Source organism: Sapajus apella, unplaced genomic scaffold (assembly GCF_009761245.1).
Source record: "Sapajus apella isolate SASKATOON/1434 unplaced genomic scaffold, GSC_monkey_1.0 scaffold15, whole genome shotgun sequence".
NCBI lineage: Eukaryota > Metazoa > Chordata > Mammalia > Primates > Cebidae > Sapajus > Sapajus apella.
In genome coordinates, this window is record NW_022436955.1 from 10,920,730 (window position 1) to 11,050,573 (window position 129,844).

The 129,844-nt window shown below is 51.6% G+C and overlaps 6 protein-coding genes and 1 non-coding gene across 23 annotated transcripts in view; 2 read left to right on the plus strand and 5 right to left on the minus strand.

Annotated features, from left to right (window-relative positions):
- The window catches only part of LRRC36 (leucine rich repeat containing 36), a 57,302-nt gene extending 40,225 nt beyond the window's left edge, over nucleotides 1-17,077 (plus strand). For 3 of the 5 annotated variants that reach the window (XM_032284235.1, XM_032284239.1, XM_032284240.1), the window contains 6 exons: nucleotides 3,215-3,513; nucleotides 7,533-7,698; nucleotides 9,655-9,800; nucleotides 11,203-11,326; nucleotides 14,498-14,612; nucleotides 16,742-17,077. In XM_032284235.1, the coding sequence (XP_032140126.1) occupies nucleotides 3,215-3,513; nucleotides 7,533-7,698; nucleotides 9,655-9,800; nucleotides 11,203-11,326; nucleotides 14,498-14,612; nucleotides 16,742-16,967 (1,076 nt within the window). In that variant the 3' untranslated portion in view covers nucleotides 16,968-17,077. The other 2 variants (XM_032284238.1, XM_032284237.1) reach the window with 2 other exon arrangements.
- A 4,408-nt stretch (nucleotides 17,078-21,485) lies between these two features.
- Nucleotides 21,486-25,366, minus strand: TPPP3 (tubulin polymerization promoting protein family member 3). 2 transcript variants are annotated; one of them, XM_032284251.1, is made up of 4 exons: nucleotides 25,184-25,366; nucleotides 22,599-22,792; nucleotides 22,158-22,311; nucleotides 21,486-22,041 (listed from the first exon to the last, which is right to left on the minus strand). In XM_032284251.1, the coding sequence occupies exons 2-4, from the start codon at nucleotides 22,784-22,786 to the stop codon at nucleotides 21,853-21,855; spliced, it is 531 nt and encodes a 176-aa protein (XP_032140142.1). In that variant the 5' UTR covers nucleotides 22,787-22,792; nucleotides 25,184-25,366; the 3' UTR covers nucleotides 21,486-21,852. The 2 variants fall into 2 exon arrangements, with proteins under 2 accessions (XP_032140142.1, XP_032140143.1); XM_032284252.1 differs by lacking the exon at nucleotides 25,184-25,366 and adding an exon at nucleotides 22,887-23,000.
- LOC116555864 lies at nucleotides 22,358-22,524 on the minus strand. The gene has a single exon (XR_004270711.1). It is a non-coding gene; the product is annotated as a U1 spliceosomal RNA (small nuclear RNA).
- An 854-nt stretch (nucleotides 25,367-26,220) lies between the features above and the next one.
- ZDHHC1 (zinc finger DHHC-type containing 1) lies at nucleotides 26,221-48,417 on the minus strand. 9 transcript variants are annotated; one of them, XM_032284241.1, is made up of 12 exons: nucleotides 48,112-48,417; nucleotides 39,777-39,823; nucleotides 38,190-38,432; nucleotides 32,716-32,891; nucleotides 31,128-31,229; nucleotides 30,568-30,692; nucleotides 30,323-30,481; nucleotides 29,971-30,083; nucleotides 27,262-27,344; nucleotides 26,983-27,076; nucleotides 26,797-26,857; nucleotides 26,221-26,694 (listed from the first exon to the last, which is right to left on the minus strand). In XM_032284241.1, the coding sequence occupies exons 3-12, from the start codon at nucleotides 38,430-38,432 to the stop codon at nucleotides 26,411-26,413; spliced, it is 1,440 nt and encodes a 479-aa protein (XP_032140132.1). In that variant the 5' UTR covers nucleotides 39,777-39,823; nucleotides 48,112-48,417; the 3' UTR covers nucleotides 26,221-26,410. The 9 variants fall into 9 exon arrangements, with proteins under 9 accessions (XP_032140132.1, XP_032140134.1, XP_032140133.1 ...); XM_032284243.1 differs by having other exon boundaries at nucleotides 32,716-32,824; nucleotides 38,165-38,432; XM_032284242.1 differs by having other exon boundaries at nucleotides 32,716-32,827; nucleotides 38,165-38,432.
- Nucleotides 48,418-62,650: 14,233 nt separating this feature from the next.
- Nucleotides 62,651-70,669, plus strand: HSD11B2 (hydroxysteroid 11-beta dehydrogenase 2). 2 transcript variants are annotated; one of them, XM_032284254.1, is made up of 5 exons: nucleotides 62,651-63,897; nucleotides 68,753-68,965; nucleotides 69,089-69,274; nucleotides 69,380-69,517; nucleotides 69,708-70,669. In XM_032284254.1, the coding sequence occupies exons 1-5, from the start codon at nucleotides 63,849-63,851 to the stop codon at nucleotides 70,121-70,123; spliced, it is 1,002 nt and encodes a 333-aa protein (XP_032140145.1). In that variant the 5' UTR covers nucleotides 62,651-63,848; the 3' UTR covers nucleotides 70,124-70,669. The 2 variants fall into 2 exon arrangements, with proteins under 2 accessions (XP_032140145.1, XP_032140144.1); XM_032284253.1 differs by lacking the exon at nucleotides 62,651-63,897 and adding an exon at nucleotides 64,239-64,630.
- A 474-nt stretch (nucleotides 70,670-71,143) lies between these two features.
- Nucleotides 71,144-113,684, minus strand: ATP6V0D1 (ATPase H+ transporting V0 subunit d1). 2 transcript variants are annotated; one of them, XM_032284255.1, is made up of 8 exons: nucleotides 113,408-113,684; nucleotides 87,006-87,177; nucleotides 77,601-77,779; nucleotides 76,156-76,235; nucleotides 72,373-72,450; nucleotides 72,069-72,245; nucleotides 71,891-71,968; nucleotides 71,144-71,787 (listed from the first exon to the last, which is right to left on the minus strand). In XM_032284255.1, the coding sequence occupies exons 1-8, from the start codon at nucleotides 113,535-113,537 to the stop codon at nucleotides 71,626-71,628; spliced, it is 1,056 nt and encodes a 351-aa protein (XP_032140146.1). In that variant the 5' UTR covers nucleotides 113,538-113,684; the 3' UTR covers nucleotides 71,144-71,625. The 2 variants fall into 2 exon arrangements, with proteins under 2 accessions (XP_032140146.1, XP_032140148.1); XM_032284257.1 differs by lacking the exon at nucleotides 113,408-113,684 and adding an exon at nucleotides 113,038-113,071 and having other exon boundaries at nucleotides 71,145-71,787.
- Nucleotides 113,685-115,591: 1,907 nt separating this feature from the next.
- Nucleotides 115,592-119,934, minus strand: AGRP (agouti related neuropeptide). Of its 2 annotated transcripts, none has more exons than XM_032284259.1 (4): nucleotides 119,924-119,934; nucleotides 116,296-116,428; nucleotides 116,052-116,137; nucleotides 115,592-115,836 (listed from the first exon to the last, which is right to left on the minus strand). In XM_032284259.1, exons 2-4 carry the CDS (start codon nucleotides 116,423-116,425, stop codon nucleotides 115,654-115,656), a joined length of 399 nt encoding a protein of 132 aa, XP_032140150.1. In that variant the 5' UTR covers nucleotides 116,426-116,428; nucleotides 119,924-119,934; the 3' UTR covers nucleotides 115,592-115,653. The 2 variants fall into 2 exon arrangements, with proteins under 2 accessions (XP_032140150.1, XP_032140149.1); XM_032284258.1 differs by lacking the exon at nucleotides 119,924-119,934 and adding an exon at nucleotides 116,544-117,086.
- Nucleotides 119,935-129,844: the final 9,910 nt, after the last annotated feature.

The following is a 129,844-nucleotide window of genomic DNA, read 5'->3' on the forward strand; positions in this document are numbered from 1 at the left end:
TCTAAAAAAAAAAAAAAAAAAAAGAATTACTGTGGGCCTGGTGCAGTGGCTCACGCCTGTAATCCCAGCATTTTGGGAGGCCGAGGCAGGTGGATTATGTGGTCAGGAGTTCGAGACCAGCCTGGCCAACATGGTGAAACCCTGTCTCTACTAAAAATACAAAAATTAGCTGGATGTGGTGGCGCATGCCTGTAATCCCAGCTACTCAGGAGGCTGAGGCAGGAGAATCCCTAGAATCCGGGAGGCAGAGGTTGCAGTGAGCCAAGTTCTGTGATCTTCAGCCTGGGTGACAAAGCAAGACACTGTCTTGAAAAAAAAAAAAAAAAGAATTACTGTGTATGTTGGGTTGAGAATAGACTATGGGGAGCAAGGACAGAAAATTTTTTTTAATGCTTTAAGAGATTGGAACTGACATAACAGATGATGATGGCTTGGGTTAGACAGATAGCAGTGGAGGTGGTCAGAAGTAGTCAGATTCTGAATGTATTCTGAAGAGGACACCCAATAGTTTGCTGATGGATCCAGCATGAAGTGTGGGAGAAAGAGGGTCAATGATGATTCCATGGTTTTTACTCTGAATAATGGAAAAATGGAGCTTTCATTTACTAAGATGGAAAAGAATGGGAGGTACAGATTTTGAGATAAATATCAAGAGTTGGGTTTTAGATATCTTAAGTTTCAGGTGCCTTATTAAAACTTTCCAGAGATGCCAATTTCGTAATTGGACATACTAGTCCAGAGTTTAGGGAAGAAGGTATAGGTATGGCTGGAAATATAAATTTAGAGATTATAAGTGTATGAAGTGGCAGTACAACTGTGAGACTGGATGAAATCTCACTGAAGGGGTGAATATAGATAGAAAAGAGATCTGAGGACTGGTCCTGAGCCCTCCAACAATTAGAAATATATAAAGAGAAACCATCATGGGGAGTGAGAAAACAGCATCTAGTAAGATACAGAGGAAAAAGCCAAGAGGAAGTGATATCCTGGAAGCCAAGTGAAGAATGTGTTTCAAGAAAGAGGGAGTGATCAGTGCTAGGTCAAATGCTGCTTCTGATAGGGAGGGAGGGAGCCTGGGACTGAGAAGTGATTATGGTATTTGCCAATGAAGGAGACATTAGTGAACAGTTTCAGGAGATGCATGAGAATGAAAGCCTCACTGAGGTGAAGTTAAGAAAAAATTGGGCCAGGTGTGGTGGCTCATGCCTATAATCCCAACACTTTGGGAGGCTGAGGCGGGTGGATCATGAGGTCAGGAGTTCGAGACCAGCCTGACCAACATAGTGAAACCCTGTCTCTACTAAAAATACAAAAATGTGCCGGGCATGGTGGCACAAGCCTGTGGTCCCAGCTACTTGGGAGGCTGAGGCAGGAGAATCGCTTGAACCCATGAGGCGGAGGTTGCAATGAGCTAAGATCATGCCACTGTACTCCAGCTTAGGCAACAGAGCTAGACTTCATCTCCAAAAAAAAAAGAAAAGAAAAGAAAATATTGGAATCAAGGCAGTAGAGTTACTGAATACAGACAACCCTTAGTCTGTTCTCACACTGCTAATAAAGACATATCCAAGATGGGGTAATTTATAAAGGAAAGAGGTTTAATTGACTCACAGTTCCACATGGCTAGGGAGGCCTCACAACCATTGCAGAAGGTGAATGAGGAGCAAAGTCACATCTTACATGACAGCAGGCAAGAGAGCTTATATAGGGGAATTCTCCTTTATGAACCATCAGATCTTGTGAGACTTACCGTCACAAGAACAGCATGGGAAAGACCCACCCCCATGATTCAGTTACCTCACACGAGGTCCTTCCCATGTCATGTGGGAATTACAGGAGCTATAATTCATGATGAGATTTGGATGGGGACATGGCCAACCCATATCAACCCCTTCAAGGAGTTTTATAGTAAATAGAAGCAGAGAAATGGAACTATAGCTGGAGATGGGACGGAGTCAAGGAGATCCTGGTAGAAATGATCTAGTAGAGGAAAAACTAATGATGCCAGGGAGAAAAGGGACCATTATAAGAAAATGGAATCCAGTCCACCAGTGGAGAGTCTGGCTTTAGATAAAAGTACAGATAGTTCATCTATTGTAAGAAGACAGGCAGATAATTTATTAATACAAATACAGGTGAGTTGGTAGATTTGACGGTGTAATCACTTAGATGTTTTCTTTGATTGCCTCTCCGTGAAATAAAGGAGGTTGGGATCTGGGAGTAAGGAGGGAAGAGAAAGTGTTGGAAGTTTGAAGAGAGATGTGAAATATTTGTCTCAGAGAATAGAAGAGTAAATTGGCCAGAGTCTATTGGGAGAGACTGGGCATGGTGGCTCATGCCTGTAATCCTAGCACTTTGGGAGACCAAGGCCGGTGGGTCACTTGAGGCCAGGAGTTCAAGACCAGCCTGGCTGACATGGTGAAAACCCATCTCTACTAAAAATACAAAAATTAGCTGGGTGTGGTGGTGCATGCCTATAGACCCAGCTACTTGGGAGGCTGGGGCAGGAGAATATCTTGAACCCAGGAGGCAGAGGTTGCAGTGAGCTGAAATTGTACCACTGCACTCCAGCCTGGACAACAGAGTGAGACTCTCTCAAAAAAAAAAAAAAAAAAAATTAGAAGAACTAGGCACCATTAAGAGTGCAGTTACAATAGTGGTCATGAGTTTGAAGTGAGAAAGGTCAGAACAGATGCATTTTGTTCTCCGGCTATGTTCCCCTGCTCTGATGTAGGCTTGGAACATGTGGACGATTGGATTTAACCAGAGTTGGAGGTTTGGGTTTTGTTGGGGTTTTTTTTTTTGAGACAAAGTCTTGCTCTGTTACCCAGGCTGGAGTGCAGTGGTGCTGTCTCTGCTCACTGCAACCCCACCTCTCAAGTTCAAGCGATTCTCTGCCTCAGCCTCTGGAGTAGCTGAGATTATAGGTGCCCGCCACCATGACCAGCTAATTTTTGTATTTTTAGTAGAGGCAGGGTTTCACCATCTTGGCCAGGCTGGCCTTGTGATCCACCCACCTCAGCCTCCCAAAGTGCTGGGATTACAGACATTAGCCACCACGCCCAGCCATCAGAGTTGGAGTTTTGTCAGAGAGTTGATGGTATATGCTAGGGAGTGGTTATTATGACCCTTGGAGTACAGGCCAGGTATGGGTAGAAGTGAGACATGAGGGAGTCAGAGGGCTGGTTCATCTCTCAGCCTGTTTCCTCCACAGATCTGTATGCCACAACCCATTTTAATAGTGACCCTGCTTTACTCGTCAATGTAGAGCAACAATTATCCACCAGCTTCGGCGATTTAACACCAGCACACGGTTCTGTCTCAAACAACGCTGTCCTGGGAAACAGGGCAACTCCTCTGCAGACACTGCTCTTGTCTCCTGGGACTTCAGAAGACAGAGAGATTTTTACCAAGAGGTCATTAAGCCCATCGAAGAGAGGATTCAAATGGAAGGACAATATTCTTGCCAACCTGAATCCCAAGCATGGTTTCCGAGATGCTACAGGCAGCGAGGCAAGTGTTGGCTTGTTTGTGTTTGTGCAAGAAACATGTCAGGTTCAAGACCAGAATAAGGGTTCTGTTAGGAGTGGAGGTGGTTCTGACCAACAGGGCTAAAAGTTCAAAGAGATTTTCAGAGGCTGGTGGCTAATACTGCCAGGTTAATGCTTTTGAGTCTTCTGCCATTGGGAAAGTCATTCCTCCACTCCTGCCATTTTCTCTCTTCTATCACAGGGAGAACTGTCCCTGATCTACTTCCAGCTCAAGACTGATCTTTGTAGTATATATGTTTACAGCCTCATCATATTTACACATTTGCTTCTGCCACACATGACTAACTTGAAATAGTTCGTATAAAAGCATTGCTTTAGGCTGGGTGCAGTAGTGTGCGCCTGTAATCCCAGCACTTTGGGAGGCCAAGTGGGCAGATCACCTGAGGTTAAGAGTTCAAGAACAGCCAGGTCAACATGGCGAAACCCTGTCTCTACTAAAAAAATACAAAAATTAGCTGGGTGTGGTGGCGTGCGCCTATAGTCCCAGCTACTCTGCTCAGGAGGCTGAGGCAGGAGGCTCACTTGAATCTGGGAGGCAGAGGTTGTAGTGAGCCGAGATTGTGCCACTGCACTCCAGCCTGGGTGCCAGAGTGACTCAGTTTCATAAAAAATAATAATAATAAAAGCATTGCTTTGCTTTTCTGTCTAGAAGTTAAAATGATTTAAATTTTTTTCCCAATGTAACAGCAAGCAGAAGATGAATTAGATTATCCAAAGAATTTTTAGCTGAAAGTAGTTCAGAGAATGAAAAATCAAGAATCTGTCCCACATAAACAGTATACATATAATTCATTTTACAAAATCTCATAGTATGATAGTGTCATACAATAAAACTTTATCATTATCAGTTCTTAAGTTTTGCTCCAGCCTTTGCATACATCCCTCAAGGAGAATGCCTTCCACTCTCCTTTCTTGTCTGTTTGAATGTTCATTTTTCTCCAGGCTCTACTTCCATCATGAGGAAGATCCATCCATGTGGTCAGAGGAACCCCAGCTCTTAGGGTCCTCTCTTCCCTTGGACCCAAGAACCTTTGCCATAGAAACCATCTGTCAATTAATCATTTACTGCCCTGTAAGGAAGCAGTAGATCTTGGTCAAAAACAGCCATTTCTAGTTACTTATTTTTCAGTTGTTGGAAATCTTACATATTGGGGTGGGTTTACAGGGTTTTTGTTTTTTTACTCTTTAAAGACTTTCTATTCAGTTTTCAGAACTTTGGAAGTAGCTATAATTTTTGTGCACCAAAGGGGGCAGTCTTGTAATGTTTTGTTTAGTTTTTTGGCCTCTTTTTAGTCTCAGTCCCACACGCCTATTTTACCAGACAAGAACACTAACTGTGTGTTAATGTATTTAGAGTAAAGATCCAGAAACAGCATATTTGGGATGTTATATTAGTAAGACATGCTCTAGGAAATTTTTTTAACCTCTATTTCATGTTCTATTGTTAAAATCTGGCTAGATACTGTGGCTAACACCTGTAAACCCAATGCTTTGGGAGGCCGAGGTGGAGGATCACTTGAAGCCAGGAGTTTAAGACCAGCCTGGGCAACATAGGAGACCCTCTCTCTACAAAAAAAAAAGAATAAATAAGTAAATGTTAAAATTTCAATGTGCTGTTCTAGACCTTAAAAACTCCTATTTCTTTTTTTCTGTTAGACATTATTTTTCTCTTTATGGAAAGCTTTAAGAGAGCTGCTGAGTATAAAAGAAATATACTCTAATTTCTGAAAGGTGTAAGTCAGAAAATTTCCAAAAATTTTTAAGCATTTTTTAAGTTTGTTTTGTTTTGTTTTTTGAGACGGAGTTTCGCTCTTGTTACCCAGGCTGGAGTGCAATGGCACGATCTCGGCTCACCGCAACCTCTGCCTCCTGAGTTCAAGCAATTCTCCTGCCTCAGCCTCCCGAGTAGCTGGGACTACAGGCGTGCGCCACCATGCCCAGCTAATTTTTGTATTTTTAGTAGAGACGGGGTTTCACCATGTTGACCAGGATGGTCTCGATCTCTTGACCTCGTGATCCACCTGCCTCGGCCTCCCAAAGTGCTGGGATTACAAGCGTGAGCCACCGCGCCCAGCCTTGTTTCGTTCTTTAAGGCAGGCCTGGGCCCGGCACAGTGGTTCATGCCTGTAATCCCAGCACTTTGGAAGGCCAAGGCAGGCAGATCACCTGAGGTCAGGAGTTTGAGATCAGCCTGGCCAACATGGTAAAACCACGTCTCTACTAAAAATACAAAAACTTAGCCAGATGCGGTGGCATGTACCTGCAGTCCCAGCTACTCAGGAGGCCGAGGCAGGAGAATCACTTTAACCCGGGAGGCAGAGATTGCAGTGAGCCAACATCAGGCCACTGCACTCCAGCCTGAGTGACAGAGCAAGACTCTATCTCAAACACACACACACATACACACCACCACCACCACCACCAACAACAACAACAAAATAACCAGGCATGGTGGCTTATGCCTGTAATCCCAGCACTTTGGAAGGCCTAGGCAGGCAGATCACTCCAGGCAGGCCAGGAGTTTTTGAGCAGACTGGCCAACATGGCAAAACCCTATCTCCACTAAAAATACAAAAATTAGCTGGGCATGGTGGTGCACACCTGTAATCCCAGCTACTTTGGTGACTGAGTCACGAGAATTGCTTGAACCTGGGAGGCAGAGGTTGCAGTGAACAGAGATCATGCCACTGCAGTCTAGCCTGGGCAATAGAGTGAGACTCTATCTCAATAAATAAACAAATAAAATATAGAATTTGTCAGGCATGGTGATGCACACCTGTAGTCCCAGCTATTCGGGAAGCTAAGGTAGGAGGATCGCTTGAACCGGGAGTTCAAGGCTGCAGTGTGTCAAGATCACACCACTGCACTCTAGCCTGGGTACAGAGTAAGACCCTGTCGTAAATATTATAGAATATTTATGTTTATTATATATTAATATATTGAATATAAGCTTACTTTGAGTTATAATTTATTATATTACTCCTCCATTTATTTTATAAAAAACTATTTTTTAAATGTTCTGCAATTTAATCTTTCTGTTATATAACATTGAACCATAGATGTAGGTGTCAAATAACAAATTTTTAATTTTCTTCTGAAAATTTCTATTATTATTGTGTATGTGTGTGTGTGTGTTTATGACATAGCCTTGCTCTGTCACCCAGGCTTAAGAGCAGTGGCACAATCGTGGCTCACTGCAACCTCCCCCTCCCGGGTTCAAGCAATTCTCCTGCCTCAGCCTCCTGAGAAGCTGGAATTACAGGCGCCCACTACCATGCCTGGCTAATATTTGTATTTTTAGTCGAGACGGGGATTCACCATGTTGGCCAGGCTGGTGTCAAACTCCTGAGCTCAAGTGATCTGCCCACCTCGGCCTCCCAAAGTGCTAGGATTACAGGTGTGAGCCACTGTGCCTAGCCTGAAAATTTCTGTTAAAAATTGTGATAGAAGATACTGTTACCTTGAAATTATCCTTGAATATCTTATGTTTTTGTCTTGGGCATAAATGCCATTCAAATCCAAACTGAAAGATGAAATCATCTTTTTACTTTTAAAAAAATCTAAATGTCTAAATTCTTACTTCCCTTATTGTGTAAGAATGACAAATGGGGGGACCGGGCGCGGTGGCTCACGCCTGTAATGCCAGCACTTTGGGAGGCCGAGGCAGGTGGATCACGAGGTCAAGAGATCGAGACCATCCTCGTCAAAATGGTGAAACCCTGTCTCTACTAAAAATACAAAAAATTAGCTGGGCATGGTGGCGCGTGCCTGTAATCCCAGCTACTCAGGAGGCTGAGTCAGGAGAATTGCCTGAACCCAGGAGGCGGAGGTTGTGGTGAGCCGAAATTGCGCCATTGCGCTCCAGCCTGGGTAACAAGAGCGAAACTCCATCTCAAAAAAAAAAAAAAAAAAAAAAGAATGACAAATGGTTGGGGTTTTATTTTTCTTATTGTTTTTTTGTTTTTTTTTTTTTCTCTTGAGCCTCTCTCTAGTGACCTGGATAGTTTGCATGGTTTGCCTGGAAACCACAGTCCCCCAATCTCTGCCAGAACCCCCCATGTGGCCACTGTCCTCAGACAGCTCCTGGAGCTTGTGGATAAGCACTGGAATGGCTCCGGCTCCCTCCTCCTCAACAAGAAATTTCTCGGTAAGTGAATGCATTCTCTGTCCCTGGAGAGGAGCTGGACTTCGCTTCTGCTCTGTGTTCTGCTAAAAGCCACTTAGCCCGCTTCACTTGCAAGAAAAGTTGTTCTCATGATCGCATCCTGAAACATCTTAGAGACACCATAGTTAACAAGTCTGCATTTTTCTTATATTCTTTTTCATTATTTTAAAGAAGCATCACCTTTTCCAGTTGTTTTATAATGATCGTTTTGTTCCTTCTGTGAATTTTTGGTAGTTTTTGGTAATATAGAGAGTAACCAGATGTGTAAATTAGTGACTATATTAATTTTTTCTAAGATTTTATGATCCTTGGGAAAGTGCCAATAATGAATACAACAGAAATTGGGTTTGATCATCAGAGTTTTGAGATGACTGTTAGAATGTTATGATTTGAAAAACTCAAATGAGTAAATTACCTGGACTCTCTTTAGTGGTTCTTTTTTAGAAACATGGTGGAAAACAGTTTTGTAAATGTTGGCTTCATGCATTTATTTGTTGTTGTTTTCTTTTTGATCCTTAACATGTTTACTGGCTATTTAATAGAAGAATAAGGAACTTTTGGGGGTGGTAAAAGTTTAAGTAAAAACTAGAAACTTGGCCAGGTGCAGTGGCTCATGACTGTAATCTCAGCACTTTGGGAGGCTGAGGTGGGTGGATCACAAGGTCAGGAGCTCGAGACCAGCCTGGCCAAGATGGTGAAACCCCATCTCTACTAAAAATACAAAAATTAGCTGGGCATGGTGGTGTGCACCTGTAATCCCAGCTACTCAGGAGGCTGAGGCAGGAGAATTGCTTGAACCCAGGAGGCAGAGGTTGCAGTGAGCCAAGATCATGCCATAGCACTCCAGCCTGGGCAACAAAGCAAGACTCTGTCTCGGGGGTGGGGGTGGAACCTAGAGGCTTGAAAGTTTCTTGGGCTTGAAAAACAACTTTTAAAAAATATTGGGGAAAAAAAATTGAGGAGAGTTAGCATTTTTTGGTTGGGGGGAAAAAACACATAAAAAATGTCTAGGCCAGGCGCAGTGGCTCACACCTGTAATCCCAACACTTTGGGAGGCCGAGGTGAGCAGATCACGAGGTCAGGAGATCAAGACCATCCTGGCCAACATAGTGAAACCCTGTCTCTGCTAAAAATACAAAAATTAGCTGGGTGTGATGGTGCACACTTGTAATTTCAGCTACTTGGAGGCTGAGGCAGGAGAATGGCTTGAACCCAGGAGGTGGAGATTGCAGTGAGCTGAGATTGCAGCCTGGTGACAGGGCGAGACTCTACCTTAGGGGAAAAAAAAAACAAGTCTAAAGGGACATACAGAAGAGGAAATCCTAACACAGTTATTTTCCTTCCCATGTTGACCTATTGCTTCCATTTTTAGGAAATTATCCCCAGGGCCACGAAACAATGATTAAGAAATCATGCACTCACAAGGGGCTGCTGATATTTCTCCATAGGATATAATTTCTATCTTTCTTTCTTTCTTTTTGAGACAGTTTCATTCTTGTTGCCCAGGCTGGAGTGCAGTGGTATGATCTCGGCTCACTGCAACCTCCACCTCCCAAATTCAAGTAATTCTCCTGCCTCAGCCTCTAGAGTAGCTGGGATTACAGGCACCCACCACCAAGCATGGCTATTTTTTTTTTTTTTTCTTTTGGTAGAGACGGGTTTCTCCATATTGGTCAGGCTGGTCTCAAACTCCTGACTTCAGGTGATTCCCCCTCACCTTGACCTCCCAAAGTGCTGGGATTATAGGCATGAGCCACTGTGCCTGGCCTATAATTTCTTGTCCTCTTAAAAACACCTCTCTCAGTCACTTACTAAATTCTGGTAAAAAGGAGATATTAGATTACCCTACTTGATCCAGAGAGCTGGTAGTTACTCACTGGGAATGCTATGCTTTAGCTTTTAAGATTGGCCCATGTGCCCATCCTGAATTTTTGGCAGGTCCTGCCCGAGATTTGCTTCTGTCTTTGGTAGTCCCGGCTCCTTCTCAGCCGAGGTATCGCTCACATCCTGAAGACACGACGAAAGCCTTCTGCAGGAGGGAGGTTGAACTGAAGGAGGCTGGGCAGCTGGTCCCTAATGACATGGTATGCCCCTCTCATATTCCTTTAGAAAAAAACAGAGCAGCAGGACAAGAACATATCTGTGCCCTAATGATCAGCATCACCACAAACATCTAACCAAAACATGGCAAAAGTGTGGGCATAGCAGGAATACAAAACTTGAGAGAACAGGGACAACTTGGAAATTCTGCAGGGATGACTCCCTCATTCTAACCCTAATCCAAAAATTCTAAAGAAAGACTCAAAATGAGAAGAAACAAATGAACAAAAATTCCAAAACACCCTAGAGTGGAAATGTTCAGGATCATATTCTTGAAGGTTCTGGTTTGATCCCAGCAAATGTATCTGGGATTATTTTTCCTCCCTTCTAATGAAGGTGAGAGACATGAACCAGGGGCCAGGGTCCATTCTAGAGCATCAGCCTACTGGCTCCAGGAGAGGAAGAAGGACATATCCCCATGCTTTGTTCTCTTTTCTTTCCTTTTTTTTTTTTTTTTTTGATGGGGTGGTGAAGCAGAGTCTCACTCTGGTCACCCAGGCTGGAGTGCAGTGGTGCCATCTTGGCTCACTGTAACCTCCGCCTCCTGGGTTCAAACCATTCTCCCTGCCTCAGCCTCCCGAGTAGCTGGGATTACAGGTGTCTGCCACCACACCTGGCTAACTTTTGTATTTTTAGTGGGGACGGGGTTTCACCATTTTGGGCAGGGTGGTCTCGAACTCCTGCCTTAGGTGATCCACCCACCTTGGCCTCCCAAACTGCTGAGATTACAGGCATGAGCCACTGTACCTGGCTGCTTTTCTTAACATTAAAGGATTTTCAGACACCAAGTTCAGTTCTAGAAACTTTAGATAGTTGACTAAGAATGCTGGCTACTTGTCAAAATGACCATTTGTTCTGCAATAGTAGATAACTCATAAGAAAGATTGCTAGTCCATGTGATAAATTTGTTTACTGCATTTGAGTTGTATTTACCAATAAATTAAAACTTTAGTGAGAAAGAGACGCTGACTTCCATTAAGTTTATCACTAAATAGAGGTAAAGAGCTTTCAGTTCTATAAACATGCCTTAGAATGTCAGATTTTTTTTTTTTTTTGGAAGGGAACTCATTCTGTCACCCAGGCTGGAGTACAGTGGCACTATTTTGGCTCACTGCAACCTTCGCCTCCCGGGTTCAAGCTATTCTCCTGTCTCAGCCTCCTAAATTGCTGGGATTACAGGCACACACTGCCGCACCTGGCTAATTTTTTCATATTTTAGTAGAGACTGGGTTTCACCCTGTTGCCCAGGCTGATCTTGAACTCCTGAGCTCAGGTAATCCACCAGCCTTGGCCTCCCAAAGTGCTAGGATGACAGGGGTGAGACACTGCACCCGGCCTAGAATGTCAGATTCTTAATGTACTTGTATTTTGTTTTCTGATCTAAAGGAAAGTTTGAAGCAAAAACTGGTCAGAGTGCTGGAGGAAAACCTCATTTTGTCAGAAAAAATTCAACAGTTGGAGGAAGGTGCTGCCATCTCAATTGTGAGCGGGCAACAGTCACATACTTATGGTAAGTTGAGGAAAGCCATGATAGATGGGACCTCTCAAGACAACTGTTTGTTTATAGATGACCCATTTAGTAACCTTCATCATGCTAGCTCATGTGGCTGCCTTTGGCCTACTTGGTCATCAGTTTTCCTGGCAGTTAACGGAAACAATCATCTTGCCTCAGAGAATTGTAATGCAGATGGCTTGAGTTACCAGATGAAGCTCTTGTCAGTGGATATCATGTACAAATGTTGTTACTATTGCCATTAATTTTGAGAATGACACATGTTTTTGTGATTATAGCAGTAAGAACATGTTCTTTGTAGAAAGTTTGGAAAACACAAGGAAAATATAACCCCATAATCCAGCAATAACTTCCATTAGTGTTTTCGGTATATTTTCTTCTACCTTACCTCTCTGTATATTTTTAACTCCAAATTTAAAATTGTGGCTGGGCAGGTGCAGTGACTCACACCTGCAATCCCAGCACTTTGGGAGGACAAGGTGGGAGGATTGCTTGAGGCCAGGAGCTCAAGACCAGTCTGGGAAACATAGTGAGATCCCATCCCTATAAAAAATAAGAAATTAGCCAGGCACTGGTGTGTACCTATAGAGCCAAAGAGGCTGAGGCAGAAGGATCATTTGAGCCCAGCAGTTCAAGGTTAGAGTAAGTCTTGATCACACCACTGCAGTCTGGCCTGGGCAAGAGAGACCCTGTCTCAAGAAAACACAGATAAAAATAGGCCAGGTGCGGTGGCTCACGCCTGTAGTCTCAGCACTTTGGGAGGCCAAGGCAGGCGGATCACTTGAACTCAGGCCAAGACCAGCCTGGCCAACATGGTGAAACCCTGTCTCTACTAAAAATACAAAACTTAGCCGGGCATAGTGACAGGTGCCTGTAATCCCAGCTACTCATGAGGCTGAGGTAGGAAAATTGCTTTGACCCGGGAGGCAGAGGTTGCAGTGAGCCAAGCACTCCAGCCTGGACAACAGAACAAGGCTCCCTCTCAAAAAATAATAATAAATAATAAAACTGTGTCCTGGTTTTAAAAAACCTTTTACATACAATTAGATGCACACATTTTAAGTCTGATCTCAATCAAAATACAGAACATTGCTAGAAAATTTCTTCATACCTTTGTGTAGTCAGTTTTGCCTGCTATTGACCCAAGTAATCACAGACCTGATTTCTACATCCTAATGTTATTAATTTCATAGTATAGGCATTTCTACAATATCACAGCAATATACCATATCTATTTAGTCTCTATAGAGTTGTTTTTAATGTTTGCTGTTATAAAGCTACCATTAATTATAATGGTTATGTAATAGTTAGAATATAAATAATTTTAAATAATTTCTATTCCTTCACTAGAGAATGAAAGAACAAATTAAAATAATAATTTCTAAACATTCAAAAGAAGGACCTGAAGTGACGGAAAAGACCCTAGAATCAAAATGCTTTTCTGAGATTAACGTTCTTCCCTTTTGATGGAGCTGAGAGTCCTAATATCTAATATTTATACTATTATAAATAATGCTGCTATTAATGTCTATATACAGAAATCTTTGGTACATTTCAGACTATTTTCCTAGGAGACAGTCCTAGAAGTAGAATTAATGGGTCAAAGAATGGGATATTTTTGAGGCTTTTGTTACATAAATAACTCCCAAGAAAGTTGTTTCAATTTACACTCACCTCAGCAGTGTACTTGAATACCCCTTCAATCCACCCTGCCAACAACACTGGGCATTTTTTCAAAATTTGCCATTGTGATAAGTGAAAAATAATATCCTATTTAAATCTTGATTGTACTACTTTATTATCAGTATAGTTTAGGCCAGTATTTTAGATAAAGTTTGCCCTTGACAGACTAGCTCAGCACCCTTAAGCAAATTACAGGTATATGGATTTATATGAAGAACTTGATTTTGAAGTTCTGATATGGAAGCACTGAATTTCCATTGCTAAATCTCAGCACTAAATAAATAAATAAATATTAGCAGTATCTGTTACTCACAAGCTTGAATAATCAAGGTATCAGTCTCCACTTACCTACTTTGAAATTAAAAGTAGGTATTTATCCACTAGATTCTTACTTTCATTCAGCCAGGAGGCCCAGTATAGTATTTTGGCTTACTGGTGATAAACAAGCTTTTGCAGCCTTGTTTTCCATCTTCTGGAACCCTCCTACTCAAGATGTGATCCACATTAGTATCACCTGGGAACGCGCTAAACAAATGGGGCCTCACCTCAGACCTACTGAATTAAAACCTATTTTTGGCAAGATCCCCAGGTGACTTGTAAGCAAAATAAAGTTTAAGGCCGGGCACAGTGGTTCACGTCTGTAATCTCAGTACTTTGGGAGGCCAAGGTGGACGGATCCCCTGAGGTCTCGAGACCAGCCTGGCCAACATGATGAAACCCTGTCTCTACTAAAAATACAAAATTAGGTGGGCATGGTGGCACACGCCTATAATCCCAGCTTCTTGGGAGGCTGAGGCAGGAGAATCACTTGAACCTGGGAGGCAGAGGTTACAGTGAGCCGAGAACAAGCTATTGCACTCCAGCCTGGGAGTACATCTCTTTTCCATCACAAAAGAAAAAAAAAAGTTTAAGAAGCACGATTATAGAAGATTGACATCATTACAACCAGAGTCCCTGTTCTCTTACCTACCTTATTATTGCAGGTAGTGGTAGCATATTGGGGAAGTTAGGTATGAGTGTCTTAGACACAATTTAAGTTTCTACAAGTATTAATTGAGTTATTACTATGTGTCTGACACTATTCTAGATGTTTTCATATACTATATAGGAAGTGAAGGATGTACAAGACAAACTAAAATGGAGAATACAGAGTGAGACCTAGGATCTATTGACTGCCTATGCTAAGTGAGGGCATTTAATCCTCATAACAGTGCTAAGTGGCAAAGTTATTAGCTCTAATGAAAGTCAGAAAAATGAACTAATATGTGCAATATTAAGGAGCTGAATTTTAATTCAGATCTGTTGCCAAACCCCGTATTCTTGCTACTGGATCTCCTGTCTCCAAGTAAGAGAATGGTGAATGGAGTGTGAAGTGTGGTGCCATGGGGCCCCCAATTCTCAGGATGTCCATCTGAATACTTATATTCTGCTCAAAGACTAGCAGCTTGGAATCATGTTCACCCCTGGCTACTGTGCCCTTTGTAGATGATCTTCTGCACAAAAACCAACAGCTGACCATGCAGGTCACTTGCCTGAACCAGGAGCTTGCCCAGCTGAAAAAGCTGGAGGAGACAGTTGCCGTTCTCCATGAAAGTCAGAGGTAGGAGAGGGTCTATCTAGCTTGCTTCTAGAAGCAGATATTCACTCCTTTTGTCTCCTTTGTTTTACCTGGAAAGTTAATATCTATACACTTTGCAAATTAACTCCATTCTATGTATAAACCTCCTGTATCTGGCCTGTTAGCTCAGGGATTATAAAAATTACTGCTTCCCAGGACACACCAGGGACTGTCTTTGCTAGTGTTGGTGGGTTGCAACACCTCGATAATTAGCTTCTCACTGGATCTGATGGGACCTTTGTTTGGGTCAGCTAACTTTTTTGGGAGGTCAGTATATACCCCTAAAATCAGCCATCTGGCTCCTCTGGAAAATGCCTGCTATCAGTCACGTAAGACTTCAAGAGCACTCGGCAGGGAGTGATAGGGAAAGAACCCAAAGTATGAGTTTCCTTCAGAGGAGCTCAACAGCATCAGCCCTTAAAGAACAGCACCCCCAGGATACAAGTCAGGCAGAAAAATCAGAAGACACCTCAAGACTATGGCTACATTTAGAGAAGCCCTTGAGATTTTGGCTTGCCTATAATTTATGAGGACTTTCACTGCACTCCATCCCCAAACCTTCAACCTCCAACTTCACTTCCTGATTTTCATTTGGTTAGCTTTGTATTCAGAGGATTAGACCCAGAACCATTCTGGATTGTTCTGAAAAGCTTCTCATTATTTCAAACATTACAAAAGTAAACAGAATAGCATAATATGGTGCTCAAACTTGGTTATGCCTCTGAATTAACTTGAAGTACAAGTTGAAATGCAGATTGCTGGGCCTCACCCCACAGTTTCTGAGTCAGCAGGTCTGGGTTGGGAACTGAACATTTGCATTTCTAATTAGCTTCTGGGTGATGCTGTTGCTGCTGGTCTGGAGACCACACTTTCAAAACATTAGGATATATTGCTTTAGTGATGTACAGTCAAAATACCCTCTTTTAAATTAAACAGTAATAATCTTTGTGTGTGTTAAACCATACAGTTTCCTTTGTTTTATTTTGCTTCTGATTCTTATGGAATTTTTAAAAATTTTTGATTTAATCTTGTTTTCATAATTACGTAAAACATTTACACAGTCCCAATGTCAACTGTATAAGATAAATCCAGAAAAATCCAGCTTCCTTATCTGTCTTTGCTATCCTTTCCTTCCCTCCCACTATCCTTCTATTGTAGGAGTGTATATTTGTATTTCCTCATTATTACATAAGACACAGTGTTGCTTTAACATTTTATGAAAATCCATTCATAGTGGTGTGTAGAGTTAGTTCTCATTCCTTTTTCTAGTTGCATAGTGCTCAGTTGTGTGGATGATATACCATTCATTTAATTAGTCCTCTATAAATGGACATTTAGGTTAACATATTTTGCTGTTAAAAATGGTACTATAGTGTGTGGATGGCTTTTAACATTAGATGATAATACAGACCGGGTGTGGTGGCTCACGCCTGTAATCTCACACTTTGGGAGGCCAAGGCGAGTGGATCACTTGAGGTCTGGAGTTTGAGACCAACTTGATCAACATGATGTAACCCTGTCTCTACTAAAAATACCAAATTAGCTGGGCATGGTGGCACATGCCTGTAATCCCAGCTACTTGGGAGGCTGAGGCAGGAGAATTGCTTGAATCTGGGAGGCAGAGGTTGCAGTGGGCCGAGATCCGCATTGTACTCTAGCCTGGGCAACAAAACCGAAACTTGTCTCAAAAAAAAAGTTAGATGGTAATGCAGAGTTCAGTATACTCATGACTAGCACCATTAGTGAATTGCAGTGGCAGGATAGATTAGAAATAGGTGTTACAATTTGGGGTAGAAATTGGAGGCCTGATCAGGTGCCAGTGACCCAGGGTTTCTACTTACCTCATCATCAAGGTGCTTTGGAGAGAACAGAACAAGCACTAGCTATATGTAAAATGGGAAATGTATTATTGCTTCAGTAAGTCTGGAACATAAACAGAATTGTAATGAAGAAACTGTAGGTCTGCTTTTAAAATAATCATAAATTGGACAGTTCTTTCTATTTAAAGATATGACTTCATTTCACATTTGTCTTTGGGAAATATTTTGGGTCTGCATGGTATCTCTCTTGCTTTTATGATTTCATGACTGCCTTTTTCCCTTGGACCTCAGATCCCTGGTGGTAACTAATGAGTATCTGCTGCAGCAGCTGAATAAGGAGCCAAAAGGTTATTCTGGGAAAGCGCTCCTGCCTCCTGCGAAGGGTCATCATCTGGGGAGATCATCACCCTTTGGGAAAAGCACGTTGTCTTCCTCCTCACCAGTGGCACATGATACCAGTCAGTATCTAATACAGAGTGTCTCAGATGCTACCCCAGAGCCTGGCTTATGGAGCTAGCATGAAACTCACACCACAGCTTCCCTGGTCCACACAGAGGCTCTCACCGCCATTGACACCGGTATGGTGTATGTACTCACAAAGATTAAGAAAGAAATGTATTCTAATTAGATTGTATTGGTCCCACTTTTTATTTATCTCCTCCTATTGAGTCATTCTTTCCTTCTGCCCACAGAAACAGTTGGCACTTGGTTCCAGCAATTGTATAGACATTGCATGGAGACATTTGGCTGAAAATGTTGAAAGGGAAAAAAACACTAGACATTTTTCCCCTGTGTCCTTTGCAACTGTGTGGTAGAAAGTTAAAAAAGAACATCCGCCAGATTCGTCAAACAGGGTTTGATTACCTCCTGCCATGGTGAAAAGCTGACAACATCTGGTGTCTGCCCTGGAGCAGCCAACTATTTAGTGAAGGAAAAAAGCAAAAACTAATGTGATGGGGCCCAAAGCTTGGGATTGGTACCAAATAGGTCTAAACAAAAGCCCAGAGATGCCCTGAAGAGGGAGAAAGAGTGAATAATGCCCACTGTAGGATTGGAGAGGGTGTCAATAAGGCTTGTTTGAATGGAAGCTGAAGAATGAGTAAGAACGGTAGCAGGTACAGGGGGTGCAGAGCCTCCTAGGCCAAGAGTACATAGAAGAGTCTGGAACACCCCCCCCCAGGGGGATAGTGGGGCAGGGACAGAAATGTGGGACATGGAAGAGGTGTAATGTCATGAGAATGTCCCCAGAGCAAGTGATCTTTCATGAAGCGGGGAGACATGAAGAGGTTACCAGGCAAAGCATGTGGCTGAGGGCGAGAGCAATGGGGAGAAGCTGCAGAGAGCAGCAGCGCGAGAAGGCCGGGAAATGGGAAGGGATGTGGTTTTTTCAGGGAGCTGAGGGGCTGAGAGGAGGTAAACAGGAGCAAGGTTGCACCGCTCCTTGAAGATTTTAGATTGGGAAGGCAGAGGAGTGACAGACTGGGTTTGAGAAGCTTTCTCAGGACCAGGCACAGGGGCTCCTGCCTGTAATCCCAGTACTGAGGGAGACGGAGGTGGGAGGATAGCTTGAGACCAGGAGTTTGATACCAGCCTAGATAACATAGGTAGACCCCATCTCTTTTTTTTTTCCTTTTTTTTTTTTTTTTGATCATTTTACAAAACAAGTTAGACCCCATCTCTACAAAAAAAATTTTAAAGTTAGCCAGGTGTGATGGCGCATGCCTGTGGGCCCAACTACTAGGGAGGTTGAGGCACAAGGATCGCTTGAGTCCAAAAGTTCAAGGCTGCAGTAAGCTATGATTGCACCACTACACTCCAGCCTAGCAACAGAGCAAAACCCTGTCTCCAGAAAAAAAAGAAGAAGCTTTCTTTATGAGAATGGGTTGACCATGGTGTGAAGTAGGGGAGGACCAAAAGGAAGCCAGACAGCCCAGAGAGAAGGCAGAGGCAGGCCACACTAGATATGCCACTTCTGAGTACTGAGCTTTGGGCTCAGCATCCAGTTTACATGTGGGTGCTCGGTACTTTTAATCCTGATTGGGCATTTAAAAAATCAATGGGGAAAGATGAGGCAAATAGTTCTAAATATGTTTCTGCTTCAGTGGCTTCCCAGAGCGCTAATGTCACCAGAGAGTGTGTAGAGGGTGAAGGATTTTCAACTAATGCCACGTGGTACTTCTCTTCACCTTCAGGGCCACCTCAGAGACAGAGACAGGTGGAAGGATTAGATAACTTATTTGCACCCCTGATAGTGTGCTGTGCAGGGAAGGAGAGCCACCACCATACTAATGAGACATGACTGTCACGTTTCTAACTTATTATAAATCCACAGACTTCTAGATTTTAAGTGGCTTCCCAAAAGCAGCTTGTACAGAGGAGCCAGAGGTTTCTTTGAGCTGCGAGGCTCTGAGGGAGGTAGAGCAAGCTTGCGCTCTGTGGAAACGGCAGTAAGAGCAGCCTCCCTGCACCCCCGCTGCCACTCTCCTGGGCCTGTCTTTGTCTCACTGAGAAATAGCCAAATCATCTTGCCCAGGTAGGGGAGTGTCAGCCAGTGGCCTTGCATCCCTGAGTTGCCATATTTCAGGGTCCCAGCCCAGTGTACAGGCCAACCTAATGGACATACCAGGGGGTGGGGAGGAATAATGCACTGCTTTCCTTCACCCCAGCCCTTCCTGCTTCCCCATGAACATTTGATGATGCCAGCCCCAGGATCTGCGCGGGACACATCTAAAAGGGAACAAAGGGCCTGGCCCAGCCCGAGCCACACTCCACCCCATTTTCCATTGTCATTGAAAGTGGCTGGCCCTGCCCCAGGCCAGGCACCTGCTAGGGTTGCTGGCCACTCCTGGGGAAGTCCTCTGTGTTTCTGATTTTTCCCTGTATGGCACTTGGTCTAGAGGGCTGGGGTAGGAGTTGCGACGTCAAGGAGAAAGCCAAAGAGCTGTCACCCTGCGGGGCTAACTGGACTCAACATGGAGAGCAGAAGACCCTTGAAACAAGCAGAAAACACATGGAGCAGAATCCCACAGCCTAGGCCTGGCACTACCACCAGAAAGCAAACAAGAGACTGGTCCTCAGGGAGGTTCTGTGCCCAGAGGGAGGGGCAGAGCCACTCTCGGGTTGGGACTTCCCCAGCCATACAGAGCAGGTTTTTATTTTATTTATTTTTTAAAATTATTTTTCCCCCTGCAGTATTTCAGGACAGAGCAGGTTTTTAAAGACTCCATCCCTCCAATTCTAACCTCTCCTTTGTCCAGCCTGATTTTACTAGCAAGGGTATCCAAAGCTTTCAACCACAAGGACACTGCTAGGGGAGGAGCAGTGGCATCGCTAGGCCACTGCCATGTGCCAGATTCTCCTAGACCCATTTGGTCTTAGGGTCCTCCTGGCCCTGAGTGGGCTCTGAATTCCCTCAGGCTCCCTAATGGCATTTTGAGAAGAGGGGAGTTTACTCCTATGAGGTGGGGTTTGAGGGCTCAACCATTCTCTCTGTGTTCCTCTAGCCACACTGCCAGTCACAGTAAAGGAGGAGCTGCTGGTCCCTCTACCATTGGATGGTACTGTCACCTGCAGTGGAATAGTGGGAGCCTGACCCAATTTGGAACACAATTAAATTCGCTTCCCTGTGAGGCTGTTTTGGTGAAAGCCAGAGGGTTTGGTTTTCACTCCTATTATGCTCATTTTAAGTAAAGCTTGCAATTCAAACGAATTCTCCAAGGCTAGAGGAATTGTTCCTCTGCATTTTTTCTTTTCATTAAATGCCTTCCATTCTGCCGCTTAACATTTGCTGGTGGGAGGGTCTGCCTGAAGGCCCCTAAAGCTCTTCCCTGGGCCACTCAAGGAGAAGTGGTCAGCAGGGTCAGGAGGAGCTGCGCTGCAAGGCAAGGCTCTGTTGTGGCCAGGTGCCCACCTGCTGCCTGCTGATTCCCGCCTGACATCCCTGTCTCCAGCCACACTATTCTGCTATACCCTGTCCCTAAGGTAAGCTAGGCTCCAGGGATGTGAAGCCACCTGGGCAGGACCACCCCCCAACAGCCTGTGGGATGAGAGGGTAAACAATGGTGCTGCTTTGTCTTGTGATCTGAGTGGGGAAAGCAGGCATTTGGGAACTGGGCCTTTTACGCCTTTTCTAACCCCTTTGGGAGCTACTCTTTCCTGGGTAGGCCCTAAAGTCCCATCCAGCCCCACTGTCACAGCAAGGAAGGAAGGAGAGGTGGCCTGAAAGCCTTGGCTTGGGAATAGCTCTGTCAAACACCCAGCACCTTAGTGAGATGATCTGGAAACACCCAGGCATCCTCAGGACCAGAGAGGCCTCCCCTTCCCCCACCGGGGATGTGGAACAGATGAGAGGGCATCAAAGAGGAGGAGGCCCCTTCACTGAGGGATGCCCTGCCTCCCACCTCAGGCTGGTGTTGAGTGCCAAGCCCCATCACCAGTCAGCCAGTCCCAGTTTTGGAAGTCAGTGCTGGGGCTTGCTTGCTAGAAAGATCCTGGCCTGGGCGGCAAGACTAGTCTGGCGTCTAGTCTGCAGAAGCCCCCTCCACTCTCTGGGCGTTCCTCAGCTATAAAATTACGGAGTCAGATGAGCTACTCTCTAAGGTTCTGCCTGGCCCTGCCTTTTCTGATATTCTGAGCCAGAGCCCAGAATGACTTGCCTTGGTAGCCCCTGTTCGCAGGCTGAGAGCTGAGGCCTGGCTCTAGGGCCTCTGCCAAGGCTTGGCCCAGGCGGAGTCGGCTCCTGCTGTGAAAGTAGAGAGGGGGCCGAGTCTCCAAACCCGGCACTGATCACAGGAAAGCAAGCTTAGATGTCAGGTCTCCCGTCAGGCTCAGCTAAAAGGCTTTGGACTTACCTCAGGAGTCTCCTCAGACAGAACGGCTCTGTGCTCACAGAAGGGAATTTATGTGTCCCTTTTTCTGGGCAGGACTGCCAGGGGAAGGGGAGAGATGAGCAGTGTGTGGCATGCAGTGGGCTGATAACACTGAGCAGATCACTGGGGTGTGAATGTCATTATCCCCATCATCGTCAACCAGGTCATATTGGTACAAAAGGTGTCTTTATTGAGGTCTGGGTTAGAATTAGGCACTTGGCCAGAGCAGCAGCTTAAATATGAGGCAAGCAGGCAGGGGTTAGCCATGCCCGGGGTTGGGTTGGGGTCGTGAGGCTACAGGCATAGACTGTCCCCAGGTGGACAGAAGTTGGGGTGGGAAAAGGAGGAGGAAGGGGCCAAGGAGCAGCCTGGGTCAGAGGCCTGGTGGGCCGGCCCAGTGGGACTAGGCAGGAAGCTCTGGGTGGCAGGTCCAGCAGGGGGGGAACCAGGCTCTCTTGCTCCATGTGCCCCTTAGACCCAGGCCTGAGCCTCTGGCAGGAGCAGCCGCACTTGGGGCTACGGTCTTCCCAAGCCTCACTTCTTCACTTTGGTGTCATAGGTGCCCGCGTTCTTGTAGGCACTCACATAGCCACTGTCGTCCAGGATGTCCTGCCGTCCCGCAATGCCCTTGCCCTTGCCACTCTCATCAAAGCGCTCCTTGTGGGAACCTGTGTACCTGCTGGTGTCTGTCAGCCGGTCCACAGCACCCCCTGTTTTTGCTTTCTGTTTGGACAGAGTTTCCCCAGGGACACCTGGTGAGAGAGCCCAGCCCTTCCCACCGACAGTCAAGATTCCCCACACCCGCTTCCCTGACCACCCGAGACCAGCAGGGCACTTACAGTGACGCCCACATTGGCTGGCTCTTTGCCCGCCACCAGCTGGCAGATGGCATCAAAGGCCTCCTCCTTGCTCTTCCCCTTGAATCGCTTGGTTGCCAGCTCTTCCAGGGCCTTCTTGAACTCCTCATAGTTGATGACCCGAGCAGACTTCCCCCTACCAGGCATGTGGGCATCATCAGTGTTCCCCTTTTTTTTTCCCCCTGGGGAAAGCACAAACACAGTCCCCGCCACCACAATTTATGCAATTGAGTTTCTTTCCCATATTTGGGGAAATCTCAGGAGTCAGCACCTCTGGAGGACAATAGATAAGGTTTGTCCTGGAAGAATGATCTTTGTGATCATGGTATTTCCCTGACCCCTTCTCTATGTCCTCCCTGGTTCTAGCCCCCCCAGTTCCCCACCCCCTGGGAACATGAGAAGCAGGGGCTGCCTAGGGCTCACTTGACTTTGGAGAAGACGATGTCCACATCAGTCCCTGTCACAGCCTTTCCGTCAGCCACCTTGCAGTCCTTGCACAGCTTGGCCCAGTTCTTGCCATTCATCTCTTGCCCACTGGCCTTGGGGTCGCCATGGATGGCAAACTTGCGGAAACTCTCCTCCAGTCCAGCGATGTCTGTGCTCGCTGCCATGCCACCCTGTAGAGACCCACCTGGGTCACCTCCCAGCCAAGCTGCCCTTCCCCTTCCCCAAGCCCAGAACATTCTGGCCTCTACCCAAAACTTGCAAGACCTGGGCAGGCTCTGCTACAGACAGTCGGAGCTGGAGCTGCCTGGGGAGAGGGGCCAGTCACTCTTGTCCTGGGCCTCAGAACCCCCAGGAAGATCCCCGGGAGGCACAGTCTTGTCACTAATGCCAGCCCTGGCTCTGAGCAGGGTTCAGCAGATGAAATCATGATGCCCACAGTAGGCTAGGAACAGAGTGGCACTGTCCAGAAAGACTGTGAGGGCAGCAGCTGGGGCCCTGGCTTTGTCTGACCCTGGCACAAGGCCTGCTTGGATGGAAGTGAGGGTGGCAGAGCAGGCCCCCTCCCTGGAAGCGCCACGCCAAGCTGGGTTGGGGCCAGGCAGGCTGCTGGTTGGACAGGCATTTAATGAGGATGGCGTCTCTGAGAGGGTCATGAGGACCCAGCAAGAGCCAGTCTGGGCAGGGGTGCATGCCTTGGGCAAGGGTGCAGCTGGCCCAGCAGGGCCTTGTTACTATTTGCTATTAAACAAAAACATGAGGGGAGCAGGAGCTTGGGGCTGGCCTGGCCACAGTTTGTGAAGCCTGGAGACGGTTGCTAAGGGAGGGTAGTGCTGCTTGGAGAATGTTGCTAAGGGCAGGATGGTGTCAGGGCGGCTCAGGGAGAAGCTCCCAGTGCTGAGGGGCTGGGCTGGGCTGGGCTGGGCTGGGGATCTGGAGCCACGGGTGGGGCACGCCAGCACTCCCTGTGCCTGGGGCATAACCGTGGCTTCCTGGTCCCTTGCCACCCACTAGGGCTGTAACCTTCCACTGTGGTGTTTTAGGGGAACAGGAGGTTAGGGGCTAGTTGAGGTGGGGTCTGTAGAGTTACAAACCCCAAGATTCGTGCTGGCAAGTGGGGATGTGGCTGAAACACACTTCCTCATGTCTACACCACAGCCCTCCATTGAGGCCCCTGGCCACGCCCTGAACTCAGCCACACATTCCCAGCGATCCTGTGCACTCAGCTCTGGCCTGTCACGCCCTGGGCCTTGTACCCCTGGCCATACCTTCAGCCTTACACTGCAGCCTCCTCCATCCTCACACCCACAGCCACAGCCCTCAGCCTCCGGCCCCCAACTATATACAAACAAGCCTGCACCAACCCCGGTAATACCCACAGCCCTGCACTAAAGTGCTCCCCACACCCACAGCCCGCCACTAAAGTGCTCGCCGCACCCACAGCCCTCCACTAAAGTGCTCCCCACACCCACAACCCTCTGCTGCAGGCCCCTGGCCACACCCTGAGCCTGCACAGCAGCCTCCTCCATCCCCACACCTGCAGCCCTGGGCCTGAGGCCCCTGGCCACAAACCTACATCCCTTCCTAAGACTCCCAACCACAGCCTCAGCCACTCACCCCCTCCAATACCCACAGCCCTTTATCAAGGCGCCCTGACCCTCAGCACCCCTTTGTCCCCACACCCGTAGCCCTCTGGCCACACCCTCAGTCCTGCACTGAAGGCCCCAGTCCACATCCACACACTGACATTATAAGACTCCCAGGTACTATTCAGAGATCCCCTGTGCAAAAAGATCCCAACCCCCGACCACACCCCCCTCCACTGCCACCTCCTGACCACCCCCTCAGTCTCAGCAACCATATTCTAGCTCTGCCTTTTACACTAGGGCCTCCAGTGACCACAGCCTGGGCTGCACCCAGCTGCCCCATCTTTTGCCACCACTGGTCTTGACACTGAAAACTCCTCCCCAATTACCACACTCCCGAATCCCTAAGTGGCAGTTTCTGGGACTGTGAGCACCAGTGGCTCCTATGTTACAGGTGCCTCTGCAGCACCACAACCCCAGTCCATACTGCACTCTCCTTCCCTTTCCCTGGGTGTAACCTCCCACTAGGAAACTGAAGACCTGAACTTGGTTCACCAAGAGTAACGTCCAGGGGAGCTTGGATGCCACAGGGTGCTTGCCCCAAGCACTGGGAGGATCCTGCGTGCAGTGCTCACTCCCGTCCGTGAGAAGATGGATTCTTGGTCATCTCAGCGCAGTCAGGTGGCGCTGGGGTGCAGGCCGCAGCCCCATGGGTCTGCAGGCCATGGATGGAGTGGCCACACCCATGAACTGGGGCCACCCGTCCCGCTCCCACTGGGACAGCTGGAGTCATCAATCAGCCGGACCAGGAGGTGGGGGCTGCGAGGTGGAATGCCTGGGGCCAGGGCAGGGCCGCTCAGCTGGCTCCTCGCTGTGACCGCCCGAGATTGGGACACTTTCCAGGCTGCTTCCCCCAACCCTCATCGTACAGGATACTGATTGAGGTGGTCGGCATCTGACTATCCTATGGGCTTCTACCTCGCGGCTGCTCCTGAAGTGCGTCTTCGGATGGACAGAAGGACGCAGGAATGGACCGATGGACGCGCGAGACCAGGCGGCTCCGCAGCTCCACTCCCTGCCGGCTCCCGGGTGGGACTGCAGCCCAGGCGGCTCCGCCGTATTATCCCCTGTTTCTCGGTCTCCATAGAGACGGCGAGTCCCACCCCCGAGGCTGTCTCCGCGGGAGAGTGACCAAGGTCATACCGGCCCCGCCCATGAGGCCCCGCCCTCTCCGCACCGCTCCGAGAGCCGCATCCCACCCCTCCCCCCCAGTAACTCTTTGGTCCTCGCTGCGACGAGACCAGCACTCTGCACTTCGGGGCGTCCTCGAACAGCGCCCCCCTTCCCGCCACGACCCCCGTGGAAACTGCCTCCCATCCTGGGATTTGCCTAAAGCTCAAAGCGGCCCCAATCTCCAGGGGAGATCCAGCTCCCCAGAGAGCCAACCAGAGGCCTTCGAGGAGCTGGAGCGGGGGATTGGTGGTGGTTAGGGAATCGGGAAGGAACCCTCCCTCTGTGACAGGGGTCTTACAGTTGGCTCTAGAGCACTGCTATCCACTGAACAGCTGGCATCCCCAGGCCACAACTCCCGCGCTCTCCTGGGTAGGATTCAGAGCCCGGAGCACTGGGGAGGGAGGAGACTCCCCACCAGCGAATCGCTCTCGCCCAGCCCCAGGATGCTGACACTCGATGGCGGCCCTGCTACCCGGACCTTCGGGCTTGGCCCCTTCCTTTCGCCGCCCCCTCGCTGCGGCCTCGCAGCCTCAGCGCCCGCTGCTGCTTTGTCTTGGTCTCCCAGTGCAAAGCCCATCTTTAAGGAAAACCTCCTCCAGGCCGCCTTCCAAGGCCTTTCCTAACCAGGAGCCCCTAACCACGAGCCACACCTGAGCAACTCCACAGGGCAGCTTGGTTGGCCACCTACTGTACACAGACCCCTTCCCCGCCCCCGGTCGATTGGCCGGGGTCGGGCTTCTGGATGGCCCATGGCCCCTGCCATTAAGAAAGTAAGTACGACGTCCGAAAAAGCATAAAAAAGTTTATTGGAGCATCACTACCGGTGGGGCGGGTATTGCTGAGTCGTGGGGATGGGAGGCCAATCCCGCCGGCCACTGGGGCCCCTAAAGTGCACTCGGTGCGATAAGGGTGGGTGTTGCATAGTGAGTAGGGCCGGCCGCTCCTCCTTGGCCCTCCGGCCTCTCGGCCCAGCTAAGCCAGACCGGCCTCCCGGCCGCCCGGCGCCCCCGGTTCGCCGCTGCTCGGGCTCACGAAAACGGCAGGCGCACGCGCCTGCAGCGCCAGCCCCAGCTCTCGGCCCCGGCCCGGCGGGGCAGCCAGAGCGGCGCTGCCCAGGCGCGTCTGCGACACGGGAATCTCGTCCACGGATTCAGCTGACGCCGAGTGGTAGGCGCCGGCAAGGCCAGCGGCGTGCACAGGGCTGGCGTCCGCAGAATCCGCCGACGACCTGGAGCGGCGGCCGGGGGCCCTGGGCCCTGCGCAGGGAAGGGAAACATAAGCCCAGGGGCCACTGCTCGCTGGTGGCTCTGCCTTCCCTTCCCTTGAGCTCCATGAGCCAGACAGGGAGGGGCGCTCACCCAACGCCTGATCCGAGGTCTCAGACGTCTGCACTTTATACACGCGCCTCTTCCTCTTTTTCTGCAGAGACACGGGGGGAAGACTGAGAGCCCCACATGCCAAAAGCAGCAGAGGGGTGCGCCAGGGTAGACGCTTCTTTCTATCCCACTCCACCTGGACCGGAGGCCCAGCACAGTCCCTCCTACCTGGGGTCGGATCCGGGGAGGCTGGGCGAGAGTGTCTGGGGAAGAGGGTGGTGGAGGCTCCACTTGGCCACGGGTAGCAAAAAACTGAGCGGGACTGAGGGGTAAGCAGGAGGGTAAACCTGGGGGCTGTTCCCCGAATCCCTCCCCACTGGAGGCCCTGAGAGAAGCTTCCCTTCCTATTGGCCCAGAGAAGAGCCAGACCCATGCCCCAACTACCCTTTCTCCTGCCTGCCATGCTAACTGGAGATTCCCAGTGGCACATGCCCAGGTCACACTCACTTGGCATTCACTGCTGCTGGCCTGGCCTGGCCAGGGGGCTCTGGGCGCACATGGCTGAAGGTCCGCATGTAGAACTCCATCTCCTGGGGAAGGTGGGAGTCAAGGAGGCTGGGAGGCTGGGTGTGGCTCCCGAGCCTCTTGAGCCCTGAGCCTACCCAGTCCTGCCCTCACTGGCCTCTATGGGACATCTCAGGCCTCATGCCAGGCTCCCAGTTGGGCTGGGAAAACCCCTCTGTAAGGTAAAGCTTAAAACACCCATTTCTGGCCCTTGTCCCGTCCCCAGGTCCTCACCTCATCTATTCAGCCTCCTCTGGGAAGGCTCCCAGCCCCATGGGTCTATAAACCCAGTTTAGAGAGGCTCAGCTAGGAAAGTGGTGGGAAGCTCAAAGCTGCCCGCACCTGCTCCTGGCGTCCCCAGGGCTCCAGCCTCTGAACCAATTGTTTTCCCCACGTGGAGAAACAGGCCTGAGTGTGCATCCACCAGCTCCTGCAGAGCTGAGTCCTGGGTGCACACCTCGCCCTTACAGAGGACCAGCCATGATCCCGGCTGCCAAGAAGGGGATGTATGGGTGCACATGAGGTGGTCTCCCTGCCACTACCCCTGAAAGGGAAGGTAGTAGGTGGTGGAACAAACAGCCATAGCCCCATTGGGCACCAGGCTTATGGGCGAGCCCTGATCTTCACAGCAACCCTGAGGGTGCAGATTCGACCCCCGAAAGCAAAGGGGCCTTAGGACCAGGAGGTCACAGGATTGGCCTAGTCCTGCACCCCCACCCGCAGGACTGGCCCCAGCTTTGCTAGGCGGAGGGGGCTGGGGGACTCCAGGTGAGGAAACAAAGGCGGGGAAAAGCTGGCCCAGGAAGGGCGTGGTGTGGGATGGGGGCGGGTCCAGGGCGGGGTCGGAGGTGGGAGGGGGTGCTGGGTGCACCCAGACAGCTGTCTCGGGTTCAGCACCCGTTTCCATGGAGACGGAGGCGTCCTGACTAATGCAGAGAGGTCACTGTAACAGCAAGGCCGTCTCTAAAACAAGCCTATGTTTGGGGGCAACGGCTCCAGAGAGGGGCCCCTCCCGAATTCCTAATGGGATGGGGGTGGATGGCTGACTGCAGGGCCCTGACAGATCTGGGGGAGAAGCCCCGTCATCGGCCCTGCCCAACCTCTGCCCTGGCTGCAGCTCTGCAGAGGGGTGGAGGAGCGTGGGGTCAGGGGTCAGAGGACTGGGACCTCAAGATCATTCTCCCCCACACCTCCCCTCTGCCCCAGTGTGGACTCAATGACCCTCCAGGGCCAGCAGAGGGGCAAAGCCTACTGGAGTCCCCGGGCTCCAGAGTTGGGAACAGAGGAGGTCTCAGAAGCTGAGGGGCCAGGGTGGGACAGGCACCAGGCCCCAATCAGCTCAATAAGTCTGAGAGTGTCCCCAGGGAGTCCCCACTCAGAGCTCAGTCCTCTCCTCATGGCTTTCCTGAGTATCCTTCCTCAGAGACCTTCAAAACCATGCACATTCCTGAATGGTACTGGGCCCTCAGCCTCAGTTCTCTGCTTTGTAAAAGGGGACAAGAACATCATTCCTGTCCCCCAGGTTCGCCTCCCTCGAGGCACTACAGATGGACAGAACAGAAATTAAATTTCTTTGCTGTGGCCACATTTGGCTCCAAAGCCTTGGCAGGGCAGAGCCAAAGAGCCCTGGAGCATGGGCATCATGGGGCCCACCCTGCCTCAGTGGGTGCTGCCTGTGAGGCTGGAGAAAGTCTCCTGCCTACTTCTCTGGGCCTCCATCTCCTCTTGATGTGGGGCTGGAGATGGTGCCCTCTCCCCAGCACAGCTGCCACTGTCAGGGCCCAGCACTGGGGCAGGTATACAGTGGTGTGACAGTGGAGTTGTCAACCACAGCCAGCACACCCCAGGCCCAGGCCTGCCAAGTCCTGCAGCCTGGCCCACAGACAGTGTCCAGCCCTAGCGACAATAACAGAAGAGGCAGGGTCCCAGGCCTTCCCCAACCCTCCCACCAGCCTGTGTTTGTGTCCTGTTGCCATGAGGCCTTGGGATCCAGGGCTCAGGCTTCCCAGCCAAGCCTGCCTGGGCCCCTGCCTTCCTAGTCCCTAGGGGCTCCTCTAAAGACTGGATCACCTCCACCCCCAGCTGCTGACCTCAGGAAGCCATGGGGCGTGGGAATGGGGATAGGCTGGTCAGCAACTGGCCTGGCCAGGCTGGCCAGAGCATGGAGACCTTAACTCTTCCCAGACCCAGCTTGCAGTTAACCTTCTAGGCCTCAGTATGCTTATCTGCAATGGGGCTGTTCTAAGCATAAAAGGGTAATGGGTATAAGTGCTCAAGGTCATGGATGGGGAGAAACAATGGCTCCATCCTGGCCACCCATCACTGACATCTCACTGGTCCTTCCCTCTCTCTTCTGCTGCAGCCCCAACCTGCTTACTTCCAGGCTCCACATCCCATGCCCTCCCATGCATGCCTGGCGCTTAGGCAGGCATGCACGTGGGGTCCAGGAAACATGGGCTCCCTCTGTCTGTGCCCACGCTTGGGTGAGAAGGCACATGCTCCACATAAGCCCAGCCCTTGCTGTCCCCAGCATCCCCGCCTGCAGTGGCTGTTCCAGGCTTGCCTCCCTTGCCCTATCTCCTCACTGGCTGCTCGCTGCACAGCCCAATGCCCCTGACGCCCAAGCCCCCTCCCATCTCTCATCCACTATACCTGAATGGGCCGCATCTTGGGAGGACACAACTCCAGCTCCCTGTGGGCCCCCTTGGCCTCCTGTGGTGGGCGGTGCTGCACGATGTACTCATAGGTGGTGAGTTTGTGCCACACTGGTGGGGTAAGGAGAGGGCTCAGTGCAGTGGAGAGGAGACCCTGGAGCTCAGAATAGGAGGGAGGACAACCAGCCCCAGGCTGAAACCAGTGTCCCCAAATACAGGAAGCCTATATAGAGACCTGGCCACCACAGTGAGCCCACACTGGACAGGGGCATGGTTTTAGGGTCCACCATCTAGCGGGCACCTCTCTGAGGACCCCTGCACTCTGGACGGCAGATACAGGAGGCACTTACTGAGATAAATGTGGAAGCAGAGCAGGTGGCCCAGCAGGGCTGTGGATAGCAGGCCCAGAAGTATGAGCAGGGCAGCCAGGGCCAGGATGGCAGGGGCCTGGGTCTCCACAGGGGCAGCAGGCAGGAACACGAACCACACATCCGTGTGATTCTTCAGCACTGCAAGGCATAGGCAGCCCATGCTCAGCTGGGGATGTGACAGGTGACGAGTCAGGGGTGGGAATAGGCCTGGAGGCCAAACTGACCTTCGAAGTGTCGGTTGGTGCGCAGCCGCATGGGGTTGACAAAGAACTCCACGAAGACATATGTGGCCACCAGCACAAGGAGCAGGACACCCAGTAAAGCGGATGCGACACTGTGTAGAAAGAGCCTGGGCCCAGCCATAGGCAGCTGTCAGCTCCCAGGAGCACCAGGGCCTCGGAGGACCCATAGGAGTTGGGGCTGTAGGGTCACTGCTATGGGCTCGGAGGGTTGAGGGTGACACCACAGCCCCAACTCCTTAGAAGCCAAAGGCATATAGCAAAACTGAAGATGGGTGGACACCCCATCACCCAGTGGCCGGTCCATCCACCTTTCTCTGGACCAGCATGGGGGAAGATTCCAGCCCCAACCTTGGCCATCTCAGCCAGCACCCAGGAGCATCACCCTCTCTGGGCTGCACCCCTAAATAACCATGGGCACAGGTCCTCCAAGCATCCCCTTCCCCGCCCATCCTCGCCCACCTGCCATGCAGGCTGCAAGGTCTGTGGCTCCCACCCTCAGACACGTGCATCCCCAGGCTCTCCTGCGGCCGGGCTGTCCTCACCGGTAGTTCCGCTCGCCCACACAGTTGTTGAGCCACTTGCAGTGGTGGTCGAAGCCGCACACGCACTTGTTGCAGGCGCTGCAGTGCTTAGAGCGAGCGCTCCTGCGGGGAGAGGGGGCACAGCGCAGCCGGTCGGCTCATTCCCCGCTTTGCAGCCGGGCCCCATGTGGAGGCCAAGGCAGTCTGTGGAAGGACTAAGCGCCTGGCCTGAGACAGCCTGGAGCTCGGCGACGAGGAGCGCGCGCGCCCTCTGCAGGCGCTATGGGGTGGGGCCCCTGGAGTAGGCAGCTCTCCCAAAGAGCTGGGGGACCCGGAGGCTGTAGGAGGGGTGAGGAGGTGCATCTCTCCTGCTCTGGGACTGTGCGCCTAGCTGATGCGCCATGAAAAGGAAAATGGGCGTCCTTTCCAAGCAAGGACCCCTGAGAGAAGCCAGAAGATGCAGGTGTGGGCCCAAGGACCACAGACAGCAAGGATGCCGGGCCCAGGGCCTGTACTGCCCTTCCTGACATCTCCAGCTGTGGGTCCCTGTTTCTCTGCCATACTATGGGAATGGTACTGGCATTCTTCTAGAAACCTCAGTCTGTGTGGGTAAAGACAAAGGGGGCCAAAAGCAGCACAGGCTGTCATCCTTGTGGGCATGCAGGCACTCATCACAGGGGCTCACAGGAGTCTCCCAGCCCAGGGAGGCACTGGGGAAAACCCAAAGGCACAACTCCCCTCCCAGAACAGGGCAGAGCCCTGCAAAGAGCAGCAGCTGAAGGAGAAGCCACTCGTAAAAGTGTGCTGGCGGGCCCTGTGCCCAGTGAATGGCAGGATGGCCTCATGTCCAAGTCCTGGGCGCCTTAAGGCTGGGGGCTTGCTCAGCCTGCAGACAGACTTCTTGGCAGGGGGACTGGCCTTGGGCCATGCCCCCGTCCCTGATCCCTCACCCAAGACCTGGAGACCAAGGAGCTCCAGAAGGGAGGAGAGGGGCTCCTAAAGAGGCAGCTGGGACCAGCCAAGGGGGCGGGGGCCCTCCATGCTAGCAGAGGGACTTCTAAGTCACCCAGCTGGCCTCCCAGGCCTCAGACTCCTCCTAGGTAGACCAGAGCAGCAGTATCTGTGTGGGGGTCTGGCCGCCCAGGTGTGAATCTGGCTCCACCATCAGTGACTGCATCTGGCCTCAGCCTTTCTGAACACTGGGCTCTTCCTCCTCTATGTAGTGAGAAAACCATGCAGAGTGGCTGCAGGCAGAACTCAGCACACAGTGAGTCTTCAGGCTTCAGTGCCCCTCCCCGCCCTTATATGGGAATACTGGCAAAGATGTGGGAATGTCACTGGCAGAGTTGGTCATTAGAAATGTTTCGGCAGTGCCAAATATTTCTTCCTTTAACTGCTGGAATGCTAATCCTCAACTTCTGTTTCCAGTCACCTTCTCCTCACCTTCTCAGGGACCCAATTCCCTGTCACACCATCAAGGTTCTTGACCGCATAAAACACAAGGATTCTGAGGCGTAGGGGATGGCTGTGAAGCCCTGGGAGCCCTCCTCCTCCATGCATCGCGCAGAACACTTGGCAGCCTCATGCACCCCCTCACACACGCACTCACACATCCACGTCGCACAAGTTGCAGTGCAGGTCTTCAATGACATGTGCGTGCTGGCTTCGGTTGAAGATGGGCAGGGGCCCCGCATAGCTCTTGTCCCGCACATTGGCATCTGCTGGATCAATGGAGACGGCAGTCAGGTGCACCACGAGGTGGCCGGCAAAGATGGCGCCCATGCACTGGCCCAGCAGGTTAAAGACTCACTCCACACTCTACTGTCTGGAAGTCCCACCCCATTCCTTGCAGCCAGAGAACTTCCCACCATGCCAGCCCGCTTTATGTAGATTCTCAGCCTGTGCCACCTCCTACCTCCAGCCCCCCAGAGCTTCCTCATCAGACCTCTCCAGGGACCCCTGTGCCCCACATGGAAAGGAAGAGGAGCCACCTAGGAACAGAGTCCACAGCCAGCCAGCAGTGCCTGCTGCGGCCACCTGGTGCCCCAATTGCAGGGCTCTGGCCTCACTGCTCTAGGCCTGGTGCAGGCCCTGGCTGGTCTGACCTCAAGCCAGTTTCTGGTTTCAGATTCCAAATGATGATGTGAGACTGAAAGAGGTCAACCTGACCTAAGGTCCAAGAACTTAAAGTTTAAGTCCTAGCTTGCTTATCTTGCTTTCATAGCAAGTCACCTCCAAGAGGGATGCAGCCACCCCCACTTTCAGTAGCCAGGCCAGGTGGAGAAGCCCTTGCAGACAGGGGTTCAGACACCTGCTCCCTCCCCTACCAAGAATCTATGCACTTGGAGCCCTGGACTGAGTGTGTTGGATGGCCTACCATGTTCAGGGCCTGGCCAGGGGCAGCATGGCTAATCTCTGAAGCTGAAACGCAGCTCTTCCAGGACCTATCTGCTCAATGACTGGGCCAAATGCAGGAGACAGGTATGCTGACAATTTTTGCTACAGTCTGATATGAAAAATTCACCCATAGATTCCACCCAGGCAGCCATCCACTCTCCCTCCCTTGATCCCACCCCCTTCGGCCCAAAATTCCACTCATCCTCTTACTAGCCAGGCAGGCATCATCCCTCCTCCATCATTCATGCTCTACCCATCCATCCGCCATCCTTCATCCATCAGCTGTCCAACCTCTTTTCCTCCCTTCCTCCTCCTCCCAGCAGCCAAATTTCTCTACATATCCACATAAGTCAGGCTCTGCCCTAATGTGCCACAGCACAGCTGAGAGAGACAATCCCATGGCCGTCACTGACCCCTCTATCCCTATGGCCATGACCAAGGCTTCACCTCTTGCCTGGGTCACTCTCTAGTCTCCCAACTCTGCCCCTCCTGAGTTCCCTTGAGTCTATGCTTCACATGGTCACAGAGTAAGTTTTTTAAAAGCTCAGACCCAAAGCCCTCCCTGCTTGCACCTCTACAGTGGCTCTCGACAGCAGCTGAATTCACTCCTCTGCTCAGTGCCAAAGTCCCTTTTCCTCTGGCTCCTCCCAAACCTCTCTGCTATCACCAGCTACTGTGCTCACCATGCCAGCCTCTCAGACTACTGAATGAGGGCCAACATTTAACTCCCTGCCTGCCCCAAGTCCTCCTGCCTCACCCCCACGGTCATTCATTTAGCTGTCTACTGAGGTCTTTTGTTGTGACAGGCACTGAGGGATATGGCAGGAGCAAGAGTCCCTAGCACTGAAGAGACTATAGTCTGGTGGGAAACACGGATTTCTTTTTCCTTTGAGATTGAGTCTCGCTATGTTGCCCAGACTGGAGTGCAATGGGGTGATCTCAGCTCACTGCAACCCCTGCCTCCCAGGTTCAACGATTCTCCTGTCTCAGCCTCTCGAGTAGCTGGGATTACAGGCACCCACCACCATGCCTGGCTAATTTTTGTATTTTTAGTAGAGCCAATGTTGGCCAGGCTGGTGTTGAACTCCTGACCTCAGGTGGTGATCCAGCCACCTTGGCCTCCCAAAGTGCTGGAATTACAGGCATGAGCCACCACTCCCACCCAAAAACATGGATATCAATCAAATAATGGGTTAATTACAATGAACAAAGTTTGTGGGACTGTGCCAGTTTGTAATCAAGTGATCTCATCTAGTCTGAAGGGTTCTGGAAGGCTTACCTGAGGAAGCATTGTCTTGGCTGAGACTTGGAGAGGAATGGATTACAGGGACCTGGCAGATAAAGAAGAAAGGGGACCTGGCTAGATAGGGACTGTGGCTGTGGGGAACATGTGGAGTGCCAGCCTGTGGTTTGGCTGAAATGTGCCTCCAGCTCATGGTTGCCTTATAAGGATGCAAGAATGAGGGTCTGTTTGGTCAATTTCTGGCTTCTCAAAAGGAACCAGAAGTCTGGGTTTTTATGTGAGATCTCTCAATGTTTAAATGTTAAGGAAATAAATAATTTAAAAAACACACCGAGCCGGGCGTGGTGGCTCACGCCTGTAATCCAAGCACTTTGGAGGCCAAGGCAGGCGGATCACCTGAGGTCGGGAGTTCAAGACCAGACTGACCAATATGGTGAAACCCCGTCTTTTTTTTTTTTAAAAAGAAAACACACCTATAGATGGAACATTAAGATCTGTGTATTTTCTTTGTTAATTATCCTTCAATTAAAAAAAAGCAAATCTGCAGGCTGAACTGGCCTATGGGCTGCTAGTTCTTGACCTCTAACTTAGCTGGGTGTTGGGAGCAGGAGGAGAGGCAAGGGGCTTCCAGGCAGAGACCAGTACCATAGAAACAGAAGAGCACAGGGAAAATAACATCAGAGGAAATGGAGGAGAAGGGCAGAGTCCAGAATGTGGAGCCTTGAAGCCATGCAAAGATGTTAAGCCTCATTTCCTTCCCTTATTTTTATTTTTATTTTTTTTTTAGATGAAGTCTCACTCTGTTGCCCAGGCTGGAGTGCAATGGTGCTATCTCAGCTCACAGCAGCCTCCACCCCACCAGGTTCAAGCGATTCTCCTGCCTCAGCCTCCCAAGTAGCTGGGATTACAGATGTGCACCACCACGCCCAGCTAATATATATATATAATTTTTTTTTTAATTAAATGCCCTGCCCCATACCTCACCTAATTTTTATATTTTTAGTAGAGATGGGCTTTTGCATGTTGGCCAGGCTGGTCTAGAACTCCTGACCTCAGGTGATCCATCTGCCTCAGCCTCTCAAAGTGCTGGGACTACAGGTGTGAACCACTGTGCCCAGCTTTGAGCATCATTGCTTAAGGCAGGAAGAAACCATTAGAAGTCTTGAAGCCACAATGCAACATTATCGGATTTGGTTTTTGGAAAGAGCAGGAATGCAGATGGGCTGGCCGGGGTGACAGTGCGTGTGGGTGACCCATTTAGAAACTCAGCGGTCATCCAGGGAAGAGGGGCAGTTGGCAGTGGCAGAAGCTGGGAGCCAATTCGACATCTATTTAGGAGGCAAAATCAACAGGGCTGGATGACAGACTGGATTTAAGCAAGGATGGAAGGGGGAGGAGCCAAGAGCACATGGGGAGAAGTGGGGGAGGAGGGGAGCTACAGGCCGCATGCGTCCTGTGGACGTGCGATGACGCTGGTGCAGGTGGCTTCTGCCTGCCCTCACGGTCTGCTGTATGAACCCCAACCCTGTGCTTACCATGTGGCATCATGGCCATCTCCAGTCCACCAGCCTTCCCTCCAGTTGGAGGCCCAGCACCCCAAGGCTCAGCTTGCATCCCTAAGGCCCAGGCCAGTTCCAGGCCCAAGATGGGTACCTGGTACCCACTATGACCCTACCTGACCCCTCAGTGATCTGAGAGAGCCTGCAGAAAGGAGCAGATCCTGCAGAAAGGAGAAGGCTTTGATGGAAGGAAAGAGAACATACAGACCTGGTCAGGTGTGAACCAGGTGGCTCTGTGAGCCTCTGCAATGCCCAAAGCAGATGAACCCTGAGTGTGGAGACAAAGCCCTCAACCCATCCCTCTCATGACAGTCAGGCTGCTTGGGAGGCCCATCTGGCCTCACTGGGTGCCTGGTATGTGATCTCAGGAAGTCACTGAACCTCTGTACCCAGCTTCTTCATTAGGAAATGGGGAGAATACCTCCTTACAGGATTGCTACGAGGATCAAATGAGATCATTCATGTAAAGTGGCTGATGCAGGGCCTGGCACATGTAAGGGCCCAATAAATGCTACTGCCTTCTGTGATTCACCATTCGTTCTGCTTCTACTTGCTCCAAGCCATGGAGTTGTTAATCTGGTTAATCCGGTTTCCCAGGTATCCTGATGGTAGAAACCCAGGTGATCCCTAGTGAGGGACATGTCCATTCCAGATCACAGGAGGAATGTCCCATGACACATTCCCAGATCCCATGACTTAACAGCACTAAGGCCTGTTGGTCACCTCAGGGAAAGTCTAGTTTTCCATTCACAGAGCTGATGACCAGCCCCTGGGCTCTAGGGAACAAGAAGCTCCAGATGGTACTGTTGTATCTAAGGATGACAACCTTCTCTAGGGTTCCCCTCCACACACCTGCCCTGTCACTCACCAGCCCAGGACTTTGGGGTTTCCCAAGAGAGCATGTTCACATTTGCGGCTTAATGAATTCCAGTGCTCACATATATCCTAACATGCTCCAGGTAGGAGCCTTCCCATCAGACAGAGGAGGAGGCTAAGACCCACAGAGCTGGTAGGAGCTGCTCGGTCCTGTACAGCTCTGAAGGCGCTGAGCAGGGACTGAGCTCACTGCAGGCTCGATGTCCCAGGCTTTCAGATTTGTCCCTGCCAATCACCCTTAGGTCACCCTCCCCTTCCCTGCAGGAGTCATCTTTGTGAAGGATACTCAAACAGGAACTCTCTGGAAAGGGGCATAGAGATGCCTGCTTCACTGCAATCCCTGGCCTTGCAGCCACACCCTCTGCTCCTGGGGGCTGTGGCCAGGGATGGGGCAATCACACCACTGGGTTCAGGCAAGTCCGGGTTTGTCACTGTTCCCAGGAGCCTCCCAGGTATTTCCATCCCATCTCTTGTCACATTGAACCTCACTCTAAAAGGGTCTGATTTACAGAAAAAATGTGCTCCTCAACAGTCCTGGCACAGTCTGTCCATAAATAAAACCATATTTTAAAGGTACCAGGACACTTACTATGTAAAAGAATTCTACGGTGACTCTTTTTGAAAAGTGAAAATTCTTTGATAAATGGGCTAATTACTCCCTACTTTGTCCTTTGTTTAGCTCTGAACACAATTAGCATCAGGATGGTTTAAGGCTCCTCCTTCTACAGCTGCTCCTGTGGTCCCTCCGTGGACAGGATTCACATGCTTTCAGGGCATGACATGCCCCTAGGTGCTTTAGGTGTGCCCACTCACCCTATCAGGTGGAGAGGCCAGGTGGAGGCTGGAGGCCAGGCTGGTAAGCAGCAGGTCCCCAGGACTGGGCCCACCCTGCTCTGCTCCCCTAACTGTGCTCCCCAAGGCTCTGAGCCCAGCTTTGGGCCTCTGCTATGGCTGCCATCCTTTGCCTCCCCACTTCTATGCACCAGTCCTACACTTTCCCAAGGATACAGCATAGCCGGCAGGCACCCAGTGATGAGGCAGGAGTGGAACAAGGACCCCAAAGCCAATCACAGCAAAGAAGAGGTACAGCAGCCAGGCCACAATCTGGAGCGGGTGAGGGGGCCAGCTCCACCCATTCCGGCGGGATCGCTGGCCCTGCAGCTCGGGAGAGGATCCACTGGGCTGCGCAGGCGCAGTCCATACGCTTTTCTCAGGGGCCGTCTTGTTGGAGGGCTTGTTGCAGATGTTCATCTGCAGAGGGAGAAATAGGAGATAGAGCATTAGCCCAAGAGGCTGGGCTGGAGCCCAGGGCCCGTGTCTGCAGCCAGGTTTCAGCAGCGGGGGGAAGGCATAGGCTGCGACATGAAGCCACCTCCCAGCTACTCTGCCAGGGAACCTGGGGTCCTTGCACAATAGAGACGGGCAGTGGAGAGAGGGTGGGAGTGGGCTGCTGTCTCAAAGCCCAAAGCAAATCCTGGCCCCAGCCTGACCAGGACAAGGTAGGAGGACCCAGGGTTTATTCAGGACACAGTGCTGCTGCCTGTTACTCAAAAGTGCTGTCTTCACAGCCATCACAGTTAAACCCAATAAGACATGTTCTCATCTGGTAACAATATCAGGCTGGGGCCAGAGTGATGAGAACACATGCTGATTCTGTTAGGATTAGTCACCTCCTTCCTGAGGTCCAAATGCAAGTGTCAAACACAAACACAACCCCACTATCCTTTGCTCAGGGAATGGGGAATGGGGGTGCCCAAAGAAGGATCTGCCTTCTGCCCCACAGCGGACACAAAGTCTCTTTAGACTGGGGGAGCCTGAAGCTTTGCCCCATGCTGCCTGAGGGTTCTTGGCTAGGGAGGGGCCAGCACTTGAGAGGGAGGGAAGGATTTCTCTTTAGTTCTCTCCAGCAGCAGAAATGACCACGTTTCTCTAAGTAAATCTGGGCCTGGTGTACAGTTTTATACAGAAAGGTGGGCTAATGTCCTTGGACTCAGAGCCAGACCACCAGATGGCAACAACCACCCACCTCCACCAGCCACCTGCTAGCCAGACAGCTGCCCCGGTGGCCGGAGATGAATGCTGGGCAGGAAGGGGTGGTCTACAAGAGGAAGACCCCCATCCTCAGGATCTGGGCCCAAGATGGGACAACAGCCCAGCATTTAGGAGACAGGCCAGCTCTGCGCTCGAGGCAGGAAGGCCAGGAACTGGGCCTAAAACCCTGATAGCTGAACTCTCCCTTCAGGAGCCCCTGCCTATGAGACAGGGAACCTAAGCAGAAAGGATGTGGCAGACCCCGCAGCCCATCTGCCTGGATCGCCTTTCTCACTTCTCGGCCCTCCAAATAAGACGATCTTCAGAGCCAACTGCAAGCATTGCCTCATCCAGGAAGCTTTCCCTGATGTTCTGAATCAGGGGGCCCTCATGCTAAGTCATTGTTGGGCAAGTTACTTTGCCATCTGGAACACTCTGCAATCCTCATGTCTGCCCCGCCCCCCCCCCACGCCCCATTAGGACAGCTTTCCCCAAAGGCAGCAAATGTGCTGGAGTTTATCTCTGTCCACTATGTCGCTTCCCCCCAGGCACGCATTATTGTACCTTATACACAGTAGATCCTCAGTAAATGTTTGCTGACTTGAAAACATCTGAAATAAAAGGAAACATGGACACAGTAAATGATGTGGAATCCTGGTCCACCCTAAGCCATCTGGCCCACTTTCCTCTGCCTTCCATCCTCCCAGCCCTGCCCACTTGCTGCAGGGTCGTTAACCCATGCCTCCCCCAGCCCATCTCCCTCTGCTGGCTGGCTACCACCCTGACTGCCAGACACTCACTCCTAGCCACCCTGCACCTCAGCCACTTGCACTTCAGAGCCTCCTGCTGGCCATGCCTAGCATCACTTGCAGTGACCTCTGAGTAGTCCTATCTCAAAACTAAATGGAGGACTTAGTTTTCCCTCAGGGACTGATTCAATTGGTGTTTTTTTTGGTTTTTGTTTTGGGTTTTTGGGTTGTTGTTGGGATTTTTTATTTTTATTTTTTTTGAGACAGGATCTTGTTCTGTTGCCCAGGCTAGAGTGCTATGGCACCATCACAGCTCACTATAACCTTGACCTCCTGGGCTCAAGTGATCCTCCTACCTCAGCCTCCAGAATAGGTGGAACTACAGGCATGCACCACCACCTCTGGGTAATTTCTTTCTTTTGTTTTTTATTTTTTTGTAAAGACGAGTCCCACTATGTTGCCCAGGCTGGTTTCCAACTCCTGGACTCAAGAGATCTGCCAGACTCAGCCTCCCAAAGTGCTGGGTTTACAGGCATGAGCCCCCATGCCCGGCCTTTTTTGCTTTGTTTTGTTTTGTTGTTTTTGAGATAGGGTCTTTTTCTGTCATCCAGCCTGGAATAAAGTGGCACAATGATAGCTCACTGAAGCTTCAGTCTCCTGGGCTCAAGTGATCCTCCTGCCTCAGCCTCCTGAGTAGCTAGAACTACAGGGGCATGATGACATGCCTAGCTATTTTTGTAGAGACAGGGTTTCACTATGTTGCCCAGGCTGGTCTCTAACTCCTGGCTCAAGCGATCTCTCCACCTTATCCTCCCAAAGCACTGAGATTATATGCATGAGCCACTGTCCCGGCCCTCACTTTCTTCTGCATGTCCCAAAGACAGGAAATCCTCGTCCTTATATTGTGGAAATAGTCAAAGTCTTCAGGTCAAGCCCTGTAAATATGGTTGAGCTGGATGGTTCTGCTCTGGGGCCAATTCCTGTGGCTTACACATCAGTTCTCCAGGGACACCATCACCAGGGTAACTACTTTGAAAGGAATTCATGAATTAGGATTCCTAAATTCTGGCTCTCCTTTTGCCATCCCTACACCTGAACAACCCTACACCTTCTGGGAGTTTCCAAAGAGCAAAACAGAGGCATGTAGCTGATCTGGCCCCACTGCCTGGAAGCAATCACAGGCACCCCCAGCGCCACTATATCCCGGACTCCTGAAGCAGGAGGAGTCACAGTCTGCAGCCAGGCTCCCACCACACACAGCCTTGGGGACGGCTCTGGGTCCAAATCAGGATACCCACCTTGGCCCAGGAAGGGAGCACTTGTCTAAGGCTGTGGATTTGGGGATAGTGCTGCTGGGCAGACCCCCTCTTGGCAGTGGCGGCATTCCAGAATAGACGCCCAGCCTGGCCCAGAGGCATGCTCAGGCCAGCCTACTTTTCACTGATGAGATTTTCTCCTGCAGAGTTGGTGGTCACAAATTCCTTTGGCCCAAAAGATTTTGATTAAAAGGGCTGGGCAGTCGGAGAGAATCCAAGATGGGGCTCCCAGGCCCACAGATGGGACCAAGCACTGTCACTAGACCCCAGGATTTCTCTGGCTGTTGCTCCCCTCTCAACAAGTCTCTAGGAGACCAGATTGAAAGATGTGTGGCTCTGTTCCCCAACAATGTGGCCAGCTGGCACCCTCAGACCTTGGCCATTCAGCATTTATCAGGCCCCAGCCCGCTGCGTGTACTGAAGATGTAAACACAGATAAGACCGGGTGCCTGCCCTCAGGGGCTTCTTTTCTGGGACCCAGACAGACATGAACAGACACCAGCAGTGGGTGAATGGGTGTTTCGGCAGCCCATGCGAGGGCCAGCTGTACAATGTGGCAGAATACAGGGTGAACACTGGGCAGGGCCCAGTGAGAGATGGGACCAAAGGATTTTCGGGGCTCAGATCACAGTGGGCCTAGGAGGCCAGGTGAGGATGCATGGGCACTGCTGGAAGAGCCACAGGGAAGCAAAGCAGGCTGAAGGCATGAGAGTGACCCAATGGCTCGGAGTACTTTGGAAAACTTTCTAGCAGTGGGGAGGAAGGCATGGGCGAGGTGGTACCACAGCAGCCCAGCAGAAAGCCCAGCAGCCCTGTGCTTTGGGAGGAGCTGGTCAAACCCACAAGCTCCTCACTGCCCACCTGGCTATCCACAACTGCATCTTTGCAGAGCTCAGGGGTACATGGCCTTGGGAAAACATTCTTCATGTACCTTCTGCTGCCATAGAACAAACCATAGAGGGTTAGGCTGGTGGGGAAAAAGGGAAGACAAGAAGGAGGGGGTCCTGTGGCCTGGATAAGCCAAGGACCCACCTCGCTTCTGAGGCAGGCAGGAGGGGCTATGTGGGCCCCTCCCTTGTCCCCCACAAGATGAAAGCCATTGGCAGGATGACAGTAATCTGTTCACGTTAACATTCACTTGCTAAAAGCCTTAGGCGGTATTTTCAATACAAGGTGAGGCTACCTTAATTAATTAATTTTTTTTTAGATGGAGTCTCGTTCTGTCGCTCAGGCTGGAGTGCAATGGCATGATCTCGGCTCACTGCAACCTCCACCTGCCAGGTTCAAGCAATTCTCCTGTCTCAGCCTCCTGAGTAGCTGGGATTACAGGTGCACGCCACCACACCTGGCTAATTTTTATATTTTTAGTAGAGATAGGGTTTCACCATGTTGGCCAGCTCCTGACCTCAAAAGACACACCCACCTTGGCCTCTCAAAGTGCTGGGATTACAAGTGTGACCCACCACACCGTGCCTGGTTACCTTAATTTATATACTTTAAGTCAAATGAAGGAAACCTTAACATTTTAAGTTCTCATTATGAACTACATTATAGTTACATTGAGTGACACACTTTCCTCCTGCCACCTCTGCTCCTAACAAAAAAAAAAAAAAGAAAAGAAAAAACATAGGAATGTTGTTCTGAAAGTCCACGGCTAGCACTCTCAAAGGAACCATACCAAGGTGAAAAGTACCAGCCCTGGAGAGACCGTGGGCATCCCTGGATTCCTGCAAGCTACCTGAGGGCTTCAGAATCAAGTCAGTTACTAAAGAGAGTTTGCCAGGAGACGACAAGGAACTGGGAGGGCAGGGTGATGGGGTCAGAGGAGAAAGCAAGAGGGTTGAAGCAGGGGCTTGGAGGGCCCTGCACCACCCATGGGGAGACATAGATGGAGCCAAAGGAAGAGGGCTGGGCCTGGAGTACAGCCCTTTTCTGGTTCCCGAACTGCCACTCACAGACTGAGGAACATTGGGGCAAATTTCACATATCCACTTCTCTGGATTTCTTCTGTGCTCATCTTTCAATAAAGTTCAGTGAGGCAATTCGGCAATGTCCAAGTCTGGCCAAATGTTTAAAACATATATGCCCTTTGACCCAGGCATTCCATTTCTAGGTATTTATCTTATACATATACTCACAAACATTTGTTGCAGCATTGTTTGCAATAATAAAGGACAAAAGACAATATAAATAAACTATGGTGGCCGGGCGCAGTGGCTCACACCTGTAATCCCAGTACTTTGGGAGGCAGACGCAGGCAGATTACGAGGGCAGGAGTTCGAGACCAGCCTAGCCAACATGGTGAAACCCCATCTCTACTAAAAATACAAAAATTAGCTGGGCATGATAGTGCAGGCCTGTAGTCCCAGCTACTTGGGAGACTGAAGCAGGAGAATCACTTGTACCAGGCAGGCGGAGGTTGCAGTGAGCCAAGATTGCGCCACTGCACTCCAGCCTGGGCAACAGGTAAGATTCCACCTCAAAAAAAAAAAAAGAAAGAAAGAAAAGGGTGGGGGGATGGATAGACATCTACATTCCTATAGGCATAATATTCCTTCCAGAATGAAATGCAAGAAACTGAACACGGGAGCAGCCCCTAGGGAGGAGATCTAATGGTCCAAGGGCTGTAAGACAGAAACTGCATTTCCTGGTACTCCTTGGTACTGTTCAAATATTTTTTATCATGACCCTGTACTGCTTTTGGGGAAAAAAAAAAAAAGTATGTCAAATAATGAATGATTAGGGGATATCAGCTCCTGCCCTCCTGGCCCCACTGAGCTGCCTTGTGGACGAAACACACTTGTGTGATCTACAGTGCTGTTGGCATGCCAAACAAGGAATTCCTGCCTAACAAGGGTGCTTGGTTTTAGTGAAATGCTTTCTCACTCTTGAAAGAAACCCTAAGACTCTCAGCTGCAGAGCTATGAGGGAAAGCCACAGAACTTCCTATGAGCTGTTAGGGTTCTTGTCAAAGCTGGAATCACACAACCAGAAAGCACAACAGAGGAGCTGCTAGGCAGGACCTGGTTTGTCCTTGGGCCGTGGCCAACTCAGCTCCCTGAGTCTCCCAGAACCCAAAGGGAAAGTGTGCTCCACAGGAAACTTCTATTCCCAAGCATCTTGTCCTTTTGCTAGAGGACTTATGGTTTCCATGTGAGAGATTTTCCTCTCTTTTCTTTCACTTTTTTTCCTTGAGACAGAGTTCCGCTCTTGTTGCCCAGGCTGGAGTGCAGTGGCACAATCTGGGCTCACTGCAACCTCCGCCTCCCGGGTTCCAGACATTTTACTGCCTCAGCCTGCTGAGTAGCTGGGATTACAGGCACCTGCCACCACACCTGGCTACATTTTGTATTTTTTTTTAGTAGAGATGGGTTTTCACCATGTTGGCCAGGCTGGTCTCGAACTCCTGACCTCAGGTGATCCACCTGGCTAGGGATGGGATTACAGGGGTCAACCACTGCGCCCAGCTACTTTTTTTTTTTTTTAAGAGACAGGGGTCTGCTCTGTTGCCCAAGTTGGAGTGTTCACTGTAACCTCAAACTCCTGGGTTTATGTAATCCTCTCACCTTGACCTCCCAAAGTGCCCAGGTGTAAACCACTGTGCCCAGTTGGGGGATTTTCTATCTATGAGTATTCCTAAATGAATTTTCCATTTTCCCCCAGGATCTGCTTTTGAAATAATTTTCACTGAGGTTTAACAGATGCCCCATTGAACCACCTAAAAGGAAGCTAGAAAGAAAACACTTCACAGTACACAGTGTTGTACAGTGCAAAAAGTCATTTATAAAAGATTCTTTAGGGACGAATATTTTGTTTATTAAAATTCCCCACAAGTGCCAGAGGAGTCTCTGGCCTTAAAATTCTGAGAAGCAGCTCTGGTTCAACTAATGGATGTACATCACACAACTCCCAAAAATTAAACTAGAACTTCAAGCTGTTCTCAAAGACCTCTCCAGTCACTGGTCTCAGATGTGGCTAGGCCCTTGCTTTCTCTCTCATAAACAACAGGCAGAAGTCTGATGCTGGTCAGGCACTGTGGCTCAAACTTGTAATAAGCCAAGGTGGACAGATCATGAGGTCAGGAGTTCAAGACCATCCTGGTTAACATGGTGAAACTCCAACTCTACTAAAAATACGAAAATTAGCCAGGCATGGTGGTGGGCGCCTGTAATCCCAGCTACTTGGGAGGCTGAGGAAGGAGAATCTTTTGAACCTGGGAGGCGGAAGTTGCAGTGAGCTGAGATCATGCCATTGCATTCCAGCCTGGGCAACAGAGCAAGACTCTGTCTCAAAAAAAAAAAAAAGTCAGATGCTACGGCAAGAAAAGCTTGAAACCCCAATTATTCCTGAATTGATACAGTTTGCAAACATTCTCTATGCCATTCTCCTCCTGAAGCAACCACTGCAAATTATTTGGGATACAAGTGAAGCTAAGGAACAAGAAGGAGGGAGTAACACAGAGTAGAAACAAGCACAATGAAAGAGGCCAGGGTTGCTGATTTCAATCAGGAAATCAACTCATATGACTGCAAGAGCCAGCCCTGGGGAACACCCACCACGCAACAGTCATTAAGAACAAAGTTGTGACAGAAGAAAGAAAGAAAAACAAAAACAAAACAAAACAAAAAAATCTGGCTAAACACCACTGTTGCTTTTATTGCATCTCATGTTGATTATCTGTTTACTAACCCATCTCCCACAGTGAACCACCAGTTCCACAAAAGCAGAGACCACCTCTCACCCGTGTCTGAACCCAGCTCTCCTTCGGTAAAGGCAGTGAAGCCACTTTTTTCTACCATTTCTGCTGTCACTACCCTAATCCAAACTTCCAGCATCGCTCTCCTACAGTGTTTCCATGATAATAACCAACACCAGCATTTAGAGGGCACTTATTCTGTGCCAGGCACTGCTTCGATGGAATTCACTCTTTGAATCCTCATAGAGCTCTGAGGAAGGTCCTATCATTTCCGACCGTTCTTGTAGATCCCTACAGTCACTGATTTCAGGTGTGACTGGCTTCTCACTTTCTCATAAAAAGCATACAGAATGCTCAACCCCCTCATGAGGACACTGAGGCTCAGAGACACTAAATGAGTTCCTCTAGGAGGCACAGCTGGCAGAACTAGGATGGCCCTCCGCTGGCCTCCTGGTATATTCTGTCACAACCCTGCTGCTCAGCAGCCAGAGTGAAGTGAGCTTTTCAAATGTGACCTCATCAAAACTCTTCTTTGGGAGGCCAAGTTGGGTGGATCACCTGAGGTCAGGAGTTCGAGACCAGCCTGGCCAACATGTTGAAACACCGTCTCTACTAAAATTACAATAAGTAGCTGGGTGTAGCCGGGCGCGGTGGCTCAAGCCTGTAATCCCAGCACTTTGGGAGGCCGAGGCGGGTGGATCACAAGGTCAAGAGATCGAGACCATCCTGGTCAACATGGTGAAACCCCGTCTCTACTAAAAATACAAAAAAATCAGCTGGGCATGGTGGCGCATGCCTGTAGTCCCAGCTACTCAGGAGGCTGAGGCAGGAGAATTGCCTGAACCCAGGAGGCGGAGGTTGCGGGGAGCCGAGATCGCGCCATTGCACTCCAGCCTGGGTAACATGAGTGAAACTCCGTCTCAAAAAAAAAAAAAAAAAGTAGCTGGGTGTGGTGGTGGGTGCCTGTAATCCCAGCTACTTGGGAGGCTGAGGCAGGAGAATCACTTGAACACAGGAGGTGTAGGCTGCAGTGAGCCAAGATTGTGCCATTGCAGTCCAGCCTAGGTGACAGAGCATGATGCCGTCTCAAAATAAATAAACAAACAAACAAAAAATAAAAAATTCTTCTGCCAGTTGCAGTGGCTCACGCCTGTAATCCCAGCACTTTGGGAGGCTGAGGTGAGAGGATCCCTTGAGACCAGGAGCTCGAGACCAGCCTGGCCAAAATAGTGAGACTTCATCTCTACCAAAACCTTAAAAAATTGCTGATTGTGGTGGTGGGCATCTGTAGTCTCAGCTACTCGGGAGGCTGAGGTGGAAGGATACTTTGAGCCCAGAAGGTAGAGGCTGAAGTTAGCCATGTTCACACCACAGCACTTCAGCCTGGGTGACAAAGGCAGATCTTGTCTCAAAAAAATTAAAAAATTGGCTGGGCACGGTGGCTCACACCTGTAATCCCAACACTTTGGGAGGCTGAGGAAGGCAGATCACCTGAGATCAGGAATTCAAGGCCAGCCTGGCCAACGTGGTGAAACCCCGTCTCTACTATAAATACAAAAATTAACCGGGCGTGGTGGTGGGCGCCTGTAATCCCAGCTACTCAGGAGGCTGAGGCAGGAGAATCGCTTGAACCCGGGAGGTAGAGCTTGCAGTGAGCCGAGATCCCGCCACTGCACTCCAGCCTGGGCTAGAAGCGTGAAACTGTGTCTCAAAGTAAAAAAAAAAAAGGAAGAAAAAATTAAAACTCTTCCCATGGTTTCCTTTTAAAACAGAACCTCCATGAGCAACCCCTCCATTTCAATACCAGAGTCCCTATCCCGAGCTGAAATCACTTTAGTCATGTTTGACACCTGCTTCCCAGACCCCTTCCTTAAGACTCTGGATTCTGGAGACGGGCCACGTCTGTTTGGAGTCCTCTGTGCCCACGCCTGGCAAACAGCCTGGCAAAGAGTAAGCGCTCAGTGAAGATCTGTGAACTTGATACATTCTAAAAGGAAGCCCAGCGCTCTCCCTGGGCCCTGGAACTCAGGCCACCTGCTCCAGGCGGAAGCGAGCCCAAAGCCGGCCAGGCGGCAGCATCCGCGACCCGGTGGCTCAGACCAGGCTCCGTGGTGAGAAACTGAGCGGGGACTCCTCACCTGCGCGCCGCGGCGGCCGTGCCAGATGGGCCCTGCCAAGGTCAGCCAGAGGTTCGGGTCCCACGTCTGGCCTTCCACCCTCCCCGGGGTAGCCGCGCTTCAGACCCTCGCGGCAGGGACGGCCCCCGGGACGGGACGGCAACGCGCCCGGGAGAGGGGCCCCATCCTGGACGGAGACTGTGCCGGCGAGTCCTTGGGCTCTGACTCCGGCTCCGGCTCCGGTTCCGGCTCCGGCGGGCTGGCGGGGCTACCAAGCCAGGCCCAGACTGGCTGGGCCTCGTCCGGCGCTGGGCCCGTTCCCCTGACAACGGCGCGGGCTACGGCGCCCCACAGCGGCCAAACCGCGCTGCGTCACTCAGCGCCGGTCTCCCAGCTGGGGCGGGGCTTGCCAGGGACCCCCTTGGCGCCCCAGCCGGCCTATTCCCAGATTTTTCCTAACCTCTCCTCTACAAAATCCACTTTTCCCCGCTCCCGCTTCACAGCTTGTCTTCCCGAAATCCTAACATCTCAAACGCGCCCCCTTCCACTTTCTTTTCTTTTTTTTTTTTTTTTGAGACGGAGTTTCGCTCTTGTTACCCAGGCTGTAGTGCAATGGCGCAATCTCGGCTCACCGCAACCTCCGCCTCCTGAGTTCAGGCAATTCTCCTGCCTCAGCCTCCTGAGTAGCTGGGATTACAGGCACTCGCCACCATGCCCAGCTCATTTTTTGTAGTTTTAGTAGAGACGGGGTTTCACCATGTTGACCAGGATGGTCTCGATCTCTTGACCTCGTGATCCACCCGCCTCGGCCTCCCAAAGTGCTGGGATTACAGGCGTGAGCCACCGCATTCCAGTTTCTATCCGGAGATCACTGCTCTCAAAAAGACACCTCCCCAACCCCAGTCAACCTGCACACTTCGATGAGTGTATGTGCTGGAACATCCACAATATCCTGACCCTTCGAGAGCTTACAGGTTAAGGGGAAAACAAATCTAGACAAATAAATTACACCACTAAAAATGCAGGTACCCCATAACGTAAAGCCAGAAATGTAAGAGCTTCAAGTAAGTAGCACAAAATATCTCATTTATTTATTGTCTTTAAATAAAGCAAAAATCTGTTTAATCATCACCTGTTCAGAGGATAAAGAAAATAAATAAAGCAAAAATCAAGCTCCAATCTTCCATGCTGTGGGAAATTCCTTCTTTTTTTTTTTTTAAACTGGTCTCTGTTGCCCAGGCAGGAGTACAGTTGCATAATCACAGCTCTCTGCAGCCTCTGACTCCTGGGCTCAGGTGATCCTCCCGCCTCAGCCTCCAGAGTAACTGGGACTACAGACATACACCACCATGCCCAACTAATTTTTGCATTTGTTTGTAGAGACAGGGTTTTGCCGTTTGGGCCAGGCTGGTCTCGAACTCCTGAACTTAAGCAATCTGCCCACCTTGGCCTCTAAAAGTGCTGGGATTATAGGCATGAACCACCTGCCTAGTCGAGAAATTCAATCTTAGTCTCCATTGGACTCCTCTTAGCCAGGTAATTCCAAAGGACTCATGTTTTCTTACAGCAAAAAACCACCACCAAAAACAAACAAGCAAAAAACCCTCTGGTCATGGGTTTTACTGAAGCCACAGCCATTGCCCAAGTCCACAAACATTTTCAGGTCTCAGCTCTATGAGGCCACCCTGCTGAGGCTCCTGCCTCTCCCTGGGGCTGCCAGAGACAGACACCTGCTTCGTCTGCTCCAGGGCCTGCAGACTCCCTTCCCTTTCTATGCCTGGGAGACTTCCTTGCTATCTTGGGTTTCCCAAACAGTCTCCTCTCCCCTTCTCCATGGGGACACTCAGAATGGAGTTTTCTGTGAACTCAGGCTTTCTCAAAAGACAGGAAGACACTTTGTCTTCTGCTATCTGTCCTATGCACATCTCCAAGGTGGATATGGCAGATAGGGGCAGAAAACGTCCTTATCTCTAAAATGTGTAAGTCATAAGCTTACAATAAAGGCAACATAACTATTCCTCCTCTGTCACATGACAGGTACGTGGGTCCTTGTGCAAGTGACGTAACCTCTCTATTACTTAAATTCTTGTTTTCAGAACTGATAAACTCAAACTCAGTGTAGGATAAATATCAATGCTATTCTGGCTTCAGAGTACAAGCTGACTCCTTAACTGGAATTGGAGAACTTTGGGTCAAACAGAGATCACAACCCAGAAATTGAGGTGGAGGATGAGGTGGGATGCAGTAGTTCACACCTGTAATCCCAGTACTTTAAGGAGGCTGAGGCAGGAAAATCACTTGAGGCAAGGAATTTTTTTTTTGAGGCGGATTCTTGCTCTGTCACCCAGGCTGGAGCACAGTGATGCAATCTCAGCTCACTGCAAACTCCACCTCCCTGGTTCAAGTGATTCTCCTGCCTCAGCCTACCGAGTAGCTGGGATTACAGGTGCCCACCACCACGCCCAGCTAATTTTTTGTATTTTTAGTAGAGATGGGGTTTCACCGTGTTAGCCAAGATGGTCTCAATCTCTGGACCTCATGATCCGCCCAAGGCAAGGAATTTGAGACTAGCCTGGGAAATACAGAAAGATCCCTGTCTCTACAAAAAATGAAAAAAAAAAATAGCCGGGACTGGTGGCCTGTGCCTATAGTCCCATCTACTCAGGAAGCTGAGGCAGGAGAATCACTTGAGCTCGGAAGTTTGAGATTGCAGCAAATTACTATCATGCCACTGCACTCCAGCCTGGGTGACAGAGTAAGGTCTCATCTCTCTCTCTCTTTTTTTTTTTTTTCAGACGGAATCTCACTCTGTCACCCAAGCTGGAGTGCAATGGCACACCTCAGCTCACCGCAACATCCGCTGCCCAGGTTCAAGTGATCTTCTGCCTCAGTCTCCCAAGTAGCTGGGATTACAGGCACCTGCCACCATCCCTGACTGATTTTTGTATTTTTAGTAGAGACAGGATTTCACCATGTTGGCCAGGCTGGTCTCAAACTCCTGACCTCAGGTGATCCCTCTGCCTCAAGGGCTGGGATTGCAGGTGTGAGTCACAGTGCCCCGCCTGATCTTAGCTCCTAAAAAATAATAATAAATATTTTGAAAAACAAGGTGGGGCTGAGCATGGTGGGAATCCATATGTCCCCATAATAAGGGGAGGGACCCAAAAGACCCTGGATCCACTTGACTCAGGGGTTCCTCTCATGGATGTCCCATTGGTGTCGGAGGTAACACATCCCCACATGCCCTCTTTGTCCTTGCCGTAAACCTGCTTCTCCCCTTGGGCCCTCTAAAGGGCGCCACCAGCTACCCAGTCAACCCATCTGTACACTCAGGCATCTTCCCATGTCTCTCCTGCTAGTCCTTGCCCACCTAAACCAGATAGTGCCCATGACCAGGCCGCCCTCGCTCTGCAACACGTCCTGTGTCCATTCTTCCCGCTCCACCCCAGCCCAGCCCAGCCCACCAGCATCTTCCTTACTGAGCCTGCAGCAGCCTCCAGTTCTCCCTAACATCAGCCTGCCTGCTTCCCATCCATCCCTCTCAGCTGCCAGACTATCCTTCCTTCTCTTTCTTTGTTAGAAGGGGTGGTAGACTGAATAATATCAACCCCCACCCCAAAACCCCACAAAGATGTCATCGCCCTAATCCCTGGAAACTTCAAATATGTTAGTGACATATCAAAGGGGATTTTGCAAGTGAGATGAAGTTAAGCTCTCAGGATGGGAGAGAGTATCCCAGGTTATCTGAGTGAACTCAGTGTAGTCACAAAGGTCCTTATAAGACGAAGGCAGGTGGGTCAGATGGGAGAAAGACTACATAACGACAGAGCAGAAGTCAGAGACATTTGAAGGTGCTACAATGTGGGCTTTGAAGATGGAGGAAGGGGCCCAAGCCAAGGAATGCAGGCAGCCTTTAAATGCTGGAAAAGGCCAGAGGCAGACCCTCCCCTAGAACCTCCAGAAGGAACCAGCCTGCTATCACCTCGACTGTAACCCAGGGGGACCCATTTCCAACTTCCTACCTCAAGAACTGTCAAGATGACACATTGGTAGTCATTTGTTTCAGCAACAATAGGAAATGAATACAGTGTTTGCAAACAGGTTATGTGCACAAACATATGCCCAATGAAAGCTGTTTTTCAATTGAAACAAAAATCTGAATGACAGCTCAGATTCCTTTGACATTTTTTTGTTGTTGTTTTGCGGGGAGGGGATGAGTTCTCTCTCTGTCACCCAGCCTAGAGTGCAGTGCTGTGATCTCAGCTCATTGCAGCCTTCGTCTCCTGGGCCCAAGTGATCCTCCCACCTCAGTGTCCCAAGTAGCTGGGACTAGAGGCTGCACCACCACACCCAGCTAATTTTTGTATTTTTAGTAGAGTCGGGGTTTTACCAGGTTGGCCAGGCTGGTTTTGAACTCCTGACCTCGAGTTGATCACACTCTGAGACTGTCATCCTTGTGTGGTGCCAATCTGCACAGGGCTGACACTGCACAGGGCATCACTGACCAAGGAAAGCCACACAGGCCTGGCAGGTGCCAGAGAAATATTTCTAATGTGAAAATACCGCCTCATCAGCCTTACCTAAGAGATTCCAGGGCTGGGCATGGTGGCTCATTCCTATAATCCCAGCATTTTGGGAGGCCGAGGCGGGCGGATCACCTGAGGTCAGGAGTTTGAGACCAGCCTGACCAACATGGAGAAACCCCATCTCTACTAAAAAAAAAAATACAAAAATTAGCCAGGTGTGGTGGCACATGCCTGTAATCCCAGCTACTCAGGAGGCAGAGGCAAGAGAATCACCTGAACCCGGGAGGCAGAGGTTGTGGTGAGCTGAGATCGAGCCATTGCACTCCAGCCTGGGCAACAAGAGGAAAACTCAGTCTCAAAAAAAAAAAAAAAAAAAAAAAAAAAGAGAGAGAGAGAGAAATTCCAGAGCTCCCTTTTGCCTTTAAGATCAACTGAAATGACAAAGTGTGGATTCCAGTGCCCTGCTGGGCAGCCTTCTGGTATGTGGAGCTCCTTCCTGTCCTCTGTGACGATTCTGCAGCTCCTGGAATTGGCAACATCTCTTTTCACCCTCAGGCCTCTTCCCACGGGGTTCTCTACCTAGTGTTGTTCCAGCTCCTACTGACAACACCCCCTGCCCAACCTGGCCAATTTCTATGAAAATCTGAGATGCATTTTATAGAAGTCAGCCCCTTGAGCAGGACTTGTTCCTAGCCAGAGCCGCAGCCAGTGATTCGCAAGGCAGGTCTGCCCAGGATAGAACAGCCCAGGGCCACGGGGAGAAAAAGGCCAACTGTGGTTTTCCAGGTGTGCACACACGAGTGTGAACTGACTTATAGGGCTCCTTGGAGCTGCCAGAGGAGACTCCACAGGGGCAAAGCCGGCTCGTCGCACCCTGGGCCTGAATCAACAGATATATCCATAATTAGAGCCAATGTGGTCCCAGGGTTCCTGGCACTCTTCACGTCTCCCAGGGCGGGTTAGTGATTTAATCTCAATGGTGCCAATTATGAGATGGTGACCTTGAGTAAATTTTTTTTTTTTTTTTGAGATGGCATCTTGCTCTGTCACCCAGGCTGGAGTGCAATGGCACGATCTCAGCTTGCTGCAACTTCCACCTCCCAGGTTCAAGTAATTCTCCTACCTCAGCCTCCGGAGTAGCTGGGATTATAGGCATGCACCACCACGCCCAGCTAGTTTTGTTGTTGTTGTTGTTGTTGTATTTTTAGTAGAGACAGGGTTTCTCCATGTTGGTCAGGCTGGTCTCGAACTCCTGACCTCAGGTGATCCGCCCACGTCAGCCTCCCAAAGTGTTGGGATTACAGGCGTGAGCCACCAGGCCTGGCCAATTCTTTAACTTTAATAATCTCAATTTGCTTGTATGTGAAATGGGGGTAACAATAGCTACTGCCCAAGGCTGTGATGAGGCCTGAAAAGGTGACCATGCACCCAAAGAGTGCTCAATGGGTAGTAATCATGGGTGCCTACTATCCAGACCATCCTTGTCTTTCTACCAGGAAATGATAATGTCCATGTCATGTATGAGTGGAATTAAATTTAATTATCAAACTAGACTGGGTGGGAGATGATCAGCCACAGCTCCCGCTCTCTGGGCCCTCTTCATCTGGGTCATAGTACCCTCCCTAGTGGGTCTTGGATGACTCAGCTCATCCACTTGCATGTCCTCATGGCCACCAGCATCTCTTGCCCTGGCCTGCTTATTGGCTCAGGGGGGGTGCCCCCTGTCCCTGTCCCCACCCTTATCAGTCCATTCTCCTTACAGCCTGTGGTTGTCTAAAAACAAAAACAAAACGTAAAAAACCCACACTAAGCTGATTCTTTTACTTCCTGCTTATAACCCTCAACAACACTCTCTGCTCCTTAGGGAGAGGTTGTTTCCATATACCATGAAATTAGAATTGAAACCTCCTCCTCAATGCATCCACCGCAGTCTCCAAGACCTTGCATGCCCCCCGGCTCAGGCTGACTGCAGCTCTTTCTATCCCAAGGCCTTTGCATTTGAAGCTCACATGACCTGGAAGCTTATTTTCTCTGGGAAAGCCCTCTCTGGTCCCCAAGAATAGAGGTGTCACTCCCATAGCACCATGGACTCTGCTTTCTCATTCCTTCTGTCCGGGGCTCCTTGATTATATAATGATCTGATAAGGGCCTGCCCCTCCAGTCAGACAGGGGAAGAACAGTGTGTGTTCCTCCCCTGCTTCCCTAGCACAGGGCCCGGAACACATGAAGCACTCAAGAAATGTGGGTTGAGGCTGGGTATGGTGGCTCCCCCTGTAATCCCAGCACTTTCAGAGGCCAAGGTGGGAGGATTGTTTGAGCCCAGGAGTTCAAGGCTACCCTGGACAACATAGCAAGACCCTGTCTTTACCAAAAAAATTTAAAATTAGTGGGGCATAGGCCAGGCGAGGTGGCTCACACCTATAATCCCAGCACTTTGGGAGGCCGAGGTGGGTGGATCACGAGGTCAGGAGTTTGAGACCATCCTGGCCAACATGGTAAAACCCCGCCTCTACTAAAAAACAAAAATTAGCTGGGCGTGGTGGCGCACGCCTGTAGTCCCAGGTACTCGGGAGGCTGAGGGGGGAGAATTGCTTGAACCCAGGAGGCGGAGCTTGCAGTGAGCCAAGATCGTGTCACTGCACTCCAGCCTGGCGCCTGGCGACAAAGTGAGACTCTGTCTCAAAAAAAAAAAAAAAAAAATTATCAGGGCATGATGATGCATGCCTGTAGTCCCAGCTACTCAGGAGGCTGAGAAGGGCAGAATCCCTGCAGCCCAGGAGTTCGAGGCTGCAGTGACCCATGACTGACTGCACCACTGCAGCCTGGACAACAAAGCAAGACTCTGTCTCTAAAAATAATAATAATAAAAGAAGGCCCAGCGCGGTGGTTCACACCTATAATCCCAGCAACTTGGGAGGCTGTGGCAGGCAGATCACCTGAGGTTGGGAGTTCGAGACCAGTTCTGACCAACATGGAGAAACTCAATCTCTACTAAAAAAGCCAGAGAGGTGGCACATGCCTGCAATCCCAGCTACCCAGGAGGCTGAGGCAGGAGAATCGCTTGAACCGGGGAGGCGGAGGTTGAAATGGGCCAAGATTGTGCCCATTGCACTCCAGCCTGGGCAACAAGAGCAATACTCTGTCTCAAAAAAGAAAAAAGAAAGAAATGTGTGTCGAATGCATGGAGGAATGAAAAAGGATAGTACTACTTATAGGAATTCTTCCCTGGAGCCTGTGTAAATAACCAAATTATTTTTGTGTAAAAATGGACTTTCCTGCCGGGCGCGGTGGCTCAAGCCTGTAATCCCAGCACTTTGGGAGGCCGAGGCGGGTGGATCACGAGGTCAAGAGATCGAGACCATCCTGGTCAACACAATGAAACCCTGTCTCTACTAAAACTACAAAAAATTAGCTGGGCATGGTGACGCGTGCCTGTAATCCCAGCTACTCAGGAGGCTGAGGCAGGAGAATTGCCTGAACCCAGGAGGCGGAGGTTGCGGTGAGCCGAGATCGCGCCATTGCACTCCAGCCTGGGTAATGAGAGCGAAACTCCGTCCCCAAAAAAAAAAAAAAAATGGACTTTCCTGTATTATCCCATCTCTTCAACATAGTAAATCTGTTTTTTCCACGTCCCTTGTAAAGCTTTTTTTTTTTTTAATTGCTGCATTCAAGGCACTTTCCTCCCATTAATTTTTTTCCCTGTTAAGTGGTTTTTACGACCACTTTGTGCTTTAAGAAAGAAGTGCCACTTGGTATTTAAAATAGTCTCTCAGTTTCCTTGGTAAGATCTTCGGCAGCAACCTTCCTGCTGTTGATTGTAACCAGCATGACTTGAAACACAATGTCACCCTTCCAGAACTCTTCTCAGACCTAGATAAAACTTACTCTGTGTCACCAGTTGGGGACAAGGTGTTTGGAAACAGTACCTTATGCAACAGAACTGCCGGAGGGCCACCCCTCAGAGGCAAATGAAATAAAAATCATGCTGTGTGGAAAATGTGCTCGCAGAGTCCTAGGAACCAAAAATTTTAAAGCTTCTCTGCCAGTAATTCAGTTTTTATTTTATGTTTCTTGGAAAACTGAAGTCTTGTATTTACTACGTGTCACCTAAGATGCAGAAAGGGGGGAAAAAAGTGATCCTGGCTAGTGAAGATTTCCATTTTAATGGCAGCCTGGTCCAAGCTGTTCACTTTGCAACTGACTCCCCTCTCTCCCCCTCACCCACCCCGCTCCCCGCCCCTGCACAACCTCCCTGGGGAGGGGTATTTCCTTTCAGTATGAAATCTGTCTTTTTGCTTGCTCGTTTCTATGGGGAATGGCACATCCATGCAAAGTTGTTGGCTGCTCTTATTTTATTTCAAAAATGTGCTGGACTCAGACACCTGAATTTTTCCTCGAATACTTTAAAGCAAATTATGTGCCGAAACCTCTCAGACCTGCTCTCACCAGAATTGCCTTTGAGTGTTCATATTTCAGAGCTTTATGTAACCTGACACAATTATCTGAAAAAGCTTGGGATCCAAAAGAAAGGTATTCTGAGCTAGGAATGAAGGTCAGAGCTGGGAAAGAAGTGCTCTCCCCTGCCTGGGGACTGGGTCACACTTCACTACGACAATGCCCAATTCACGTTCCAGAGAAAAAAATAGTAAACCTCTAGCACGGTGACCAGTGGGTGCACTCGCCTCGTTTCTCTGAACAAGGAATCGCTTAATGAGGGCTCCCGGGGCATCACAAAGCCCTGGACCTGGCTGGTGGTTAAAAATATTTCAATAACCACCTCCAGCTTCTCTAGTCTTCCCAGGATGGAAGCAGGAGTGGCTTGGGCCCTTTAGGGGAATAACCCCTGGGCTGACTGCAAAAACCAACCCCGCTGGAGAGTTGGGGTCTCCTGGCAGAGGTCAGTGCTACAAATGGGGTATAGGTGGGGGTCTGGAATTTACACGTTCATACCAAGTGGTTGGTCTAGGTGATTTGATTCAAGCCGGCCCCAAGACTCCCCTGCCCCAGCCTGCTCCCAGACGAGGAAGGAGAGCGAGGACATTAACTGTAAGTACAGACCTAAAACTGGGGGCAACCAGGAGCTGACCCTGCATTCTGGAAAGCCCTAGGGCCAAAAGCTCTTTTTCTCCTTCTTTGAGAAATATCAACCCTGCTGGATATTTGCATACCAGCGGTGAGGGACCTCCATGGAGAAGAGGCACCACTCATAGGTGGTTGACTTTTCAAGGAATTTGCTGGAGAAAATTGTAGGAAAGGCTGTGAACAAAACCCCCCTCCATCTGGTTTCAGTTTATTTAAAAAAAACAACACATACAGGCCTCCCCACCAGCAATCGGAAGACAGCCACAGTTTCCCCAGGGGGCGTATTAGCCACCAGGGGTGGGGCTGAATTATGTATATGCAAATAAATTAAAACAGCCAGCCAACAGCAACTAATTTTTGTATCTTTTGCAATTGTTCTGCCAAGAAAAGGCCTGAATGGGGGTGATGGAAGCTGTAAGGAGAAAAGCATTGGAATGAGTTTCAACAATCAAGTTGCCTTAATTCCAACATTGAGAGACTTGTTTTTAATTGTGCAGCAAATTAAAAAAGTTTGGTAGCCTTTCACCTGGGTATTGCTCACTGAATAATGCCAACCTTGTAGGCTGAAGGCCAGGGGGCAATGTGGCCTGATGATTCTGAGGATTAGGAACAGCCGTGTGATTGGGCAGCTGTGTGACCAAGGGCATGCCATTTAACCTCTCTGAGCCTATTTCCTTATGTATAGGATAAGGATAATGATAGTACCTGCTTCATAGTGATGACGTGAGGATAGTAAATAAAGACCAAGCAAGCTAAGCACAAGGACTGGCATGCCACAGACACACAGTGACTGTGGAAAGAGAGTTATTAATAACTCAAAGCCACACTGGAGAATACAAGACCGATCCTAGAAGGATTTCATCCAGAGTCAATCCAGCCCTCCCTCCAAGTCTCTCAGCTGGGGCTTGCATTCCCCCTGGGACTGGTCCAGAAAGCCCTGCAGAGCATACTCTCTCTGAGTTTCCCAAACTCAAGGACCCCAATCCCCAAACATCTGCCTTTAATCCTGGAGACAGTAAAAGTCTGGAGGAGGTTGCCAGACACAGGCTGAAAACACAAGTGATGCTCCTGGCTTTTTGTGTCTTACTGCCCCTTCTCTCTGGTAACTGGAGAGGAGGTTTCCTTCAGTTCCATAACCAAAGGGCCTGGTTTCCAGCTGCCCAGCCCAGATGAGATAGCTCTGAAAAATGGGGGGGTTTCCGTTCAAGCCTAGGGTGCTCGGAGGAGAGTCAGCAACCTCCAGGGCTCCCACGCTACAGGAGCAATGTGCTGGAGCCCACAGGTGTCCACCTGCCTCGGGACTCAGCCTTTGCACGTTCAGGGGTGCCTCAAGTTCTGTTTGTTTGAACAGACCTCTACTCTGTCCCTCATCTGGATGCAGAACCAAGATTCCCAGCTTCAAAGATCACTTGAGGCCAGCAGTTCACGACCAGCCTGGGCAACATAGTGAGATCCCTGTCTCTATAAAAAATTTAAAAAATAATAGCCAGTTTTGGTGGTGAGCACCTGTAGTCCCAGCTACTATGGAAGCCTTAGATGGCAGGATCGCTCAAGCCCAGGAATTCAAGGCTGCAGTGAGCTATGACTGTGCCACTGTACTCCAGCCTGGGTGACAGGGCAAGACTCCATCTCTAACTAAAAGTAATAATAACAAAATAATAAAGTAATAATCATAATAAAACTTAAGGCCAGGCGCTGTAGCTCACTTTGGGAGGCCGAGGCGGGCGATCACCTGAGGTCTGCAGTTCAAGACCCACTGGACCAACATGGAAAAACCTTGTCTCTACTAAAAATACAAAAATTAGCCAGGCATGGTGGCACATGCCTATAATCCTAGCTACTCAGGAAGCTGAGGCAGGAGAATCGCTTGAACCTGGGAGGTGGACGTTGCAGGTAGCCGAGATGGCACCATTGCACTCCAGCCTGGGCAACAAGAACAAAACTCCATCTCAAAAAAAAAATTTTTTTTTAAGTAATAATAATAATATAGTCAGCCTCCACTCTTCCCCAGATCCATTTCCTGGCCACCTGGGATGGGGGTCTCATTTGTTCAAAACCATTCCAAGCTCTCCTTTGCCCTCAGGATGAACTCTAAGATCCACAGGTGACAAACACAGCCCCGTATTAACACAGTGCTCAAGAGCCCAGAGTTTGGGTTCAGGTACACCTGAGTTTGAATCTTGGGGCTGGTCCAAGACTCCAACGCAAGTGGACTTGAGCTTGAGAACTTGCACAATTTCCTTCACCTCTGGAAGCCTCAACTTCCTTGAATGTGAAAATGGTGATGACACCTACTATAAAGGCTATGATGAGGTATCTGCACCCAACCCAGGGCTTGGGACACAGCAAGAGATTTGGAGGCCAGTGCATGGCTTGAAGTCTGAGGATGCAGTGGGGCATGAGGGCTGCCAGGACCAGCCTTGAACATGCTGAGGTGAGGGGCCTACGTGTGTCCAAGGGAAAGTGTCCAGGGGCAGCTGGACATGTGGGCCTGTGGTCAAAAGGGAGAGCTTGGCCAGAAAGCAAGCAGGGAGGTCACCAGCATGTGAGTAGAAAGATGAGCTCATGGTGTGGGGAGGGCTGGGGTGAGGCTTCCAAAGCCAGAGCTTCACCCACAAGGAAGACAAGCTGGAGAGGCAGTGAGGTAGGAGGAAACCCGGCAGCCGTGGCTTCACAGGCACCCAAGGGAGACAGGGCTTGGGAAAGGAAAGAGAGGCCAGCAGGGCCGAGGCTTTGAAGAGGCCAAATTAGCTGAAGCCAGAGATGGGTCTATGGGATTTGGGGACTAGGTTAGGAGGGGGAGCTGGTCCAGAGCAAAGGCGGGGAGGGAAGCATGGTGATGGCGATTATAGACAACTTTAGAGAAACGCAGCTGAGAACAGTAGGAGAAAACACAAGAGAGATGCTTTTTTTAAAAAAAAAAAAAAACAGAGCCTTGCTGTCACCCAGGCTGGAGAGCAGCGGAGTGACCTCGGCTCACTGCAATCTTTGCCTCTTGGGTTCAAGAGATTCTCCTGCTTCAGTCTCACAAGTCTCACGATCTGGGACTACAGGCATGTGTCACCACATCTGGCTAATTTTCGGATTTTTAGTAGAGGTGGGATTTCACCATGTTGGCCAGGCTGGTCTTGAACTCTTGACCTTAGGTGATCCACCTGCCTCGGTTTCCCAAAGTGCTGAGATTACAGGCATGAACCACCACGCCCGGCCATAAGAGAAATGTTGTGGAAAGGGATAGGGGCTTGAGGTTCCCAGTGGGTGAGGCCAGCACCCAGTACACTGCTGCTGGGGACAGTCGTCAGTTGCTACATCTATGGTGCCCAGCACAGGGCCCAGCACACAGTAGGAACTCAATACAAGTTTGCTGTCTTTCAGGCCAGGGAGCAATGGGGTCCAGGACACTGGCTGCTGGCAGGAAGAGGGACCTTCTGCCACTGTGCCAAGAGGAGGCGTGGTGGAGGTGGAGGCGTGGTGGAGGTGAAGGCGTGAAGCAGAGTGCAGGGTGGGGGCTCCTTGGGACACTACAGCCTCTGAGCTACAGAGGGAGGAAGAGGTAACAAGTGAATGCTGACTGCCCTGTTCCAGGAACCTAAATACAGTCAAAGGACAGAGTGTGAGGGCTCTTGGAGTCTGCCACTTGGTGTCCCCTACTTTAGACATGTGTTCCCCGCTCAATCCAGCAGCCAGTCAGTTACTGGCCCTTTATCTCCTTCAGAGCCGTGCTCTCCCTACAAGGCCAGCAGAGGGTGCTAGTGAGATGCTGGGCTGCGCTGGAAGAGACCAGAGCCAGCCTGCCATGCTCTCACCCACCCCTCTGTCCTCCAGAGCCTGGGGAGCGCTAAGGGTTTGGTTAACCAGGTTTCTGACCAAGGAGGGCTGGAGGCTGGGACAAAGGACTAAGGGAGGCTGTGGGCTGAGGGCTTAGGGGCGAGTGTCTCAGGGGCTCTGCTCCTGGTCACCCTTCATTTCTCTGCCCTGCCAGGCTTTATCTCCTGCCCATTTCCCCTCTCCCCTTCTCTTCCCTGGAGGCCCCTGACAGCCTAGACTCCTGGTTCTGGCAGAGGCTGGTTTTCTGCCCCTAGGCAGGCACAACCTGGCACCAGGCCTCAGACAGGGCTGGGGTAGCTCCTCCCAGCCATGACTGACCTAACCACCTTGTACTTCTAGAACATCTCCGCCTAATAAGGCATAAGGGGTCGGCGGCTGAGGAGGCCACAGGAGCTACAGCATAGGTCCTGGGAAGGAGGAGGCCTGGGCTAGGATGTGGGATGAATGGGTAGGGGGTAGTTTATATAAAAATGTGGCAGCTGGTCCAGTCCCACCAAGACCCAAATCCCATAAGACTAAATGGCTCTGCCTGAAGTGGCATGACGTTCCAGAAACTGAGCTGGAAATAGCCCCTTCCTCATCCTAACCACCCTATACTCTTCAGCCAAATGCAAATCCCAACATCGCCTCCTGGCAAGTCTCCCTCCCCACGGTGGCCTTCACGGTTCCCTCCCAGGACAGCGTAGGACCCTGCTTCTGTCTCTGTCCTTATCTTGCCTTCCTGCCCCATCCCCCTACTCTTCAACACCTGCTCTAGCAAGTGCTGGTTCTGTGTCACCTTGACCTTGAAAGCTCCCCAGGACTTTCATCCCAGCTTCTATTCCCTTCCCCCACTTCCAACGGGAAGACTTTAATGGACTGAGGCTGGAGAAACCACAGCCAGACTCTTGGTGGGGCGGCTAAAGCTGGGGGGTCCGGCCAATCCAAGCTCTACAGCTCAAATCAGGAAGTCAGGCCAGGGACGTTGTGTCTGCCTCCGAGCCTGGGCCATACATCCACGGCAACAGGAATCAGTGACTTTGGAAGAGGATGTTTCCCTGAGTTTCTAGAGTCAGGATGACCCAGACCGAAGGACAGAGAGTTACCAGAAACACACACAATGCACACAAATGTACTCACTTGCACACACAGGGTCATGGCATAGGTAGTGACACAACCAAATGGCTTGGACAAGCCATGGAGTCCCATGGACACAAGTGTTTACAAACACAGGCACGCAAGGTCGTGTACCCAAGGTCAGGCACACACACACCCTTCTCATTCAAGTCCTGCCTCCCAGAGCCAGGGCTCGCCTGTCATCTGTCCTTAGGAGGACGGATAGGTGAAGGCACAGGAGTGGGTGGGTCTGGGCAAAAGGGGTCCTCCACCCAGAGCCTCTCCCTTTAGGTGGGTCTGGCTCCTAGCCCCCCACATCCCCCATATTTCCCTGGCCCACCAGGGGGCTGAGTCTGGTGGCAGAGAGAGCTTTGGAGGAGGCATTGCCCTGAAACCCTGGCAGAACCTGGGCACCTAAGAGAGAATGAGCAACAGGGCTAGGAGGTGTGACAAAGAGTTCACAACCTCCCAGGACCTTGAGAGGGCAGGGATGAAGCACTGAGCAAGGCCTGGAGGCCCATGGGAAGCAGGGACCCCTCTGTGATGGGCACATCTACTCCTCTCAGAATCACGCCTGCCGCCAGGTACTGGCACCAACTCCCAGTGCCTGGCATGGATGCTAGGCACAAAGTGCCAGACAGGGGGTGGGCAGGGTGGGGGGCCACTGGGCCACACACAAGCATGGAGACCTTCACACAGGCAGGCAGAAAAATCCACCCACACTCATATCACTTATTTTACCCCCGGGGGTGCAGGTGTGTAAGGCAGAGACCACCCTGTCCTAGAGGCTGCCTTCATGATGCCCCACTGGCCTGGCTCTTGAGGCTAGCAGGGGTGGGGCATAGGTAATGGGAGACCTAGGTGCTTCCTCTGACACCCTACCCCCCACGGACCCCCACACACATACATTTGTGAGGCAGGATGTCGGGTTGTCAGTCCTCAGAGGTAAGCCCTGGAAGGAAAGGGAAAGACGGGACACAGACTCCAAGAACTGGGAGCGGTCGTCCTGCTTCCCCGCCAGCCCCTGCTCGCGGTTTTGTGGCCGCGAGCTGCTCTGGGGTGAGCGCGCCTTAGGGTGTGTGCACCAGGGACCTAGCGCCGCGCACCACGTGGGAGAGCGGCGCGTGTGTGAACGCGGGCGGCAGCGGCAGAGGGGACCGGGTGAGAACCGGCTGGTTCCCGGCAGTGTTCCTGCAGGCTTGGCGGCCGCGGCGGTGCGATCAGGAAATGGCACCGGGATGCCAGTTGTGCGTGTCCTCAGGTGTGCCGAGCAAGTGTGAGCAGCATGTGCTCACCTGAGCGCTGCGGCTCGGCGGCCCCTGGCGCTTGGGTGGGGGCGCGGAGGGGAGCGGAGGCCGGGCACCCGGGCTGGACTAACTGGCCCTCTCCCTGCAAGTCTCGCAGCCAGGCGGCTCCTCGAGCGCAGCAACTTTGGGACTTCATTCTGGCTTCTTCCAAATCGAATCTGATCGAGGGGGAGGGGAGGGGGGGCACCTGCCCTGCGGAGGGTGCTGGGAGAGAAGTGGAGGAAAGCCCCACCCCCTCCCCGCCCGCGCCCCGCCCTCTCCCCCGCCCCCAGGGCTCTTTATAAGCTCGGCCCGAGGGCTAGCGGAGAAAGCCAGTGACCCTCCGGCGCCCCAGGCCGGTGTTTCCCCGCACTCGGCGTCCCGGCCCCGACTCGCTCTCTTTCAGCTCCCCGGTCCGGCCCTCCCCGCCCCGCCCTGCCCCAGCCCACAGGGCCACCATGGAGCGCTGGCTTTGGCCGTCGGGCGGCGCCTGGCTGCTGGTGGCTGCCCGCGCGCTGCTGCAGCTGCTGCGCTCAGACCTGCGTCTGGGCCGCCCGCTGCTGGCGGCGCTGGCGCTGCTGGCCGCGCTCGACTGGCTGTGCCAGCGCCTGCTGCCCCCGCTGGCCACACTCGCCGTGCTGGCCACTGCCGGCTGGATCGCGTTGTCCCGCCTGGCGCGCCCGCAGCGCCTGCCGGTGGCCACTCGCGCGGTGCTCATCACCGGTGAGTGCGCGGGGCGCGGAGCGCGGGGACTCCAGGCTCGAGGGCGGGACTACACTACAGGACTGACTCTGCATGGGCATGGCCAAGGCGGGTTCCCCAGCGCAAGATTGGGAGAGTTTTCCTCCCCTGGGTGCAGGGAGTGAGCCAAGTAGGGAGCGCCGGGCACCTCCCCAAGCCCGGGTTCACTACCTGCTTCCACGGGGAGTGTTGGAGGGAAGGTGAAGCAGGGAGCGGGCAGGTTAGAGAAGGTAATTGACTGGTGGCTGAGAAAAGGGAGCCTCCTGGAGTTTGGGAGTTTATGCCATGCCCTTTTCCAAGAGAGCAGTCTTCGGAGGCCTTGAGAAGGGAGGATCGTTACCCCTTGAACTCTGCCTGACGCCCCCACCTGAGACACCCTGTCTCCCATTCCCTGGGGCCAGAGGGCAGAGCTTAGATGGGGACCTTCCCTACCCCACCCATCCCCCACTGGCTGGGATCCTTGGAGTTGAGAAAAGCTTGAGGTCACCATGAGGAGCAACTGGACATTCGGCGATCTGTCTAGCCACCCACTGCCAAACTGCTGAGGCAGCAGTTTGCAGCGTGCACCTGGCACCCCACCCCAAGCCCTCCTGGTCCTCAGTGCCCAGGAAGGAGCTCTTGGAAAGCTGGGCTCAGGTGCCTCTGGCTGCCTGGCTGAGCTCCTTTGTCTGGAGCAGGGAATAAATCTGTCACCAGCAGGAGGGAAGGGGAAGGGGGGCTGGAGGCCCGGCCGGAAGTGGGGAGGGGGAGAAAGGCCAGGGGGCACTGACTCCATTGCATGGGGGGAGGGGCAGCCTGGTCTCTCCCCCAACACCCATGGCTTTGGACAGGTGCTCTGGGCTGTCCTTGCACTGGGCCTTGGCTGGGGCAGCCAGCAAGCTGGCTTCTCAGAGACCTCAGTCTAGTAGGGGTCCTGTGTGATCAGATGGGGCTGGGAGAACTTTCCGGAGGAGGAAATCCTTGAGTGGGGCCTCGGAGGATGAGTGGAGATAAGTGGAGCATGAAAGGTATCTCGGATCAGAGAAAGGATGTGGGACAAAGGCTTAAGGCAGGAGTACACATGGCCTCTTTAGGGGACAGCCAGTCTAGCTGTGGGGGCGGGGAGGGGGGGACATGAGGTTGTTTCCTTGGGAGGGGCCACGAATCAGGTAAGAAGCCAGACTGCTGAGGCAGAGTAGGGGGGAAGGAAGCGCAAGGGCCGTGCACTCCAGCAAAGATGGTAGAGATGGGGCAGTGTTTGGGCTGGACAGGAGAGACCCAGGTTCCAGGAGCAGTTTGAAGCCTCAGGGGATCCCAGTTTCTGGGGTTTGAGGAAGGAAAGCCAACAGACACCACTGGTATGAAGCAGGGGCCAGGATGTGGGCTCGGCCTCTGGGGACAGGGCAGATCCCCTCCTGCTTTCTTAATCTGTGAGCCACTTCAACAGGACCCAGGCCATCTGCAGGTACTAGAGGCCTACCCAGGCGGTCTTTCCTGAGATCTCACCTCAGGCCTTTGTGCTGCTGCTGTTGCTTCTGGCCTTGAGCCTGAGAAAGAGGTGAGAGAAGGGATGCTTTCTCTGACTTGGGCTCCCCCAATCTCTGGTTGCAAAGCTGGGGTTGGGGGAGAGAGGACCACCAACCTGCCCTGTACAAGCATCAGGAGGTCTCCAAGCTTCCCAGGGCCTGAACACTTGGGGGCTGTCTCTCAACACCCAGCTGCAAGACAAGTAGGTGACCAGGCTTGGCCCCACCTGCCAAGAACACTGTGTCTTGGGCCCGCCGGAGCTGCTACTCTCTCTGCCCCTCCTAAGAATGCTCGGAGAACCACTTGCCAAGGCTACTGCTGGAGCTCAGCCGTGGGGTCAGTTTGGGCTGAGGATCAGGTGCACATGTGTGCGCCAATGGGTGGTAGGAGTTGAGCCCATTGTAAGAACATCCAGCCAGGCTGGAAGTACCTACAGGTATCTGAGTGTGTGGATGTAAACAAGAGGGTGTGCAAGATGTGGGTGACTGTGTTGGGACCACAGAGCGGAGGCCTGTGGTCAGCTCTGCTCAGAACTGGGAGGTCCATTTCCATTGGGAGGGCCTGTCTGCTCTGAAAGGAACCCGCATGCAAGTGCACGCATGCATGCGTGTGTACACACACACACACACACACACACACACACAGCTTTCCTACCTCTCCAAGGCCGACTTGCCTGGGAAGGATCCATTGTCGTCAGCATGGGCGGGAGCCGCACACAGCCCTGCTCAAAGCCCCCTGCCCAGTGCTGTTCTCAGCAGAGGGAACGGAGCTGAGATGGGGAGACAGTAATGAGGGGTCCAGGAATTAGGAAGAAGAGTTGCTTTGCAGCTTCTGTTTCAGAAGGGGGTGGGGTTGAGGGCCAGGGGTGGGAGGAGGGGGGGCAGGGCAGAAAGCCACCCACCTCACTAGCCTTTCCCCTTCCCTCACTGGCTGCCCATGGAGCCAGGACCAGCATGGGAACAATCAAGGAGGCTGGGGCTTATCAGTACTACAGACCCCTACACTGGCTCTGCCTGGTGGTTCTTCTCTCACATACCAAAGACAGAAATTAAACCTCCAAGAGTGATAACTGACCTCGGTCACACTTGGTGGGTGTGGGAAAGGATTCAAATGTAGGTCTGTTCTCTTCTCCATCCATCATGGTCCCTGTTCTGGAGGCAAGTAGTCTGGGGCTTAGAAAACACCCCTGTTGCCACTGATTGGAATTCCAAGGGTCTGGGTGAAGTGGGGATGGGCCTCCAGCTTGCCTCCAGCCTGAAAAAATAGTAGAGGGTGTTGAGGCTGGGAAGGGAGGTGGGGCTCAGGTTGTATGGGGCCTGAGTCAGGGAGCTTGGGCTTCATTCTGAGGACTGTGGGCAGCCTTGGAAAGGTTTGCACCAAAGAGGGATATTGTCATTTTTGGAACGATCCCTCTGGCTGTTTAGGTAGAGAAGGGCTTCAAGAGGGCAGGAAGGGACAGGACTAGAGAAGGGGCTGCTTCAGAGTCGAGATGAAGGGAAGAGAGGCCTGGCAGTCAGAAAGGAAGAGAAGCTGGATATGGTGGCTCACACTTGCAATCCCAGCACTTTTAAGACGTCAAGGTGGGAGGATCGCTTAAGCCTAGGAGTTCAAAACCAGCTTGGGCAACACAGCGAGACTCCATCTCTGCAAAAAAAAAAAAAATTGGCCGGGCGCGGTGGCTCAAGCCTGTAATCCCAGCACTTTGGGAGGCCGAGGCGGGTGGATCACGAGGTCAAGAGATCGAGATCATCCTGGTCAACATGGTGAAACCCCATCTCTACTAAAAATACAAAAAATCAGCTGGGCATGGTGGCGTGTGCCTGTAATCCCAGCTGCTCAGGAGGCTGAGGCAGGAGAATTGCCTGAACCCAGGAGGCGGAGGTTGCGGTGAGCCGAGATCGTGCCATTGCACTCCAGCCTGGGTAACAAGAGCGAAACTCCGTCTCAAAAAAAAAAAAAAAAATAAAAAAAAAAAAAAAATAAATTTAAGAACCAGCCAAGCGTGGTGACACATGCCTGTAGTCCCAGCTACTCAGGAGATGAAGGGAGGGAAGGGAGGGAGGACTACTTGGGCCTGGGAGGAGCCAAGATCACGCCACTGCACTCCAGCCTGGGCAACAGAGCAAGACCCTGTCTCAAAAAAAAAAAAAAAAAAAGAGAGAGAGAGAGAGAAAGGAAGGCAGGCTCTGTGCTCTGTGCTAATACTGTGCCTGTGAGCTGTGGCCTAAAATCAAGCAAGCAGAACCATATTGGGGCCTGGGACTGTCCCTGACTTGACCTGCATGAATTTGGGAAGCAACTTAGCATTACTAGGCCTCAGTTTCCTCTTCTGTAAGCCATGTTGATGGGGTAGCCATGGGGAGTCAGGCAGATGACAGCTGTCATAGAGTTGGTGCCCAGGGTTCAGCTAGAGAGGCAAAGCCTGTCAGAGATGGGCCTGGGGAGGGAGTTAGGGTTGTTGATTGCTGGTGGCTTCAGTGTGCAGGGCAACATAGTGAGAGGCAGGGGCCTGGATCCCATCCAGACCCTGGTGATTCTGGGGTTGTCTCAGGCTGGGCTGGGCCACAGTGGAGTTCACTGACTGCTTGCCCTGGCCAGGCTGTGACTCTGGTTTTGGCAAGGAGACGGCCAAGAAACTGGACTCCATGGGCTTCACGGTGCTGGCCACTGTAATGGAGTTGAACAGCCCCGGTGCCATCGAGCTGCGTACCTGCTGCTCCCCTCGCCTAAGGCTGCTGCAGTTGGACCTGACCAAATCAGCAGACATTAGCCACGTGCTAGAGTTCACCAAGGCCCACACCACCAGCACTGGTCAGTGGCAAGTGTCCACCAGGAAAGGGCATGGCGGGGCGGTGGAAAGGACATGGGCTGGGGGGACTGGAGGCTTGCTCTTGGGCTGACCTGAGGCTTCCCTCCTCTGTTCTGTGACCCCAGGCCTGTGGGGCCTGGTCAACAATGCAGGCCTCAATGAAGTAGTAGCCGATGTGGAGCTGTCTCCAGTGGCCACTTTCCGCAGCTGCATGGAGGTGAATTTCTTTGGCACACTCGAGCTGACCAAGGGCCTCCTGCCCCTGCTGCGCAGCTCAAGGGGCCGCATCGTGACTGTGGGCAGCCCAGCGGGTGAGTGCCCTCCCCACAGGAGCAAAAAGGAGCCCCCTGGGGTGGGGGAGAGCTCAGGGAGCCCCTTGCCAAGGCTGAGCTGCCCCACTCCCAATCCATACACAGGGGACATGCCATATCCATGCTTGGGGGCCTATGGAACCTCCAAGGCGGCCGTGGCACTGCTCATGGACATATTCAGCTGTGAACTCCTTCCCTGGGGAGTCAAGGTCAGCACCATCCAGCCCGGCTGCTTCAGGACAGGTAGGAATCAGGGCTGGGGGTGGGATGGGTATAGGGAACAGAGCTGGAAATGGTCTTACGGGGCGGGGCGGGGGGCATGGCTTTGGTCGGGTACTTGGTTTTGGCTGGATACCTGGCTCGGGTTAAATAGATCTAACTGGCTTTGGCTCCCCTAGCTGACCCCACTCTGACCTTGCCACTCCTTCCCCAGAGTCAGTGAAAGACGTGGGTCGCTGGGAGCGGCGCAAGCAATTGCTGCTGGCCAGTCTGCCCCAAGAGCTGCTGCAGGCCTACGGCAAGGACTACATTGAGCACTTGAACGCGCAGTTTCTGCGTTCCCTACACCTGGCCTTGCCTGACCTCAGTCCGGTTGTAGATGATATCATAGATGCGCTGCTGGCAGCTCAGCCCCGCCGCCGCTATTACCCCGGCCAGGGCGTGGGGCTCATGTACTTCATCCACTACTACCTGCCTGAGGGCCTGCGACGCCGCTTCCTGCAGACCTTCTTCATCAGTCACTGCCTGCCTCAAGCACTGCAGCCTGGCCAGCCTGGTGCTACCCCACCGAAGGACCCAGCCCGGGATCCAAACCTGAGCCCAGGTCCTTCCCCAGCAGTGACTCAGTAAGCCGTGTGCACATGTGGCCTAGCCACTGCAGCACAGGAGGCTCCATGAGCCCTTGGCTCTTCCCTGCAAACCCTGAGTATATTATGATCCCCCAAGTCTGTCCTGGACCCTCGCCTAAAAAATCCCACCCCTACCCGGCACCCACTGCCAATGCCCAATCCAGGCCCGGTGAGGCCGAGGTTTCCCAGTGAGCCTCTGCACTTCTCCACTGCCCAAACAGACCCTCCTGGCACAATGCTCTACCCTGCAGCTTGGAGAACTCTGCTGGATGGGAGTCTCATGCAAGACTTCACTGCAGCCTTTCACAGGACTCTGCAGATAGCGTGTCTGCAAACTAAGGAGTGACTGGGTGGGTTGGGGACCCCCTCAGGATTGTTTCTGAGCACCAGTGCCTCAATGCTGCAATTGAGGGCTAAATCCCAACTGTCTCTTGACTGGCTCAAGAATTAGGGCCCCAACTACCCACCCCCAAGCCACAGGGAAGCACTTACTCTACTTTCCAATTGCCACATTTTAAATGAAGACAAATTTTTATTTCTTCTAGAATGGGACAGATGCTATGTTTTGAGGGAGTGACTGGATGGCTGGCTGAGTGATACGGTGTGGCCGTGTGACAGGGTGGCAACTCCTGGGGCTCAGCATGGGGGCTGGGACTCCCCTGGTAGACTGTGGTTCACACCTCCCCCTCCTCCACTGACCTCAGGCAGATCATTTAAGAATCATGGGTTTCCTCACAGTGAAATGGGGGTAATGACTCTGATCCTAATTGTTTGAAGCAACCAGGGAGGCCCGGGTCCCTCCAGGGCCATCACCCAAGCTCCCCAGGCCTGTATGCATCTGAGCCTCTAGCAGAGGAAGGACCTATCTTCCTGGGACTTCCCAACCCTGAAGAATCTGGGCTGCCGACTGAGGGAGGGGGGTGGAGGCTTAGGCAGGGGTACTTAGCAAGGTGGGGGTCACAAGGGAAGTTAGGAGTCATGGAGAAGTACTAGGGCCTAAAGGAGACAGCAGACAGTTGGGCTTAGAGAGGGCAGTTTTATTGTCTCAGAGGGGCAGGGCTGAGGGAGGGAGTGAGGAGTAACATCCTCCAGGCCCCAAGGACACACACACTATCCTTCCCATGGGCCATGGCTCTGGAAGTGACCCACAGAGGCGAGAGGAGGCTCGCACTACCCCCCGGGTTCTCAGGCTAGGGAGGAACATGAAAGTGACCACATGCTTCTTAAACATGTCATCGGCTGTAAACACAGGGCTGAGGGGGCTTCCTTGCTCTGGAGGGGGTCTTGGTCGATCCTTGGTGGGGGGTGCCCAGCCCCTTTTCAGGCCTACAAACAGTCTCCAAGAGGGTCAGGGGAACTGGGCAGCTGCTAGGACAGTGTGCTACACCCTGGGCAGGCAGGTGAGCCACAGGCTTGCCACAGACCACACACACACACACACACACACACACACACACACACACAGACACGCACGAGTGCAACTGAGAGCCTTGGGCCCGGATGCTAGAAGATAGGGATGTAGTTGTCAATCTTGGCGCGGTGGCGTTGGGCGATGCACTCAGCGATCCACACGATGTTGCGACACTCCTGCTCCTTGAGCTTCACAAAGGCATAGAAGACACCAAAGTGGAACTGGTTCAGGAAGGCCAACTTGTTCAGCTTCACCTGTAGACACAGGCAGATGTAGTGTCCAGGTGGCCATGGCCACAGAGTGAGGTCTAAAACACCAAGTTGGCCTCCCTCTGACAAGCAGGCCCCGAAGACTCACCTCATGCTCAAAGAATCGGTCCTCCAGCGTCTTGTCTCCGGGGTTGCTACCTGCACCCTCGAAGAGCAGCTTGTACTCCTGGCCAGGAGGGTGGGGGGGAGCACGAGCATGAGGGTGCTGGGTGGGGGTGCTCAGTGACAACACACCCACCCACCATCCTGCCAGCTAGGGCACTCACCGGGTAGTAATCAGCCACGTTTTTGACCTGCTCATAGTCATCAGCTCGAGCCAGCTGTGCCAGGCCCTCAGGGTAGAGCCGCCCACAGTGTGGAAAGAGCTTGGCACGGTCCTCTTTGGACAGCTCTGTGCCGAAAGAATTGATGGTGATGATGAAGGCGCGGCGGTCTGCTTCAAACTGTGGAGCCGGTGCACAGGCAAGGAGAAAGGGAGGAAGAAGGAGGCAGTAGCTAGTCAGCTGGCAGAGACTCCCCCAGGCCAGGGCTAGTGGGCACCAGCAGGCAGGAGGGCAGGCAGGCACTCACCTCTAGGATGGGGCACATGGCATCGGCTGTAGTCCCGCCCAGTAGGGTGCAGAACTTGTAGAAGGACTCCAGGTAGGCCTGTGCAGAGCATGGAGCTTGCTCAACACAGGCAAGGAGGCTCTGGAGTTCCCTCCTCCCCTCCCCAGCCCTTCTCAAGGTGGGTACAAACACACCCACGGCAGGGGAGCCAGGGCAGCCCTTATGGCAAAAGCCCATGAAACACTTCTGTGAATCAGCCAAGTGGCAGCTGCCTACAGCCTCCCACCCAGGAGTGCCAGGGAAGGGCCCAGCTGGCTGTCTGCTTCAGGCTGCAGTCTCCTTCACCCCCGCATCTCACAGAAGGCCAGGCTTGCAGGGGTCCTCTGACATCCCCCTGCTGCTCTGCCTTCCTTTTCCCCAAATCTTTCCAAACCTCCCCTTCCTCAGCCTCAGAAAACAAGGTGTGGCCGAGCGAGGTGGTTCACATCTGTAATCCCAGCACTTTGGGAAACTAAGGTGAGTGGATCATGAGGTAAACAGTTCAAGACCAGCCTGGCCAAGATGGTTAAACCCTGTCTCTACTAAAAATACAAAAAAATTAGCTGGGCGTGGTGGCAGTCACCTGTAATCCCAACTACTTGGGAGGCTTAAGCAGAGAACTGCTTGAACCCAGGAAGCGGAGGTTGCAGTGAGCCGAGATTGCACCACTGCACTCCAGCCTGGGTGACACAGCGACACTCCATCTCAAAACAAACAAAAAAACAGGTGTCTGTGGGCTGGTGAGGGAAGGTCACGCCTGAGAATCCACAGGGATGGAGGGAACTGAGTGCCCCAAGGCCCTCTCTGCACCCTCCCTTATAGAACACCTCCTCCTCCCATCCTCCAGGCAGCCCCTCAGCATCACAGCAGGAACCAAATTGTCAGGCCAGTTCCTGCTGAGGGATGGTTATTGCCTACACAGACGTCAGCTGGGCACAGTACAATGGTGGGCACATGGGCTGTGGATGGGAACAAGCACTTCCTACCCAAGCAAATTGGATCTGCTGGGCATGAGGAAAGAAGAGGTAAGCCCAGGCTCCAGGTCCCTCCCAACGCTAACTTACAAAAGCAGCCAGGCTTCTTTCCGACACCTCTCCATGCCAAGGAAGGTGGATGATTTTACAGGCCCCATGGGGAGCTCCCCTGGAATGGCTACCCTTCACTCAGACCTCCCTGGTCCCATCTGCTGGCATGGGCTCAGAGACTGGCTCCACAGGCTAAAGACTATACTTCCAGGTTGCAAGCAAGGGCTGGACAGCATGGAAAGCTTTTCAAACTGAGGTCTGACCTCCAAAGTGTGGAGATCTTTCCACCAACCACCAGCTAACTTGGGCTCAGGCTCTGCTGCTCCAAGAGAGACAAGATGAGACTCAGGAGTCCGTGAGCCCAGGCATGCCCTGGCCAGCAATGCTGGACAAGCCCAACTCAGGGGAAGGCCTGAGAGGGACCTCTGGGATCACAGGAAACAAAAATCTAGGACAGGTCAGGGAGTAAGAAGCCTAGAAGAAAGAGTTGACCTCAACACAGAGGATCACAGGAATCAGAGGACCTGAGTGGCAGAGACAGCTGCCAACTCCTCCCATGGCTTCGTGGTACCTTTCAGTCCCTCTAGGGGTCTGTCCCCAGCCACCTCCTTCCCTATGGCCAGTCAAGCTGGCTATATAAAAAAATCCTAAGGCCTGCCCCAGTGGAGCCTGCACTTCCTATCTGTCGGGGAAGTCACCAACCAGGTCTTAGGATCCATGCCTTGCTACCCATCCAATTGCTTAACCAATGTGTACCAATCCTAGGAGAGGCTGACCCCAGGGTCAGTGAGGCTGGTGGGACTCTCCTCTGGAGGCTAGAGCAGCTAAAGAAACTGGCAAGATCCCAGCAACCCAGGTACCAAGGTCACCTTCCCACCCCACCCTGTCCCCTGCAGTCTGCCAGTCCACGGCTGCTGCACCAGCTGTCTACTGTTCCCACCCGCTGGGCGGCTGAGGGTCCACCTAATCTCCCATCTGTGGCCACCGGGCTGGGACATCGCCTGATGGGCTGGCAGTCCTGGCACAACGCCCACAGCATTGGGTCTGTGTTTACGAGCTAGTGCCTGGGCAGCCCTCGCCAGCAACACCAGCTAGAACCAGTCAGCCCCGGTGAGGGTGTGGTTGAGGCTGGGGGACAGCCGCACCCCTCACCCTGTTTCAGGGCAGGAAACCTGGCAACAGGCCAGCTAGGCGTGCGCACGCACATGTGTACACACACACACACACACACACACACACACACACACACGTGCTCTCAGCTAACTGGCTGGCCTGCGCCCTATTAGCAGAATGGGTGAGAGCGCTCACTTTTGCAAACAGGCTGAGCCAGGTGTGATCCCTGGTGCTGCCAGCGACTTACCATGTGGCTTTAGGCAACCCACCCTACTTCTCTGAGCCTTCGGTTTCCTCATTTTCACATGAGGATAATGACACTTTCCCAGTTCCAGAGGACTAAGGAAGCTGACAATATTCATACCTCTGGTCTCAGGCCCTCTAATCTGCTCTTTACGTTGTGGCTAGAAGGGGCTTTCTGAGCACTCTGCTCTATTGGAAACCTCCATTGGCTGATCCTGCCCACGGGACTAAATTTAAACTTCTGGCCTTACATTCAAAGCCCTGGGTAACTTGATCCCATGCCTGCCTCTTCTTCTAGACCTCTCTCCTGTCCATCTGGAATGTGTCCTTCCACAGCAAACTGCCTGCCACTTGGTCCATGTTCCATGCTTTCCTTCTGCACATGCTGGTCTCTTGCCTACACCACTGCAACCTCCAGGCAGGCCCCTCCCCTATCACCAGACCCTCACTGTGCTCTGGCCCAAGCCCCTGCAGGGAGACTGGAGGGCCTGGGCTCACACTGCAGCTGAATGTCAGCCAGCTCGCTCCAACCAGGGCAGGAGAGGACTCTCACCCAATAGACAGGTGAGGTCAGCAGGTATCTTGGCCAGGGCCATCCTCAGCCCTTCTTTGGGATGTTCCTGCCTACAGCCCGTCTAGGGTCCTGGTGCTATAGCTCAGTGCCTCACTACAGTCAGAGTGCAGTCTATCCCAAACACCACTAACCTAGCTGGTCTCGGGCTCTTTTTTCTTTTTTTCATTTTAAAACCTTCCTCTCCTCTCTGGTCCCCTGGCTCTTTAATTCTCTGGGCCAGGGTAGTGCTGACCTAGAAATCCTGAGCCCACCTTCTATCTCCAGGTTGCCCAGTCTATGCTATAGCCTGGTGGGAAGCAAGAGGCAGGCAGGGGATAAGGACAGTGGGAAGCAGTACTGACTCCAAGCTTGGGAACCTACAAGGGACATGAGGACCCGGCTATGCCTCGCTGGGTCCCTCCCCCAACCATAACTGAGCACACTGTTGCCTTTGCTCAAGTGCCTTTCCTTGCAGGCAATAGCTTAGGTAGGGCGGTTCTAGGAGCTATGACCTTGGTGATGGCCCGTGACCCTCCTGGATGTGAGGGGAGCGGCCATCCAGGAGCCAGCTCTAACAAGCCGGCGGTGGAGCACCAGCCACTCCTGCTGATCTTATCTGAGCCCACCACAGGCACTATGGGATGGAGAATCTGTTCCACACAGCCTTGTGCCCAGCATGGGAGCCAGAGAGTAGGCAGATAAGCCACCAGGATAAGAGCCTGGAGTATCTGCGTCCTGTCCCAGTACCTCTCACATAAATCACTGCCCCACCACTTCCCACAGCCCCACCCACTGGCAGGCCAATCCCCCACCGCTTGTGTGGGGCATTACCTTGTAGAGGGTATTGCGGATGATCTCGATGTTCATCTCATCAAGGTCCTGCTCTGAAATGCAGTCCTGGAAAAAAGCCGCTGGGGAGGAAAGACATGGTGTGAGGGGTGGGCAGGTGGCCTAGGCCAGAATCCTGATGTTCAACTTCCCTACAGGGCACAGAGGGCCCGTGCCACAAGGCCCATAGGGCTAGGTATCGAGGGGTCCCCAGCCTGGGGTATTGCCTTGGAAGTGGCAGAAGCAATGCTCTGGGCCATGCACGCTGACCTGGGCTTCTCCTGCCTCCTTGCTCCTAAAATTGATTTATAAAGGAGGCGGCTAGCCATAACATGATCTAATCACTGCTGGGGCAGGCCCAAGCTTAGACCTTGCCAAAGACAGGCTTGCATAAGAGGCCGTGACATCCTCTTTTCTGGAGGGGCAGTTGTGGATTCGGGGCCTGACGCCTACTTCTCTACATCCCCCAGAAGGCCTGGCACCCACACTTGGAAAACCAGCTACCTCCTTAGGACAAGGAATGAGCCCAACAGCAGGGAGGGCGTGGACCAGTGACCCAGAGCCCAGTGTGGGGTTGGAAAGAGAGGCCAGAGCAGGATAGAGCACCCCCATCCCCCAAGAGGGTCTGCAGACTCACTGGTCTATCTCTTCTTTAAAGACTGAGAAACTGCAGAAGCCACAAACAGCCCAGAACCACCTCAGAGTTGCTGGGAGAGTCCATGGCAGACAAAGTCAGCAGGTAGGGCTCAGGCCTCTCAGCTGAGAACCTAGTGCAGCTTAGAGCCCTGTGGTTCAACCCTGGTGGCTTCTTGGAGGTGGGGCCCCAGGCCTAGGACTCTGGCCGTGAGGATACCTTAGTGCCTTCTCCTCAGCCTCCTAGGTAGGCAGGAGCTGGTACTGGCTAAGGTGGGCCTTGCAGGAAGCTCTTGATTCCCCTTCCCTGGCCTCTGACATGGACTTTGCATCCTGCTGGACACTGTCTGACCTGGCCCAGAGGACCTGCTTGGTGGAGGCAAGTGACACTGTTTGCTTCGTTCCTCTGCCTCACAGGCAGCTAGTCACTCTGCCTCTGCTTAGGCTCCAGCTTGGGGCCATAGTCTGTCGGAGCTCCTAGGACTCCAAGAGACTTGAGCCTCTCTCTCACTCTTCCCCATGAGCTCAGCCCCCCTGTGCACTCTGGGAAATCAGACTGCTTCACAAAGTGAGATAGTCCCAGTCAGGCCTTGGGGTAGCCTGCCTGGCCCAGCAAAAGCAACAGGACAAGAGCAGAAGAGGGGCAAAGTGAGGAGTGAATGAGAGGAGGAAGTTGAGGGGAGACAAAGGTAAGCAGCAGTGGGCAGGTCTCACTTTCTGGCTCAGGGTCACCCCCCAGGTGGTCCACAAACCCCACCCTGATGCACTGATGCTGATACCAATGCCCACCTCCTGTGACCACCACAGCGGCTCACCGAGAGGCGTGTCCACCAGAATGGCATTGTAGAGCTCGGCAGGTGTCTGAGCAATGTTCACGGCCTCCATCTGCTCGAAGCTGCCTAGTGGGTGGCACTTGGGCACAAGCTCAGCGATGGAGCGCTGGTGCAGCGTGCCCGTGATGAGCAGGATCACATTGTCGATCATGTAGCTGTAACTACAAGAGGTGGGCAATAGCAGGGAGCCCATCAGGGTGGGAGCTGGAAAGTCTTGGCATAGCACCATGCCCTTGTCCCCCTGCACAGGTCATTGCCCCTTAACAATGTGCGCTGACTCATGGCTGCTGCAGATAAGCACCAATGTCTCATCTCCCTGCCCACATTCCTCTCAAGCTCCTGACCACCCCCACTGCCAGGGGCATAGGACAGACACAGCCCCTCCCTTCGAGGGGCAGGGGATTCATGCCCTGTGAGGGACTAGGACATAAGTAACTTCTAACAGGACACGGGAACCGGGCACAGGAGGTGAGACATGTAGCCCAGCCTGGGTGACGAGTGTGAGAGCCTGGGAGATTAAAGGGCTGGGAAATGAAAGCGTGTTCTAAGAAGAGGCAACAGCATGTGCAAAGGCCTGGAGGCACTCACTGAGTGACGGATGCATTCGAGGAACTGGCACAGTCAGGACTGGCAGAGGGAAAGAAAGGCGCAGCAGCTGGCAGCACGGAGCTGCAGCGGGCTGGGGCCAGAGGCTGGCCTTGGACGTTCCTGGCTTTGTTCTGAGCACTAAGGATCTATAAGCAGGATGTACACAGGGGAATCACCATCCAGTAAGGGTCACTCTGTCTCCCAGTGGGGACAGAGGAGGAAGAGGCAAAGATGGTGGGGGAGGAAAGGCTGAAGAAGGGAGTGGAGAGAAGCTTCTCCGGGGAAAGCCAGGAAGGAGCCAATGGGAGTCCTCTAGAGTGAAGGCCCAGGTCAGGCAGACCTACAGAGCCCAAACCAGAGATAGAGAACTGCCCTCTTCCTTTAGGGCCTGAGGCCAGGGCTGGGCATACACCCAGGATGGCCTGGATAAGACCCAGAGACCTGAACAAGAAGCTGGGTCAGGTTGATCCCAGGCCGAGGCGCCCCTCACTCTCTGCCCTGCAGGAGGCCAGCTCTGTGGGGTGCATGGGCAGCAGAGGGGGCTGTGGAGCTGGGGAGGGGTGGGACTGCCCAGTTTAGACTTGGCAAGAGACAAGGCTCTGCCTCCAACCAGTTACAAAGGGGCTGGGGCACAAAGTTCTGTGTAGTCACCTGGGGCAGAGAGGGCCCCAGGCTACAGTTAGGCTGCAGTAGCCACAACTATCCTTCAGTCTGTCACCAGAGATGAACTCATAGTACAAGGGAGCTAAATGAGGCCTAGGGGGAATGTCCTCCAAGATCAGGGTGGGGCTCCTATGGGAGAATAAAAGCTGGGGTGGAGGCTGCTATTCTGAGCTGGACACTGGGCACAGGTTCTGTCCTAGCTTCTGGGTGGGCCAGAGCCAGGCCCCTGCCCTGTGACAGGACCTTGTGCAACCAGTGCTCAGGCTGTCCAGGGAAGACCTTAGTAGGAGGCATCTTCCCCCATACTAAAGAAAGAAAGGGGGGAGGTGGCAGCCCAGGGCCCAGGCCTCAGCTCAAAGCACTGGCCACTGGGGGAGCTCCCACAGGGCCCTCCAGGAAGGCGGCAGGAGGAAAAGGCCCCAGCTCCTGTCCTGGCCTGACCCCCACTCCCCCTGCTTGCTGTACACTCTCCCAGCTCCCACCCAGCCTGGCGCCCTGGAAAGACCTTTGCTCTCCTGGGCCTGGGGCCAGGCAACTGCCCTCTCTCCACCCCCAATCTGGCTGGGTCAGCTACAGGATGTGCACTGAGAAGAGGCAGTCCCCCACTCCCAACCCAAACGGAGCGCCTCAGGCAGGGCCCACTTGCAGCTGCAAGCCAAGGAGCCCAAACGGCAGCCTCCTCCTCTCGACCCCACAGTGCTGGCAGAGAAAGGGACCTCAGAGCTCACCAGAGCTTTGGGCCCTGGTCTTCAGCCACAGCCTGCATCTTTTCTACCCTCAACAGCACATACGCCTCCTGCCTATGAGGCCTCCAACATCTCACAAACCCCAGAACCCATGCTATACATGCGCCACCCTACAATACTCCAACTGCACCCCATCCAGCCCCAATGTAGCCATAGTGCTCCCTCAGACAGCTACAAATCCCCTGCCCCCAAGTCAAAGGATGCTTTCTTAAACTCTCACTCCCTTTCGGATGAGAAGAGGGAGAAAAGGACACCCCTGAGGCCTACCTTATCCAAGTAATCCCACAACCACGAGTATTACCAGCCTCTTTGTCAGAGTAGATAAGACTCAAAGAGGGACACCACCAGGCCCTCTCACACCACAAGGCAGAGGAGCTCCACGTCCCCACACACACCTCCACCCATGGCCAGTGTCCACACACCTCCACCCATGACCAGGGCCCCCTGCCTGGCTCTAGACACTCCATCTAGTCTCATGTTCTCAGAGGGATCCCCAGCAGCCAGTTTCCTCTTTTTCAACCTTCCCCTCCTTATGCCCATCACTCAGGGCATCTGTTTATGCGGGGGAAATGCTGAGCCTGATAAGGGCCACACATAATCACATCACTCCAGCCTCTTCAAGGCCCTCTTCAAACCCAAGCCAGGCCAATCGTGGGCCATCCTTTGCCAGGCCCAGCACTTCCCTTCCCAGGCTGGCTATAAGCTTGTTGATGCTGCAGCCCTGCTTTTCTCCCCTGCCCAGTGAGGGGCAGAATCCTCTTTTTCAGGAGATGAGAGGCAGGACAGGCCCGGAAGAGATGATGCTGGCCCAGCAGTCTGCCTTTCTCCCAAGACCGAGGACTTCAGCAGGCAGGGAAATCCCCCTCCTCCTTGCCTGGCTTCCCCAGCTGCCTCCCTGCCCCCAGAAAGCTACTCCACCATTCCTCCCCTCATTTGGCCTCAATAGGAGGGAATAAGGTTCCAGCTGGTCAATGTCTCCCTCCAGGGGAAGACAGCTGGGGAGTGGAGGGCCGGCTGCCCGCCAGACCAAAGAGGCCCTTGTGGGGTGGGGGTGGGGCCGTCTGTATGTCTCTGCCCAGAGGCCCTCCCTTGCCCTATGCCTTCAAAACTCAGCTTGGGCCCACAGACGTCTTGGGTTGGAGTTTTGGAAGCCATTTCCTCCAAGAAGCCTTCAGAGTCCCTAGCCAACCCTGTCCCTCTGCTGTGCCCTTTGGTGCCACCTGCTGGAACAACACAGCTTCTCAACCCTGGGGGGTTCTAGTGAGGCAGCCACGATGCCTGGGTACTCCTGCCAGCCTGCCCACTGCAGCCCCCAACAGGGTCTCCAGCGAGCTGCTAGTGACAGTATCTGTACTCAATCACGTCTGGATTCTGCAGAGCCCTGTGCAGGGTGGAAAGTGAACAGAAATATCACTGTTTCTGAGCCTTGTCCACCTCTCAAAATTTAGTTTCCCCTATGTACCAACATAAGTGAGTGCCAGACATGGTGGCTCACACCAGTAATCCCAGCACTTTGGGTGGCAGAGATGGGAGGATCTCTTAGCTCAGGAGTTTGAGGCCAGCTTGGGCAACATAGGAAGACCTCATTTCTATTAAAAAATCAAAAAAATTAGCCAGGTATGGTGGCATGCAGTTGTAGTCCCAGATACTTGGGAGGCTGAGGCAGAAGGATCACTTGAGCCCAGGAGATCAAGGCTGCAGTGAACTATGATCACGCCACTGCACTCCAGCCTAGGCAACAGAGCAAGACCCTGTTTCAGAAAAATAAAATAAATAGAAGATGAGGCCAGGCACAGTGGGTCACACCTGTTATTCCCGCACTCTGGGAGGATGAGGTGGGTGGATCACTTGAGGCCAAGAGTTTGAGACCAGCCTGATCAACTTGATGAAACCCCGTCTCTACTAAAAATACAAAAATTAGCCAGGCGTGGTGGTGCACACCTGTAATCCCTGCTGCTCCAGAGGCTGAGGCAAGAGACTTGCTTGAACCTGGGAGGCAGAGCTTGTAGTGAGCCAAGATTGTGCCACTGCACTCCAGCCTAGGCAAAAGAGTAAGACTTCATCTCAAAAAAAAATAAATAAATAAAATAAAAGATGAGTGAGGTGTGGCCCCAACAGAGATAGTTTGAGCTCTAACCTGCTCATAAAAATCCTGCCTCTTGGCTCACGCCTATAAACCCAGCACTTTGGGAGGCTGAGGTGGGCGATCACCAGAGGTCAGGAGTTCGAGACCAGCCTGGTTAACATGGTGAAACCTTGTTTCTACTAAAAATACAAAAAAAATTAGCCAGGTGTTGTGGTACGTGCCTGTAATCCCAACTACTTGGGAGTCTGAGGCAGGAGAATCACTTGAACCAGGAAGCAGAGGTTGCAGTGAGCTGAGATCATGCCACTGCATTCCAGCTTGGGCAACAAGAACACATCTCAAAAAAAAAAAAAAAAATCCTGCCCCTCCCCCGAGGCCCACTTGGGTCCTCCCACCTGGTCTGAGCCTTCTAGGCCTCAAGGAGCTCCTGCATGCTTGCCCCCAGGCCCAGGAGAAGAGTGGCAGTGCTGGCACTCCTTCAAGGCAGGAGCCAGGTCTAGCCCAAGACCCCAAAACCACAGCAGCCCTATAACCCCCAACTGCAGAGTCAGTCCCACCACCAACCCAGAAACAGTGACTGTAGATAACAAGACAGGAACTAGGCAGGGGAGCGGGGGTCAGGGGACCTGATGAACCTCTGTGACCAAGCAGGGCCCCAAGGTTGGGGTGACAGATCCTAGAGAAAAATGCAGATGTGCTGTCAGGCCCATTAGGCATTTGAGGCCACTGTCCCGGGACAAAGCCTCTTTCCAGCTGCCCACTCCAGGCTGGTGGCACTGAGGCCCCTGACACAAGAGAAATATGGGCCCTCAGATCCCCCAGATGGTGCGGGTTACCCATTCCCAGCCTCTGCCAATGGGCACCTGGGCTAGGCCCCCTCCAGGGAAGCTCACTCATTCAAAGGCAAAGGCCTTCAAGGCCCCTATGGGACTCCCCAGAGGCCACACTCACTCCTCCCACAAGAAGTCTCCCAACTCCTCTTCCAGGGCCAACTCTCTTTAGGGAAAACATCACGGAATGGCCCAGATCAAGGTCCCCTCCAAGACCAAAAAACCCTGATAGACACTATCCCAAGTCACACAGCAAGGTAATGGCTGGGCTTGGGCACGGTGCATATTAACATATTAGTGCCACAAAACCGAGCCAGATCTCTCAAGAACACATGACAACAGTCTACTTTAGGGGCTCTATCTCACTTAGGCTGTCGGCCCCATGCCAGACATCTGCCTCATGCTAGACTGCTGGCTCTTCTCCAGCCACCTACTCTCTCAGGTGGCCTCTCTCCCCACCTGATCCTGGAGTCCTCCCAATGCTGTGAAGCCACCTGTGACCCCCAGTTCCCTTTGCTGAAGCTGCTCCAGGCACTGTCTATACTATCACTGGCACCACCCCACTGCATCCAGTCTCCCTCCCAGCCCCGGGCCTGGCCCAGAGCAGGTACCGGTTATGTGTGTGGCTGATGGCTGGCCAGGATCTACAAAAGCAGTGGACACAGCCTCTCACATGGAAGGGCAAAGGCAGCTTCGGCCAGCTCCTGCTTTCATCACCTCCTGGCAGAAGCCTGCTCCAGCTAGCCTGGGGCAGCTCCAAAAGCAACTATGAAGCTCTGAGGGATGGAGCTAAGGTGACCTCTGGGATGGTCCCAACCTCTGTCCCCAGCTGGGCCAACTTTGTCTGTGGGCAGTAAGGGCACTGTTCCCTCAGGTGTTCACACCCAAGACAGGGCATCTCGCTGATGCTTCTACTGCCTGGAGGACTACACTCTCCTCTCTGGATATTCCTCTGGGTATTTCTAGGGTAGCTTCCTCCTTCCCCCAGTGGCTACCACACCTGGAGGCTGTTGTGTAAGGCACAGAGCCAGGTGTGCCATGCTTACTTCTCAGACATGTATAGTTCCCTCATCCTAGAAACTTCCTATCCCAATGCTTCCCTTACATGATTTTTCCCTCAGCCAAACTAGCTACCTCCACAGGGAAGCCAATCGTGAGCCCCAGGCTGGGGGAGCTCCCTTGGCACAGGCCCTTCTGGAACGAACCCCTTCCTGCAACACTCCACACACATACTGGGGATGGCCTGCTGGGGCAGAGCGGAGAAGGGAGAGTGACCAGAGAGGTAGGAGTTAAGTCAGAGAGGCATCATGGGAGGAAGGAAATGGCTAGGGGGCTGGGGGCTGGATACCGCAGGGTGGTCACGCCTGGAGACCTTGGCCACATGAAGGTCATGAGTGGCCTTAGCCAGGGCCTTGTGGTGGAGTGACAGGACTGTTGGAAGTTCGAGGGATGAGGGGAAATGAGAGAATAGACAGTGAATGTAATAGTTTAAGTCCCATGAGATGGTTTGTTAATTATTTGAGCTTCCTTAGATGAAGAGAAGAATCTGGAAGGAAAGGTGCCTGCACAGAGAGGAATGCAGATGAGTGGCCACTCAGGGTCCAGGGAGTAAGGTGAGGACACTCAGAACACTGGTGGAAGGGTCCAAGAGAAAAGGAAGGGCACTTCTGCTATTAGAATGGAGCTCGGGGGGTAGGGGGTAGATGTAGCCCTGGAGGCATATTGGCTTCTTTGGGAAGAAGGGTGGGCCATCTGCCCAAAAGGAGTCTGGGGGAGGGGAGCAATGGTGTTTAAGATGGGAAGGTGGTCTTCGGAGTGCTGGTGGGGGCTGCAGGGTGTAGTAGGTACAGCCAGAGGCTGCCAGGCAGAAACAAGCTGAGGCTGGCCAAGAGGGTAAGCATGCATGCCTGGCAGCAAGGATGACCCCCCCCACAAGGCTAGCTTCCCCAGCTCTCCTCCCGGCAGTGGAGGTGGGGGGAGGGTGGCTCCAGGCTGGAGGCTGCTGGGATTCTTCCAGGGCTGGGGGGCTGCCAGCCGGGTGGGACCATGAGTCGGGCAGCCAAGAGAGCTGCGGATGTTGGCAGAAGAGTGTTCGAATGATAGACCAGGGAACTTCAGCTGGGGAGGGCGGGAAATGAAGACAGAAGGGGTAGCAGGGGAGGAAGCAAGGCCTAGTGTCCTGCTGAGTCCGGAACCCATGTCCCACAAGGGACTGAGAGTGGGCTGGAGGGCCTGAAGGCTGTGGGTAGAGAGGGTGCCTGATTCAGCGATTTCAGGGGTGGAGCAGTTCCAGGTGGTGACGTGGCCCTGGGCAGCCATCAGTGGGGGTGGCTGAAGTACAGAGCAGAAGAGCAAAGGAGCGGGTCACTGGAGATGACGAGGTCATGGACCAAGCAGACACAGGCCCTGATGGGCTGGCATGTGAACTGCTGAGCTCCTCCTGAGTGAGGGCAGAAGTGAGTGGCTGGTAGGACTGTAAGCCACAATCACCCGTGAATGGAAGGGGTGGGAAGTGGCAGTTTGGAGAGCCTGCCACAGGACAGCACTTGGCTGCTTTAAGCACCCTTGGTGCTTGCTGCCAGCCTCCAGCAAAGAGCTGGCGACTGTGAGGCCTCAGTCACACTCAGAGTCCTCTCCAGTTTCATGGCCTGGCAGGCTAAGACCAAAACAGGTATAACCAGAAGCTGTTGGGCAGAAACAAGCTGAGGATGCTCAAGAGGGTGAGCATGCACGCCTGGCAGCAAGGATGACCTCCCCTCAAGGCCTGGCAGGCTAGGACCAAGGGCTAGCTGCACAGGCAGGTGGACCAGTGGGCAATGGGATGGGTAAAATCTACCCTCTGACCATGGATGGGCATGGGGTCAGGCCTCCCCCAGCCAGCCTAGCTGGCAAGGCCAGAACATTCACCAGGAAGCTGAAGCAGCCTTGTGCAAACAAGTCTCAGGCTGGGCTCTGGCAATAAATGTACTGCTTCCTGGTATGTCCTCAGCTCTGGCTTTGCGGCAAAGAACACAGAGGACCAGGCCAGGGAATGATCAACAGATGGGAGCTGCAATGTGACCCCTAATGTAGCAGCACAAGAGACACCCCATTGCCAGGCTCCTGCCCCAGTAGGTCCACGTTGGCATACCTTGATGGGGGCCAGGGCAGTGTGAGTTTGGGCCTCGCCAGGACAGCAGGGAGGCTCTCAGGGAAGGAGGCCTGTGGCCAGGAGAGGGCCTTCTTCCTAGCTTGGGCATGTTCACTGGCCCTTCAGGTATTCCAGCCTGTGACTCCTGCCTGAGAATGGAGCCCTTTGGCTGCAGTACTTACTAGAGCAAGTGGATCCTGGGCAAGTGGCTCCTAAATGCAGGGGGTAAGAATCAGGCCAGGCAGCAGGCATCTAACTCTGTCCCTGCAGGGACAAGTGGGCCAGGTATGCCAGGTCCCAAGGAGGAGAGTGGGGGCACCATAATCAGGGAATGGTAAAATCTAGACAATACCCAGAGAGTTCAGGGAAATGCTTCCCCATACCACACACTCACACTCTGCCAATGTAGGGCACTCTCCTAGATGCTAGCCGTTGAGTATGCCTCTGCTCACCACCCCCGTGGGGCAGCCACCTGCACTGAGGCTATTTCTTTGTCCACCAGGACCTGGCTCGTGGCTCTTGGGACATCCTTGCAGAAGGGTGCTCTCTACCTCCCTGTGTCCACAGACACACATGCCAGCAGAGACTGCCCAGTCCAGGTACCCTCCCCCAGCCTGCAGATCCCAAGGTCCTTCCTCCACTCAGCTTCTCCAGGAGCTTGATGAAGCCAGAGCTGTGCCCAAGGGTCAGACAATGAGGAAGCTGGGACAGCCAAAGGCAGGAAGAATGGGGGCCTGCCCACCTGAGTTTCTGAGGGCTTGCATCAGAACTGAGAAAGACAGCTAGACATTCAGCCTGCCCCCCAACACTACTGCAACCCAATCTCCCTGAGACCAGGGCCATGGTCAGAGCAGATAGACTGGGCCTATCCAAAATCCTTGGCTTTTCAGAGCTCTGTTCATCCCCTGACTCCGGACCCTCGGCATGGGGAGTGGAGCCTGGTGAGTGGTCCGTTTGGGTGCTGTAGGGTGAGTGAGAAAAAGGGCTCCCATCTTCCCAGGTTTCCCTACCCCAATCTCTGTGACTTGGGGAAGGGGCTTCATCAGCACTACTGCGTGGGACACCCTTGCCTGCCCACCATACCTTCAGTCAATAGCGAACTTGCTAGTGACCCTACTTTATAGGTGGTGGCCTGGAGATCCAGGGTTGTTGAATGACCACACACACAGTCAGGGAGGACTCTGAAGGCAGGGCCCCATGACAGCTGGCCTAATAGAGCTATCATCAGCTCTGACAGATGACACAGGCACAAAGGCAGCTGGCCTAAGCCACACTGGGGCCAGCTCCTGCAGGTGTAGCTATCCTGCCCAGGTGAGAAGAGAAGGCGCTACAAGGCACACTCACGTAATGAAGTCTAGGAAGCTGGCGAGTGGCTCGTAGGCGTGGTTCCTCATGTGGCGGAACTCCACCACCATCTTCTCTTTGAGCCGGTCATCGATGACTGACACCGTCAGAGGTGATGCCTCATTGGCCAGGAAGTTGCCATAGTCAGTGCTCTGCAGATGCAGTTTCAGGTCTGAAACCCAAGAGTAGGGGGTAAGGGCTAGCCTTGCTGGGCCTCCCCAAGGGTCCCAAGTACCCATCCCCACCCCAACTCTGAGCCCCAGGTCTCCCCTGCCACTATGTCCCACTACCACCCTAACCTCCATCTCCCTGTTGGCTCAGGGGCTACCACAAGGCAACTAAGGTCCTGGAGATGTGCCAGATCCTTGGGTCACAATCCAGCACATGGGGCCCCAGAGTCCAAGCATTAGAGGAATAGTTCCTCCCCAAGATGACAAGAAGGCCTGGGAAACTCCAAGGTCCAATCCACAACCCACAGCCTTTGAGGCCCTTCTGTATGCTAAGCTGTAGGCTGGCCCTAACCTAGAGCAGAGTAAGTCATGAGCCCTGCGCTCCAGGGCCTCGGGGTCAGAGGGGCAATCTAACACACCCCAAGGCAGACACAAGGCACATGAAATAAAAAAGATGCCTGAAGCTGCGGGAGTGGAGTGGAGAGGGCACCAAAGATCAGACTGAGAATATGAGAAGGCTACGAAAGGCTGGGCTACAGCAAAGGGCAGGGGCAAGAAAGGAAATAGCCAATAGGATAGTGTAACAAGTGGCCTACAGGGTGAATGAGTGGCATGTGGAGGAGGTGAGCCTGGCAGGAAAGACTGGGCGTCCCTTCGGAGTTGCCGGAGGCAGGCAGGCAGGCAGGCCAATCGTGAGGGGCTCTCCTGAGCATTCAGAGACAGGGTGAAGGAGAAGGAAGGAGAGGCGGAGCAGATGGGCCCAGGGGAAGCAGGCCAGGGGAGAGGCAGGGGGATCCTGATGAGAACCCAACAACAGTCTCACAGAGTGTTTCGGTTTTTGTGTTTTTTTTTTTTTTGCTGCTGTTGTTTTTATTGTTTTTTTTTTTAGAGATGGGGTCTTGCTATGTTTCCAGGCTGAACTTTAACTCCTAGACTCAAGCAATCCTCTGACCTCAGCTTCCCAAGCAGCCTGGACTACAGGCATGTATGTGCTAGCCAGAGTGATCTTTTTAAAACACAAGGCAGACCATGTCACTCACTGGCCTTAAACTCTCTCCTGCTCCTACTTCACTCAGAGACTCCCTTCCAGAGCCCCCATGTGGTCACCCCACCATCCCCGCTTTACCTCTCTGACTTAGGTCCTGCCGTTCCCCTATGCTCACTATCCCCAGCCATGTCCCAACCTCAGGGCCCTTCCCTGTCCTCTGGCCTGAAAGTGGAGCTGTCTCCCTCCCTTCCTTCAGATCTCTCCTCACATGCCCCCTATTCAGAGGCTTCTCCAGCAGCCCAGCACTGTCCCCTCACTTGTGTTATTCTTCTTTGCAGCACTATCCCACCTGATACAGGATACAGAAGCTCCCTGAGGATACTACCAAGGACAGTAGCTGAGAAGAGGCCCAGACACATGGCGGAAACTGGTTTGGAAAACTACATGTCTCTCCATCCCCTGGGAAGCTGCCCAGGGGGTGAGAGGAGAAGCTGCACTTGTGGACCCCTCCACATGCTCTCCTGGCCAAGGCCTCCCCAGGTGTCTTTGAGGCCCAGGGGACCATGCCATCCTGGGTTGCTTAGAGAGGACTGAGGGGACCCTGTGATGCCCTCCTGCTGTACTCCAGGAGAAGACAATCCCAACCCGGAGTCAGGTGTGCTAAAGGAGAGATGGAAGACAGCATGTTGGAGGGGGGTGTGTACAGGTCTCTGGAAAGGATGCCTTCCACCTGCATCTCTGGGGGGATGGCGGCAGGCCACACTTATGACCTCTGTGGCTCTTGGGCACTCATGGAGTGAACTTCAACCTCCTGAGGCCTCCAGGAGACACCTGCTGCCTTCACCATCACTCTGCAATTGACCACTACTTTTCTCCCATGGCCACCCAAAAGGGCACAGAAGAGAGGACCAGGCAGGGCACGCAGAAGCCACCAGCCCCTGTTCTGCTCTGTGGACCCCCGTGCCTTTTGCCTGGGAGATGTACACTCTCCTACATCCTTACCCCAGGCCATCTGCAATGAGCCCTTGCCCTGGGATCTGTTCTTGCACATCCTCATCACATCTAACCAAACCTCAGCTCCTCCTATAATAAGGCATGGGTAAGAAAAGGTGCTTTGCCTAGTAAACTTCCGTGGTTCCAGTATTTCATTATCTATTCTAGAAGTGGGTTTCATGTGCTGGATTTTAATATCCTTGAGCTTGGGCAACTGTGCATGTCTTTTCGTGTGTGTGTGTGAGGCAGAGTCATCCAGGCTGGAGTGCAGTGGTGCGATCTCGGCTCACTGCAACCTCCGCCCCTCGGGTGCAAGCGGTTCTCCAGCCTCAGCCTCCTGAATAGCTGGGATTACAGCCACATGCCACCATGCCTGGGTAATTTTTGTATTTTGTTTTGTTTTTTTGTTTGTTGTTTGCTTGTTTGTGTTCTTTTGAGATGGAGTTTCACTCTTGTTACCCAGGCTGGAATGCAATGGTGTAATCTCAGCTCACCGCAATCTCTGCCCCTCCAGGGTTCAAGTGATTCTCCTACCTCAGCCTCCTGAGTAGCTGGGATTACAGGCATGCACCACCATGCCCAGCTAATTTTGTATGTTTAGTAGAGACAGGGTTTCTCCATGTTGGTCTGGCTGGTCTTGAACTCCTGACCTCATATGATCCGCCTGCCTCGGCCTCTCAAAATGCTGGGATTACAGGTGTAAACTACCCATATCCAACCTAATTTTGGTATTTTTAGTAGATATGGGGTTTCACCATGTTGGTCAGGCTGGTCTTGAACTCCTGACCTCATGATCTGCCCACCTTGGCCTCCCAAAGTGCTGGGATTACAGGCATGAGCCACTGCAACCAGCCTGCAAGTCTTTTGAAAAGAAACATGGTTTATTTGCACAAAACAGAGAGATTGTTAATGCTCCTGATGTGGTTTTTGTGGATGTGAAATGGTGAGATTATTAACTGGTTCCTCTTGCTGTGGTATTAAAATGAAGCCTTCTTCATTTATCAAGTCATGTTCATACTCTGATTTTATATACTTGGGGTTCTGGCCCAGGCCCAGCAAGTGCTGAAATCTCCACTAGGGGAAGCTGCAGAGCAGATGGCAGCTGGGAGCCAAGACTGGAATACAGTGCTCTGGGTCTGACCCAGGCGCTGGCGAGGCAGATGCCAGACCAAACCTGTCTGCTTATTCACACGGCCACTGCAGCCAGCCAAGAGCCCTTCTCAGGCCAGGAAATTCCTTTCTTTTCAGCTATAGCCTGGGCCTAGAGGCCAGGCCAGATGTACAGGGTGGGCTCCAGGGAAAAGCTCGGTCATTTGGGTGGCGGCACTCCTGCCAGTGGCTCTGGTATTCCCTGGGACTGGGAGTGTGGACCCCGGTCTGGCCTCCTGATCCCTCCCCTGCAAAGCACCAGGAGTGGGCCCCACCCGGGCATCTGTGTACATACTGCTCTTCCAGGGCCTGGCACAGGCTGCTGGGAGGCTTCCCCAAGTGAGTTGTCACCTCCCACTCAGGATCCTCATGAGCTCTCAAGCAGCATGAAACTTCCTCTGCTTCAGCCTCCCACTTTGCTCCACATGGCTTCTCTCCTTAGCTCAGCAATTTCCCTACTGCCAAGCACCTTTCCCCTCCCCAGGTCTCCGTGACTCTCAATCCAACACCTAGCATTGGTCAGGGGGAGTCCCCTCATCCCAACATGAAGAGGGAAACCCAATTCCACTCTAACTAGAAACACATGGGCTATATGGTGTACTCAGCCCCATGCCAGGAGCACCCTGCGTGCTCGACCTCTCAGCCATGCCCATTTCACAGCCTCAGGAACAGATATCAGACAGAACATGAAACCTGTCCAGAGTCCTAAAGTTGGGGCATAGAGGGGCTGGGATGTGGAGCAGGCCTGGGGGATTGTCTGTCCCCAGATCTGGTCTCCTCCTCTCCTCCCCACTCTGCGCCTCCTTTATCACTCTCTTCCCCAGCCCTTGGCCCAGGACAGGCTTTTCAGATATGGACTCAGCTGTCCAGGCAGATTTCAGTCCCAGATGAGCTGGCAGGTGGTAGCAGAGGGGTGGGAGAGGCCAGAGCATGCCTTCTTCCCCTCCTCAGAGGCAGCCTGGACACTCACTGACAGGCATGGACCATCAGCACTGTCACTGGACTGTCATCTCTCAGGGACAAGTCCCTCTGGCGTCCCTTGTGGCACCATCCATTCCTAGAGAAGCCAGGAATGTGTGCACGTGAATGGGAGGCAAAGCCAAGCAGCAGACTCTTTTCTAGGCCCTCCACTCCTGGGCTCAGCATAGGCCTCCAAGCAAACACCCCTGTGCCTTGGCTGCTGCGTTCTGCTGACGCTGCATCTGGGGAAGCCACGGCTCCAAGCACTGCTGGAACGCAGGCAGCCGGGTGGTTTCTGCTGGCCTTTGTCAGATCAGAGCAAACCCGGGAGCCACTACTGAGAATCCTGCCCAAGGCCTGAGGAGTCTTTCTTACCAGGAAACTTATTTTTTAAAAGCCCCCAGGAATGATGTCAAAGGGCCATTCCAGACCACTTTCCCTGGCCGGACCCCCCATTTCCCTGTGACCCAGGGAAGGGGGACAGCCTGCCAGCCAAGAAGGTGACTTAGAGGAAGAGGCCTGCTGAACCCTCAGCTCACCCATGAGAGGACCACACAGGGCTTCTAAACCAGCTCTGGCCGTGTTGGAGAAACCTGGTTCTCAGACCCAGTGGCTGACAGCCCCAGGCCCTAAGACAGTCCCGGTCAGGGCTAGGACAAGGCTGGTTGGGATGCTCCCTCCTCCCCAGCTTCCTGCTCTCTCTGAGGGATGCGGAGGAGGGGATGTGACTGGGAGGGGACGTGACTGGGAGCAGGATCTAAGCACAGGAGGAGAGGCCTGGAACTTGTTGAGAGCTTCGTGGGAGACCTGGCCACCCAGGCCTGGCCCAGCCCCTGAGGGCAGCCAAGGACGGCAGGGGCTCTGGGAAGCCAGGGGCTAGTTCTGCTCTGGGCCTTGGGCTCAGCAGCCTGACAGCCTTGGTGATCAGTGATGGCCATTGAGAGGCCCAGACATGCCTGGCCGAGGCATGAGCAAGCAGTGTTCTGGCTAGCACAGACTCGGGGGACCGCTCTGGTCTACCCACAAGCCCAGCTGTCTACCCCAAATCCTCCCATCCATGGCTCAACACCAGGAATGTCTGGCCAGTTTGGGATCTCTCACAGTACAAGACTTCCTCGGAGACTGATTTCTCATGTTCAAGAAGATGCTGCTGCTCTCAGGAAGTTCCCTCTGCTGTCTGATCTAAACTCCAACTCAAGCACCAGACCAACTCAGTCTCCCAGTATCTCCAGCCTTCCCTCAGGCCTAGGCTTGCTCCTCAGCCTGCACCCAGGACCTTCCCATACCTCCTCTGCTTTGCATGTTCTTGTCCCCATGTTCTGATGACTCCCCCACAATTCCATCTCCTGGCACTACCCCAGGCCTCCTGCCCCACATCTTGGCTCCTTACTCCCAAGTCCACTCTCCACACTATCACGAGAATGAAGTCCTCCAACTCTAATGTGTCATTCTCACCTTCACCCAGAAGTCACTGTGGCCCTGGAGCTGAAGCTCTGCCTCTTCCCCACAGCCTGTGAGGCCCCGTGCCCTCAGCCCTAGCATTACCTCAGTCCTTGACTGGTCTAACAGTGCTACTTGCTGGCCAGCGTGACCTTCCTGTGATCTTTGCTCCAGCAAGTACTCCAGGGAAGTCCACAGGCTGCTGGAGAGAGAAGCCCTTGAAGTGCAGGAAATAGAGCTGCTTTCTCAGGCCCATCGAGAGGCTGGGTTGGGAAGACACACCCCCAGCCTGGAAAGTGAGAGTCCCTGCCCTCCTGCCTCCACAGGGCGGCCCTGTCCACCCTGAGGTTGCCTGTGTCAAGGATCACTTCCCTGGCTCCAGCAGGGACAGCTGAGATCTTTCAAGAGGCCTGGGAAGGCTGCAGCCCAATACCCACCTGACCATCAGGCTGCACCAGACTCAGACTGGCCAAATAGTGGGCCCCAGCTGGCACCCCTATCACCCTAGTCCCTGATTAGTAGGAGGGCATGGGACACCCAACCTGCCCAGTGCTTTCTGCTCTCTGGGACAAAGTATGGGCTTGGCAGCCAGCCTCAGACAGGCCTTGAGAGGTGGCAGCTGGGCAGCCCTGCCCCTGTCTACTTCCTGAATCTTTTCCCAGATCCTGCCAACCCAGAACGGGATCTTTCAGCCCCTACAGGGCTCCCAAGTTCAGAAGGCACACGGCCTTTCCAGCCCCTAGGCCTCTACAGCTCCTCCCCAAGGGCCACAGGGAGGCAGAAAGAAGGGTCCTGGCCTATGCCAGAGGGTTGGTCCCACATGCCCCAGGGTCCAGCAGGCATGGAGGCAGCCCCTGGCCAGCACACTAGGCGGGGCAGCCCTGCTCTAGGCTCCCCCGTGGCCTCATGGTCGGCCCACGAAGGGGTCTTGCTGGCCAGCTGGCTACGGCAGAGCGTGAGAGGACAGTGTGTTCCCAGACTTTATTTCTGCTTTTCCAGAGGTCACTCAGTGAGGCTCTCCAGGGTAGCTCAGGGGTTTTCAGGAATTGAGGCCCACTGAATGAAACCAGATGTGAGAACATGCTCCCTAGAGTCTGGTGTGCCCACACTGCCATTCTCTTCAAGAGTGGCAGAGCCTTGGAGCCTGTTCTATCACTCCCCTGGGTCTGGCTGAGAAGTTTGCTTCAAAGAAACTAGACCTGGGCTCTACCTCCAATGCTACAACTTCTAGTGGCTCAAAGTAGGAAAACTCAGACAGATGGACCCATGTGGACAGATGGCCAGGCTGGTGGCCCAACAAAGTGAGAGCTGCCCTGCCCCCCTTGGTGAATGTGCTGCGCCTGACCTCCTCCCTAGGCTCAGGGGTGGGAGGAGACCTTTTTTTCCATATCAGCTCCAAAGCAGATGTGTGCACTGGCTGGCTGGATTTGCAGGGTCAGAGCATTACATCTGGAACTTTCAGTGTGGGAGCCACAGCATGGAAACCATTAACCCTGGGTTTACCTGGGGCCTGCAGCACAGTCTGAGCATCCTCTTCAGTCCCCAGGTCTCTGCCAGGGCCCTTCACAGGCTCCTGCAAACCTCACATAACACCAATTGACTGAGTAACCCAAGTTCCAACTCTTCCTATCAAATGCCAGCTTTCACCCCTCCCCCATGCTACCTGCCATTCCCCATCCAGAGCCTTGGCACCACCACCCTCAATTGGGGTATCCACGGCACCTTTCCCTGGCCAGTGCGGGCCCACCCATCACCCATCAACTGATCCATGCCACAGCCCCAGCCCCCTCTGCAGATCCATTTTGCTAGATCACTGGCTTCAAGACATCATTCCTTAGGCAGCTGAGTGGGACAGGGGAGAAAGAATCTGGGCTTCAGAGCCACAAGGACCTGGGTTCAAATCCTGTCTACAAGTTAGCCCTAAACCACTTGTGGAATATCTCTATAACCAGGCCCCTGGCCAGTCACTGGGTAACAGGTTCTGCAGTGCCAGCCCCCCAGGGCACTGCATGGACACTGAGAAAAGACACTGGTTTACAGAGAGTTGAGCACAGCATACCACAGTCCATTTCTCCTGGCAGACTCCGTCAGCCCAGCAGTGTGTAGCCTTGACTCCAGGCTGTTGCTCAGGCTGTCCTACTAAGTCCTGCACAGACTGTACCTGCACACAATGTTCCTCCTCTCCATGGTCTGTCCCAACCCTTTCCCAGGCCTCTAGCATGTCCTCTTCCCTGTCATAAAGCCTGCAGGGAACCTTGTGCAGCACGAGCATACTAACACTCTGCCATCTCCTGGGGAAAGAGAAACAGGGCTGGCTCAAGATCTGGGGCTTCTGTCCCCAAGCCTACATCTCACCTATCAGCAAGATCATAGAGAGCTCTGGGTAGCCCCAGCAACCTGGATAGACAGAGGCAAGGACCCAACCCTGCACCACCCACCACACCCTGAGCTGCCCTGAGGGTCTCGGGAGCAGACAGGAGGTAGTGTAGCCAAGGGCAGCTCTTGCTTCATGGGAAATCTCTGGGCTGGCAGGACAGCAGTCTTGGGAAGAACCTGGAATCTCCTTCTGGGCACAGTCACATGCAAGTTACTAGGTTTCAGGTAGCTGAGGCAGAGCTCCTGCAGGGAAAGGACAGTAAGTTCCCCTTCCTCAGTCCCTGGACCCACATTTTGTTTCATGCTAGAGGTTTTTCAGTGAGGTGAGGCACTCAAGTAGGGGAACGGGGCTGATCTGCAGAGATGGTCCAACTGACACTAGGGGCCAGTGACACTGCCCACCAGCAAGATCAGACACAGGAATCAAATGGGAGAGTCACCTCCCAAGTCCAGGAAGCAACAAGATGTCTGCCCTGGGTTCGACACCCCACTCCCTGCTCTGGGACAGGTGGCAGGTGGTGGCAGACACACACTTAATTACTCTCATACTCTCAGGAACACCTTGTCCCTGCGGCTGGGAGAATGAAAGCATTTCTCACATCCTAGGAGGAAGTCAATTCGTTTGACAGTCAGGGGGGTGCCAGGCAGGCGACAGTCTTGTGTGCCAAAGGGAGGGGCAGAACTGGTTACTGCTGCACCTAGGGCAAGTTCCAAGAAGCTCTCCTCCGACTCAATGGAGATCCGCCTGGACAGCCCCTCACCAGGCTGTTCCCACCCAGGCCCTAAAGCTCCATGGGACTGGCATGTCCCAGGAGACACAGGGCTTGCAGGGCAGCTTCCCTATGTTCCCTGGCCACAGCCCAGCCTGAGAATCAGACAACCCAGCCTCACCCTGGGAGGCAGGGGCCACACCCTCCCTTGCTGCTGCCCTGCACTTTGACCGAAGCAAGCTCTTTCTTCTCCAGGTTTGCCACCACAGTTAAAGAACCTGGAGGCTAGAGTGGATCTGGAGCTGTGAAGAAGAGCTTCTTTTCATTTTCCCAAAGATATGAGTTTGCCTGGGCATGAATAAGAGGTAAAGTGGTCTGGCCTGGCCAGGTGCCAGGTAGCCCAAGGAAAGCCAGTTATGACAATAAGCTATGCTCAAAAGCTGGCCCAAGGCTGGGCACGGTGGCTCACACCTATAATCCCAACACTTTGGGAGGCCAAGGCGAGGGAATCACTTGAGCTCAGGGAGTTTGAGACCAGCCTGGGCAACACAGTGAGACCATCTCCACAAAAAAAAAATAAATAAAACAAAATGCGCCCACCGTGGGAGTGTGTGCCTGTAGTTTTAGCTACCTGGGAGGCTAAGGTGGGAAGACGGCTTGAGTTCGGGAGGTTAAGGCTGCAGTGAGTTGAGATCATGCCACTGCACTCCAGCTTGCGTGACACAGAGAGACTCTGTCTCAAAAAAAAAAAAAAAAAAAAGCCGGCCCATGCCCATGTCTAGCTTCTAGGTCTGCTGGCCTGCACCACTGGAGCAACCTGTCAGCTCTTGATGCTGGGCTCCTGTTCTACATGCATAGCTGTCTTGAGAAAGGACACGAAGGAAAACTGGGCCTCACTTGGGTAGAGGTGAAGGGGATTTCTAGGGTTCCCTAGAAGTGGCTGTTCTTAGTGAGAATAAACAGGTCAGGCTGGATTCTGGCTAGAGGGATCTTTGCCAGTTCCATGGTGCCTATAGCCAGCACAAAGAAGAGAAGTAGGAAATATTCATTTTGCTTTGACCTAGGCCCTGTGTTTGGGCTCATGGGATCAAACCTCATCTGAGGCTGTGAACTCATGCACTGTCAGCATGAAGTCCCATTCACTGTGGCTCATGGAAACTGGACAGAGGCTGGGTGTGGTGGCTCATGCCTGTAATCCCAGCACTGTGAGAGGCCGAGGTGGGAAGATCTCTTGAACCCAGAAGCTCAAGACCAGCCTGGGCAACAGAGATTCTGTCTCTACAAAAAATACAAAAATTAGCCAGGTGTAGCAGCACATGCCTGCGGTCCCAACTATTCAGAAGGCTAAGGCAAGAGGATCAAGTGTGAGCCCAGCAGGTAAAGACTGCAATGTTCGTGCCACTGCCCTCCAGCCTAGGTGACAGAATGAGACCCTTTCAAGAAACAAACAGAGGGAAAAAAAAAAGGATGAAGGAAGGAAAAGAGGGAGGGAGTGAGGCTGGTCCTATACAGCACCCCCAGGACCCCACCCACCCTGCCTTCCAGCCCTCCCCTCAGCGCCCCTGCTCAAGGGCCCGGTGAGACAGGTACAGGGGTAGCAGTAACATGCCAGCCAGAGTGAGCCAGTGCTGTGGACCTGGGCTGGCCCCTGGGAGGGACGTGGCCACCTGCTTGACCACACAACGGAAGCTAGGTACAAATGACGGAAGCCACTGGGGGAAGTGGGAGGCATGGGGCCTGGGCGGATACTGAAGGGTAACATTCCAGGACCCTGTGCTCCCCCATGCCTTGTGATATAATATCTAGTTTGAAGCTTAAAGGGTTAGGGGTGGGAGGAAAAAGGCAGAGCTGCAACCCATGACCTGGCAGCCTCAGGGCCCTGTGTGCTGCGTCATGGGTTGCAGCTCATCTGTATTCATCAGCTCCCAACCCTTCAAGTTCCAAGCTAGATCGCATGTGGCAAGGCCTGAGGGAAAAGACAAGGGCCCCAGAAGCAGGGTTCCTTTCCCCTGACTACCCTTTCCTGAGTTGGGGGCCAGTTCACAGAGCTGTACTCCAGGCATCCTGCTGTGAACAAATGAAATAATAGATAAACAGAAAAAAATTCCAAGAACGCAGAGTGATTGGATATGAAATGCCAAGACAGGTGTCAGGAGACCATAATTAAGCCCTTGGGCCTCACCTTGGACCCAGCTTCCCAGATGAAGTAAGAGAGCTGGATAAGGGTACCTCCAGGAGCCTGTCCAGCTATGACACTGGGGGCCACTGAGGGCCACTCAGGGGCTCAGGATGAGACCAGTGGCCTGGATACCCATGGAACAGCCTTGGAAGAACTGATGGCAGGTGTAGGGGAGACCTGGGGTTGTGTAGCCTCTGAATGGCCACCAGTACAGGGACAGGGGCAAGCAGTAAAGGCTGAGTTGCAGATGACTCCTCAGCGGGGAAAGCCCCATCCACCAGCCAAGCATGAAAGCCTCTGTTGAGGTCAAGGCCTGAAAACCACTGCCTGAGCATCCAAGCAGGGAGCAAGGTCTGGGCAAGTACCCAGGGCCAGGCCAGAGCTGGCCAGGAAAGCAATGTCCAGCACCAGTCAGGGCTTCTCCTCCACACACTCCTTTCCCCTGCCACCAATCTGCCTGGCAGTTCTCAGGACCACCCACATTCACACAGGGGCAGCCCCAGCCCCGCCCCCTGTGCCTACTCCTTGGTCCTTCGGAAGAGTTGCTAGGTATGGACACACAGAGCAGGCGCCCAGGCCACACGGCAGCAGTCTAACCTACTAAGGCACCCTTCGGGGCCTTGATTTTCCTGCCTCTGAAGAGAAGGAAGGCCAACATTCCAGTGCAGAATAGATTTTTTAAAACATCAGCCAGGGAGTAGGTGTTGGAAGAGGCAGAGGCCAGGGAGGCCAATGGAGAGTTCCCCAAATTGGGGTACAAAGTAGAAGAGAGTTGTCAATCACCTAATGATAACCCATCGCCAGCCTGACTATGTGGACCCACAGTGCTTACATGGTGTTCAGGTGCCTGGTTTGGCCGTCTCTCAGTTGCCCTGCATACGTGTACCTATACATGCCACATACAGCCTACGTGGCCCTCAGAGTGAGTGCCAAATGAGGTTGAGAGGAGAGGAAAATTCATCCTCTGTCCTGAAGACAAATTTTCCCTCTCCTGGAGGGGCCAGCGTGGCAGGACAAGGGTGGTGATCACCTAGGGAAGCGCGTGGTTCTCGGAGGCTGAGGAGTGTAGCTCTGACCCCTGGGCTGCCTCAAGCTCCTACTTGGAGCTCCCAAGACCCCGAGGTTCATAGCACACTGTGCTGTACCTGCAGATCCAACTCTGAGCTACTGGCATGACCCAGGTGAGGGCAGATGAGGACGGCGTGGTGGGCAAGGCTGAAGCAGCCTGCCCCAGGCACCAAGGCAGAGAGCATCAGGAATCTTCCCCTAGCCTTCTCCTTCCTGATCCAGGAAGACAGGGCACAGGGAGGTGAGGGTGGGAAGAGATACACAGACATGAGACACTAAGCTACAAGACCTACCTAATCTGAGAAGGCCAACTGGGGCTTAAGTGAGGGAGGCAGGGCCCAGGGCAGAGTCCCAAGGGACAGTGCTGGCAGCAGGTGCCCCATGGAGAAGCAGAGGAGAGGCAGCTTGATGGACTCAAGGGTCCAGTCATACCTCCCTCCCCAGGCTCCTTGACAGTAGAGTGATCCTGGTGCACCCCCTTGTGGTGAAAGGGAGGATGGAATTATCCACAGCAAAGGGCCACTCCAGTTCCCCCTCAACACACCCCTCAATTTAAACACTGCCTCAGACTCCCAGTCTGCATCTCCCAGCCATCAACCTCTGAGGAAGTGGGACTACAGGTACCCACAGAGCCATGCAGGAATGCGTCATAAAGAACAGGAGCTGGCCAGGCACAGTGGCTCATGCCTGTAATCCCAGCACTTTGGGAGGCCAAGGCTGTAGGATGACTTGAGCCCAGTTTTGAGATCAACCTGGTCAATATAATGAGACCTGTCTCTGCCAAAAATAAACAAAATCAGCTGGGTATGGTGGTGCGTGGATTGCTTGAGCCTAAGTGGTCAAGGCTACAGTGAGCCGTGATGGTGCCACTGCACTCTAGCCTAGGCAACAGAATGAGACTGTCTTAAAAAAAAAAAAAAAGAACAGGCTATGCATGATAGTAGATGGATATGAGCCTGGAAAGCCAAAGTGGAGACCACATGGACCTGCATCGGTCATGAGAAACTGCTCTGTCTTGCATGAGTGAAGACAGAGTCTCCGGGGGGACATGGCTGAAGAGGACATGAAAGTGTGGGCATCCTCAGCCCTCTACACTCTTGCTCTCTCAGCCAGCCCCTCCTGTCTCCAATTTCCTTTACCCAAGTCTCAACTCCTTTTGTCTCTACTGCCTAGTATTTGTCTAATAAAAGCAAGTGCTTAATAACTCAGAAACAGGAAAATCTATGGCATGGTGCATCCCTGGGGTTGGGGTCGGGGACTCAGCTTTTCCTCCCCCACACACTCAAAGCCTAGTAAACAGTCAATGCCAATAAAGAGCTGTCACTAATCCAATCAAGCAAATATCTTTTTTTTTTTTTTTTTTGAGAAAGAGTCTCACTCTATTGCCCAGGCTAGGGTGCAGTGGCAGGATCTCGGCTCACTGAAACCTCTGCCTCCTGGGTTTAACCAATTCTCCTGCCTCAGCCTCCTGAGTCACTGGGATTACAGGCACCCACCACCACACCTGGCTAATTTTTGTACTTTTAGTAGAGATGGGGTTTCGCCATGTTGGTCAGGCTGGTCTTGAACTCCTGACCTTGATCTGCCCGCCTCGTCTGCCCAGGGTGCTGGAATTACAGGCGTGAGCCACTGCGCCCAGCCAAGCAAATATCTATTGAGCATCCACTCTGGCTAGGACTGTGCTGTTGAATCCTTAACTATGAGTAAGTGATTTCTGTTTCATTTTACACATGTGGGCAAACACATGCTCTGTATCACACAGTTGGCCAGAAAGGGAGCCTTGGCCTGCCTGATGCCTGGCTCTACACAGAACTCAAGAAAGGTCTTGAGCAGGTGCAGATGACTTAGAGACGGTCATATCACATCTTTGCACCTGTTCATTCGGGATGCAGATCCTCCTAACAAGTTGCAGTGTGTCTGATCGCTGAGCCCAAAGCACAAGTGCAACTACAGGTTAGGAAGGGGACCCTGGTGCTACAGTAGGCATCCTGACCACAGCAGGAAGAGTGAATGGGTGGCCTGACTGAGGGCCAGGGGCAAAACTATTGGAGGCAGACCTGGGCCCTCAGGGACAGTGGTTCTGTTCCATCTCATTCCAAGTCTAACAGCCATTAATGTGAGAGAGACTCTGCTATGTTCAGTGTGTGCCACTTAAGAAAGCAGGGAGCCTGGGCAACATAGTGAGATCCTGTATCCACAAAAAAAATAAAAATAAAAAATTAGCCAGGCACGGTGACACATGCCTGTACTCCCAACTACTTGGGAAAGCTGAGGTAGAAGGATCACTTAAGTTCGGGAAGTCAAGGCTGCAGTAAGTCATGATCGTACACTGTAATTCAATCTGGGCGACAGAGTAAGACCCTGTCTGAAGAAAAGGAGCTGGGTGTGGTAGCTCATGCCTGTAATCCCAGTACTTTGGGAGGCAGGAGGATCACTTGAGCCAGGAGCTCAAGACCAGCCTGAGAAACATGGCAAACCCCTTCTCTACAAAAGGTACAAAAACTACCTAGGTGTGGTGGTGCGTGCCTGTAGCCCTAGATACTTGCAGTGGCTGGAGTGGGAGGATTGCTTGAGCCTGGGAGGTCAAGGCTGCTGTGAACTGTGTTTGGGCCGCTGCACTCCAGCCTGGGCAACAGAGAGAGACCTGGTCTCAAAAAGAAAAAGAAAAAGAAGGAAGGAAAGAAAGAACGGAAAGGAAGCAAGCAAGCAGGGAAGTGAGACTAATATATTCCGGAAGTGTTTTATGCTAAACGTTTTGTTTTGTTTTGTTTTGTTTGAGATGGAGCCTTGCTCTGTTGCTCAGGCTGGAGTGCAATGGTGCAATCTTGGCTCACCGCAACCTCCACTTACCAGGTTCAAACGATTCTACCTCAGCCTCCTAAGTAGCTGGGATTACAGGCATGCGTCACCATGCCCTGCTAATTCTGTATTTTTGGTGGAGACTGGGTTTCTCCATGTTGGTCAGGCTGGTCTCAAACTCCTGGCCTCAAGTGATCTACCTGCCTTGTCCTCCCAAAGTACTGGGATAACAGGCATGAGCTACCCGCATCCAGCCTAATTTTTATATTTTTAACAGAGATGGGGTTTCACCATCTTGGCCAGGCTGGTCTTGAACTCCTGACCTCGTGATCCACCCGCCTCAGCCTCCCAAAGTGTTGTGATTACAGGCGTGAACCACCGTGCCCAGCCGCTAAATGTTTAAAATAAGGTGTTAAAGCACTTCCCTCTCTACCATCAAGAAACCCTAGTCACCCAAATAGCCTTATTCACCAAGGGTCCTGGATGGCTGACATCTTCCTATGCTGAGGCTACTTTAAAAGGCCTAGCAGGGGTTCAAGCACTGGCTCCACCTCAGAAACCAGGCCCAAAAAATCACTGAGTAAATCCAAGAAAAATATATGTTATCACCCACCAGAGCAAGCTCTGACAAGACATCCTGTGGCAGGGATTTGGAAACAGCAGTTATTGGCTCCTGTGGGGACACTTACTGACTTGACCATAAATAGCTTCCCAGATAAAACTAGGCTAAGGAATATACCACTGCAAGATACAAACAACAAAGGGAATATAGGAGTGGCAGTGGGGAGGAAGAGACAAAGGACAGACAGAAAAATGACCTGCCCAGAGGGGCTGTACCTGGGGAGGGACCCTGTGGCTCTGGCCAGGTGACATGAGAAGAGTCCGGCTCTGGCTTAGGACCTTAAGCACCCCCACTGGACTTAGAAATCTTCAGGTATAAAGAGAAGCGGCTTCATGGGGGTTCCCTAAGACTCAGACCAGCCCTACGATGCTGCGAACAAAAACCTGGACCACAAACCTCAGGCTCTCCAGCACAGGCCTCAGCTTCGATGTCTGCTGAGTGTGGGTACTCTTCTCTTTGCTTACCTGTATATTCTAATTTTCCTTATTTTAAATATCTTTATTGACTGTTTCAAATTATAGTGTGTTCACTGCAAAACATTTAAACAATAGAAGAGTACATAAATAGTAAACACTGAAATGTTCCCCCTCCCAGCCTCTATAAATCCCTCTCCCCAGAGGTTGTCACTCAGGACAACTTGGTGCCTATGCTTCCAAAAACATCTGTATGTCCATCTGGTATTCTACCAAGATGGGATTACATGTAACGCTTTGCGCCTAACAGTAGATTTCTACATCAGCCCTCATGGAACTTCATGCTTTTGAGCACTCTCTTGTAGTATTCCACTGTAAGAGTAGACCATGGTTTATTTAACCAGATCATAACCAAATCAGTGGATATTCCATTGGTTCTAACAGTTAGCTGTTACCAACAAGGCTGGTGTGAACACCTCTGTACATGCTATCCTGTGCTAATCTATTGGGATACAATTTTATTAAGTTGGGTTGCAGGGTCACATGGTACATATATGCAGCGTTTTGACAAAGGGCTGACAATGTATAGCCCTTGAGAGTCTACACCAAGTCATCCATCTACCAACTTTTTAGAATTAAAAAAATTAAATTTAGTCAAAAAGAAAATAAGAAAACAAAAAACCACCATGCCCCAGTGTCATGCAGGAAGAGACACGGCAGGAATCTGGAGGGAGAGCCCGGTTGTCCCTCTCTTTGCTCCGCTTGCCAAACTGGGCTCCATGCCAGGTGTCCTCATTAGGCCACACTTGTGTCCATTTGGCCCACAGTTAAGGCTGCTCTCTAGCCTCGTGGCAGGACTTGTGGGCAGGGCTAGGCTTCAAGGAAGCTTGCCCTGGCTATGAGCCAACAGATGGCCTGGCGTGGGCCTAACTGCCACCAGCCAGTGTACTGGTGACTTCCAGGTTGGTACCTTTAGTGCTACTTCCCCACACCTGCCTGCCAGACTCCCTCAGACATCTGAGACAGAATACCTCCCCTCCTACCCACCTCCAATCTGCACCCCTAACCTTCCTACCTCTCCTCTGGTGGTCCCCATCTCAAAAAGAGCTCCAGCATCCACCTAGTCATTTATTAAGCCAGCAGCCTGACTTTTAACCCCCTTCACCCCATATCTAATAAAAACTGGCCCAATCTTGCGGGTTTCATCTCCCAAGATGATCTCTGACCCGGTTCTTCATGCCCCCTCATTCCACTTAGTCCATGTTCTCCTACTGGGAGAGCTGCAAAAGCGGCTAGCAAGTGTCCCACTTCTGGCCTGCTCCCCCAAATCCATCCTCTAGAGCCTCAGAGCAAGTTTCTATTTTGTTTATAATTGACATGTAATAATTGTACATGTTTATGGGACATGATATTTTGACACATATATACACTGTGTAATGATCAATTCAGGGTAATTAGTATATCCATCAACTCAAACATTTATTACTTCTTTGTTTTTGAGACAGAGTCTGGCTTTGTTGCCCAGACTGGAGTACAGTGGGGCAATCCTGGCTCACTGCAACCTCTGCCTCCTGGGTTCAAGTGATTCTTCTTCCTCACCCTCCCAAGTAGCTAGGGATTACAGGCACACACCACCACACCAGGCTAATTTTTGTATTTATAGTAGATATGGGGGTTTCACCATGTTGCCCAGGCTGGTCTCGAACTCTTGACCTCAAGCGAACCACCTGCCTCAGCCTCCCAAAGTGCTGGGATTACAGGCATGAGCCATCACACCCAGCCTATTATTTCTTTGTGTTGATAACATTCAAAACCCTCTCTCACAATAGTTTGAAAATATATAATAAATTATTGTTAAATATAGTCACCCTATGGTATAGAACAATAGAATGTATTTCTCCTATCTAGCTGTAATTTTGTATAGATTAAAAATGGTCTCACTCTGTCACCCAGGCTGGATTGTAGTGGTGTGATCATGGCTCACTGCAGCCTCAACCTTCCAGGCTCAAGCAGCCTGCCCACCTCAGTCTCCCATATTATTATTTTTTTAGAGATCGAGGCTGGCCTCAAACTCCTGGGCTCAAGTGATCCTCCCACCTCGGCCTCCTAAGTGGCCAGGATTACAAGCATTAGCCAGGCCCAGAGTGAGTTTCTAACGGTATCATACCACCAACCCTACCTCCTCCACAATCCCCACTTCTTTACCCACTAAGGGGTTAGGTTCCCACGCTGGCTCATGGCAGCAAGATGCCAAACCTCCCCCTGGCTAGCCCTAGCCTCCATTCCTGCTCTGGGGCCTCATCCTCGAAGGCGGCAGCAGCAGCAAGCTGGGGGTGGGGGCGGCAATGAGCGCAGCAGGCTGCCAGTCACCACCAACGACTGATGCCAGCTCATCCACCACAGAGCACTGGGGTCTCCTTGTGCAGCAATGCCACTGTCCAGGGCGGTGGGGCCAACATGAGGGAAAAACTTCAGGCCTGTGTGGGGCCCAGGCTCTCATAACTCAACATGCTTGTTCCCTTCCTTACACAGAGTAAACTCTCCTTCTGTTATTGCCTTCTGCACAAACTTCTTCCAATGCCCTTCCTCAGCCCCCAGCTCCTCTCTTGCTTGTAGTCACTAGATTGTCAGTATCATGTCATCTCTTCCTTTGGATCACATCTGACTCAACTAAACTTATCTTGCCATCCAAGTTGTGGTCATCTAATTTCACCAATTCAATACAGTTTCCTTTGATAAACAAAATGAAACACATAAAATATATACATTTTTTTAAGTTGGAGTTTCACTCTTGTTGCCCAGGCTGGAGTGCAATGGCACAATCTTGGCTCACCACAACCTCCACCTCCCTGGTTCAAGTGATTCTCCTGCCTCAGCCTCCCGATAGCAGGGATTACAGGCATGCGCTACCACGCCAGGGTAATTTTGTATTTTTAGTAGAGACAGGGTTTCTCCATGTTGGTCAGGCTGGTCTCAAACTCCCCGCCTCAGGTGATCTGCCCATCTTGGCCTCCCAAAGTGCTAGGATTACAGGCGTGAGCCACTGTGCCCGGCCAAAAATCTCTTTAAAAAAAATTTTTTTTAACCGTAACTCTAATCCTTCCTGAGCCATATGTCCTTCTAACATACCCACAGCCTTTCAGGAACTAACCCAATCTATTCAGACCTCACTGCTGCAAACCCTCAACACACTACTCTCCTTTCACCTCGCGAGGCTGCTCTCATACATGAGGCAGTTTCATGTTTCTGAGACTACCAATGCCATTCCTTCTCCCTATGTTCTTCCCACCTCTTGGCCTGGCTAATTTTGGGGGGACAACAGCTTTATTGAGATATAATTCATTTGCCATACAATCTGCCCAGTTAAAGTGTACAATTCATGGTTTTTAGTATATTCACAGAGTTGTGCAACCATCCCCACAATCAGTTTTAGGACATTTTCATCACCCCAAAAAGAAAACCCATACCCATCAACCGTCACCCACCACATAACGCATCCCCTCCCAAAGTGCCTGCACCTACTGTGCAGTCAATGCTGCTTGATGGTCACCTAGTCTGTCTGTTAGGCACACTTGCACCAAGCAAGGCTGGTGTGACATATTTATATTAGCTACTCAAGGCCCACCATAGCACCTGTCTCCTAGGAGTGACAGCAGTGAATGACCACAGTGGAACAGCTGGCCTCTCCAACTGTTCACTTGGTGCCAGGTCCTATGCTTCCACATACATCACAAACATCTCAGAGACCCTAATATTATTCTCATTTTACAGCTGAGGATAAATGACTTGCACATGGTCACAAAGCCAGTTAAGTGGCTGAGCTGGGATCAGTTCATCAGTAAGGGCTTCTCTAACTGTGTAGACATTGTCTCTGCCTATTCACTGCTGTCACCTTCTAGCCTCACCTTCTTCTGTTCTCATTAAGGTCTCCTTGATCTCTGAATGGCAAAACTAAATGGAAGGCTGACTTTATTCCAGTCTCTTGGCCACATTTGGCACTCTGTACCCAATTCATTTTCAGGCTGTCCTTTGGACCTACCCACATGTCAGGGAATGCCTTTGGCAGGACCATCATCCTCCCCCAAGTCCTCTGATCAACTGAAGCACTTCCTGGGGGAGAGTCCCCTCTTTAGCCTCTACTCTTCTGATTCTATGCTATCTCTTGGGGACCCTGACCACACCTCTACCTCAATTCCCCAAGCTCAGAATTGTCACACCTGAGCAGCAAAAATAGCCTTTGCATCTCCACTCAGATGGCTCACAGATCCCTCAATTTCATCTTCTCACTCCTTCAACCTGTTCCTTCTCCTATATGCCACCAACATTTCATTTTGCCACCTACACAGTTGCCTAAGCCAGAGATGAGGACATCGGCCTTAACTTAGTCTTCCCCCAGCCTTCTTACCCAACCCTCAAGTCCTATCAATTCCCCTTCCTAAAATTCTCCTACAACACTCCCAGCCAATGCTTGAGGTCAGACTGCCATCACCCCCAGCCAGGATTACTATAGGAACCTGCAAACTGTTCTTCCCACCTTCAGGGTGGCCTCCACCTTCAAACTGCAGGTATCCTCTAAAGTACAAGTCTAATAGTTTTACTATCCCATCCCCTGCACTCAGGACAGAGTCCTTTCTACGGCTTTTACAATCCTTCAAGAGCTAATCTCTCCTTAACTTTCCAGCCACACTCTTAACCACCCCACAATCAGTCTGTGCTAAATGACTTGCCACACCATCAACATTTGCATCTGCAGTTTCATGTGACATTGTGACTGGCGATTGGCCAAGCCCAGCCTAGAGTCTCTCTTCTTCCTGCATGAGATTGTCTCTTGTGAAATAATGTTGAAAGGCACAAAGAGACATAATGAACAGAAGACAAATGAATCAGGGTAGAGATGGATAAAAGCATTATGGACAACAGTCAGTACATCACACATGGGCGCTTCAACCATGGCTTCCAAGGATCTAACTTTCTGACTGAGAAGAACAATCTTCAGGACCACTAGCTTACACGGAAGTTGAGAAGGTCACAGGACTCCTCTTGAGTATTAATTATATTTCTTTACCACAGGAGGGAGATGTCCTGACTGGCCCAAGTATCAGGTAGAGCTCCCATTCCAAATTAGGAAACTGGCATTCTGGTACTTATCAGCTGAAGTGCTGCTACATAATCCAGCAAGCCATTTGCTTTTCTGTATTTTCCAAGTTTCTGGGCAAGAGGAGAGCTAAACTATCCATGGAAAAAAACAAGAATGATATCCAATACGGTATCAATGAGAACTCTGTATGACTCAGATTATGGTCTCTAAATATCATTTTTTAATAAGAAGAACCAAGTCTCCTATGAGAAATGAAGACCCTAGGTCTGGGTCAAGAAATGTTCAAGGTAAGATTAGAACATATGGGCATCCTAGGCTGGACGCAGTGGCTCACACCTATAATCTCAGCACTTTTGGGGGCTGAGGTGGGTGGATCACCTGAGGTCAGGAGTTCAAGACCAGCCTGGCTAACATGATGAAACGCCATCTCTACTAAAAATACAAAAATTAGCCAGGCATGGTGGCACAGGCCTGTAGTCCCAGCTACTTGGGAGTCTGAGACAGGAGAATTGCTTGAACGTGGGAGGCAGAGGTTGCAGTGAGCTGGGAATGCACCATTGTACTCCAGCCTGGGCAACAAGATTCTATTCCAAAAAAATAATAATAATAATACAGGCATCTCAGAAAGATAATCAACTGAAACATAACAAATACATTAAAATCCTTTAGTGTGGCTGGGCACAGTGGCTCATGCCTGTAATCCCAGCACTTTGGGAGGCTAAGGCAGGCAGATCACGAGGTCAGGAGTTCGAGACCATCCTGGCCAACATGGTGACACTCCATCTCTACTAACAATACAAAAATTAGCCAGGCATGGTGGCAGACACCTGCAGTCCCAGCTACTCAGGAGGCTGAGGCAGGAGAATCGCTTGAACCCAGGAGGTGGAGGATGCAGTGATCCAAGATTGCCCCATTGCACTCCAGGCTGGTGACAGATCGAGAATCCGCCTCAAAAAAAAAAAAAAAAAAAAAAAATCCATTAGTGTTATGATACTAAACAAATCTTGGTTGGGGTAGTCACAAAACCTCATTAGTCATTTTTGGAGGATGTTGGTGAAACAACTCATTATTTTGAAAGCTGGTAACTATTGGAAAGAATCAAACATTTATTCTAACCTCTCCTACACAGATTGTATCTCAGGGTAACTAAGTCGTTGACTACTGGAACTTTACAGGTATAGAAGTAGTCAAGCTGGCAACTGTAGAAGGAAATAGAATTAGAATAACACTATTTTGCAACTCCCAGTGAAATAACAGCTGTAAGGCCGGGCGCGGTGGCTCAAGCCTGTAATCCCAGCACTTTGGGAGGCCGAGGCGGGTGGATCACGAGGTCAAGAGATCGAGACCATCCTGGTCAACATGGTGAAACCCCGTCTCTACTAAAAATACAAAAAATTAGCTGGGCATGGTGGTGCGTGCCTGTAATCCCAGCTACTCAGGAGGCTGAGGCAGGAGAATTGCCTGAACCCAGGAGGCGGAGGTTGCGGTGAGCCGAGATCACGCCATTGCACTCCAGCCTGGGTAACATGAGTGAAACTCCGTCTCAAAAAAAAAAAGAGAAACTAGGTACTTGTACTTCTGCCAACAGAAGTACAAACATTGGCCAGATGCAGTGGCTCACACCTTTAAGAGGCCAAAGTAGGTGGATCACCTGAGGCCAGGAGTTCCAGACCAGCCTGGCCAACATGTCAAAACCCCATCTCTACTAAAAGTACAAAAAATTAGCCAGGTGTGGTGGGGGGTACCTGTAATCCTAGCTACTTGAGAGGCTGAGGCAGAAGAATTGCTTGAACCCAGGAGGCAGAGGTTGCAGTGAGAAAAGATAGTGCCATTGCACTCTAGCCTGGGTGACAAAGTGAGATTCTGTCTCAAAAAAAAAAAAAAAAAAGTACAAACATCACCTATTAAGTATTTAAAAAAAAAAAATTGAACCAAAATCTCAGCAAGCCTCTAGATCTACTACTAACTTAAAGTGGGAACAAGGGACAGATGAACAAGTTAAACTATATGTCAGAAATTGAATCAGTAAAATTGAGATGGATGGAAAATCTATAAATTAAGTGATCTAATTTCTTCAACAACTAAATTAGAAGGAAAATGGATAAACTACTTGAGACAGTATCAACTAAAATGTATGGATTACATATTGATCCCAACTGTAACAAATAAATCACATTTTTAAAATTTGAGACAATCAGGGAAATTTGAACACTAAATGGATATCTGATTACATTAACAAATTACTGTTTTGGTTTTTTTTCTTTTTCTCCTTTTTATCTTTTTTGCTCAGCTTTTAGAAGTAACAAATTACTTTTTTTAAGGGATGAGGAATAATAATATTATGTTTTTTAAAAAAAATACTTGCCGGCCAGGCACAGTGGTTCATGCCTTGTAATCCCAGCACTTTAGGAGGCCGAGGCAGGCAGATCATGAGGTCAGGAGATGGAGACCATCCTGGCCAACATACCCCATCTCTACTAAAAATACAAAAAAATTAGCTGGGCGTGGTGGCACGTGCCTATAGTCCCAGCTGCTCAGGAAACTGAGGCAGGGGAAATGCTTGAACCCGGGTGGCAGAGGATGCCATAAGCTGAGACTGTGCCACTGACAGAGCAAGACTCCATTTAAAAAAAAAAAAAAAAACCTCATGACTTTTTTCAGAGATGCTGAAATATTTACAACTGAAATGGTATGTTGTCTGGGATTTACTTATGAATAATTTGGGTGTGGATAATTGTTCTATCAGCAAGAATTGATAATTGTTGTAGTTAGGTGATTATTACTTAGGGGCTCATTATATTATTGCTTCTAATCTGTATATGTTTGATGGTATCCACAATAAATAGTTTTAAAGAGAAAAGAGGAAGGGGAAATTCTGGAGGGTACAGGTACAAACAACATTGAAAACAAGGGCTAACATTTACCTAGCGCTTACTCTGTCCTTGGTGCTGGGCCATACCGAAGTAGCTTGTTGACATTTCACAACCTGTATGAGATAGGTGCTGTCGATACACCAGTTGAAAAACCCAAGGCCCAGAGGTGTTAAATAGCTTGTCTAAGGTAGTCCAGTAATTGGCAGGATTGAGATTCAAACCCAGGTTTGCACAGCTCCAAAATCCACCACACTTTGTGCACCAAGTGCTGGAGGGGTGGCTTGCGTGAGGGATAGAAATGTGTATAAATGGCCAGGCATGGTGGTTCATGCCTGTAATCCCAGTACTTTGGGCGCCGAGGTGGGTGGATCATTTGAGGTCAGGAGTTCAAGACCAGCCTAACCAATATAGCAAAACCCCATCTTGACTAAAAATACAAAAATTAGCCAGGCATGGTGGCACATGCCTGAAATTCCAACTACTTGGGAAGCAGAGGCACAGGAATGACGAACTGGTGAGGTGGAGGTTGCAGTGAGCGGAGATCACACCACTGCACTCCAGCCTGGGCGACAAGGCTAGACTTTGTTTCAAAACAAACAAACAAAAGAAGTGTGTGTGAATGAGCAAGGGATCCCTGAATGCCATACTAAAGATCGACGGTGTTCTACAAGGTGGGGCAGGGCAGGGCCTATCTTGAGCAGTGTTATGGGAAGAATGTGTAGAAAGAATGGCCCAACATGTTTATGGGGGTGATAGAGGGTCCGCTGGGAAGAACCCTGTGCCCCCAGAAGCTCTACAGGGAAGCAGACAGCAGCAGGATTGAGGGAAGTCAAGAAGAGAAACAACCAATCGAATGTCTGTTGATGATCAATGATGTTCACCTTAGATTTAGGCAAATAAAGACCTTCGACAAGTCCCAGTCAGTCCACAAAACTCACACTAAGCACCAACTGTGTGCTAGGCCCTGTCCCAGGCAGCCTCACTCTATTTCTCCTCTTTTTCTCACAGTGAGGTCAATCAGGTTGCTGGCAGACCCCTACAACCCAGCATCCTTCACTCACATCAGTAAGGTAAACAACTTTTCTTTCTTTTTTTTTTTTTTTTTTTCAGATGCAGTCTTGCTCTGTCGTCCAGGCTGGAGTGCAGTGGCACCATCTGCAACCTCCGCCTCCTGGGTTCAAGCATTCTCCTGCCTCAGCCTCCCAAGTAGCTGGGACTACAGGCACACACCACCAAGCACAGCTAATTTTTGTAATTTTAGTAGAGATGGGGTTTCACCATGTTGGCCAGGATAGTCTTGAACTCCTGACCTCGTGATCTGCCCGCCTCGCCTCCCAAAGTGCTGATATTACAGGCATGAGCCATTGCACCTGGCCCAGTAAACAACTTTTCTTAAAGATTTACATTAACATCATAACACCTACAATTATTGTACTGCAGATTTACATTAAAATAACACCTACAATTATTGTATTTTAACAGTAAGTTTTCTATTTTTTAAGTTTTCTATTTTAAAGGTATTTCGTTTCACTTTACTGGTCTAGTTTGCAAGGTAAACAATAAATGACTTTTTTCTCTGGGCTCGCTTTTAACCTCAAGAAGTTTCTGATGAGAAAATGTTCTTTAGTGGGTGAATTATCTGGCCATCCTCCCCCTTCAGCTACCAATCACGAGGCTATCGGCACCTCTGCTCAAGAGTACCACTTGGGAATCAGGGATGAAAACTCACATCCCAGCCACCCTGCCCTTCCCTACCACCTGGAGCGGGAGTGGTTGGCAAAGACTGGAATTAGGGACATCTCTAACTCAGTACATCTGTTGGAGCTGTGCCTCAGGAAGTCAACTCCACTCTGGAGCTGTGTAAAGAAAGGGGAACTTGGCTTCTCAACACTCTTATGTTTGGAAACCGTGTCCCAACAGGCATCCCCCTCGCTAAGGGGATGGGATTAACTGGCCAAATACTTGAATATATGAACTATCCAGGCTTGCAGGGCCACCCTTGTTCTCCCAAACACTGCCTTCAGGAGACATTGCCCAGCCAGCGTCTGGGCAGAGTTGGGAGAAAACCCTCACTAAACTGGCTCAGCAATTCCCCAGGAAGGCTCATCCCGCAGGCCAACGCGAAGACACAATGATCCCAAAGACCTTGGTGTCTTGATGGGGGGAGGAAGAGATGGGGGACTTTTCCGCTTACCTTCCCTAAGCGTTGCCATGGGACAGCTCTCGGGCTACATTAAGGTAAAGAGCCTTGTATGGCCACACCTCGCACCGATCAGCCACCCCCGAAAGACACCCTCCTTCCAAACTGCAGGGCAAGCATAGCGAAAGAAAAGGCAGCCCAAGCAGAGAACAACTGCGGTTCTTAAAACCTTGTTTGCGTTTGGGCCCGCGCGGAGCCGCAGGTAGAGGTAGATCCCGCTCCCGCGCGTCCGCCTTCAGCCCTGGGATGCCCAGAGAGGTCTCTCAGGCCCTTCAAGACCCCCGCTCCCGGCTTCACGGCCCACACCTCTGAACCCTCAGGCCCCAGCCGGCCCTTATCCCCTCCTTTCGCGCCCCCGGCTCACCCTCGAGCGTCTCGCACTGCACCAGGTTGAGGTAGTCGGCCTGGCTGAGCACCCCAGCCTTCAGGCCGCGAACCAGTCCTTCCAAGTAGCCATTGTCCACGTTGAAGTAAAGCTCGGGGAAGAACGACATGGCTGCTGCGGGAGCGGCGGCACTGGAGATCCCCGAACGACCAGCACAAATCACAATCCGCAGATCAGCTGACGCTGCGCCCTCCACAGACTGTCAAGAGCGTCAGGTGACGCGCAAGCGCCTCACGTGACCACAACGGGGCGGGGCTCTGAGCAGCCCTTGGCTTCCGGATGGCTGCGCTGAAGGGCTGCGCTGGCGTGGGCTGGGGACTGCCCTACGGCGCCTGCGCGCTAAGAGGAGAACGTTTGAGGCTGGCCGCATGGTGGCGACAGTGGCCGCCCGGATTTGACTAGGCCCTCTCTCTCTGGCTTTCCCGGGTTTGCTGCACCTGGCGCTGCAGGAGCCGGCGGGGTAAAGAAGTGAGTGATCCCTTCTCGGCCGGGCGTGGTGGCTCACGCCTGTAATCCAAGCAATTTGGAGGCCAAGACGGGCGGATCACCTGAGTCCGGGAGTTTAAGACCCGCCTGACCAACATGGTGAAACCCCCCGGTCTTAAAAAAAAAAAAAAATGAGTGAGCCCTTCTCAAGCTTGGAAAGCTTCCAGACTGCTGGGCCAGCCACCTCCGCAGAGGGAAACTAAGGTCTGATTGAGGCGGGAGAATAGGATCTCGAGGCGGGGGAACTTGAGGCCAAAACGTGCTGAATTCTGAAGCTGAATCAAGGGAAAACATCAAGGTCTAGGGGCAGGGATTCTGACGCCAATTTGTGCTGACTTCATAAAACAAAAAACACCAAGGTCTGGGGACAGGGAACCCGAGGCCAATTAAGGTGAACTCGCTAAAGCTAAACCAAAAAGAAAAACCCCATGTCCCCATGTCCGGAGAACAGAGGATCAAAGGCCACTGTCTCTACAACCCTCCCACTTCCACCACGTCTTAGATGGAAAGGAGAGTGCCTTGGATTGGCCGTGGTTCAAGCACGGGCCATCCCTTCATCTGCATAGGGTGCTAATTCACCTCAGCACCACTTATGCCTAGTGTTCCATTATTGGAACATCCTAAGCATGTGGGAGTTATTTATGTCCTACTGCTCAAGGTCATCGCCAAGGTCTGATTGCAAAAATAAAAATTTGCAACCTCAGGTGTAAATGAGTTAATTAGCCACGGACCAAACCCTTCATCCAGATCAGGGGTAGCCAACAGGGGGCCGCAAAAGGAGTACTTAAAACCCAGAAAATTGGCCGGGCTTGGTGGTTCACGTCACACCCTAATCGCAGCACTTTAGGAGGCCGAGGCGGGCAGATAACGAGGTCAGAAGATTGAGACCATCCTTGCTAACACGGTGAAACCTCTTCTCTACTAAAAATACAAAAAGCTGGGCTTGGTAGCACTCGCCTGTAGTCCCAGCTACTCAGGAGGCTGAGGCAAGAGAATCACTTCAACCCAGGAGGCAGAGGTTGCAGTGAGCCAAGATTGAGCCACTGCACTCTAGCCTGGGTGAGAACAGAGTGAAACTCGGTGAAAGAAAGAAGGGAGGGAGGGAGGGAAGGAAGGAAAGAAAGGAAGAAAAAAACAGAAAACGTTGTAATCAGGCCCCTTGAGCCTCTTGGTCAAGCCCACTCCCACCCTGCGAAGTGCTTTTTCGCTTTAACAGATCCCTGCTTTCTGCTTCCTTCCTGTGTGTCATTTCTTTGTTACTTTTTGGGTTTTGTTCAATTCTTTGTTCAAAACGCTAAGGACCTGAACAACTCACAGTCCCGGCCTTCCCTCTGGTAGCAAGATGAGGGTCAGACTTTGCCTGGAAGTAGCAGCAAGCAGCCCTGGAGCCTAAGAATTATTCACTAGCCCAGAGTGGTAGCCCCTGTGCCACCCTGCGTCCTGCTTTCCCTGCATTTGCTATACAAGATTCTCAAACGCTGGAGTGCAGCTCTTCTCTACTTTTCCCAGGGACACCAGGATCCCTAAAAGCGCCCATGTATGTGCCTCCTATAATGGGGTAGCCCAGGCACTGGGATAAGAGTATGTGTGGTTTCTTGGCTTGGTGACACTCCCACCCCCGCCATGAACCCTCCCTCCTTTGACCGCCACGTTTGAAATAATCACAGCCTTGGGGTAGGTCCCATCCTTTATTCGCATTTCCTTGCCCCTACCCTAGCTCCGGCCCTGAAGCTGGCCAGCTAGGCGCGGCTGCAGGAGTTCGTGGCAGTAGCCAGCTTGCGACAGTAGCAGAAGGCGTTGAAGAAGCGGCAGTAGCACGTGGCACACGGGTCACAGCAAGGCACCTGCTGTCCCAGGCAGGACTCCTGCAGCTTTACGCAGCGGCGTGGGGAGCGGGGCTCGCGATCCTGCAGGTCTTCTACCTGCAGAGGTGGGGAACCAGGAATGTGGGCACAGGCCTCAGAAGACAGGTCCAGGGACCTTACCTGTCCCAGCCTATGCAGGATGGCAGTGGAATGTGGGTAGAGGTGATCTGTAGTGTCACCGCTGGTGAGGGAACTTGGAGCTGGGGAGAGGAGCTAATAACCAATGCACCCTCCCAAGTACCACCACCTCACCCTTTTCCCTGAGCAGTTACCTCTGCCAAGGCCTCAGCCTCCTGCAGCAGATCCTCTTCTGCCTGTTCTGCAGTTGTCTTCTTCAGTGGGGCCTGCAGTCCCAGGCCTGGGGCAGAGGATGTGAGGGCAGGAACCCCCATGCACAAAGCACCCACCTCCCAGGGGAGGGTTTGGGAAGGGAGAAAGAGGGCTTAGGCCAGGGGAGACAGTTTGTGTCCAGAGGGTATTCAGGCCCCGCCCAGTCCCACCCCTGCCCACACTGACCTGGGAGCTCTGGGAACAGGGCCTGGTCGGGCCTTCTGATGCCCTCCAGGGGGGCCAAGCCTATCTGGGCTCCCTGCATGGCAGGCAGTGCCAGCAGCAGGGCACAGCTCAGCATCGCTGCAGTCAGCATGACCTGGCTCAGCAGGAAGACGTACCACTTAGTCCCTCCTCATCCTTGGAATCCCCTGTAGGTGCCCAGATAGAGGCTCCGCAGAGAGGAGGAGTCCCTGCCCAACCTGAGAACTCACCTCTGCCTCCTGGATTCTTCCCTAGAGAGTTCCCGGCCACCCCGTGCCCTCGGCTTATATGGCAGGGCCTAATGAAGGGCCACACGTGACTGATCCCTGCAGCCAGGCTGCAAGGGGCCCTTCCTGGAGGGTGGGGGCACAGTTCAGGCCCTTACTCCCCGGACCTGAGCCTTTTGTTCTACAAGAGAGGTGCCCATCTCCAATTTGGGGTGAGGTTCCCAGGAGCCAATTAAAATTTGGGAGCAAGAGAGGGTACCCAGGGCCCCCAAATTTCCACAGGACAGGGACCTAGGAGCTGAGCCAGGGTGGAGCCGATAGTAATAACAAGGCAGGCGGCCCTGAAAGCTTAATTTAATTTGTGGCCCCAGAGATGCTTACTCAGCCCCTACGTGGCATGTTGTTTCCTGTGCTTCCAAGAATTCAGGTCAAGGGCATGGGAGAGGGTGAAGGGCCAGTGGCCACTGTTGGGCAGGTAGAGTGCAGAACCAGAACCTGGGTTTCTTTGGAGGGAATGGGGAGGGGAAAAGCCCACCTAACCAATCCCAGGCCCTCCCAAATGCATTTCTGGTCCTCCCCTCCCTTTTTCCCTCCAGGCTTCTCCAAGAACCCCCACTCCCCCTCCTGTCCCCAAACCCCTTTCTGCCTGGGGTTCCTGGAAGCCAAGGAAACAGAACAAACTGTTCCCTGGGTGGCGAGCCACTGCAGAGTAAAAAGCTTTCAGACCGCCTGCCTCATTAGCGCTAATGGCTGCTCCCTTCCGCCCTGTGTCGTCAGGACTGCCTACACCTGGTCTCATCAGCACAAAGCTGGGGTGAGGACTGCCCTTTTGTGGAGATGGCAGGACATACAGGAGCTCGCTTCCCCTCCCTTCCCTCACCTCACTGCAGGGCTGTTTATCACACACGTGTCCATCTAGGAAAGGGATGTAGGCTGAATCAGCTTTGAGGCCCCAGTGCACAAACTGGGTTGGCACAAGGCAGTGGAAAAAAGATGAAGGGACTAGATATGGTGGCTCACATCTGTAATCCCAGCATTTTGGGAGGCCAGGAGTTTAAGATCAGCCTGGGTATCATGGCGAGACCCTGCTGCTACAAAAAATAAAAAAAATAGGTTGGGCGCAGTGGCTCATGCCTGTAATCTCAGCACTTTGGGAGGCCGAGGTGGGCAGATCACGAGATCGAGACCACCCTGGCCAACATGAAGAAACCCCATCTCTACTAAAAATACTAAAATTAGCCGGGCATGGTGGCACGTGCCTGTAGACCCAGCTACTCGGGAGGCTGAGGCAGGAGAATTGCTTGAACCTGGGAGGCAGAGGTTGCAGTGAGCTGAGATGGCACCACTGCACTCCAGGCTGGGCAATAAGAGTGAAACTCCATCTCAAAATCAATCACTCAATCAATCAATCAAATAGCTGGGTGTAGTGGTGAATGCCTGTAATAGAGGCTGAAGTGGGAGGATGGCTTGAGCACAGTGATTCAAGGTTGCAATGAGCTATGATTGCATCACCACACTCCAGTCTGGGCGACAGAGCAAGATCCTGTCTCAAAAAGAAAAGAAGATAAAGGGTGGCTGGGCACAGTGGCTCATGCCTGTAATCCCAGCACTTTGGGAGGTCAAGGTGGGTGGATCGCTGGAGGTCAGGAGTTGAAGACCAGCCTGGCCAATATGGTGAAACTCTAGCTCTACTAAAAATACAAAAATTAGCCACGTGTGGTGGCACATGCCTGTAATCCCAGCTACATGGGGGCTGAGGCATGAGAATCACATGTAACATGGGAGGCAGAGGCTGCAATGACCAGAGATCACTCCAACATGGGTGACAGAGTGAGACTCCATCTCAAAAAAAAAAAAAAGCTATTTAAAATGAAATGAAGCAATCCATACTGGGACATCCAAGAAATTAAAATTACACCTCATTATGTCTTATTTTTTTGAGATGATGCCTCACTCTGCCACCCAGGCTGGGCCTGGTCAGCACCCATACTAAGGACAGCTCTTCTTCATGGTCTGGTGTGGGCAGGGTGGGAGTCGGGGACCTCTTCCCACCCAGGTGCACAGTGTCTTACCTCACCTACAGGCAGTGGCTATCTTCACCTGGGTGTGTGTACACAGGTGTATCAGCCCCATGGGCAGCGATGAGGGAGGGCTGTGACACTCACAAAGCAGCCCATGCCCTGGTCAGGTCCAATGAGGGAGACATCAAGAAAACCCACCACCAGAACACAATGAGCTGTGATCAGGCCACTGCACTCCACCCTGGGCGACAGAGCAAGACACTGCCTCAGAAAACAAAAACAAAACAAAAAAATGGCCCATTGTAGTGACTCACAGTTTCTTAAGCCCAGGAGTGCAGGACTGGCCTGGGCAACATAATGAGACTCTGTATTTACAAAAAAATTTTAAGGCTGGGCACGGTGGTTTAGGCCTGTAATCCCAGCACTTTGGGAGGGCGAGGCGGGTGGATCACCTGAGGTCGGAGTTCAAGACTAGCCTGACCAACATGGAGAAACCCCATCTCTACTTTAAAAACAACAACAACGGGCCGGGCGCGGTGGCTCAAGCCTGTAATCCCAGCAGTTTGGGAGGCCGAGGCGGGTGGATCACAAGGTCAAGAGATCAAGACCATCCTGGCCAACATGGTGAAACCCTGTCTCTACTAAAAATACAAAAAAAAAAAATTAGCTGGGCGTGGTGGCACGCGCCTGTAGTCCCAGCTACTTGGGAGGCTGAGGCAGGAGAATTGCTTGAACCCGGAAGGCGGAGATTGCAGTGAGCTGAGGTCGCGCCACTGCACTCCAGCCTGGTGCCTGGTGATGGAGTGAGACTCTGTCTCAAAAAAAAAATAAAAACAACAACAACAAAAATTAGCCAGGTATGGTGGTGCTTGCCTGTAATCCCAGCTACTCAGGAGTCTGAGGCAGGAGAATCACTTGAACCTGGGAAGCAGAGGTATGGTGAGCTGAGATCGCGCAATTGCACTCCAGCCCGGGCAACATGAGAAAAACTCCGTCTCAAAAAAAAAAAATTAAAATTAGCTGAATGTGGTGGTGCACACCTGTAGTTCCAGCTACTCAGGAGACAGGGAGGAGGATAGTTTCAGCCCGGGACATTGAGGCTGCCGTGAGCCATGGAAGTGATGGCTCACACCTATAATACCAGCACTTTGGGAAGTTGAGGCGGGCAGACCACCTGAGCCTAGGAGTTTGAGGCCAGCCTGGGCAACTTGGCAAAACCTGGTCTCTATTTTAAATATATATATACATGTGTGTGTGTATGTGTATATATATATATATTTCTTTTTTTTTCTTTTTTTGAGATGGAATCTTGTTCTGTCGCCCAGGCTGGAGTGCAGTGGTACAGTCTTGGCTTACTGCAACCTCTGCCTCCTGGGTTCAAGCAATTCACTTGTTCTCCTGCCTCAGCCTCCCAAGTAGCTGGGATTACAGGCACGCGCCACCATCCTTGGCTAATTTTTTGTATTTTTGGTAGAGACAGGACTTCACTATTCTGGTTAGGCTGGTCTCAAACTCTTGACCTCATAATCTGCCCGCCTCGGCCTCCCAAAGTGCTGAGATTACAGACTTGAGCCATTGCGCCCAGCTAAAAAAAAAAAAGAAGTTTTTGTTAATTAAAAAAAGTTTCACTATGTGGGTGATTTTACTGGTAAGGAACCAGCCTGATAGCCTCAGGACAATGCTTGTTGGCAAAAGGACCTTCAGAAATATGTGGCATGTTCTGGGAGGAGGATTTGGGAGACCTGCGGGGAGGCAGAGCCTCCTCAGTGAGGCTGGGGGCCTGGACGTAGGGACTCTGTGCAGAAAAGAGAAAGGGGAGAGTATTCATGCACGTGCCAGAGACCACATGAGAACAGAGAGGGCGCCGGGCATGGTGGCTCACACCTGTAATCCCAGCACTTTGGGAGGCCGAGACGGGTGGATCACGAGGTCAAGAGATCGAGACCATCCTGGTCAACATGGTGAAACCCCGTCTCTACTAAAAATACAAAACATTAGCTGGGCATTGTGGCACATGCCTGTAATCCCAGCTACTCAGGAGGTTGAGGCAGGAGAATTGCCTGAACCCAGGAGGCGGAGGTTGCGGTGAGCCGAGATCACACCATTGCACTTCAGCCTGGGTAACAAGAGTGAAACTCTGTCTCAAAAAAAAAAAAAAGAGAACAGAGAGGGGTGCTTGAACCCTCTGCCTTCTCTTCTTTTTCCTCCTTCAGTGTACTCCTCTCCAAGCACCTTTTTCCTGCTTTGTCTAAGGGAGGGGATTGGGAGGCGCAGGGGAGTAGAACTGCAAGCACCCATGGCTCTGTCGATCGGGATTGATTTAGAAACTCCCCACCCAGCCCATTGCCCCTGCCCCAGAGAGCACAGCCATGAGTTTCCTGTGAATCATCTGTAGGATTTTCTAAGGCAGAGGTTGCCTGGAGAGGCACGGTCTCCTCAGTCGTTCAGGGAGGGGAGAAGGATAGATGGGCGTTCTCTCAAGCTGGCGTATTGAGCCCTGAGCTGAAGGGGATCTGTGATGGTTAGTTTTATGTGTCAACTTGACTGGGCCAGGGATGCACAGATATCTGGTTAAATATTATTTCTAGATGTGCTTGTGAGGTTGTTTCTGGAATCATCCAATCCTTTGAGGGTTAGAATAAAGTAAAAAGATAGGCCGGGTGTGGTGGCTCATGCCTGTAATCCCAGCACTTTGGGAGTCCAAAAGGCAGGCAAATCATGAGGTCAGCAGTTCAAGACCAGCCTGACCAACATAGAGAAACTCCGTCTCTACTAAAAATACAAAAATTAGCCAGGTGTGGTGGTGCATGCCTGTAATCCCAGCTACTTGGGAGGCTGAGACAGGAGAATCACTTGAACCCAAGAGGAGGAGGTTTTGGTGAGCCAAATCATGCCATTGCAATCTCAACACTTTGGGAAGCTGAGGTGGGAGACACCCTTGAGCCCAGGAGTTTGAGACCAGCCTGGGTAACATAGGGAGACCCCCATCTCTACAAAAAATTTAAAAATAGCCAGGTGTGGTGGTACATACCTGTGGTCCCAGCTATTCTAGAGGCTGAGGTGGGGAGGATTGCTTGAGCCCAGGAGGTTCCAGTGTGCACACAAGACCTCATCTCAAAAACAAAACAAAACCAAAAAACCTGGAAACAATCCATATATGCATGAACAGGAAAATGGATAATAGCAGTATACTGATATAATTGGGCCAGGCACAGTGGCTCACACCTGTAATCCAACACTTTGGAAGGCAGAGTTGGGCAGATCACTTGAGCTCAGAGTTCAAGACCAACCTGAGCAACATGACAAAATCCCATTTCTACAAAAAATACAAAACTTAGCCAGGTGTGATGGCACAAGCCTGTAGTCCCAGCTTCTCAAGAGGCTGAGGTGGGAGGATCACTTGAACCCAGGAGGCAGAAGTTGCAGTGAGCCAAGATTGCACTACTGCACTCCAGCTTGGGAGAATGAGACACTATCTCAAAAAAAAAAAAAAACAAAACGGCTGGGCACAGTGGCTCACACCTGTAATCTCAGTACTTTGGGAGGCCAGGCCAGGTGGATCATGAGGTCAGGAGTTCGAGACCAGCCTGGCCAACATGATGAAACCCCGTCTCTACTAAAAATTAAAAAATTAGCTGGGCATGGTGGCGCACACCTGTAATCCCAGCTATGCGGGAAGCTGAGGCAGGAGAACCACTTGAACCTAGGAGGTGAAGGTTACAGTGAGCTGAGATTGTACCACTGGACTCCAGCCTGGGCAATAGCGTGAGGTGAGACTCCGTCTCAAACAAACAAACAAACAAACAAACAAAAAACAGTGTATTTATATAATTGGCAATTATACAGCAAGGAAAAAAGAATGAACTGCTGCTACACACTACAACATGAATGAATCCCATAGACATGAGGTTGAATGAAAGAAGTGCGCTGCTGAAGAGAGAGTAAGGATGATATGATTCCAGCCCTATAACATTCAGACCCAAGCAAAATTATAATAAATGGTGATAAAACTCACAACAGCAGTTAACTCTGGGAGGGTGGGAATTATTGACTGAGGGAGGAAATGAGGAAAACTTGTGAGGTGTTGGAAAGGTTTTGTACCTTGATCTGAGTGGTGGTTACACAGGTATATACATATGTAAAATTTCATTAAACAGCACATTTAAGACGTGTATTTTGCCAAGTGGGGTGGCTCACATCTGTAATCCCAGCACTTTGGGAGGCCAAAGTGGGAGGATCACCTGAGGTCAGGAGTTCAAGGCCAGCCTGGCCAGTATGGTGAAACCCCATCTCTACAAATATAAATAAATTACCCAGGCATGGTGGTGTGTGCCTATAATCCCAGCTACTCAGGAGGCTGAGGCAAGAGAATCACTTGAACCCAGGAGGTGGAGGTTGCAGTGAGCTGAGATCGTGCCATTGCACTCTAGCCTGGGTGACAGAGCGAGATTCCGTCAAATGCAAGGAAGCAAGGAAGGAGGGAGGGAGGGATGGAAGGAAGGAAGGAAGGAAGGAAGGAAGGAAGGAAGGAAGGAAGGAAGGAAAACATAGCCAGATATGGTGATGTGCGCCTGTAGTCCGAGCTACTCAAGAGGCTGAGGCAGGAGAATCGCTTGAACCCTGGAGGTAGAGGTTGCAGTGAGCTGAGGTCATCCCATTGCACTCCAGCCTGGATGATAGAACAAGACTCCATCTCGAAAAAAAAAAGGACTTGTATATTTTACTGGATGTTATGTCTTAATGAAAACATTTTTTCTTTTCCTTTGTTAGTCGTTCAAAAAATAATGGAGTGTCTAACAATAAATGACCTCTCTGATTGTATTCTATGGAATACATTAAAGCACTCCAACCCCCAAAAAAGGTGCTCCTTATTTTGCCCATTAGGGGCACTATGAGGCTATGCTGTTTCCTACCTGTGAATTTAAAGAGAAGCCCCTCTGGAGCACTCAAAAACTGTGATTAGTCCTGTATTCAAGGAAGAAAATTGGGAAAACAGAGTGCCAGTGAGAGGACATAGTTGCAATGAACTGAAACCATGATTCAAATTGTCTTAAACTATAAAAATAATTAGGCCAGGTGCAATGGTTCACACCTGTAATCCCAACACTTTGAGAGGGGTAGGTGGGCAGATTAACTGAGGTCAAGAGTTTGAGACCAGCCTGGCCAAAAAGGTGAAACCCTTGCCTCTAATGAAAAACGCAAAATTAGCCAGGCGTGGTGGTGTGGGCCTGTAATCCCAGCTACTGAGGAGGCTGAGGCAGGAGAACCACTTGAACCCCGGGAGGTAGAGGTTGCAGTCAGTCGAGATTGCACCACTGCACTCTAACCTGAGTCACAAGAGCAAAACTCTACCCTAAAAAAAATAGTAATAATAATTTATTGGCTCAGATAACTGAAAAATCCAGAAGTCAGGCTGGTTTCACAGGAGATTTGATCTAATATTTGAGTTTATAAGCACTTAGTAAGGCAGACACAGTTGGTTGCCTTTCCACTACCTCCAAGTACTCATTTTCCCTTCCTTCAAAAATAAGCCTTCTTTTCTTTGGGGCAGAGCCTAAACATGCTAACTTCCTAAAGTTCCCTGAAAGTTTGGTGTTCCTGGGGTACATCTGTGACTCATGAGACTTATACTGAGGCCTTTGGCAGAGGTGCCTCTTCTTTATGCTTCTTTCTCTTCTACTTCCTTTCTGGAATGTAAATATAATGTTTGGGGCTATGGCAGCCAACTTGTGACCATGAGCTATAACCATGAGAATAGATTAACTTGATAAGGATGGTGAACAAGAAAAGTAGACCATGCCTTGATGGCATTGTAATGAAGTTGTATTGTGTCAACCTTGGTCTGCCCACTTCCTGAGATCTTGCTGTTTAAGACAAATGCTTGTTTAAGTCAACATTGGGTTTTCTCATACTTGCAGCCAAACACATTTTCAAATGATATCCTCAGTTTCTTTACATCTCTTATCTATATTTTTTTGTAGTAAATACTTCTTTCTAAGGTTTCTTTCCTTTATGGGCCCAAGCTGAATTCTAGTAGTCTCTGAGGCCTCCCCCTTTCTCACTCATATTGAAACAGTCTAGGGTCATGAAGCAGTCTTGTTTGAGGTGGTTGTCTGAGCTCTTTGTCTCACAACCAAGAAAATTAAGGAGCGTGGACCCCAAGGGTGATGTTGGAGCAAAAGTTTTATAAGCAACAGAAGAAAGCTGTCTACGGCAGAGAGTGGGCCTGAGTTGGTTGTTGTTTTCTCAGTTGAATACAAAAGCTTTTTTTTTTTTTAATAGGGAGGGGGTTTCACTATGTTGGCTAGGATGGTCTCGATCTCTTGACCTTATGATCCACCCACCTCGGCCTCCCAAAGTGCTGGGATTATAGGCGTGAGCCACTGTACCCGGCCTTTTTTTTTGGGACAGAGTCTCACTCTGTTGCCAGGCTGGAGTGCAGTGGCACGATCCCAGCTCACTGCAACCTCTTCCTCCTGGGTTCAAATGATTCTCCTGCCTCAGCTTCCAGAGTAATTGGGACCACAGGCACGCGCCACCATGCCCAGCCAATTTTTGTATTTTTTTTTTTTTTAGTAAAGACGGGGTTTCACCATGTTGGCCAGGATGGTCTTGATCTCTTGACCTTGTGATCTGCCTGCCTTGGCCTACTAAAGTGCTGGGATTACAGGCGTGAGCCACCACGCCCAGCCAGTTTTTTTTGTTTGTTTGTTTTTGTTTTTTTTGAGACTGAGTCTCACTCTGTTGCCCAGGGTGGAGTGCAGTGGCATAATCTTGGCTCACTGCAACCTCTGCCTCCCAGGTTCAAACCATTCTTCTGCCTCAGCCTCCTGAGTAGCTGGAACTACAGGCATATGCCACCATGCCCGGCTAATTGTTGTATTTTTAGTAGAGACAGGGTTTCATCATATTGGTCTGAACTCCTGACCTTGTGATCCACCTGCCTCGGCCTCTTAGAAGCGTGAGCCACTGCGCCCAGCTTGTTCTTTGAGATGAAGTCTGACTGTTGTTTCCCAGGCTGGAGTGCAATGGCGTGATCTTGGCTCACTGAAACCTCTACCTCCCAAGTTCCAGCAATTCTCCTGCCTCAGCCTCCCGAGTAGCTTAGATTACAGGTGCCTGCCGCCATGCCCGGCTAATTTTGTGTGTGTGTGTTTTAGCAGGCTGCTCTCGAACTCCTGACCTCAGGTGATCCACCTGCCTCGGCCTCCCAACATGCTGGGATTATAGGTGTGAGCCACTGCATCCAACCGAATACAAAAGCTTTTATAAGAAATTTCCCAGCTGGACATGGTGGCCCGGCCTGGCCAACATGGTGAAACCCTGTCTCTACTAAAAATACAAAAATTAGCTGGGCATGGTAGTGGGCACTTGTAGTCCCAGCTACTCGGGAGGCTGAGGCAGGAGATCACTTGACTGGGCAACAGGAGCAAAACTCCATCTCCAAAAAAAAAAGAAAGAAACTTCCCTCATCTTTGTAGCTGTTTGTGTAACTTCCTCTGTCTGTGTAACTCCCTTTAACTGTGCAGCTGTGGGCATGTTTTTAGGAAAGCACATGTAGCTTCTCTTGTCTCTGTAATTGCAAGTATGTTTTAGGTAAGTCCTCCCATCTCCCTCCCTGTGCAAATTCCCACAGAGTACACCATTTACATGCCTGAAAAAGGGAGGAAACTTTTTTCCCAGGAGCCCGCTGATTACACAAAGACAAAGACCTCTGTGCTGGGCCGAGCTCCCTTATCTGTGCAACTGAAGCTTGATTTTTTTCCCCAGGCTGCTCTATGTGTGCCTGCAGCTTTGATTTTTCAAAAGAATTTTACCAAAGACTAGCCTTAGCTGTCTGCCCAACTGATTTTTTCCTTTTCTCCTCCCTCAGCATCCTGCAGTAGAGAGTTACCTTTGTCCCCAGATTGCCTGGTCCTATTTTTGAAAATCCTGCTGGCACCTACTGCTGAAGGCTGTGGCTGCATAACTAATAGTGAGTTACTCTGATCTGGGTAGGGCCTGATGGTCTTCACTTAACCTTAGCTGAGCTCTCCCAGGCCATGAGCGTCCCAAGGTCAGCCTGTGACACTCACAGAAGTCCTGGCCTCCAGTGCCTTCCCCCTGTTGTGGCCTTGTGGGTTACATGGGCCAGCACCACCTGCCAAAGTCAGGGCCAAAAACCTGCCTGTGGGAGCCAGATTTGGCTTTTGGCTTGGGCAAGTATTGACTTTGGGCACATTTTCATCCCAGAAGGAATAACTTGGGGTATGGGATTTCATTTTGTCCTTAGCATAGCCATGAAAGCCACGTGTGCAGGGTATTTTGTTGCTAAGATAGCAGTTGGGCTATATGTGAGCAGTCCAGAGAAGTTTAAACTATAGAGTCATCTGGACATTGTCACAGTCTTGTCTGAGGTCACATAGCTTGCAGGCGGTAGAGCTGAGAGTCATACTGAGGAGTCTGATCCTGTAATGAGCCCCTGGTCACTATGCGTGGAAATAATGACACCTGGAGTTCCAATTTTCAGCATAGATCCACTTTGTTTGAATAATAAATATGTAAGAGTATTTCTCCAATTACACTTACACTTACACACACACACACACACACACACACACACAATTATGCCATTTCTCATCTTCCCTGAAGCACATGGCCCCTTGGCCTCTCTTTTATTGTCATATTTTTTTTTCCTTCCTTCCTTCCTTCTTTCCTTCCTTCGTTTCTTTTCTGAAGTCTGGCTCTGTCACCCAGATTGGTCTGTAGTGGTGTGATCTCAGCTCACTGCAACCGCTCCTGGGTTCAAGCAATTCTCCTGCCTCAGACCCCTAAGTAGCTGGGCTCACAGGTGTGCATTACCACACCCAGCTAATTATTGCATTTGTAGTGGAGACGGGGTTTCACCATATTGGCCAGGCTGGTCTCAAACTCCTGACCTATACTTTTTTTCAGAAACAGAAGATTAGGTCTGTATTTCAACATTAGCAATGACTGCATTCTGACTCAATATTGGGGAAGTTTTGAAACCAACCCAATAGTCCCATAGACAGCTTTTTTGGATAAACATAGAAATCAACCCTTCTAATCTTAAAACTTGAAACTTACATTTGTTTTTTTTTTTTGTTTCTTTTTGAGTCGGAGTTTCGCTCTTGTTACCCAGGCTGGAGTGCAATGGCGCGATCTCGGCTCACCGCAACCTCCGTCTCCTGGGTTCAGGCAATTCTCCTGCCTCAGCCTCCTGAGTAGCTGGGATTACAGGCACACACCACCATGCCCAGCTAATTTTTTGTATTTTTAGTAGAGACGGGGTTTCACCATGTTGACCAGGATGGTCTCGATCTCTTGACCTTGTGATCCACCCGCCTCGGCCTCCCAAAGTGCTGGGATTACAGGCTTGAGCCACCGCGCCTGGCCTACATTTGTTTTTTCTGAGTTCTGCTCTCAGAAAAGGACCCCCAGACCTCTCAAAAAGTAGCAAGGAACTGAAACCCACCGGATCATCCCATCCAGACAATAGACTCAAGGCCCCTCAGTCATCTACTTGCTTCCCTACCTCTTGCATTCATTTTCCCACACACAGTTACATTTCTTCCCTACTATATAAACACCTAACTTTACTCCATCAGGGAGATGGATTTGAGACTGATCTCCCATCTACTTGCCCGCAGCACACAATTAAAGCCTTCTTCCTTGGCAATAATTGTCTCAGTGATTGGCTTTCTGTGTGGTGGGCAGCAGGACCTAGACCAAACCTGTGGTGTTTTGATAACAGTTTGAAGAGTGTGAGTTTCGTGTGAAGGGGGAACCATAGATGGCAGGCAAAGATGTAGAGCTTCAGATTTTTTTTTTAATAAAAGCGAAAAAACAGAACTTTTTTTTCTGAGACGGAGTCTTGCTCTGTCACCCAGGCTAGAGTACAGTGGCGCGATCTCAGCTCACTGCAACCTTCGCCTCCTGGGTTCAAGCAATTCTTCTTCCTCAGCCTCCTGAGTAGCTGGGACTACAGGCATGTGCCAACACACCTGGCTAATTTTTGTATTTTTAGTAGAGACAGGGTTTCACCATGTTGGCCAGGCTGGTCTCCAACTCCTGATTTCAAGCCATCCTCCCGCCTCAGCCTCCCAAAGTGCTGGGATTACAGATGTGAGCCACCACGCCCAGCAAAAACCAGAACTTTTAAATGATGTTTACATGTCTAGCTCCAATAAATGCTACGCAGGTTTTCGGTTTCCTACTTCCAGGGTAACTGGATAACATTTCTGCCTTCATGGTGGTTCCAGGCTGAAGTACCATGGGTCCAGAAGTGAAGAGTTCCTTCCTCCTGCAGTACTGCTGGGTCTCCTGGAGGAGACGGTCTGTGTAGATGGGGTTCTTAAAGGTGGAGGGAGGAGGAGGTTACTTCCTAAAGAGGAGAAAGATAGGGAGTAACTTCAGTGTTGCTTTTGCAGAGTTGTTCACGACAGGACTTCTATTGGGCCCTGCAGTTTCCAGCAGCACAGCCCCCAACCTCCACTGTCCCACACACTTAGCTTCCTGGTTCCAGTCTCGAGGGATTCCACTCACTTCTGTCCTCGTTTTTTTCTCCCTAGGAATGAAGTAACAGCTGAAGAAGTCCCAGGAGTCTTCCCATGTCCTCCCAGCAACCTGGGCTCGAGCCTACTCCTGGTGTTGGCAAAGGGAACCATCTTTGAAGGTGAGGCCTCTTACTGCTGTAATAAAGAGAACAGAGGGCCAGGCGCGGTGGCTCATGCCTGTAATCCCAGCACTTTGGGACGCCAAGGTGGGTGGATGGCTTGAGGTCAAGAGTTCGAGACCAGTCGGGCCAACAGGGTGAAACTCTGTCTCTACTAAAAATACAAAATAATTAGCCAGCACAGTGGTGCAGCATGCCTGTAGTCCCAGCTACTTGGGAGGCTGAGGCAGGAGAATCACTTCAACCTAGGAGGCAGAGGTTGTGGTGAGCCAAGATTGCGACACTGCACTCCAACCTGGGCGACAGAGCAAGATACCATCTCAAAAAAAAAAAGAAAAAAAAGACCAGGCGAGGTGGGTCACACCTGTAATCCCAGCACTTTTGGAGGCCGAGGCGGGCAGATCACCTGAGGTCAGGAGTTTGAGACCAGCCTGACCAACATGGAGAAACCCCGTCTCTACTAAAAATACAAAATTAGGGCCAGGCGTGGTGGCTCAAGCCTGTAATCCCAGCACTTTGGGAGGCCGAGGCGGGTGGATCACGAGGTCAAGAGATCGAGACCATCCTGGTCAACATGGTGAAACCCCGTCTCTACTAAAAATACAAAA

Coding starts and splice junctions, on each gene's coding strand:
- HSD11B2 (XM_032284253.1), top strand. CDS start 64,366: ATGGAGCGCTGGCTTTGGCCGTCGGGCGGCGCCTGGCTGCTGGTGGCT. Junction 69,275..69,379: donor GACTGTGGGCAGCCCAGCGG/GTGAGTGCCCTC, acceptor ATCCATACACAG/GGGACATGCCATATCCATGC. Junction 69,518..69,707: donor GCCCGGCTGCTTCAGGACAG/GTAGGAATCAGG, acceptor CTCCTTCCCCAG/AGTCAGTGAAAGACGTGGGT.
- TPPP3 (XM_032284251.1), bottom strand. CDS start 22,786: ATGGCAGCGAGCACAGACATCGCTGGACTGGAGGAGAGTTTCCGCAAG. Junction 22,312..22,598: donor ATCGTCTTCTCCAAAGTCAA/GTGAGCCCTAGG, acceptor CATGCCTGGTAG/GGGGAAGTCTGCTCGGGTCA. Junction 22,042..22,157: donor CAGCCAATGTGGGCGTCACT/GTAAGTGCCCTG, acceptor CTGTCCAAACAG/AAAGCAAAAACAGGGGGTGC.
- ZDHHC1 (XM_032284241.1), bottom strand. CDS start 38,432: ATGAACATCTGCAACAAGCCCTCCAACAAGACGGCCCCTGAGAAAAGC. Junction 32,892..38,189: donor GGGTGCCTGCCGGCTATGCT/GTATCCTTGGGA, acceptor CTGCTGGGCCAG/TGCATGGGCGCCATCTTTGC. Junction 26,695..26,796: donor GACCTCGGATCAGGCGTTGG/GTGAGCGCCCCT, acceptor TTCCCTGCGCAG/GGCCCAGGGCCCCCGGCCGC.
- AGRP (XM_032284259.1), bottom strand. CDS start 116,425: ATGCTGACTGCAGCGATGCTGAGCTGTGCCCTGCTGCTGGCACTGCCT. Junction 116,138..116,295: donor CCTGTTCCCAGAGCTCCCAG/GTCAGTGTGGGC, acceptor CCTCTGCCCCAG/GCCTGGGACTGCAGGCCCCA. Junction 115,837..116,051: donor AGGCTGAGGCCTTGGCAGAG/GTAACTGCTCAG, acceptor CCACCTCTGCAG/GTAGAAGACCTGCAGGATCG.
- ATP6V0D1 (XM_032284255.1), bottom strand. CDS start 113,537: ATGTCGTTCTTCCCCGAGCTTTACTTCAACGTGGACAATGGCTACTTG. Junction 87,178..113,407: donor GCAGTGCGAGACGCTCGAGG/GTGAGCCGGGGG, acceptor CTTGGGTTTCAG/ACCTGAAACTGCATCTGCAG. Junction 72,451..76,155: donor TCCGCAATACCCTCTACAAG/GTAATGCCCCAC, acceptor TGCTCTGCACAG/GCCTACCTGGAGTCCTTCTA.